The 144179-nt window shown below is 41.3% G+C and overlaps 1 protein-coding gene and 1 long non-coding RNA gene across 2 annotated transcripts; one reads left to right on the forward strand and one right to left on the reverse strand.

The window, feature by feature from the left end:
* Positions 1-50817: 50817 nt before the first annotated feature.
* Positions 50818-110423, reverse strand: LOC117871391. Its single transcript, XR_004644208.1, has 3 exons — positions 110249-110423; positions 106427-106479; positions 50818-51462 (listed from the first exon to the last, which is right to left on the reverse strand). It is a non-coding gene; the product is annotated as an uncharacterized LOC117871391 (long non-coding RNA).
* On the forward strand, positions 85701-103269 carry SLC10A2 (solute carrier family 10 member 2). Its single transcript, XM_034759313.1, has 6 exons — positions 85701-86261; positions 93655-93773; positions 94809-94897; positions 97364-97539; positions 99837-99994; positions 101476-103269. The coding sequence occupies exons 1-6, from the start codon at positions 85867-85869 to the stop codon at positions 101634-101636; spliced, it is 1098 nt and encodes a 365-aa protein (XP_034615204.1). The 5' UTR covers positions 85701-85866; the 3' UTR covers positions 101637-103269.
* Positions 110424-144179: the final 33756 nt, after the last annotated feature.

The raw sequence follows: 144179 nt of genomic DNA on the forward strand, positions 1-144179 counted from the left end.
AGCAGTGCTAGCAGCCCCAGGAGGAGGGGGAACGTCCCATGCCGCTTTGATTGAGTGGGTGGAGGTGGGCACTAGACAGAGCCACCAGGAGGTAGGGAGCAGAGAGAGGTGGAGTGGGGGTATGGCCTTGGGGCAGAGTAGAGGTGGCAAATTAGGGGAGGGGGCAAAGCCAGGGTGGGGCACCCGCCGGCAAAACCAAAAGTCAGTGCCTATGCCTGATAATGCCCTCAAGCTCCTTTTATCTGAGCCTGCTGGGCTCTAATTGGCTATTGCTAGCCCTTCAAGCCCTTGGAAAACCAAGCCTCTCTAGCTTTTTGAATCCGCTTGCAGAGGAATGACATATGGAAAGATCACTCTGGAATACATCCCTCACCTAAACAAAAGAGGCACCAGGAGTGCCATAGGTTAAAGAGCACTGACGATTTACATAAGGAGCAGGTTTTAACCCCATATTGCTAGCGCTCCTGTGGTAGTGGTGGGCAGGTCTAGCCTATAAACTAAATATCTGACTAAAAAAAATTGTGGTTTTCCCAATAGGCAAAAGACTAACACAACTAATGAACAAACTAATTAACAACACTACTACTAACTTACACTGGCACTAGCACAGTGTGCAAAGAACCAGGTGGGTGCTGTAAAACTTTAGTCTAACTGCCCTAAGCAGTAAGAAGGAGCTGAGGGATGGCTGGACTCACTCTGCCTTTTATACCCTCAGGTGGTGGTGGTGGGGAGAGGCACAAGGATATTGAACGCATCAGTGCAGCCCTAACAGGCAACGTGTCAAAAGAATCCAGCGTTGTGCACATGGGGTGTATGCACACCAAGAAGTGAAATCCATATGGGCTATCACTCAAAAGAACCACACTTGCTTGCTGAACAGCCAAATCTGAGAGCCATGTTGTCATTTGACAAGTCACATTAATTATTTTTCCTGCACTGAAGTCTAAGAAAAGCTTTCACACAAAATTCAACTAGACAATATGTCAATTCATTTTACACTGATATAAGACATTTTAGAATCTTTAATATCCATTGCTAAGAGCAGCATTCACTACAAATAGCATCCCATATATTAGCATTAATAAAAGCAGACCAAAAATCTAGAGACCTAAGGGGAGATTTCCAAAGGCACAAATGGCAGTTGGGAGCCTAAGTGACATTTATGCCTTGGGAAATCTCCCCGCTTGAGTCAGAGATGTTCATGCGAATGGAAACAAAGCTGAATATTTCAGAATACCTTTTCTATTAGCGGGGTTGGATGGATACTTTAAAAAAAGATTCTGAAAATATGTACTTGAATAAAAATGTGACCCACACTTTAACTCTGCCCAGGCCCCTTTTGTGTTCACTTTCTGCAAATATTTTAGTGACTGAGCTTAACAGCAGGAATATTCACACAAGTATTACGTAATGACCAGAGAATATTTGTAAAATGGAAATTTTGAATTTAATAAAAGTGAGTATTCATATTCCACTCTTGATTGTAATTATTATGCTTATCCAGTCAGCAACTAGAAATACACCATGTGACCTACATAACCCAATCAAAACTGAACATCTGGACTATTGAATATTCATAACAAATTGCTCATAGGCTCCCTCAGATTCAGGGAATCTCTGAGATGAAAAATATGAAAATGAAAGATAGGTAAAGAAATAGGGACTATATAAGAGGTGAAAGTAAATACAAAAAGTCAATGAGGAATACAGTAAGGCAGCAGAAGCAGTTATCTAACTGGAAAATAAATGATGGCATACCTGTCCTTCCAAAAATTGCTACCCCCTTCCTTTGTTTTTTGCAGTGTTGTTGTGATCATGTTGGTCCCAGGATATGAGAGAGACAACGTGTATGGCGTAATAACTTTTGTTGGACCAATGTCTGTTGGTGAAAGAAACAAGCTTTTGATCTTCACTGAGCTCTTCTACAGGACCTGTGCTCTGTGGAGCTTGCAGGCTTGTCTATGTCACCAACATAGACAAGCCTGCCCAATGAAAGATCTTACCTCACCCACTTTGTCTCACTCCTTCTTTTGACCGGAGTGTCACATTTTTTGACATTAGTGCCACTCCTTGGCTGAGAAGTAGCAGATGCCCGGGATCACGCATATCAGCTTCCCAATTGAGGAGAAATCAGTGATGCAGAATCTTAGTATATTCTAAGTGTAACTTGTTTTTTTACACACATCTTCCAACCCTGGAACAGAGGTAGTGAAAAAGAGAACACAGGCAAGTCCTTCTTCCAGAAATCTCAGCCTGCACACCAATGCCCAGGTCCTAGGAAGCTATGCTGTCCTCAGAATTACTTCCACGTATAGATAATAAAGCAGAGAACAGACTCTCTGCTGTCTGCAAAGAATACTGCATTCTCTCCAAGGAATAATACACTACAATACTAATAACAATACAGCATGTCTTCAAAGAATAAAAACTTGCTCACATGCTAAATAAAAGAACTCTCTGAAACTGTAACAGCGCCCCATGGTGATTCTTGTCATAACAATATATTCCAACTTTTTCCTTCCCCTCTTCCAGCTAGCAGTAGTAAGGATATGCTCATAACACCTATGCATAGTCTTGCTGGTGTTATGAGCAAAAGGCCTGTAAGAGATATGCAATAGGAAAAGACCCTGGAACATGTGCTTGTGTGTGTGTGTGTGTGTGTGTGTGTGTGCGCGTGTGTGAGTGTTTGTGAGCGCACACACACACACACCTCCGTTGACATAAGAATTTACAGGACAGTGTAATTTTCAATACAGTCCTCAGAAACATTTAAGATAATTAAGATGCTCAATATTTCTCCTCCTAAATACTATTGTTTTATACATAGGCTCATCAGGAAATTCAATAGATCACTTAAACAACATCTGAACCATGTAAGTGGCTGATATATTTTGAATGCATCCTTAGTGGCAACAACATACAGTTCTGTTCCATGTCTAGTTCTCCAGTAAAATGACTTTAAATGATAACAGGTGTTTATTGTAATGGAAATTGCTGATAGGTATTCTTGGTCAACATGTAAATTAATTTCACTCTTTACAGAGCCAGATGGCAAATTCTGAAGTAGCAGCATGGGCAAAATTAATAAGCCTCCTTGTTGCAGAGCATGATGTCATCTGTAGATTCACTGGTTTCTATATCCAGCTACCCCATGATCTGCTACAATACCCCTCTGACAGCAAGATTAACTGGCCTGGTCTCTGCCCAAGAAAACTACACTATATATCATCAGGTAAAAGTGGCTAAAGGTCATATAAACAAACTTCACAAAAGATTAAGAGAAACATTGAGAAGCAATAATTTTGTTCTTTTTCATCCCCGCAATCTAGGCCAGTTACAGTGTCAATTCAATGTGCTGTTATTATTTTCTTGCTGCTTTATCTCATCTAGCGGTTTGGGATTGCAGAAAATGTAATTTAAATATAATGCTCAGCAATTAGAAAATCCAGATTTTAAAATGTAAAAAGAAATTTTTAAAATTCTCCTCCAAATACGTTAATTGGGAAATGCTTGGTGTTGAATTTTATCTGATTCAAAAGGTTTGTTTGGGATCATGGATTCCCCCACCCTCTTCCAAACAAAAGCAAACAAGCACCAGCGCTGGCAGAACTGAGACACTCCATCAATCTGCCAGTCAGATTGGCCAGAAATTTCCCACGTAAGTCAAATTAATGGTTAAAGGATGTAATTCACCCAGGTGCAGAGGGTCCATACAAAACTGCACAACATTTAAACCTTGTGATACAAGTATAAGGGGTGTAACTCCATAGGGAATCATGCCACAAAGGAGATTTAAAGGCTTATTTTTTAAGAACCACAGATTCAATCCTTGTAGATGCCAGCCCACCCAGGGATGTCACATTACAAGGAGTGAAACATACACAGATTTGAACAGGGTTGATCTGTGAAGTTTGGGATGAGGGGGATTATGTAACCCACTCAGGGTGGTGCTCTGTTCCTCTATAGTGGTGGCTGGGCCTCCTACAACCTCAGTAAACAGAGCAGCATCTCTTAGTACAGGCAGGAGTAGCTCATGCTTTAAAAATCTGTAAGTCCTAGGTTCAACCCCTATTACGGATCACACATCTGGTGCCATGGTGTAGAGGTGGTCGTTGGGAACAGGGTGAGGCAAGGAGAGATATATACTTGTAAAGGTCCCCCTAGTGCAGGGGTCGGCAACCTTTCAGAAGTGGTGTGCCAAGTCTTCATTTATTCACTCTAATTTAAGGTTTTGCATGCCAGTAATACATTTTAACATTTTTAGAAGGTCTTTTTCTATAAGTCTATAATATATAACTAAGCTATTGTTGTATGTAAAGTAAATAAGGTTTTTTTAAATGTTTAAGAAGCTTCATTTAAAATTAAATTAAATGTAGAGCTCCCCAGACTGGTGGCCAGGACCTGGGCAGTGTGAGTGCCACTGAAAATCAGCTTGCATGCCACCTTTGGCACGCATGCCATAGGTTGCCTACCCCTGCCCTAGTGCAAAAAATCTCATAGGGAATTAGCAGTAGATATTCTAGCACATAGACTTTTCCATTCTGTAGACACTCTGCAAGGACTGCTAACAAGCATGCCAAATAAGGCCAGATTGTGCACAAATGCTCTAAGAGTGTGCCTGCTTTTACTAGTCCTTAGGATGCTGTAAAGTATTTTCTCTGCAGGGCCAGCTCTTCATTTCTTGAACACCCGGGGACACTACTAGAGACTGAGATTGTGCCTGGCCCTGGCACAGAGGATGCAAAGATTGCAGGAGGATCCTTGCATCCTCCCAGCCTTCTGGCACTACACAAGAGTCACAGACACTGGTCTTTAATGTCAGAGGTGATGGCAATATGGATACCTGACACACTAAGAATTAAACTGATGCCACCAACTCATTTCAAACAACAAAATTCTCTTTCCTGCTATATTGGAGAAAGAGAGGAATTTGTGATAAGGAAAAGTGAAAACGATATACCCATCACTTGTATGGTGTGGGTAGAAGTGGGTGTCTTACTCAATGTTCTGTCCCTATTAGAATTGCCAGTGTTTATTTCAAATAACTTTTTAACTGAGGATTTAGGAGAATGATGGCCAAGAAAGGTTTAAACTCCTGTACTCAGAATGGAACTGTCAAGATGTCCAGGAACCAATCTTTAAAGTTGTATGTTATAGTTTAAAATGTGAAGGGTCAAGCAATACAGAAAATAATTTGTGTAAAGAGAAATATAGCGATGTTGTTACAATAATAGCTGATAGTAATGAAGGTTTGTGAATGTATTTGTATTTAATTTCTGGAGCACTTCATACAGTTCAATTTTACATCTACCAATTTTGTTCAGCTATCATTGGTTCACAGTAGGACTGTGGATTAATCACAGTTAACTCACGTGATTAACTCAAAAATTAATTGTAATTAATCGCAGTTTTAATTGCACTGTTAAACAGTAGAATACCAATTGAAATTTATTAAATATTTTGGATGTTTTTCTAAATTTTCAAATATATTAATTTCAGTTACAACACAGAATACAAAATGTACGGTGCTCAATTTATATTATTTTTATTAAATATTTGCACTGCAAAAATGATAAAAAAAGAAATAGCATTTTTCAATTCACCTCAATTCAATTCACTGTAGTGCTTTATAGTGAAAGTGCAACTTACAAATGTAGATTGTTTTTGAGTGAAGTTATGTAAAAAAAAAACAATGTAAAACTTTAGCTCCTACAAGTCCACTCAGTCCTACTTCTTGTTCAGCCAATCACAAGTTTGTTTACATTTATGGATGATAATGCTGCCCACTTCTTATTTACAGTGTCACCTGAAAGTGAGAACAGGAGTTCGCATGGCACTTTTGTAGATGGCATTGCAAGATATTTACATGCGAGATATGCTAAACATTCATATGCCCCTTCATTCTTCAGCCACCATTCCAGAGGACATGCTTCAATGCTGATGATGCTTATGATGAGTTCGGTCACAGAGACCCCCTTGGGACTGTCACCTGATGTGCCAAAATTACCTCTGAGCCCATTTTCCCTGCCAGCTTGGGTCTTCCAGCACCCTGTCTTGTTGAGCCAGACATGCTAGCCTGCTGCAACACAGACCCAGGGTCTGGGCCATGCCCCCAAAGCTGCAGACTCTAACCAAAAACAGCTCAGCAGGCAACCTGTCTCCAGCACCCAGACATCCAGCTCCCAGTGGGATCCAAACCCCAAATAAATCACTTTTACTCTGTATAAAGCTTATACAGGGTAAATTCATAAATGATCTGCTCTCTATAACACTGATAGAGAGATATGCACTGCTGTTTGCTCCCCCAGGTATTAATCACTTATTCCGGGTTAATAAAATCACTCTTGTTTATTAGAAAGTATAAAAAGTAGGATTTAAGTGGTTTCAAGTAATAACAGACAAAACAAAGTAAGTCACCAAGCAAAATAAAACAAAACACAGAATTCTAAGCCTAATAATTTAAGAAACTGATTACAGGTAATATCTCGCCCTCAAAGATATTCCAATAAGCTTCTTTCACAGACTAGACTCCTGCCTAGTCTGGGCCCAATCCTTTCCCCTAGTACAGTCTTTGTTAGATCCAGCAGACATCTCAGGTGGTAAGCAGGGTTTTCCTCATGACTGGCAGCCCCTTTTGTTTTGCTCCTCCCCCTTTTATAGCTTTGGCACAAGGCAGGAATCTTTTGTCTGTGCTTGTCCCCACCCCAGCCACATCAATGGAAAAGTACAAGGATTAAGATGGATTCCAGCATCATCTGACATGGTCACATGTTACTGTAAGACCCCTAGTCTCCATTCTTCCTGGGTTGGCCCACACTTACACAGGAAGTTTAGCCGGTAAATAAACCATTTACAACCAATTGTCTGGGTCAATGGGAGTCATCAGGATTCTAAACCACCATCTATGGCCCACAGTTTGCATCACTACAATAGGACCTCATAGTTATACTTCATATTTCTAGTTTCAGATACAAGACTGATACATACATATAAATAGGAGGAATATATTTAGCAGATTATAACCTTTGTTATGATACCTTACAAGAGACCTTTTGCATAAAGCATATTTCAGTTATACTTATGACTGTGAATATGATGTATTTCCATAAAACACATGGAGTGCAACATAACAACATTTGTTAAAAAAATAATGCATTAATTAAATTTGTGACTGCACTCCTTGGGGGAGATTTCTATGTTTTCTGCTCTGTTTTACCTGCAGTCTGCCCTATATTTCATGTTATGGCAGTTTCGGATGATGACCCAGCACATGTTGTTCATTTAAAGAACATTTTCACTGAAGATTTGACAAAACACAAAGCAGGTACCAATGTGAGATTTCTAAAGATAGCTACAGCACTCGACCCAAGGTTTAAGAATCTGAAGGGCCTTCCAAAATCTGAGAGGGATGAGGTGTTGAGCATGCTTTTAGAAGACTTAAAAGAGCAACACTCCAATGAGGAAATTACAGAACCCAAACCACCAAAAAAGAAAATCAACTTTCTGTTAGGGGCATCTGACTCAGATGATGAAAATGAATGTGCATCGGTCTGCACTGCTTTGGATATTTATTGAGCAGAACCCGTCATCAGCATGGATGTATGTTCTCTGAAATGGTGGTTGAAGCACGAAGGGACATATGAATCTTTAATGCATGTGGCACGTAAATATCTAGTGATGCCGGCTACAACAATACCATGCGAATGCCTGTTCTCACTATCAAGTGACATTGTAAACAAGAAGCAGGCAGCATTATCTCCTGCAAATGTAAACAAACTTGTTTGTCTGAGCGTCTGGCTGAATAAGAAGTAGGACTGAGTGGACTTTTAGGCTCTAAAGTTTTCCATTATTTTATTTTGAATGCAGTTATATTTTGTACACAATTATACATTTGTAAGTTCTACTTTCATGATAAAGAGATTGCACTACAGTACTTGTATTAGGTGAATTGAAAAATACTATTTCTTTTGTTTTTTACAGTGCAAATATTTGTAATAAAAATAAATATAAAGTGAGCACTGTACACTTTGTATTCTGTGTTGTAATTGAAATAGATATATTTGAAAATGTATTAAACATCCAAAAATGTTTAAATAAATGGTATTCTATTATTAACAGCGCGATTCATCATGATTAATTTTTTTAATTGCTTGACAACCCTAGTTCACAGATGCAGCTACAAGGAGCACCAGAATATAACAGCCTAGGATATACCACACAGTCACTGCACTGATATAGAGAACAGAGTAGAATCTTATCTTTTCATACTTAATCGACTCTGTGTAAACAGAATAAAGGGAAAGATAATGTTTCTGACTGATATTAAATGTGCAGAAACTGCCTTGATTTTGATTGTCTTCCTTTTCATTTTCTGGATGCACAACATTTTATTTTTTCTCACAAACAGGAGCCTATGTTTTAAAATTGCAAAACCTTTCAGTGGGTTACTAAGAATTAACATCCATATGTCACCTGATTCTGGAGTACAGGGAGCTGCCTCTATGTTGTCTCAGATGGGGTTGAGTCAAGCAAGGAAAGAATACCATATGCTGAACGACGGTGTAGGTCTGATAAACCTTTTTAAAAAAAAATAATCCTTTCTACTTTGGAAAAATCCTCATCTGTAAAAACACATAATGAACCACAAACATTCTTGATGATTAAGTCAAATCAGAGATACACTATACATCATCCATATAATTCCAGTTTTCACCTTTGCATACAGAGTCACACAAAGGTAAATTGCCTGCCCAACTCCAGACATGCTTCCATTATTTAAAAAACTGCAGAAAAGATGGGAGAACAAGAAACTGAAGCCAAAAAAATATGTGATGAGGAGTTTCAAATTAAGATAATTGTAGTAATTCTTCACATTTGTATAGCACTGTATTCATTCCAAGCATGGTACAGACATTACCCAGTTAAGCTCCACAACAGCCCTCTGAAATGAGTGAGTAAATCTTATTTATGGCACTAATTGGCCTATTTCACAGCTGAGGAAACTGAGGTGACGGGCCAGATTTTCAAAGGTATTGGGGTGCCTAAAGACACAGATAAGGGAGTAGAAGGATTCTCATAAGTGCCTGTAAATTAGGTGCCTAACTTCAGTTGAAGTCAATTGGGGTTAGATGCCTAACCTACCTAGGCACTTCTGAAAATCCCACTATGTGTTTCTTTAGGTGCCTAAATACTAGGGCTGTCCAGAAAAAAAAAATCCATTTTGTAAAAAATATTAAGGTTCAACACTTGGGTTCTGTCTGTACCAGAAAGAAAACAAGGCTTTTCAAAATTGTCACAAAAGATAAGTGAGTGACCCCCACCCTAGAATAGCCAATAGCTTAATGGTTATGTAACCCACAAGAGATGTTAGAGACCCAGGTTCAAGTCTCTTCTCTGCCTGATTTGGAGAAGAGACTTGAATCTGGGTCTCCTCTATTCTTCTTGGGTGCCCTACCCACTGAATTATTGGGTATTCTGGGGTGGCTCTCCCCCAATTCCCATCACAAAAAAATCCATCTGCGTCCTGAGAAACCTTTCCAATGCAAGTTTAATCAAAACCAAAGCCTTTCTCTAAAAAGTTTTGGTTTCAACAAATAGACATTTTCTGACAACAACAACAAAAATCGCATTGAAAATTCCACATCCGCTCTGCTTGTAAATCTGGCCCAAAGTGAATTGTCTGAGGCTACACAGTGAGTCAGTGGCAGAGCTAAGATTATTACTCATAATCTCCTTGTGACAAACATGGAGCTGTTCTGTAATAATTCATGAATACGATACGTTGACTTGGGATGTTTACTTTATGACTATACTGGATTAAATCAACAGAGCGGTTGGCAAACAAACAGGAAGGTGTAACAATGACTCTGGATAAGATACTCCCCAATAAAGGCTGGAGGGTCATTACAGGACAATGGAAGAGCCATTGGTCCTAAGGAGACTGGTTACATCTCCTGTTGAGCTTATCAAACTGTTTGACTAGCAAGGCCAAAAATCCCAGGAACAGAAAGAGCAAAGAATTCTATCTGGATAAAAACTGGAAGACAATCTTTCTAAGGGTGGGGGGGATACAAGTTGTATAGGAGCTGATCACACTGCAACAGGCACCTGCTTGGGATATCTGAAGAAGCTAGATCTTCCTGAGTCGCCATCATAGAATGGCAATAGGTCATTAAGTAAAATGGCCAAGGATCTAGACTGTTGATTGTTTTAGAATTCTCTCTCTCATGTTATGCTCTGTTCTAGTGCCCAGATTAAACAATAATTTGGTTTTAAGAAGGCTGTCAGGTCATTCTATTCTGGAAGAACTGAGGTGCCAACCCAGTCAGACCTGCTGGGTAAGCATGGTTAATAGCCAGACCCTGGGCTACAATACCCCATCTGAGGAGTGGGAGAATCATGTGATTCTACTCTGGGCTAGGTAAAGGCATGAGGCCTAACACCTGAGGGAGGTGCACTCAGAGAAAGGGAGGTGCTGCTATCCCTTACAACCATGACACTCCTGTTTTCAAACATCTGTGCTAATTCCTCCAGATGATCTTCAGTTCAGGATGCCATTCCTTCTTCTGGTATAAGTACAGAGCTGTATATTCACAATGAACGTACACTGTATTACATTTGCATCAGCTTCGTTCAGAGTTTCCTCCAAAACATGTTTCTGATTTTTGTCCTGCAGCTGGTGATTTGGTTCTATTGTTCAATGCCAACAGCGATATGCTTGAATAACACTGTAGAGTAGCTTAATTAACATATTAGATAAACAAAGAAATACCTCCCTTGTGGAATACAAACAAAACAATTAACAGACACCAAGCCACTGATAAGCCATTAGAGCAAAACAAGTTTCTACCAAATCATAAAATGAAGGCTCATTAAAGCAAATCTAGTGCTGTGCAGCAACATGTAGGGTTTTCAGTAATTGCCTTTATGTTACTTACTTGTGACTCAACAACAACAGAACAATAGAAAGGTGAAACTGTACAATAAATTGGCTGTAGTGTGTGTAGTTCTCCCATCATTTGGAGAATATAGGAAATGCACAGCAAGTTTGCCTTCAGCTGAAATGCACAGATATAATTAACGGGCCTCGTTCAAGGTTGAAGACTGATGAAAAGTACTGGCAGCATTCTGAACAGATGTAAATCTCAGGTGGTCTTCAGGTGTCTGCATCGCTGTAGTGTAAGGCTTAGCTCAGAAGCCTGTGCATACCGCATGCACAGGCCTCCGGGGTGAAGCTTGCCGAAGAGAGGTGAAGGACAGTCTGGGAATAGCAGCAGATGCTAGGCAGGGGCAGCAGCTGGGCACAGGAACAGCTTAATGTCAAGGTGACCTCTCAGCCCTCAACAGGGGCTTAGATGAGGAACTGGCATGCAGCAGATAGTCACAGAGGTGCTAGGCTCCCAAAGTGATTTAAAGATTTCTAATGAAAATGAAGTGTTCTCCCATCAGTACTTTATCAGAGGACGAGGGCCACTATAGAAAGCAGGAAGGGGAAGAGATTGTGTTTCATTCATTTAGGAGGACCCAATATTTTTTTAAAATAAGTTTGTTTTTAGTAATCATCTAGGTCGAGTGCACTTGATAACACTCCTGCAACCCCATTACCTCAGCCACGTCCTTAATAGTGGAGGCAATAATCCCTTGTCACCCATTAGAATAGTGGTTCTCAATCCACGGCCTGCAAGCTGCATGTGGCCCAATTAGCACACAACTGCGGCCCAGCTCAGCTGTGCACTAAAGGACACGGGCTCCAGGATCCTGACTGCCCTGCCACATACTCATCACTCTTACATACTGCCGCCCCGGCCCCGCAGAACAGGATCCCGGTCCCAAGGCGGGGTCTGGGTCAGGGTCGTGGCTGCCCCTGCCCCCGCCCCCTGCAGCAGGGTACGGGGTCCCCCTGCGTTGGGGTCTGGGCAGCTGGCTGCCACACGGCCCTGCACAGGAGGGGTCGGGGTCCCCAGGAACAGGGTCCGGGGTCCCTGCCCCACGCCCAGCTCTCTGCTGCTGGCCATGTCTCTGTGGAGGCGTCACTGAGCGGAGGATGCTGAGCATAGGGGTTTGTGGAGGGTACAGTGGTTCTCAACCTGCAGCCCAACTAACACTTTGTGGGCTGCATCCACACTATATACTACCTGTATGGCCCTGAGGATGTCACATGGGACTGCAACTGGGTGCTGAATGGGCCGCAAACAGCCCACGGGCCACAGGTTGAGAGTCGTATGACCGCTCTTGTGGCTTCCCTTTGCTGCCTCATTTTTCTGCAGGGAAGCAAAGAAATCTGTGGGGGACATAAATTTTATGCATGCACAGTGGCGCAGAATTCTCCCAGGAGTAGGGTGTATTGGCTCGGGGGGCGCGGCTGCGGCTAGGCTCTGAGGGAAAGGGTGTGTGAGTGTCTGACGCCCCCCAGCTGGGCTCTGGAGGGGGGGGGAAAAGGGGGCAGAGAAGCAGGAACTGGGTTGTCGTAGGGGTTTCTTTTAACTCCTGGGGGAGGAGGGGATTTTGTCTGTATTTTTTACAAACATACTTGCTGATGGATATTTTGAAATAAATTACCAAAATAATTAAAACTGGTGTCATTATGTATTGTTATTTTGACAAATAAAATTTGCAGAATTTTAAAATACTGTGCACAGAACTTTTAATTTTTTGGTGCAGAATTCCCCCAGGAGTACAGGATTTGATAAATTGGAGTGGGTTCAGAGAAAAGCCACAAGAATGATTAAAGGATGGAACCTGCCTTATAGTGATAGGCTAAATAGACTTAAGGAGCTCAGTCTAACAAAGAGAAGGTTAAGGGGGTGACTTGATTGCAGTATGTAAGTACCTACACGGGGAACAAAGATTTGACAATGGGCTCTTCAATCTAGCAAAGAAAGATACAACACAATCTGTAGCTAAATATTTATAATCATGTAATTATATAATGAATGTATAGGTATTAGATTAGATTTGAGTTGTAGGATTAAGAGGGAAAATATAGGTAAGATCAAACTGCAGGGGTATGGGACTAATAAGTATGTAACAGTCATGAGTATGTATTTTATATTTATATACATAAGATAAGGCTGTAATTCAAGCCCTTCAGGCTTCTAGGTCTGTAAGATATGTAGCTTGGCCACAGAAGATCACAGGCCTGAAACAGGTTGGCATGATTACCAAGAGATAATCCTGTACCAGTAAAATGTAAGATCACAGTAAAAGATGTGTTAAGATGATGATGTTCTGGAAACTACGCAGCAATAGACTGGAAAATACGTTGCAACGTTAAAGTTAAGAGTTTCACAGCTGATACTCTTTGGAGAAACATACATCTATTATGGTATTTGGGGCAGGATATCCCCCTGCCCACCCACCTCCACCCCTCTTGACCCTTGGTTACTAATTGCTTCAATTTCATTATACCCCTTAGAGAGTAAGGGTAACATTGTCAAAATCACCTAAATAATTTAGGAGCCTATGTGCCATTTTCAAAAGTGACTTAGGGCTCAGATCCTCTAAGATATTCAGCTACCTAACTCCCATTAAAATCAGTGTGTGTTAGGTATCTAAATACCTTTCAGGATCTTGGCTCTAACAGCCAAAGTCTCAGTGAAAGTTAATGGGATTTAGGGCTCCCATGGCCAGATTTTTAAAAGATATTTAAGCACCTAAAAATGCAGATACCCACTTGGGAGTTAGGCACCTAAGGCTTTTAGTGTGATTTCTTTTTTTTTTTTTTAAAGACACTTATATGCATTTTTAGATGCTTCTGAAAATTGTATCCTTAGTGACTTCTCTAAGGTCACACAGGGAGTCTGTGGCAGAGCCAGAAATAGAATCCAGGAATCCTAGCTCAAAAGTCTGTGACATAACAATCACAAAATCATGCTTCTTCCCCTTATTTGTTCACTTCATTTAGGGTGATCAGATGTCCAGATTTTATAGGGACAGTCCCAATAGTCGGGGCTTTTTCTTATATGGGCACTTATTACCTCCCACCCCATCTCAATTTTTCACACTTGCTATCTGGTCACCCCAACTTTATTCTACAGATTAAAAACATGCTAGTTAAGAAATACTATACATTGGGAATAAAATTAAACAGTATATATGTGAATATATTAAACAAAGGACCTAATGTTATCTGCATAATCTGACAGAAGAAATGTCAGCTATGGAGTTTTATAATCTTATAACATAATAATCAATGTTCTGAAGTCCATTCTTTTCCATATTCTAATCAATTGCTATTAGTAATATTTCTGGATATGCATGTGCTCTTATTTCCATCCTTAATGTGGTTCTAACCATCATTTTGTAGTTTACTATTCTAGTAAATAACATATTTAATGGTAATGTTTTTATTTATTATAATGAAATGCAAAAGGACAGTCGGAATTTTGATGGAATACTGAGGGAGACGAACATTTCTTTTCATAAGCTATAGTGTGCACACAAATCTATATTTTGTTCAATATTTTAAATTGGTAGCTTTATTTAGTGCCTGTTCTGGAGATAATTGCAACACTGAGGATAAATGTTTTTGCATAAAAAAAATATTGAGAAACAACAAGTTAAATTATTTTTGCTTCTTAATTGATTAAAAATTTAAAGCTGAGACATATCTAATGATCATAGATCTAATAAGAAGACCAAATTTTGCCACCACTCACATTCATGCAACTCTATTGAAATGAATGGGATTGAGCAAGTGTGTTTAGGAGAAGAATTTGGCCCATTGACTTTAATGTGAATTGTATTAGTGTATTTAAAAGAAGTAGGCAGAGGGCCAGGATTCTTACCACATTTACACTGGTAATGCTGCTGAGTTAATGCAAACTGACACTGGTTCTGTCTCTCTTGCAATCTATCAGTCTGCCACTGCATATATTGTATATAATGTGCATTGCTTTAAAGAGTAGAAATGTTTATTTTAAATACATAAAGTCCTGCATTTATCTTCATTACAGCCCAAACTATCAAAGTCTATCATCGCTCTCTACAATCAAGCTTCTATTATTTATTAAAGACAATTTGATTATTTTGGAATGAGATATGTAATACATGCCCTCATTCTGGTAAAATTACTAATGCAGATTGAGTTTTCCAGAAGAATTACTTAACTTCTGTACTTATTGAGATCCTAACTTAATTTATGTACTTATCATGATAAAGCTTTTTATTATCCATTACACGAGGCTGATGAATTTTCCTTAAGCAATGTGCAATTTTTGAGAGTACCTATGACAAGAAAATTGCTACATATGCTGGCTCCATATAGTTTACACCTTTTCTTTCTCTATTTCATTTCCTGGGTCAGAGCTGTCATTATGATCTGAGTTAATTCAGAAGGAAAGTTCTATTACATTTCAAATTATCTAGTTATACTGCTGATTTCATATTAAGATATACATAAAATAGGAAGAGTTGGCCTTGTTTATCCATGTAAAATTCCTTATATAAGACAGAAGTTAGTCCAAAAGCCCAACCGACCAAAACTACCAATGGAGGTCTGCAGTGGTATTGTGTTTAAGCATTTCCACAGGAGAAAGGCAAAATTTTAAAAAAAATTATTAATTGAGATAATTCAATTCTTAGTTCAGATCAAATTTCAATGGGTTCAAATCTTTCATTCAAATAAAACCTAAACAGTTGTAGAGTATGAAAAAAAATTGGGAGGCTTTTTTGACACCTCTAGGTAATCCTCCGTAATGGAGATTATTTATCCTGAGACTTGTGTCTTGCACTCCTGAGGCTGAAAAAGATTGCTGCCTTCAGTAGTTGCAGTAGACAATGTTGTTCCTTGACTATAGCCTGTAGTGATCAGGCCAATAAATGGGAGAATCCCCATGAAGACTGGCCCGCACGCCAAGTATTCTACTGTTGCCAACTCTCAATATTTGGTGTTTTTCTTAAAGTCCCACCTCTTGGAGTCGTATGTTTACGTGAGAATCTCAGCTTTTATTTAAAAATAAAAGTTAGTATCTAGCTGTCATGACTGAGCTTGAAAAATACAAACCCGAAGGGCTCAAAAATAAGAAAGGAAAATAAACATAGCATTTTTTAAATGTAGCATTTTTTAAAATCTCATGCTTTTGGGGGCCTGACTCAGGATTTTTGAATGCTTGTGGTGTCAAAACTGGTATTCTTGTGTAAATATGTAGCATATATAAATCTTATTTAAGTGTTCAGATCTTTCAGTTCGTAAAAGATCTGCTTTGTCATAAGATATGCTACAAAGACTTTATGTCCAACATTTGAGAGAGAGACATATCAGTAGTTGCTCTGGGAACCAGATTCTGGATCACTGTTCCTCATTCTAGCCCATCATTCCACCAATTTGTAGCACTCCAACTGCACAAAACAGCTGGTGCACAGGGCCAGTGTAGCAGCTGACAACACTATTTAAGCCTCATCCTCTGGTTTGGTGGGATGCTCAGGAACAAGAGGCGTGCCAGTCCCCAAATGCCCTGGCCATTACCAGCTAGAACTGAGTGAAATTCAGAATTTCGATCCCACAAGAAAACCTGAAATGTCAACATTTTCATCCCAAATTGGAATGAAAACTTGAAATTTGGAAATTATTTGTAGAATGGAAGTTTTCAATTCAGAAATGTTTTGTTTCATCATTTTAATCAAAACAAGATTTTTTGACATTAGCAAAATTGGTATCTTTTGTTTAGTTTAGTGAACTGATCCAAAAAGCTTCGTTTTGTATTTTCCCATAGTGGTGCATTGCATAATGGGAGTTGTAGTTTGAAAACCTGATGCCCCATTCTTTCCCCAGGAGCCAGGATAGCTCTCTTATAGAATATCAGGGTTGGAAGGGACCTCAGAAGGTCATCTAGCCCATCCCCTGCTCAAAGAAGGACCAATCCCCAGACAGATTTTTACCCCAGTTCCCTAAATGGCCCCCTCAAGGACTCTACTCACAACCCTGGGTTTAGCAGGTCAATGCTCAAGCCACTGAGCTATCCCTCCCCCTGAGCCAGAGTCACATGACTGCCATGGTGCACCACACAGCTTAGTTAGAGGGAGGCCTGCATTGCATTATGGGAAGATGTGGTCCACGAGGGAATCCAGCCCACAGAAGAAAATGGAGCCTGAACAACAACTCCCATAAGGCAATGCATGGATGGGGAAATGCAGTAATGTTTTGTTTGACCCAAAACATTTCATTTCAAATCTGTTAAAAAATATATATTTCAATTCAGGTCAAACTAATCCAAAATGAAATATTTCATTTCAATTTTCCTACTGGAAAAAAAATCAAAATTTTCAGCAAAATCAAAATTTTCACATGGAAAAATCATTCCAACAGAAACTTCCTGAGCAGCTCTTTTACTAGCCAAAGTAATTTAGAGCACTCCTTAGGCTTCTCTAAGTTGCCCTTTTCAACAAGCCACCTTCACATACATATATTACTATTATTCTGTCCTTGGTGCAATTCAAAAGGGACAGTTTTACAAAAGGTGGACACTTACCTGGTTATAATCATAGTGTTTTTACATTCATACCATGTTGATCTTTCTCTAGTAGCTGCTACAGTTGGGCCCATGAGGAGTATAAAGGCAAGTTATCTACAGTTTCAGCTAATAAACTGAAAAATGTATTTGTAAGATGAACGACATATCTGTCCTTACTTCACTGGATGTTATAACAGAGATATTCCTATTTGTGTTACCTTTCCATGGGCCAGAAATACTGAGAGAACCTCTCTTAAAGCCATATGAAGTCTCTTGCCCATGGTGTCTCCTGAGTAGCAAACATTCTTGGACAGTAATAAAGCAATGGGATTTTTTTTTCAAACTCTTTTTTAAAAGATGAAGGTGTGGGAGTAGCAGAAGCCTCACTGGTATGAAGAGAGCAACCCCAGACTAATGGTGGAAGATGGAGGGGTCTTGATTGGAATGGTGGGAGCAGATCAAGCCTAAACTTTAGCAAAACATGTCTTTGTGGATATTACACTGTTATTAGCGTTTAAGACGTATTCTCCCCAATTTTCAGAAATGAGATGATATCAGTGGGTTAGGGTAAGCAACATAGTGCTATATCTACTACTAAACAACCAGAGCTAAGATTAGAAAAGCACTGAGTCTGTGCTAGATCTTTTCAGGTCACTGCTGTCACTTTTCAATATGCTTCTTCAGTGATGCCTTGGTAACTGAAGTGTCTCCACCACTAGAAAAGGAAGATGTTGTTTCTTTAGTGTATTCTTTCTGTGCCAGTGAGGAGGGATTTCAGTTTACATTTCTGTGATGAACCATGTAAGCAGTAACAGATGGTGCTTGGATTGGAGTGAAGACATGGAGATACCAGGGGAGTTAAAAGAGAAGTTCAGAGCATAACAAGCTGCTTTCCAAACCTTCCCTAAAGAAGATCCTACAGTTGTAAATATGGTTACTTCCTACCATTATTTTCTGTTACTTTATAATTAAAAAAAAAAGGTAACAATAAAAGTAGAGAAGTATTTCCTTAAAATACATAATAAAACTGCAAAAAAAAAAAAAAATTCCAGCTAGGTATTTAGGTGATACCCACCGCTGTAATATCTTGCCTCTAACACATTATTTTCCCTTCCCTCTACAGTAGGAAAGTATTATTATCCCAGTTTTACAAATGGGAATCTGAAATACAGAGAAATTAAGTGACTTGGCCAAAGTCACACAGGAAATCTGAAGTACAGTGCGTTAACCACAAGGCCATCTTTTCTCTTTGATACATATAACATCATCTGTCTTCTACAATTCCTTGTATACTGTTTATCAAAAGAGCTATTATAGCAAGGCTCATAAAGACATGGAGAGACATGGCTGAATAAGCAGCAAGGCTCACAGCACAGTGTGGAAAATGCACCAAAACTGGTAGTTATAAGGAATAAGCAAGAAAAGTTCCTAGGTTTTGCAAAAAAAACCTCCACAAAGACACCCAGAGTTTGGCTTTATTTCCCTATTTGCTGGCCACCATATATATTAAAAGGAGGTAATTAGTCTGTGACCAGACCTGCATAGGGAGACTGAATATTTTACCTTTGTTATTCTACCTGAAATGGGATCATGAAAAAACTTGCTTAAGACCAAGAAACAATTTAAAACAAACAGATAAACACTAATTGAGATTGGTGATATACAAACACTGCCCTGAGCAAAGCTAGGAGCTGGTGAGTGAAAGGCTTATAAAGATTCCACTGCATCACCATTTCATGCCTGCTGAGACCAAATCGAGAAAGACCTTCTACCATTTGAGTGCTTAGCCTAAATGTTGAGAAAAAGTGCTTATTCACCTGGTATTGTTTTACTCTATCGTGGATGATTAGTCTAATATGAGTGAATTCTTCTCCCTATGAGTCATACTCAGAGAGTGTAAGGCCAAAAGGGATCACTAGATCATCTACTCTGGCCTCCTGCCAACACAGGCGAACACCACAGCCCAGTATCTGCACAGTAAACCCAATGATGGAAATGAGACTAAAGTAAATGTAACCCAAAGGGGACTGGTCTAATGTGTGCCACAGGCTGCAAACAAAAGGGAACGAGGTGCACCTATGATTGAAGCCCCCACAATGGCAGGAAAGGGATTAAATGAGATATACCCAGATAATTCTGGCAAATGTCTCCACCCACAAACCACAGAAGGGGGGGGTGGAGGGAAAGGTCTCTGTCAAACTGACCCGGCGAAAATTCCTTCCCAACCCTGCATATGGTGCTTAGTTAGAACCTGGGCATGTGAGCAAGAACTAGCCAGCCATGCACCTGAGAGAAAGAGAATGCTCACTGACACCTCAGAGCACAATCTCTAGCCATGGCCATCCCTGATGCTTCAGAGGAAGGAGCTAAAACTCTCCCAGAACACATCTCCTGACCCCTTCCAGTGATTGGTTGAAATCCTGAAATACAAAATAGGAACATGAGACATAAGCCTGAAGCAGAGCGGCTCCAGGGTTTTGGCTGCCCCAAGCAGCCAAAAAAAGAAAAAGCCGCGATTGCGATCTGCGGCGGCAATTCAGCGGGAGGTCCTTTGCTTCCAGCAGGAGTGAGGGACCGTCCACCGAATTGCCGCCGAATACCTGGACGTGCCGCCCCTGTCCGGAGCAGCCGCCCCAAGCACCTGCTTGCCAGGCTGGTGCATGGAGCCGGCCCTGGCCAAAAGTGAGCCCAGGGGCTTTTGAGCCCTGTCCCCACCATCATAAGTAACCTCCTCAGACAATTACAGTCATAAATTTGCATAGCTCTCTTTTTAAATTAAATTGTTTGCCTCCACAACTCCTATTGGAAGGCTGTTCCAGAATCTCACCCCTCTGATAGTTAGAAACCTTCTTCCAATTTCCAGCCTGAATTTGCTCATGGCCAGTTTATATTCATTTGATCTCGTGCCAATATTGTCATTTAGGTGAAATAGCTCTTTGCCCTCTCTGGTATTTACCCACTACTGTATTTATGGAGAGAAATAATATCACCTCTCAATCTTCTTTTTTGCCAAGCGCTTCCAGTCTCCTCACGTAAAATAGGACCTCCATTCCCTTGATCATTCTAGTAGATCTTCTCTGAACCTGCTCCAGTTTAAATTAATCTTTCTTGAACATGGGTGAGCAGAACTGAATATGGTATTCCAATGAGGTCTTACCAAAGCCTTGTACAAAGGTATTAAAACTTCTCTATTTCTAATGGAAATGCTTCACCTAATACATTCTAGAATTGCATTTGTCTTTTTCACAGCCACATCACATTGGTGGCTTATAGTCATCCTGTGATAGACCCACTAGTCAAGTCTCTCTCTTGCTCTGTTATTTCAAACTGATGAGCCCCCCATTTGCAACAGAAATTATCATTATTAAACCCTAAGTGCATCACTTTATACTTTGTACTATTGAAGTTCATTCCATTTCTGTCACTCCAGTCTTCAAGGTTATCCAGATATATCTCTATAATATTCCAATCCTCCTCTATATTGACAATGCCTCCCTACTTTGTGTCATCAGCAAATTTCATTAGCAAACTAACTTTTTGTGCCAAGGTCATTACAAATATTGAATAAGAAGGTTCCCAAGAAAGACCAATTCTTGAGGAACTCCACTAATAATCTCCCTCCAGTCTTATGGTTCATCTTTCAACACAACTCATTGCCTTCTCCCCAATTCCTTATCCATCTTACAATGTGTGTACTAATCCCCATCTTCTCTAATTTAACTAATAATTTCCCATATGGTACCATGTCAAATTATTTATATTATATAATCCATGTATATTAGATCAATTGTACTCCCCTGATCTTTAAAAAAAAAAAATCAGTTATTTTCTCAAAGAAGGAAATCAGGTGAGTCAGGCATGATCTACATTTGGTAAACCCATTTTGCATTACATCCCCTTTACCTCTCAGAATATCATTACTCTTTCCTTCATAATTTGCTCTAAAACTTGCATACTACTGAGATAAGATTAACAGGTCTGTTATTGCCCAGATCATTTCCCCCCTCTTTCTTAATTATAGGTATGATGTTAGCTATTCTCCAGTCATATGGTACTACCTCCAAATAGTTAGACTTATTAAAAAGCCTTGCTACTGGACTAGCAATCTCATGTGATAGTGTTTTCAGTATTCTGGGATGGAAATTATCTGGTGTCCCCAATGTGAGTATATTAAGATCTTAAGTTTTCCTTGCTGCTCATAATTTCTATTTCTAGACATTTATTTTCATAAGTCATACTGCCTTCGTGCACATGTGCCATATTATCATGCATACTGAAAACTGAGGCAAAGCATGCATTTAGTGTAACGCTCATGCCTAGATTATCTTTAATCTCCTTCCTATTCATACTGCATAGTAGCACAACTGCCTCCTTCCTTATTCTTTTTGTCTTTATATAACTAAACATCCTCTTTTGCATTTTAATTTCCTTGGCAAGAGCTAATTCGGCTTCACTTTTAGCAATTCTCGATTCCTACATTTTCTAACCTCCACAATATAGCTTTCTTTCCCAATCAATCCCTTTTTCCATTCCCTACTGGCTTGCTGCTTTCTCCTAATAATCTTTTTTGAAGTGGTTATTCATCCACCTAGGCCTGGAGACTTTCCTTATAAGTTTTTTCACCTTTCTTGGGATGCAAATTTTAGACCGTTTTTGTATAATTGATCTGAAGAAATTTCAAGCCTCCTTCACATTTAAGTCCTTGAGCTCTTCAGTCCAGCTCACTTCTTTAACCAATTCCCTTAATTTCACAGAGTCTGCCCTTTTGAAATAAAAAAAATAAACAGAGTTGATTTCCTGGTTTTGATTATCCCTTCATTTAATTTAAACTCAATTAACTCATGATCACTCGATCCAAGGTTATTTACTATGACCAGCTTGTTGGGGTATCATTAAAAGCAACTAAATATTAAAGCCCTAAAATTAATACAATACGGGAAAATTTTAGAGGGTTTTTTTGGGGGGCGGGAGGGTAATGATTCCCAAACAAAACTGGACTTGGAATAAAAAAGGCTTTTCAAAACACATGTTGAAAGAAGACAACATTGACGGAAAGGGGTCATAGTGTTTTCCATAAGCCCCCGCCCCTTTTTTAATTAATTAAGGGTGATGATGATATACACATACTAAATATAATCCTGAATTACAAATGAATTACAAATTTTCTAAATGGCAAGATTAAAAATTGATAGCTTTACTTTAATCATTTATAATTTGGATACGAAATGAGTTTAAATAAGGTAACACTTAGGACATGGCCTTACTGCTATAAGTATGGTTTTGCCAGTTCTATGTTTTAAAAAAAAAAAAAAAAAAAAGAACTTGTGATTGGCTTAAAGTGATGTTATTGCTGATAGAACAAAGGTAACATATTGTGCTGGAAGTTTTGAGGTAAAAACGCAGACCTGCAACAAAGAAGCCTTTCGCTGGGAAAACCCAGGGGCAGGATGACATAGAGATTGTCTAAACAGCAACAGAAATTGTATAAATTGAAGTTTGCCCATGAGCAATGTACAGGTTATATAAAACCCAAATGTGTGACATGCTAAAAGCCAACTGCATAATGATTAGGTAATTTGTAATCTAGAAATGTATAAGAGATCTAAGAGAACAAGGCCAAACTAGAGAAACACCAGACCAGAAACTGAAGGACAGGACTGAAGGACCAGATCAGAAGATCAGAGGAGATGACAACCATCATGGACAGTGGAAGGACTTCCCAGTGCCCTGGAATGCAGTAACTTGGGTCCATTTACCTAGTCAATCTTTTCTGTTACTAATATGTTCAGACATTATAAGTAAAAATAATTCTATCTAAAATTGTATAAAGGCAAAAACTGATCAAGCCTAAATTAGGTGGGCTTGTATCTCATTTTCCCAGTTACACCCGTGACACTAAGCATCCCTGTATTCACACCTTACGCACTATTATAATAATCTTTGTACAAAATAACTCACTGATTATTAATATTCTTCTGTGATGTATGTACACAATGTGTGTTAAGAGTTATGGATGTATGCTGGAATTACGACTGGAATGTGTTTAAACCAGGTAGGTGAGAGGGGAATTAGTCACCAGCTCTCCCCAAGTCTTAAATACAAGTGAAGCAGGGTTGACCAGAGACAATGGGATTGCAACTTACATGTGCAGTAACCAGAATCATCAATGCTCACAAGGAGGTTGGGGGATCACCTTAGTCATCAGGCAAAAACAATGAAGGCACATTGATAGCTTTGCTTACCTGGCATCAAATTAAAATTGAAACAACTGTCTACTGTATTAACATATCATGCAAGGTCTTTTATGAATGCCTGTAGCACACGGGTGATTAATATCATTGTAAAATATCTGTATTAACACTGCAGGAGGAATTATAGATACTCATTGATATTATGCCTAAAGTGTGTGGCTGAACAAAAGGAGGGAAAGTTCCTACCCAGACAGGAGGAAACATCACACCTATCTACCTGTCTCCTATGAAATTAAGGTGTGACAAAAACAATAGAAGCCCCATTTGTTCAGAAATCAGCAGGGGGGTGGAAGGCCCACAGGAGGGGAAGAACAGCATGAGGTAATTTTGCTTCTTATAACAAGAAACTATGGGAGATACAAGGAGAAGCAGAGAGCCATTTTAGGTATCCATCACTAGACAGACATAAGGGAACAGAGCCCTTACAAGCTGAGAAAGATGGGTTCTTCAACTAAAGGAGGGCTGAAGTCTCTGGAAACTAAATATAAGCAAAGATTTCACTTAGGAAGACAAGGGAAGCCAGCATTTTGTACTACTGTGGAAGGTCCAGACTGAGAAAAAGTCAGCCGTGGCTGGAAAGAAGAATGGCTGGTGAGAGAAACCATCTTGAACAAAGCCTGTACCTTGCTAAATTAAGTTTTAGACTTTTAGATGCTTGTTTTCACTTTTATTTGCTTGTAACTATTTCTGACTTTATTCTTTTTATTTGGCATCATTTAACCTGTGTCCTATTGTTAATAAATTTGTTTAATTTTACTACACCTCTACCTCGATATAACATGACCTGATATAACATGAATTCAGATATAACATGGTAAAGCAGTGCTCCGGGGTGGCGGGGCTGCGCACTCCGGTGGATCAAAGCAAGTTCAATGTAACACGGTTTCACCTATAACACGGTAAGATTTTTTTGGCTGCCGAGGACAGTGTTATATCGAGGTAGAGGTGTATTAACTAACTCAATGCTGTGTTTAAAGGGGAAGCATGTATTTCACTTCAGTTAAGTTACTAAGCTGTGATATGGTTTTGTCTCTTTACAGGTACAATGAACCTTATTATTTCTCTAAACTGTCGAGGAGAGGGTTGGACACCTCAGGGGACATGGTTTGGCAAATTTGGGATGGGGAGTGTGTTGGGGTGATCTTGCTCGTTGTAATCCAGGCTGGTGGAAGCCAGAGTGGGGCTGTAGACAGACTGCTGGAGTCAGAGCTGCTGAACCAGGGTTATCTAAGCACATAGACTCCAGGTGTGACCTGAATGCTTCTTGCTGACTGAGAGCATCCCAGGCTGGAAGACACAGCATCAAAACATTGTAAGGCACCCAGAGTTGCAGGGCAAGGGTGACAATCTCTCACAGGTCTGGATTTGCACCTCAAACTAACCAGACCATTATAACACACACACCCCCAACAAGCTCTTTTGTGATGGCCTCACTACTTACTAAAACAAAGTCTAAAATTGCATCACCTCTTGTTGATTCAGAGATAATTTGATGAAGCAAAACTATCAACTATCACATCCAGGTATAGCTGGGCCGTACCAGTATTAGTACCATTTATTTTCCATTCTGTATCCAGGAAATTAAAGGTTTCCATTATGACAATTCCCAAAAGTATCTCTCTCTTTAATAACATTAGACCACTATCCATATCCAAGTCTGACCCTGGGGGGTCTATAGCAAGTCCCTAATACTATCCCAACAGAACATCTTTTACAATCCTTCCCCAAAGTGATTTTAACCCAAACAGATTCCATTTTGTCCTTACTAGTGCTTTGTATTTCTTTAGAATTCACTGCTTTGATGATGTACAATGTTATCCCATCATCTCTCTCCTAACCACCACATACCTTCAATACCTGTATTCCAGTCATGAGTGCCATTACACCTTGTTTCTGTAATTCCAGTAATATCTGGTTTGACCCCCTGCACCAGTAGTTCCAATTCTTCCATTTTATTGCCCAGACTGCTTGCTTTTGTGTGCAAGCATTTCAGTACAGTAGAACCGCAAAGATACGAACACCAGAGTTATGAATTGTCCGGTCAGCCAGACACCCTGTGGAACCAGGTAGCAGTGGAGACACACACAAAACACACCAAACAAACCAACAAATACAATACTGTACTGTGCCTGTATTGCATATTAAAGGTAGGCACATCTAGGCTGCCTGTCCTCACCTCCACCCCCTACTCACCACAGCACGGGGCAGTCATTTACAGTAGGAGGTGGTGAACGCTCTTTCCCTCTCTCCCTTCCGGAGGGGGACAAGCTTGCAAGCTCAGAGCCTGGGAAAGAAACTTCCTGAGCTGCTACTGAAACCTGGCCTGGATTATAAATTGCTGGAGCCAGAGCCCAAGCTCCAGCCTGCATGCTGGGTTCTGGAGAAGCAGCTCAGTTTTAAAGGGCCACAGCCTGCACCGTGCGCCCACTGACACTGCGGTGCCCCAGGCAGGGCTGGCTCCAGGCACCAGCTAAGGAAGCAGGTACTTGGGGCGGCCAATACAAAGCGGCAGCACTCTGTCCGGTATCGAGGCGGCATGTCCAGGTCTTCGGCAGAAATTCGACGGCAGGTCCCTCAGTCTCTCTCTTCCTGTTTGAGCTGCCACCGAAGAGGAAGAGAGGGAGTGAAGGACCTGCCGCTGAACTGCCACCGAAGAATGGAGTGGCGTGATTTGAGCTGCTGCCGAAGTGCTGCCGATCGGCTTTTTTTTTTTTTTTGTCTCCGCCCCCCCACTGCTTGGGGTGGCAGAAAACCTGGAGCCAGCCCGGGCCCCAGGGTGCCTCACTCATCATCCTTGAAGCCAGGGAGCTAGAACCAGCTCCCCATCACCACTTTCCAGGTAGCCACTGCAGTGCTGTGAGCCCCTGCTCCGAGCAGTCTGCCCTGAGGAGCATCCCATAACGGCTTTTTCAGAGTTACAAACAACCACCATTCCCGAGGTGTCCATAACTCTGAAGTTCTACTGTAGTTTCCCAATGGTTGATCATCCCAAACCCTTCCTCATAGCACAAATCCCTGAGCCAGCTGTTGACTTTCATGACCTTGCCATGACTTCCCCCTCCTTTCCTAGGGATTGGAAGTATTCTGCTGAAAGTCACCTGAGCTTCCACTTCTTTAAGCATCTTACCCACACTGAGTGTAATTGTCCTTGATCCATTTCATTACGTAACAAGACAAATATATGAAATATATGAAACAAAGATTATTTTTAAGCAGCACACTCTCCTTTGGGTTTTTTTCTTATCTGTATTACAGTAGCACCCAGGGCTCCTTTGAATTCAGGGTAAAATACTGGGAAAGCAGGATTTCAGGAAGCAGATTTTATCATTCAACAGTCAAACTGAGGTACGGCTGATCATTAGGAAAATACGCTCTCTCCGATATGATACTGCAGTAACTACTGATAGATTCTGAATTTTTAATGGTGGCAATAGTACATTCCTTCAACTCTTTAGGTAGTGCAGCTTTACTGTGTCACCCCTCCTCAAGCATAGTTAAATTCTTTGTTTTATGTTTATGCTTGTTGGGAAAATGTGACCATTATTAGCTGCCAAACTTACAGCTTATTACATTTGTATCATATTGCGTAAAAGTGCTCTTTTTTTATTTAATCGGAAAGATGTTAAAAACATATTGGCAATGAATATGAGCTTGTGAAGGTGCAGATGTTGTTTCCATCATTTCTACCATTAAATATTATTTAAATTCATATTTTGACTAGTTATATTAATACTCAGGACATTTAAAGTACTTTAAACAGATTTTTTTTAATTCCTTGCTATTACTTTCATATATGTATGCATCAGTCTGGAATATATTACAGCTGGTTAATATAGATGTAAACATAATTGGTCAAATTCATGCATGGTCTAACACTAATGAAAGTAATGGAGTTAGACCAAGGATGAATTTACCCCATTATAATGATATATACACACACACATGAGGGTAGGTATTCTCTTCTTCTTAGCTCTCTTGTATATTCTATTATGTTACATTATAGGGTCTTCTACACTCAACTCATCCAAGGCAAACACGCCAGAGGAGAGCAGAAAAAAATCCTATAGGGACATCCTCAAGACTAATATGAGGAAATGCAACATTGACATCAACTTGTGGGAATGTATAACCCAGGACTGACAACAATGAAGGAACTGCTTGAGGCAGGGAACTCAGCACTTTGAGAATCAGAGGCAACTAGATGGTGTAACGGAAAAACAGAAGCGACAGAAAGAGCTCACTATAGCTTGAACCAATATTCCAGGTTCACCTGCCCTGCGTGGAAACACATGTCTGCAATGGGCCAGAGTCTGCAGTTCCAAAATAAGCCTGATCAGCCATCAGATGACCCACCGATAATTTGAAATTGTCTTTCATGGATTGTCAATCATACTCTACTTCGAGGGATTCCAGATGATGATGATTATAAGGCCAGAAAACTGAAGCATACATATATATATATACACACACACACACACACACACTAGAGCAGGGGTCGGCAATGTTTGACACACAGCTCGCCAGGGTAAGCACCCTGGTGTTCCGGGCCAGTTTATTTACCTGCTGATGCGGCAGGTTCGTCTGATCGTGGCCCCCACTAGCCACGGTTCGCCGTCCCAGACCAATGGGGGCGGCGAGAAGCGGCGCAGGCGAGGGATGTGCTGGCCGGGGCTTCCCGCCGCCCCATTGGCCCGGGACAGCGAACCGCGGCCAGTGGGGGCCGCGATCGGCCGAACCTGCCGCATCAGCAGGTAAATAATCTGGCCCGGCCCACCAGGGTGCTTACCCTGGCGAGCTGCGTGCCGAACGTTGCCGACCCCTGCACTAGAGCCATACAAAATATCTGCTTTGACTCACAAACCTACTGAAACTGAGCCTACAGTCCTTTGAGAACCACAACCCCATTCTCATGAATGTTTTGCAAATATGGAATAAGATAATGTACTCAGCTGGGAAACAGACCAGCCACCCATCCAACCTCCCAAATATTTATTGACAGGCAGTTTGGAAAACACCAGCATTCAAAGAAGAAATACTTGTGCTGTCAGGGCAAAATTGTGGCTCATATGAAATATCATAACAGCTCAATATAAGGGGAACCAAGCTATCCTGCCACAATCTAAATGTTGTAAAAGCAAAAGCCTACAAACATCAATAAGTTGGATTCTCACTGAGAACTTTGCAGATGCATGGTGGTGGTATTCAAACAAAAGCTTGAACAATGGGTGGGAACTAATAAGCAAGCAAGTTGATTTCACCTTAAAATATACATTAATGTATTATGTGTTTAACAACACAGGAGTTAATCTGTGAAATGATTGCTCATTTCATTTAGCAGAAATAAGAAATATATGCTTTACCTCTGATTAACAGAAGTATGTGGCTTTTCATACCAAAAGACAATTACATGGCAACTAGTGACAATGGGATGGATTCTACCATCCTTGTACTAACTGAATACAGTTTTGTGTATACAAGGCACATTTTCTTAGCATGACTTATGGGGACAGAATGTGGCCCTATATTTCTGCCTTCCACATGCACTTGGCCCTCTTCATACAGTCACAGAACCAACCAACAAATAATTTATATGTGATTATCCTCAGAGGTTGGAGAAATACCAAATCACCAGCTTCTCAATATCTGAATCAAAGAATCTTCAGTATGTGGCAGGGGTAGACAAGAAGTTTGCTGACAGTTTAAAGCACAGAGAGCAATCTATTCAGCGAGGTCACCAAGAATAATCAACATTCTGCTTTGCTTAATTTAATTTGTTCAATTTCAAGCTCTCAGTTTTTGATAACTAACTTTGAAAGAATGCCACACAGAATGATATGCTTTCATATCAACATACCCAGTTAAAAGTAGGACAGGCCAAAAAATTTTGAAGGAAAATATTTTCTCATCAGAAAATTGGGTAATGTCAAAATTTAAATCTCCTGCTGGAAAAGACCGGTTTCAGAGGAATTTTCCATCAAGAAAATCTAAACCGAACATTTCAGCTCAATTTGAATAGACATTATCTCTGCATTTCCCTGAGTGCCTCATGGGAGTTGTAATTCTGGGCCGCTTATGCTCCTATTCTCCTATATAGGTACAGCTCACAAGCTGGCTACAACTCCCTTGAAGCACTGTGGCACATGCAAAGATTAAAATTGACTTGACATTTTAGAATCAGAACTTTTTGGAACATTCTGTGAAAAGTTTCGATACTCTTCATACTGATTTGGGCTGAAAACATACGTCAAAATATCAGAATGTTCAATAGGTCAGAAGTTCCATTTTTCGATGAACTCCACTTACAATGTCATCTTCTAGATTTAGTGTAGAAAATGCTTACACATCTGATTGCTAAAGATGTGGAAAGATCTTCCCAAGATTGGAGTAAATGCAATTTTAGGCATAGCATTTAGTGATTCTTATATGACTTAGGAAGTATGACTTTGCATACTTCCTAGATAGTAACATAAAGTAGATAGATTATCTACATAAAACTGAGGGCAATGTAATATAGCTGTAATAGAAGCACTTCAGATTATAATGATTTATTTGTAAGATGTCAAAATTCTGCAATGTAGTATATATTTTCATCTCATTTTTGTGATAGTACAACAAACTTCCCACTTCAGAAATGTAAAATTATCCAAAAGTTGTCTCAGCTTCCTCACCTGTAAAATGATTGCATCAGCTACACTTAATCTTCCACATTTCCAGCAGGCAACAAATCAAAGATCATGCTGATATACAAGTAATGGACAGACTAATTTACTGAAAAATTTCACATGCAAGAAAAGTTTAATCATGCAGCAGTTTTCCATATATCTGGCATTGTCAAAACCAATCAGTCGCAAGAGGTAAAAGCTACAATACATTATATCTGTATTGGACTATCGTTATCTGTAACAATGAATTCCTAAGAAGCAATATGCTCAATTTATTCTTTCTTTACTTCAAAATCTAACTATATTCAAACTGTAAAAGGAGGAATGATGATAGCAGGGAAAAAAAGCTGTAAAAATACAAATTAATTTACTGCCACAACACATACAGATCTTTAATGCATTTTCCTAACAGTTGTCAGATGCCTGTTTTCTTTTATTGTTTTTTGAATTCAGTAATCTTGAGTAATTTTATCAGAAAACATATTTTAGTGGTGTTTCCTATAAATAGAATAGTAACATTCATTTTAGCTATTGGTTTTTCTTTCAATGTTACCACTCAAAGACTAAAGTACTATTCAATGTGAGTAAGGGCAGCAGAATCTGGCTCTTAAAAAAAAATTAGTCAGGCTCTCTGTTTAAAAAAAGGTTTACAAAAGGATGATCAAGTGTTATTCCTCACTTAGGCCCTGAACAAGCAAAGATTTATGTACATACTTAGCTTCATGAACATACATAGTCCTACAAAATCAAGTTAAGCTTGTACATAAGTCTTTGCTGGATTGGGGTCTAAGAGCACTTAGCAGATTTGCAAGGTAAGTACTTGCTGTTAACCATCGACATTATTTTCAAAGTTAAGTGCCAAGGGGCAGATGTTGAATTTATGTAACCAGCATGGGCTAGTGAATTAAACATAAGACTGAATCAGAACTCCTAGGTTCTAACAAAGCCTTGCCACTGATTTTGTGACCTCGAGGAAAGTCATTAACCTCTTAGTATCTCAGCTTCTCCAGCTGTAAAATGGGAGATTGTTGTAAATAAACCGCACTGATAGCTTACCAGGATATTGTCAGAGTTAAATGTTTATAGTGGATTTTGAAAATAAGAAATTCTAGATATTAAAAATTACGAAGCAGCCTGCTGCAGTTATGACAATTTTAGCCTTGTCATACCTAGTCTGACAACTACACTGAGGGATAGCTCAGTGGTTTGAGCATTGTCCTGCTAAACCCAGGGTTGTGAGCTTAATCCTTGAGAGGGCCATTTAGGGATCTGGGGCAAAATCAGTACTTGGTACTGCTAGTGAAGGCAGGGGGCTGGATTCAATGATCTTTCCCGTTCTAGGAGATGGGATATCTCCCTTTTTTTTTTATATCTGGCATCCATTTGCTCTAACAAGGAAGCAATTATGGAGCCACACACAGTCTTTATTCTGTACTCCAACTCCCATTGGTGCAAATAGGAGTATTATGCATGGATAAAGGGCAGTCTATCATGATATTCTTATGTTTTACCATTGATATATGGCCTATGACATGTAATATCAACCACTGACTCTTCCACCTACCAGATTATTCTGCATGTATTGACCTCACTACAGTAGCACCATGGAGCAGTATTAAAGATACTGCATCAATCTTAAATCACAATTTCTATGCTTTTATTGGTTTGTCATAGTATTTTATATTTCCATTCATCCACTTTATTGTTGGGTCTTTGATTCCACAGATACTATTTACAATAACAATAACGTACCCAGCTGTGTTAAGCACTGATAACTCATTCTAAATGATTGCTTTTCACCCATCATATCAGACCAGATGAAAATTATACTCAGTTGAGGAAACGCATTCTTAAAAAAATCCATAATATTCAAATGCTTAACAAGAACACTGACTACTCATACAAGTGCTAAACATTGTGAGCAAGGGCTGCACAATCTGGTTCTCAGTGTACTCAGAATTCTCACTGTATTTATAAATCTGAACCTTAGTTGGTCTATTTGGACTCTTGTCATCAGTTCCTACAGCTCCCATTGGAAATGAACATAGGAGCCACAACTGAAGACTTATGAATAAACTGTTTTAGTTCAATGTATATGTAAAATGTTAAGATATTGTAATTGTTCCTTTACAACCAACCACTCTCACCACTTTCATGAACTTGGGACCACAGTTGATCACTCAAAAAGTAGGTCTAAGTTCAAGCAGTCATCAAAGACCTTATCTCAGGGATCTCAAACTCAAATCGCCATGAGGGCCACAGGAGGACTAGTACATTGGCCTGAGGGCCGCATCACTGACACCTTTTAATATAAAGAAACAAAAGCCCCCCTCCCCCGTCCCCAGCCTCACTCCACCCCTTCCATGAGGCCCCACCCCTGCTCCACCTCTTCCCACCCCTTCACCAGCCCCATTCCAACCCCTTCCCCAAATCCCCACCCCTGCGCCCTCCCCTGAGCACATGACTCCCCACTCCTTGCTGGAAAGTGCTAAGCCCCGCCAAACAGCTGTTTGGTGGCAGGAGGTGCCTGGAGATAGGCAGAGGAGTGGGGACACGGCGCACTGGGGAGGCGGTGGGATCGGGAAGCTTGGCGGGCCGCTGCAAATAATTCCATGGGCTGCATGTTGACACCCCTGCCTTATCTCTTGCACAATACAGACTTTGAATGCTTGTTGCTCTACAATAATATTTCAAAATAATTAATTCTTGAGTTTTCCTTCTATTCACTCATTACACCTGTTTGGATAATAATAATTTATTCAGTTCTTCCAAGAAAAGAAACTTACATGAGATTTCATGCTGCAGTGACCACTGACAAGCATTGGTAACAACTGGAGCCTCTTGGATCCTCACTACTCAATTTGCTGAACAGGTTGCTAACACAAGACCCATATGCAGGCTTCACATCTGTAACTGATGTCCTGTAATTAATGTATACAAGAGTTGTCATCTTTACCACAAAGAAATTAAGATGAATGCTGCAATCACCACATGAAATAAACCAAGTGTACTTCCATTATTTACTCACTACTGAATAAAGGGAAATCTGTCACATACTGTATTTTGTCTCGCTATACTAGATCTAGTTCAAACATTATTCTGAACTCTTGCAGGAATCAGAGTCACTGGAAACCCACAAAGAATTTGGTGAAAGCCATGAGAAGTAACTCAAAATTCAACAAGAGTTCATCAGGGAAATGTAACGAAATCGCTTGCTGTGGGTCAAGGAGGGTTTATGTGGGTGCTTCTCCTAGGTGCAGGATACAAGAGGCAGTGGTAGATAAAGGGCAGATCTCTGTATCTACAGATTGGGGCTCAAGCCTATTTCTTGGTCTTGTAATTTCCTATAACACAATTCCTATCTGTTTGTTTAATTTGTGGCTGTGTTCATTTGAGTTGAAATGTGTTGTACTAACAATGAAACAAACATAAAAGCCTTTTAAACAGAGTAATTTGTTGTTTACATCACTTCCCTTACTGTGAATACCCATGCACAAAACCCCCCAAACAACCCAGTTACAGTGCAGCTGCTATGCATGACTAAGAAATGAACCATGGTGAACAACACCAAGCATGGCTAACAACCAACAGCGTGAACACTATTGCAAGTCATTTATAGGGGCTTTCAGTATTTTTTTAAAAACAGTGTTTTTTCAAAATTAAACTTGGGAGGCATTTTCCCTTTAAAACTGAAAACCAGAATCCCCAGTTATAATAACTGCAGTAAATCAAGGTGGTGGGGGAGACCATCACCTGATTTCCTGTTGAATACATGCAAACAGTGCTACTACATACCGCATTTGAGTTCTGCCCATGTGTAACCTTTGCATGGACTAGAGTTCACTCCATTGCCTTCTCCAGTGCCTAAAAACCCCCAAAAGTCGCTGGAGACCCAGAGTTCAGTCTCTAAGGATTTTCAGCAAGGATTGCACAGGGTTAACCTCCCCACATTCAAGTCCCAAAAGGAACTAAAGAAATGAATTAAATAACTTTATAAAATCTTATGCTAAAGAAACAAATAATCTAATTTTCACAGCATAACATGGCTATTTTATAATCCACACACATTATCTTCACAGTTATACAGAAACATAAATAAAGAAAACTAAATCTGAACAGAAACACAGTGAAAAGAAACAGAGAGTTCCCAAAAGCTTAGGTTTAGTTCACCTAAGTCTTAGTTAGAGTCTTCGATCACCAAATCTATACATGGTGTCAAGTATCAGGGGGGTAGCCATGTTAGTCTGTACCTACAAAAACAACAAGGAGTCTGGTGGCACCTTAAAGACTAACCGATTTATTTGGGCATAAGCTTTCGTGGGTAAAAACCTCACTTCTTCAGATGCATAGAGTGAAAGTTACAGATGCAGGCATTATATACTGACACATGGAACCTCACTTCTTCAGATGCATAGAGTGAAAGTTACAGATGCAGGCATTATATACTGACACATGGAGAGAACTCCCTGCTCTCCATGTGTCAGTATATAATGCCTGCATCTGTAACTTTCACTCTATGCATCTGAAGAAGTGAGGTTTTTACCCACGAAAGCTTATGCCCAAATAAATCAATTAGTCTTTAAGGTGCCACCGGACTCCTTGTTATTCAAATCTATACAGTTTGCTGAGTCTAAAACGTCTTCCCTCCACTTGCTTGTAGGAATCTTCAGTTGGAATCCATGCAGATTCTTCCTCTGCTGAAATCACTGCTAGCCAGTCAGCTAACTGATTAACCAACCACTCAGTTAAGTCACAAGTGTACAGATTTAAAGGAAAACCCTACTGCAAAATGCTTCAGAGTTAGGGACAACAGCCTGCTTTCTGCTCCTGGGCTCAGCGTCTCCCAACTGACACAGGACACATGGCCCTTAGTAAAGCAGCTGCCCTCATGGAGTCTAACCCCAACAACAGGGAACCTATTGGAGCATACCCAAAACTATACAGTCCAACACTTATAAGCTCCAATATATGGCATATGAAATGCCTACTACAAATATGAAATGCCTATTACAAATAAATCTTATATTATGTTTGTCACTAGTCCATATCACAGACATCAAGAATCCCAAGTGACCAAAATGACTGCACTTAGTTCCAATTGTTTCACATATGCACATACGTTTGTGGTGCCCTAACAATGCTAGGAAATACATATATATAATTAAAAACATAAAAATAAATATTTTGAAACCTTATAACTAAGCCAAATCTAGTCAGATTTTTACCCAACACCAAAAGGCACATTCTTAGTCTTGGGAATCTCTCCCTTCCAAATGTCAAGTTTCTATCTCCCTTCTTATGAGGTGCTGGAATGTTTCCCAAAGAAGTCATCCCAAATACTGCATTTCCAATATGGTTTCAGGCTAGCCGCTGCCTCAGTTTTTCTTCCCCTCAGTCTGGATCTCCCAACTTCCCAGCATGGTTCAGTTGCTTCAGTAACCTTCTGCTGTGACTAGGCCCTCTGGCTAAGTCAGAAAAGAGAAGTCCAAACTAAGCACAACACAATACTGTAGTGCTTAACCTCAAGTTGCTCACAGCCCTTTCTTCCTGAGGCTCTGACTTCTGTTCTCAACCGCCTCCTGGACTCCTTTGAGTTCTTCCCTGCTCTCTATAAAGTAGCAACTCACAGGGTTTTCTAAATGGAATTTAGTTTCCCTCCTAGCTCTTCACAGGCTTCACCCCCTATACCCCCAATTTAGCCATGTGACAGACATAGCTTGCCTCCCCAGGTGGAGAAAATAAGCAAAGTGCATCACAGGTGAGGATGGACCCATTTCCCCTTAAAGGACAAATCATCCAGGGACAGTCACAAGTACAAGTACATACATACATATTATATATGTATATATACACACACACACACACACATGCTTAAAATGACATAAGTGCTTTTTCGCTCGGTTCATTCCTGAAAATGCCTGAAGTGTTTTGCCTAAAACTTTAAAAAATGTCTCCTGGGCAAGACTAAATATGGAAAATGTCAGTCCAAATAGTTACAGTGTGAAAAGATTATTAGCAACTGGAAAACCTCTTTAAATGGAAACACTTGTGCAGCCCTAACTATATGTATCTCTGCACACTCCATATATAATAACTTCACTTAAATGCTTGGAGGATGATTAACAGCCTAGAACAATTTAAAAGGAAGGTCAGCTTTTAGGACAAACAACTTCAACATTGCTTCTTAAAGGCTATTTGTTCCATGATGCCATTGCAGCAATAAAAGGAAAAATATCTGTAAGAAATCACTTGAAGGACTCTTACTATATCAGGGTTGCCTCTGGCCCAAACCAAATAGTGAAATTAAATCAAACCAGCAAGTCTTTAACAACAAAACAAACATTAATACTATAAAATAACGGCCTAATCATTCATTCCTTTTTATTTACTGCTGAAAAAAATTAATCACAGCAGATACGTAAGGCCCTCTCTTTTAGGATTTTCAATGTCTAATTAAACATTCATTTCACTATTTTAATTTGACACAAAAAAACAGTAAGGCAGAATTATTTGACTTGCTAGGGGCTCAGATTTAATACTTCAGAGAGTTATTTTCTTTTGTAGGGAAAAATCACCTGGCTCAGTTTTGTACAATTAGCCAAGAAATCATTGGTCAGACCAGCAATCAACCTGCTAAATGCATCTTCAATAGCTTAGTTCTATTTTTTCTCTATAAAAAAGAGCTGTCTGAAAATGTCACCATGCTTGTGATTTAGAATAAAAATCTATCGTATACACTTGAAGTTGAGACATGTTTAATAGCTTAAGTCACAAGAAGCTGCTCTAGACCATTCACATTGTTATAAAATGCATGTGAATTTAGTTTTTATTCATTTGTTCTGTGTCTGACAGATCTTGAAATATATTACACTTACAAATGTATTTAACGACACTAGAAGCCATTGGAAAGACAACATTTGAAAAACATTACTGTGACTGGCTGCCAGGAATGGCCCTCACTGAGAATGCCACACTCAGGGCAGAGTGCAAGAAATAGGGCAGACAATCCCCCAAACTAGTGGCTTATTCTGTGATTAGATTCACCAAGCCAGAAACAAAATAGCTTCTGCAGTACCACACTGGTTAATCAGAAGCTAATGTAGTCCCCCTTAGGCATTCCAGCCTTTGGATCCCATCCAGATCAACAGGTCTGATATAGTGAGATGTTATTGAAAACCTGTTTCCCCATATGTGAGGTTCTTTCTACCCCAAGGGATCAGACACATATCCCCAGGTCAATATGAATCTCAGATCGTGCCCAAATATCATGCTGTCAAGTGTCAACCATTCCTTAGTAAACTAATTAAAGATTTAATAAGAAAAGAAGAGAGTTATAAATGGTTAATAGATCATATACATACATATGATTGCAAAGTCCTTGTATCAGGTTTATAGCAGTGATGGAATAAACTGCCGGCTTGCAAAAGTCTCTCTGGACTCATCCAAACAGATTGGGGGTCATCAGTCCTTGTGCAGAGCTTCCTTGTTAGAAATCCAGTCCAGAGAAATGAAGCAGGAAAGGAAGACAAAATGGAGATGTCTCCGATGTCTTTCTATATCCTCTGCCATGTGCATGGAATTTTACTATCCCAAACAAAGCCCCAGTTTGTGGAAAGTTACTGGCCCAAGATGGAGTCCAGGGTCACATGAGCATATCACATGTCCTTACATGATTTGCTGGCTCACAGGGGGTGGTGATTGGCTCCTCGCTATCTGAGGCAGCCTCAGGCAGAGCTATCTGGGCGGGATGAGTTTCTTCTCTGGCCCATTGTGAGATTGGATAGTCCTTAATGGGCCATCAACACATAGATATCTAGCCAGTGCTTAATTTGTGCCAGGTCTTGCCAGGGCTGTGTCCCTGCACCTCTGGGCTTGCCATGTCAGTTATGAAAGTAAAACATTTACTTGAGTCCCAGCAGCTAATGTCTGGAGCCAGGGTACTTCTTTCATTACAAATTAAGCCTGTGTCTAGCCTTGATATAAATTCTATCTGGAGGGTGTCGCCCAGGAATACAATACAGATTTAAGATACAAGCACATAGCCTGTATTCATAAAGATGATACATGCATATAAATAGTATAATCCTATTTAGCAAATCATAACTTTTCTATTGATACCATTCCTGAAATACTTTGTACAAGATGTATGGTAATGGTATAATAGTGGTAATATCAATGATAAAAACGGGCATCTTTAATTATACAGCCTCATAATTACAAACACATATGGTGAGATTTTCACCCCAGCACAGCCCGTTTGCACCAGGTAAATAGGACAGAGCAGAAAGCCCCAGTTCCTCCTGTGGAAGGATCGCAGGCACTCAAGACCCTATGAGGGGAGAAGATGCCAGGGCCTGGGCTCCAGCCTGAGCCCAAATGTCTACACTACACTTAAACAGCCCCGTAGCCCAAATCCTGCAAGTCTGCATCAGCTGACACAGGCCAGCCATGGGTGTTTAATTGCAGCATAGACATACCGGTAGAGGCAGAGCACATAATCTCTCTCAGCGTTCCTATTCTAACCATAAGGAAATACTATCATATCTCATTGCCCACAGTGAAAAAACTTATGGTGTATACTGACCTTCAATGGCAAATGCTAACCATTCCTCTTTTTATCATCAGATACAGAAGCAATAGCTATTTCAGTGATTGGAACTTCATTTATTATGGGTTCAAGTTCTTCCATCCCAACTCACAATGAGTAGTACCTTACTTTCACGAGTAATCTCATTGTAAAACTGAGCTCTGTGTTAAAAAAAAGTCTATAAAATACCGTGACAGATTATGCTCAGCCCTTATGAGTGTGCACAGCACAGAGGGAGATCAAAAGCAGGGCTGGCTCCAGGCACCAGCTGAGCAAGCTGGTGCTTGGGACGGCAGCTTGTAGGAGGCAGCATTCCGCCCAATCTTAGGGCGGCACGGCCGCTATTTTTTTTTTTTTTTTGGTTGTTGTTCCGCTCCGGCCGCCCTGTAGGGGGCAGCGATGTGGAGGACGGGAGTGCCCTGCAGCAAGCCCGGCAGGGCAGCTCGCGTCCTTCCCTGCCAGCCAACCAGAGTGGTGTGGAGCCCTCCTGGCAGGGGGCACGGCGGGAGGGGCCGCGTGGCAGCGCTCCGCTTAAGCCCTGGCCGCCCTCCTTCTCTCTCTCCCCTCGCTCCCTCCCCCCGCTAGCCGGGGCACATCTGCAGGGCAGGGAGTCCCCCTGCACCCTGGCTCCGGCCGCGCCTCAGGTTTTGTTGTTTTTTTTTTGCTTGGGGCGGCCAGAAAGCCAGAGCCGACCCTGATCAAAAGGATCCTTCCCACACCTATGTGGCCCAGATAAAATCCAGGAAGAACTGAAGCGCCTGCAAAGGGACTGCTCTGGCTTTACACCATGGGCAACTGGCATGCCAAAAGAGGCAGGAGACAAGGCTGTGACTTTACCTCTATGTTGCATCAGACATTGGAGTAGGACTATGTGCAAATAAAGAGCAGGCTGCACATTACAAAAGGGAGGTAGCAGCTGGCATGTGCACCCCTGTGCACTGGAGAGTTAAGGGAAACATTCTCCCTTAGGCTAAATATGTTTTGTCCTCTCTCTCTGTGGAGCATTGCAACTGCACAATGCCTCTTATCCTGGTTTGGGCCTGACTGGCACTGTCTTTCCCTGTCCAGGAAAGTAGGAATTCTATAAAGTGCTATGAAATCTATGTACACGGTATAGTACCATACTCTGAATTCTGTTACAATTGGCTTAATCTACAAACAATATATGACAGAGAGAACAAAAACCGTTATGGTAGTTAATGTGATTAATTACTATTAATTCAGCAGATTACTACCAGTAATGCTCCCAGTAGTTCAATAGTTATGGATTAGGTTGTTGTCATCAGAATGCCCTTTGTAAATATGATTAATGACATAAGAGGATGACATACTGGGCCTTCACTTTTCTCTAACTTTAATAGCATTGAGCAGTTTTATCCATATCCTCAAAATGATAGATACACTTAATCAGTAAGTACTAGAAGTCTCATTAAGTTCTCATTAAACTTCTATACCCTATGTATAACCTTGAGAGGTAGTAGACACTAATGAGTATATTCTCCTCTCATTGTGCATGCTATTCTTATTGAAGCACTCAGATACCATGGCAATGAGCATCCTATAAACACCTAGATAGATAGAGATTAATGGGTTTCCATATAAGCACCACTAGAAAATTTTCCTATCAATGATGAGAACAATGGCAAAGTCAGTTTACATACAGTACAAAAAATATCTATCTGCATGATAAATATTATTGTTACTTATTATTTGCATTACAATAGTGCCAAGAGTTGGTGTCATGGACCAGGATCGCATTGTGCTAGGCACTGTACAAACACAGAACAAATAGACAGTCCTTGCCCCCAAAGAACTTGCAGTCCAAGTAATAGTGATGTTACGCAATAACACCAGCTAACAGCTCTATTGTTGACTGGTTAACAAATTAAACATGAAGTTAAACAAATATGATCTACAGGTGTGTTTTAAACTGTGCTTCCTAAAGTGACTGTAATAAATTAGTATCATGAGTAGGGTTGCCAACACTCCTGTATTATAAGGGACACCCCTTACTTAAATAAAATATTGCCTGTCCCATACTAAATCAGTACAGGATGCCTTTTATCCTGTATTTCAACTAGAGTATGCCCAGTCCTTGGGGGTGGCAAGGAGGGTGTTGGTGCCCAATTCCTGGCAATGGGAGAGTCAGTGTATGGAGAGGACTCAGCCAATGTCCAGTGAGGACAGGATTTTCCTCAGCTCATGCTGTGCTCTCCCTGGCGGGGGCAACTCTTTTCTTCAGTCCCTAACTGGCCACACTTTGCAGACTGCCACACACTCTCTCCACAGCACTGTGCAGGCTCCCCGCACCCAGGAGTGGGAACCGGAGCCCTGGCTGCAGGAGTGGGAGATATCGGGACCCAGTGGGGAGGAGCCTGGACAGGACAGTAAGTGCCATCCTAGGAACTGACCCCACACCCCACCACAGAGAGACCCCTGCCTAGCTCACTCACCCCTGCAGAGGAACAACCCCCCCGCCCCCAACAGGAGAGACCAACACACATCCCTGGGCACTGACCTCTGTCCTTCACCAGGAGAATTCAACATTCCACCTTCTGGTCACCTTCCCCAGCACCGACACCTCCCAGACACCAATCCCTATTCGTTGCCAGAAGAGACTTATACCCCCTCCCAATCTAACTGGGCATTGGCACCTGCTCCTCAGTGGGGAAGACCAATATCCTCCAATCTCTGGGCACCAACACCTGCCCCTCACCAGGCCAACCCCTGACCTCAGGCACTACCTGCTGCTTCTCACACATGAGAGACTGACCCCCCCCAGGCACCAAGACTGAGGATGGCTGAGCTCTGTCCCGTATTTTTTGAAATACAGTGTTGGCAAACCTAGTTAATGGAATAATTAGCTAAACAAAGAAATTGAACCTTTTATAAAAGTAACACACACATTCATTTCTATCCTGCCGTAGTGCCCTCTTCTCAATGAAATATTAAACCAGCTCACTTGTGGGGTCACGTCACTCCCTGGTGGCTAAATTCTATTACACAAGCTGCAGTGCTGACATCTGTATGGTGTGTTTTGCTGCCCTCCTGTGGCTGTTGTCTTCAGCAGTTAGGCTCTAATAGACTCTCATAATTGTAATCCTACCTTTTGCAGAATGAACTAGAAGTTGGTGTTATCTAGCTTATGGAAAATTTGAGAAATCAAAATGTTTGACCAAGTTATGAGGTGAAGGCTGGTAGTGCAATGATTTTTTCAGAGAACAGATTAATTATATACTCAAGAGCTCAGACAACATTTTGGGGCATGTCTACACTTGCAAGTGTACACAGTTACTTGTTCATGTACTGCTAGAGTGTTTACCCTGTACCTGCACTGAGCATGTACATATGCTGTGCTGGGCATGGGTATACACTGTGCACAGGTATATATCCTCATCAACACTGCCCCTTTTCAGTATGCAACATTAGTGCTAACATTTATGGGGCAGTATCCCAAAGTCCTATGCAAAACAGGAGACACTCTAGGAACTGCTTTGCTGAATTTTGCTGGACCTGTACTCAGAGGTGAAAGTAAGCCGGTCCAGTCTGGTATGGCGTACCCGCAAGAGCCAGTACGCCATGCTGGACTGGACCGGCTTCTGCGGCAGGGATTTAAAGGGCCCAGGGCGCCAGCTGCTGCGGGGAGCCCTGGGCCCTTTAAAGTGCCGCCGGAGCTCTGGCAGCCAGGCTTGGGCAGGGATTTAAAGGGCCCAGAGCTCCGGCCACAGCAGCCGGAGACCCAAGCCCTTTAATTCGCCCCTGAGCCCCAGGGCTCCCAGCCGCCTCTGCAGCTGGTAGCTCCGGGGTGATTTAAAGGCCCCGCCTCTTCCAATTGAGGCCACGCCTCTTCCGGCTGAGGCCACTCCCCCGCTCAGGAATCCGGCATACCGGTAAGTCCTTTAAGTTACTTTCACTCCCCACCCCCGTACTCTACCTTCACACATTTGATGATGGCAGCTCCCTGTCATCTCTTTTCTGCCAAACTGTGTTGGAGACATGGAGCAAGTCCATGAAGATGTAGTTCTGCTCCTGCTAGCTGGACAAATGTTTACGCAGTGCAGTACCTGATGCTGGACAAAACTGCTCCAGAGAGATTTCAGATTATGTAGATGACTGATCCAGTGGGGGGGAATGGAAATCCACTTGAGTCCCATGGAAAAGAGGCGTTGAATGACATGATTGCAATGGTATGCTCATGGATCGACCACCACTTCTGACCTGGATAACCAATATAGTGGGGTGGGACTACATCGTTATGGAAATATGCCTGCAGAATTTCAGACTGAGGAAGCAGACCTTCACACTTGGCATCTTGTGTCAACCCTCCGCGCCAGACCACTTGATTTCGAAAACCCATACCAGTGCACATGCAGATGGCTATTGCCCTGTGGAAAGTGGCAAAACCCGACAGCTACTGTCAGTTGCCAGCCAATTCAAGATTGGGAAGTCAACTCTTCGGGCAATGGTTGTACAGGTTTGCCAGGCTACAAGGCCGTGATATGTCCATGTGTGGTTGCTATAACCCAAGTCCCTGAAATTATAGAGGATGGGTTTCCAAACTGAGGGCCATCGACAGAATACACATGCCTACACTTTGCCTAGCAAAAGGGCCAGTGAATATGTGAACTGCAAAGGTTACTATTCACTGGTTCTCCAAGGCTTAGTGGACCACAGGGGTCAGACGGACACACAGGAAAAGTCCATGATGCCGGAGATCAGGGATGTACTGCAGGTGGCAAGAAGGGACTTTATTCCCCTGAAACGACATGACTATGTACGGTGTTTCTGTGATGACTTTTATTCTGGGGGACCTCACATACCCTCTCCTACCATGCCTCAGGAAGTCTTATCCTGATATTGCTGACCCAGGGAAAAGGGAATTCAACTACAGACTAAGTAGTTGCAGACTGTTGGAGAAGTGCATCTTTGGGCAGCTGATAGCCCATTAGTGATGCCTCTGGACCTGTCTAGATGCCAATATGGCCAACTCAATTTGGATTATCATGGCATGCTGTGCTTTGCATAAGGTCTGGGAGGCAAAAAAGGAATACTTTCCCAGCAAGTAGGCACAGGACAGATCTGTTTTTCAGAACCTATACAGACAGTCAGACCCTACACATGTGCACACAGCTCCTGGTTCTCAGTGGACCAGGGAAATTCTTGCTGTTGTGTGCTCATACATCATGGAACAACAGGAAACCAGAAGTTGAACTGAATTAGGACTGTTCTGAGGGACACTACTGTGATGCTCTGGTGCTGCTTGAAAAAAGAGCATTACCACATATTTCTGTTGCAAGATACCTCGGTGGGTTTTGATCCTCTGCAGCTGAAATTAATGTACTAACTGAAAGGAGACAATTGGGGGGAGGACCCTCAAGATTAACAACCTTGGACATGGTTTTGTGCTGTGGTGACTGTTAACACACTTTAATGCCATCACTGAGCAATGTTGTATTACATGTTTAATTGTTCTGTTTCACGTTGGTTTATGGGGTGCACTTAAGCAATGTTAATGTAATTAAACAGTTCTGTGTGGTTTTGGCAGGCACTTCACACATGTCTTTTTTACACTTATTTCTGACAGCATAGCTCACCGCACTTGTCAGGTGCTATGCATGGTTACTCCCAAGGCATGAGTACTCCCATGATGATTGTGCCAGTGGTAACTGTTTGGTGGGGACAGGCATCATGAAAGCACCACTCTGTGGCAGATATCTTCAGTGTTAGTTTAGTTTTATTTCCTTCGTGTTGTCATTTAATTATTAACAAAGACAACAACTTTTCAGTAAATTCTGTTTTTCATTGTGGCGCTTTGGACAGCAACAGTTAGTGTGCAGCTTACTTAATTGTCATGAACCATAAACCCTTTTAAACAAAAATAAGCAAATTCATGGCCGGGGGAGAGGTTTGGGAAAGGATTGTGGGATGGATGGAATTGTTCACATTTCCACAGCACCACTTTTTTAAAGAAATCACATTCATGGACTGTGAGTCTTGCTACCTCATTCCAAACTTCTGGAAAGTATCACACTGATCATACTTGGAAAACAAGGTGCACGCACAAGTGAAGTGAACAGTACATACATGGAATATAGAACTAGACTTGTTTGTAATAGGAACGAATGAACGCCCCCACCCAAAAAAAAAGGCCAAATTCCCTCAGAAGTAGACAAACGTTACTTTCTGTGGACAAGTTTCCATGTCCTTCCCCTCCCTCTCACCCTGATGGAGTAGGAATGGCTGTGGAATACTGTGCAGGGGGGAAACGTTAACTTGTCCTGTGTGGGGTTTGGGGACTGAATACAGACCGGGGTATACGGACTAGATTAGGCTCATCATTGCCCTCCTGAATGCTCTGGGGGGTTCTCTGAGACGGGTTACAGATGACTTTGGAGAAAGTGGTGCCCGGCGTCTAGCATGCTCCTCCCCAGTAAGGGGGAATGTGGGATGCAACACTTCAGCAGCAGTCTGGGAAGGCACCTGGAGAAGGAGAAAGTGTTGCCTGTTCCCATAGAGGAGCAATGACCACAGCAGCAGGCAGACCCTCCCTTGCTGTAAGTCCATCTGCTGCTGACTTCTTCTGTCTATGCCAACAAACAGGTCCTCCAGAGTCCTCCAGTGTCTTCCTTTGCTAGCCCTTTGGTGTCGCTCCTGCTTTCCCAGTGGAAAAGTTTCCCTCTTGGCATCAGAATATCCTGGCAAGTCAAACACAAGGGTAACATTATATTTCATTTTTCCTTGGAAAGTATCTAAATCCCCCCATATAATGCAATTGTGCTGCCAAAGGCCACAATACTGATACTTTTTCAAATCCTAGGAATGCAGCTGTTACAGTTTCCTTCCATCAAACTATTTTTGCAGCCCATAAGTAAGGAGCTGAGGCTCAAAATGGTAAGATACCTGCATTACTTTTATTAAAATATTGCAATGTTTACAGTGCACGGATGGACCACTGGAGTGGGGTTCGGTTCCTTCAGGAGTACAGTTACTGAGTCACCTTTCTATTCTTTAAAGGCTGGCCATCCCTTGGAGAACATAGCAGTTTTGAAGGTACCAGAAAGGAAAAAAGAAGTGACTTTCCAGTACTCTGCAGGACACCTTACTACCTATGCCACAGAGAGGTTTCTGATAATGGTGACCCTTCTACATATTGCTGAGTGGAGGGATTTGGTGAGCTATGAAGGTGGACCGAGCACATTTGCCCTGCCATTAAATCTAAAGAACCAACTTGAATTTCTGCTACACCAAAAAAGTACTGAATTATGTTTATAGGGCTAGATGGCAATTTGAGAGGAAACTGACTGTATTCTACACTAGCAGATGGAATTCCCATGGAAGAGGAACAAAGAACCACAGAAAACATCCACCCACCTCCTAACACACACACCCTTCTTCATTGCCAGAAAGTGCGGCCCCCGTGTCCAGCAAACAGCATTGAAAGGGTGAGGGAAACAGAGTAGCACTGCAAGTGTATTTTCTTCCCTGAATTTCTGGATTAACACCACAACCCAGTCACCTCTACACTGCCAAGGGACACAGCACTGTGTTTCTTGAACCACCAGAGTGGATCCTTCACCCTCCTAGCTGCCATGGGCGGTGGGGGACCCCCGCAGCTCTGAGCACTGCAAGCAGACCCCAGAGCTCCCAGCCATGGGCCCTGCAGCTCCAAACCACCGCAGGCGGGGGGGGCGGGGAGATTCCAATGCTCTCAGCCACTGTGGTATTGGGGGGGGGAGACACCCCAGAACCCCAGCAGCAATGGGTGCTCGACCCTCCTCCCTCCCCATTTTGTCACAGTTATTTTTAGTAAAAGTCAGGGACAGGTCACGGGCTTCTGTGAATTTTTGTTTATTGTCCATGACCTGCCCCTAAGTTTTACTAAAAATCACCATGACAAAATCTTAGCCTTAATCACAAGCTCCTTTAATGCTCTGCCAGGTATAGATGAAGTTTATTTAAATAAGATATTATGCACAGTGCCACCTAGTGGCTGTGCTGTACAATGCAGTTTAGCAGTCCATTACCTCTCCCCCTTTAAATTCTACATTCCTGCCATTTACAATATTTATACCATTACACTGTCTTTGAGGCTCAGTATGTATCAGACTGTTAAATGTCTAAAAACTACTGGTTTTCTCATTATGTGACCCAAACGCATAACAACTTGATCATCTGGCCATCCATTAGTTGCAACAACCAGCTGTGGTCGGTTTGGAATCCTTGAGTCGTTATCTTCTTATTCTGCATCTGCCATGAATAGAGTTTGTTCTGTTGATTGTTCTTTCTGAGGAACAAACTGTAGACGTCAACAGTTTCTGGTGAACTCTTCCCTGTTGGTCTCAGTTATATATGATTGGGGCACTGCATTCTTTTTCTTTATGATAGCTGGAGTTGTCCATCTTTTTTCTCCATCCAGTTTGACACAAATACAGTCACCAGGTTTTAGACCCGTCAGTTCTCTGAATAACATCTGTTACAAAAGTATTTATAGGCTTTTTTTGCCTGATGATCTGATTTGGCCACTCTCTTCATGTCTGGCCACTTCAGAGATAGATTCTTTTCCAAAGTGGGAACAGTAGTTCTGAGTTGTCTTTCCATCGGGAGTTGTGCTAGCTAGACTATATCCAGTAACTGCTATTGGTGTTAGTCTGTAACTCAGAAGAGCAAGGAATGGATCTTCTTGCTGTAGGATTTTCTTGGCTGTGTATACAGCTCTCTCAGCCTCTCCATTCACTTGTGGGTAATGTGGGCTGTTAATAATATGATCAAAATCATATTTCACTGCAGCAGAATTTAAGTCATTCCAAACGAATTTTGGTCCATTGTCTGTCACTAGTTGTTCTGGAATGCCAAAGTGAACAAAAATGCACTTCAGTTTCTTCAGTGCTGATCAATACTGTTCATAGGAGAATTGAAAGTGTTCAGCTCAGGTCTCAACAGCAAGTTATGTCTTTCAAGTACATTATTTCTATATACCTGGAAAAATAGTCCCCAATGACTAGGTAATGATGTTCTTAAATTGCAACTAGCCTGCTCCAAGGTCTCTCTGGTAGGGGTGTTTGCACACTGCATGATCCAGCATTCTCTTAAGTTGATTTATACTGGATCTCCTTTCAAAAGTCCAATATCATCAAATCTTCAATCCAGTTCTTCCTCCTTTCTCACTAGGCCCATCATGGCTGCCATGCTGTAACTGAGGAGATTATTGGTCTTCGATCACATGCACTCTGAATACATAGCTTTAGTTTTGGTAAGTTGTTTCTATGATGAACTGGCCCTTGCAATTCAGAATATCTTCAAGGCTAGTCAAAGCTGTGTCAAGTGACTCAGCACTAGGAGGGGTTGAAGGGGATTGAAAATCCATTCTGAGATGACTGTGATGTCAGCTCTTGAGTCAATTTTAAAATCAATAGTCCTGCCATGAATATTCCAGGCAAGCTCTATACATCACAAGTGATAGATCCCAGAAACAATGGTTCTTGATTGTTTGTAATAAGAGTCAATTCTCTGACTGCTTTGGTGCAGCAAACAGCTGCAAAATATCTATTTCATGCATGTATTACACCCTGGACATGCATCATCTCTTGGGATACGATTCTTTCCACATCCTGTACATGTAGGCTGGAATTTGTCCCTCTGAGTCTGGGAGTTGTCTCTCCTTGCCTCAGGGGTTTTATGATAATGACTTTTAACACTCAAGTGTCTATTTATAGCTTCTAAGATAGTTTCAGGTTTTTCAAGTTGCTCTTGCCTCTTGTTCTGTTGTTTGACTAATGTTGACTGTTTTGCTGTCTATATAGCCGTGGCTAGGGTTAAATTTCTCCTCAGTTGTAGCTGCTGTGAAATGTTTTTATCTGTTAACGCAATAATCAGCTTGTCTGATATTTTCATGTTTTGCATTTTCAAATCATAGTTTTCAGCCAACATATGCAGAGCTCTTATAAAACATTCAACATTTCCCCCTGGTTTTTGAATTGTCTGGTGGAAACATGTTCTTTCATAAACGACATTTCCCTGAGATATAAAGTATGCATCAAACATAGCCAGACTACTTTTATAGTCATCTTTGTCTTCAGGAAAGTCAAGGGATTTAAAGATATGCTCTGCTTGCTTCCCCATAGCATAAATTAAAAATGACACCTGTATATCTCCAGTTTCTTTGTGCAGCTTGGTAGCAATGCAAAATATTGTTTTCAGCCTGTCTATTCTGAAGGTTTGGAAAAGCTGAAGTTCTCTGGAGCACTGAAGAGTGGCATGTTGAAAAGATTCTGCAACCTTTTGTTGCTGTGTTCCTTCTGTCTTCAATCTTTGTTGCTGTTCCTTCTCTTTCTGTTCTTAGTTTACTCCTGACACTATTTCATGCTCCTGTACCAGATATGGACTGGTCACAGAATTTGCTTATATACACCAGATGTGTTCATCATAAGTAGGGCCCTACCAAATTCACGACCATGAAAAACATTTTCACAGACTGTGAAATAAGCCCTCCCCCATGAAATCTAGCTATTGGAGGGGTGGGAAGAGGCAGGGCTGGGAGTGCCCCAGTCGGGAACTCCTAATGTTCCCTGGGCTCCAGCTGCTAGTACCTGGGCTGGGGAGGGACAGGACTTGCTCTTCCCCTGCACTACATGGCTGGTCTTGGGTGGAGATCAGATCCACCTCCAGGTACCTCCCCCTGCTGCAGGAAGCTCCAAGGCTGCTGCCCACCTGCAGAGCTTCTGCAGCAGCGGGAGGTATTCGGAGGTGGGTCTGATCTCCCCCCTGAGAGCGGCTGCATAGGGGAAGAGCAAGTCCTGTCCCTCCCCAGCCCAGCCGGGACTAGCAGCTGGAGACCCCGGCTAGGGTGCTCAGAGCAGCACAGGAGGGGATCAGACCCACCTCCAGGAACCTCCTGCAGCTGCAGGAAACTCCGTGGCTGCTGCCTTTAGAGCCCAGCTCTGAAGGCAGCACAGAAATTAGGGTGGCAATCCCATGACCCCCCTACAACAGCTTTGTGACATCCCCACCAACCTCTTTTTGGGTCAGGACCCCCACGGTTACAGCACCCTGAAATTTCAAATGTAAACATCCGAAAATGTGAAATTGACTAATTTTCAAATCCTATGGCCGTAACATTGAACAGAATGGACCGTGAATTTGGTAGGGCTCTAATCATAAGTTCCTTTAATGCTCTGCCAGATATGGCTGAGGTTTGTTTAAATAAGGTATTTTACACACAGTACCACCTAGTGGCTGGACAGTACAATGCAGTTTAGCATTCCATTGCAAGCGGAGAACCGCACACCAGGGACTGGGAATGGTAATAAATATTTCCAATGATCACAGGGAGAACAGACAGCCCTGACTTTCCTCAGACAAACAAACAGTTCCCTTTCCCTTCCCAGACCTACATCCAAGCCATAAACCATTCCTGCCCCCTTCCCACTCAGCTCCCATTTGCAAAGGGAAGAAAAGTCGGGGGAGAAGGTGCGGGGGGAGAAGGTGGTTTGGGGTCTTTGTACAACCATACGTCATAAAACTGTTTTTCCCGACCTGGGCCCTTTCACAACCTGCCTCCTCCCTTTCTTCCTTTCCCCCTGGTTGGCCTGGCCCAGGGACTATCGCTGTTCAGAGTGCTGACCAACAAATGAACAGACCCAGGGGCACAGGGACTGCTCGTTAATACTCCGTTATTGTTTCCACTTAATGCTTTATAGTGGTTCATGGGGTTTCCACACAATCACTGATTTACAGACGTGGCCTGCTCATGAACCATGTCAACGTGAAGTGGTGGTGTGGTGAAGGGGTTGGCTTCAGGCACGTAATTCCAGAGTCAGAGGGGATATTTCTGGGGAGTCTGGGGATAAATTGTAACTTACCAGTCTCAGATTCTGGTTCCTGCTGCAGCTCGGGCTCCTCCTCAGGCTCCTCAGAGGGGGCAACCTCAACGAGGTCTGCCAGAGAGAGATGCAGAGTAACATGCTCCTCTTCTTCCGGGTCTCCAGGTGCTTCCTCCGGGACTTCCTCCCAGGACCCTCCTGCTTCCTTGCCCTGCCCCTCATCAGGATCCTGCTGTGCAAAGAGGCCAGCAGGGTCAAGGAGTGGGTTATGAATTCAGGTTCAGTAGTCACAGCCTGGAGTGCACCCAATCCAGCTCATCTTAGCAGGGGCAATTGCTAGGTCGCCTCCCAGAGAAACTGTTAAGAGTCTTTCACACTCCAGTACAGGTGCCTGAGGTCTTTCATGGACTCCCAGCACTGGGACAGCACCTCCAGTCTCTGTTAAATCTCCTGGTACAGGTGTATGTTCCTGCCAATACAGGTGAAGTCAGGGAGGATGGTGTACTCTGACCATACATTAGTGTGCTCAGAGATCAGATGCACCTTTGGATACTAGAGTTAGTTTTATTGATTCATGGAGATGGAACACCCAAGTTGTTTCCCTACTTTATTCTGAAAGAGATGTAGAGTCTTTAACTTCCATGTAGATAGCCTGGACGGTGCTATTCTTGCCTTTTTCTTAGAGGTGTTTTCCTAAAAGGAAACAGCATTGAATTATTAGCAACAACATTTGTTAGCACTTCTTCACGAACTCTGCTCAACAAGATGTTAGTTGTGTCACATAAAGGACTACTAGAAGGTACTCAGGTTCTACAGTGATAAAGGCAGCACAAGAACCTGTATAAACTAGAATAAAACAAGAAGATGGATATGTTAGAGAAGCTCAGAGCACTCTGAGTCCAGAGTTTGGACACAGGGACACAGAACAGCACCATATGGCTGCATATCCTCCCATCTTTGGAACATTTGTGTATATGAAATCCTAGATTTCTCTCTTTCTAGACAATAAAACTTTTGAGATAATTCATCTCCATTTACATGCACTGAAGACAACTGTGTTACATCAAGGGATAAAAATGGCCTATTATCTTTTCGGAAATCTTTGTGACCTTAATTATCTGATTATCATAGACAATAAATATATGTTTTGAAAGCCAAGATTTCTGATAATGATTTTCCCTATAATTTATAGCTGCCAGATATGATGACCCTGATTTGGCTAATCGGAAATTTTAGGCAATTGAAGTTTGGATATTTAAGGTTCTACTAAAATGCAAAATTGGTAGTTTTCATGTGTTGTTCTCTCCTTTTTGAACTGTTATGTTTCTAGAAGTTTGATGTAAGACTGGAAAGGTTTCGTACAATACCAGGTTGCATGTGATTTATTCTTATGTGACTTAATTAAGCAGTATACCTAACTGAAAATATTCCTTTACAGTTTTTTTACTTCCATTTGATATTTTCAGTATTGCTATAAATTCCTGTTGCTGGCTTCTCTGTCTTCAGCATTATTAAACAAATATGTCTGCTAGGAATAATTAGCTATAGTTTATCACAGCACTGGTGTAATACTGTACCTATGAAATAAATCATTACTATAACCTGTTTTAAATAAGTCTCAGCTTCATTCTGCACCAGTATTCTTGGCATCCCTAGCCAATCAGAATGAAGAACTGAGTTCTATACATTTTACAGGAGCTAATTCAATCTGGAGCTAAAACCTTGACAAGCCATATCATAAGTAATAAGAGGTTATGCAAGTAAATTATGCAAGTCGTTTTACATAACTAAAAAAGCCCTAACACACACTCTGGATATGGGATATGGTATTTATTAGCCTTCTGGAGTAGGTAGTGTTTTGTGGAGAAAAATGGGGATTCTTCTTTCCAAATAAAACAAGGCATATGCCAATGGGCTACAGTGGTTTACAAGTTTACCACATAATCATAAAAGACGTATTAAATTCCAAGAAGTAAGCCAAGTACAGGTAATATGAGACCTTCCAGAACCTTCTTAGAGATAAGGACTTTTATATCCAAAGACTTTTACCCAAATATACCCAATAAATAGAGAATACGTCTCTCATACAAAAGCTTATTGTATGCCAATACCACACACAGACCCTAGTCATAGATCAGGGCCCCATTATAAGTCACAGTACAAACATAAGAAGACGACATTCCTGCCCCAAAGATCTTACAATCTGAATCCATAATTTTCTGCTGCTGTGCATGATCAGCAGCCTGATTTGACACTTCTGCATTCAATTGCCAATTTCCCCCCCACAATTTCTCACATAGGCATGCCCCCAAATGCAACATATTTTGCTTTCAATTATTTATCAAATGAACTGCTATTCTGTTCTGCTGGAAAATTATTACCCACAGCCCAGGGTGAATGAAACATGAACAATATTAGTCTATATCAGTGTTTTAGCCCATCTATGCAAAACATCAGGCTTAGTTTAATAAAATATAACCAAAGAAATAAAGGGATTTGAACAATATTGATTAATTGTGATTTGAGGTGGAAAATTAAAGTAAGATGGAATTCATTTAACTAGGATGATTTCTTTGGTATTCACGCGAAGACTGAGCCATAGAAAAATGCAAATTTGTTTAGGTCAGAAAAATAATTTTTGTAATAAAATTACAAAACCCCAAAACACTATTGTGTCAGTGGGATATTTGGATGCCTGAGGAATGTAGGGCTAGGCCTTTGGTTTGCTTCAATATAATCTTCATTGCTACGATTGCCAGTCACATACTAATGTTTCAGCATTTTGTTTCCTCACAACATGAGGAGACTCTCTGTGGTGTTCTTTTTCATGAGATTCAAGTATAAGAACCATAATGGCCACCATTAGTTAAAAACTATTGAATAGCTATCCACATAGGCTGCAGGTGGCATGGGTGGCAAATCTATCTTTGCCAGGCAGAGCCCCTTTCCTGCTGGCATGACAGAGAGGTGGCCAGGTCAAACAGAGTGTATTGTGATCTAGTGCCTAGGTTCCTGCGCGTGGGCTCTGCTCCGTTCCCCATCGTCACAGGCTCCAGCTCAGTCTTACACCACCCAGCTCTGGTTATTTCCTGCCCACAGCCATTGCAGAGGTGGTGCACCCTGCACCAGCCCACCGCTGGTGGGTGCCTAGCCAGAACCTGATTGGCTCTCAGCTCCCAAACAATCAGCCAATGGGGAGGCAGTAACTGGAGCTGTGTGGTGCTGTGTGGAGTCAAAGCCTGTGTTAATGTGAAGCACAGGGGTATGAGGCAAGAGCAGCTTTACTAAGACTGCCCCCTTCAAAGGCTCGGCTCAATCTTTAAATAATATTTTTTCTGGGGCTGCAACTCCTCACCACCTGCCTCACTTTAAGCACTGTGCATGGTGCCCAGGCCCACCCGTGACTACACCCCTGCTCAACCCCTCCCCCCGCCCCAAGAATATTTTAACCTACCACTTGTGGCTATCCAGGCTGCAGGAAGCAGTAGCAAGCACGTCCCTGCGGCTCGCCGCTTCCTGCAGCTCCCGTTTGCTGGGAATGGCAAACTGCGGCCACTGGGAGCTGCGGGGGCCATGCCTGTGGACGGTCAACGTCAGCAAAATGTCTCGCAGCCCACAATCAGATTACCCTGATGGGCCGCAGGTTGCCCACCACTGAGTTAGAGCATTCTAAGCAGCACATCCGAGACTCTGTATGCCCTCCCAAGAGAGTTCAGAAAGAGACCTTCTCTCACATTTTCAAGTCATATCGTGCCTTTATCACAGTATTTCCTAAACAACCAGAACAGAGGAAAGCCCAGATGTGAGCAGAGTAACAACCCATCATTTAGTAGGATAGCAAATTCACATTACTCTCAAAATAAGGGATCTACCTTTAACCTAGAACAGGACAGAGCAAAGCACTCACTGTTTTAAAGCTGGTATTTTAATACCATGGGAACAGGTGCTTTGTAAATACCAACACATATTACAGCTTAATTGGATAGTTTACGGGCATATTCAACTCTGGTGTAATTTATTGGCTTCAATGATGTTATAGCAGGGATTAATTTGAACATGGGATGCTACATCAAGGCAAACAAAACGCAGGAGATTGAAGATGGACTAGTAATTACTAAGACACTGGATATGGCACTCTATCACCAAACACAGAAAAGATAAGGCAGGGTTTATAGCAGGGGTCGGCAACCTCTGGCACGCGGCTCGCCAGGCTAAGCACCCTAGCGGGCCGGGCCAGTTTGTTTACCTGCCGCGTCTGCAGGTTCGGCCAATCACAGTTCCCACTGGCCGCGGTTCGCAACTCCAGACCAATGTGGGCTGCGGAAAGCGGCGTGGGCTGAGGGATGTGCTGGCCATGGCTTCCTGATGCCTCCATTGGCCTGGATTGGCGAACTGCGGCCAGTGGGAGCCGCGATCGGCCGAACCCGCGGATGCAGCAGGTAAACAAACTGGCCCAGCCTGCCAGGGGGCTTACCCTGGTTTATAGTAATAAGGCCTTGATTTAGCAAAACAGTTAAGCACATTCTTAAGCCCATAACTATATACTTTAGTTAAGTACTTCAGTACATGCTTAAATTCCTGGTAGAGTGGTCTTCATGTGAGCCCCTCAGATCTGGATTTCACCCCCCTCCATGATACAAGAAAGCTGGAATTTCTTGACTTTGAGGGCAATCTATAAGGTTTGTATATTTTTTTAGGCATCAGGGAAGTGGGAAATGACTGAAGATTGGGGAGACCAAGATATTCATAGATTATTTTTTGTTATTGTTGGATATGTCATGATATGGTGAGGGCATATGCTGCTAAATTTCTGTATATTGTGTACAGTTTCCTAAAGGACACCTGGAGTGTGGGATAGGCACTTATTCATTATAGTTATTTATAAACTCAACTAAATAATAAATAGACAAAATGATTTCTGGAGAATCTGCAGTACATGTCTGTACAAAGGGAAGGAGTAGGTGATGGCTGGGGACAAATTCTCAAACAGCATTTCTAAAGCATATTGTGTTCAGCACCAATCATTTGGCTGCTGTTCTTTCCTCCTCTTCTGAGATATTGTCTATTAGCCATCAAATAAACATCCTGTGAAGTACCCTCACGTCACCAAGAATGGCCTGGGGCCATCAAAGAGAAACCAGCAGCACAGCCAGGAATAAATCATGCGAAATAGTGCCAGATAGATGTTGGTTTTTAAATAATGCAATACAATTTAGGTTTTATTCTTCATAAATTGGCTTCTGGAAACAGATGTAGGCCCTAACCCTACAAACTGCACTGAGCACCCTTGATTATCATTAAAGCAGGGATGGGATGCTCAGCACTCTTGAAAATAAGGACATTTAACCAAGTAACTAATTTTAAGCACTCACATTCAAACATTTAGGCATGGCTTTTAACAGTGTAAACCAGTGGTTCTCAAAGCCGGTCCGCCGCTTGTTCAGGGAAAGCCCCTAGCGGGCTGGGCCGCTTTGTTTACCTGCTGCGTCCGCAGGTTCAGCCGATCGCGGTTCCCATTGGCCAATGGGGGCTGCGGGAAGCAACGCGGGCCGAGGGATGTGCTGGCCGCTGCATTGAGAACCACTGGTGTAAACAGTCAGAGACAGCCAAGTTATTAGGCTGTACTCCCACACGCCACTTGAAGGCACACAGGTCCTCCACTTTCTCATCACTCTTCCTGGATTACTTAAACTTAACTCTGTGATGAGAAACTCAAAGATGAGTTTTCCTGGAAGGAGGACGATCACTAACTATACTCCGTGAAACTTCTACAACTTCACACTAATCACTGGCCACTTCCCTCCAAATAGCTACCACCAAACTGGCTGTCACCTGCTTGATTCATGATATCAAAGAAGTAAAAATAAATTCTTCCCACTAATATAAAAAAACCCTGTTCTTCCACAAATAAGGACTTTCAATAAGGAAGTGTCTGAGCCAGCCTGTGTGTACCCCCATTGCATAAATAGAATTGCATCAAAATCCAACCCTTCCTTTATGTAATTTAACATTTTAAACATCTTCATGTTTCTTTTCTGCAGGCAGGTCATACAAGGCATTTGTGTTGTCAAAGCCATCTCCTAGGATTTCTTGTGACATGAACTGGACATCCAAAAGGTCTTGTCATAGAAATCGGATAGCGTATATATTTCTTTTGTGGTGCTGGGAAAATGATCAGATTAAAACATTATCAGGTAATTCCATATCCAGTACAAATTCAAATCCATTTCTGCCTTCCAGCATCTTGGTTTGTAAATGCAGGATAGAGAGATTACTGCAGCATACCTGCACTTAGCAAATGAGAAATGTCAAAACAAATAAACCATTAAATCCATATTGGAGCATGACAAATTGATTTTGAAATCATGTTTTCTGCAATCAGTTGCTGCTACAGTGACTGATTGTTTCAAAATTTCATATGGAGTTGAGGTCTTGGACTCACATTATTGAGAATGGAAAGGTGATTTAGCAATTCCAGGGAGCATTTGCCATAAACTCAGCATTTGTTTTTATTTTTGTCATCTTTTGGTATATTAGGAAACCCCTATAGAATTGCTTATGTGCCAAAAACTTTGGATACCAGATAAGCCTATTTTGTATTTAAGTTGCAAAACATTGCATTCTATTTCTCTACTGTATATATATTCTATTATAAACACCTATACACAAATGCAAGCTTCCTAATCTTTAATGAGAAAATTATTTGTTTAGTATTCTTCATTATTTAATGTATCATTTTATATAGATTAAAAGGCATATTAAAGAAAAATAGAAACAGCAGGGGAAAATAGCATTTCCTTTTAGGTTCCATAATATCAAATAGCTCCTTTCCTCTAATTTTCAATAATAGTCTCCAAAAAGAAAAAAAATTACCATAAGAAGGGACTATTAAATGAGGGGTGTTGCACTATGAATTAAGTAATTAGAAAAATATATCAAGGGAAGAAAATATAACTATAGCAGAATCTTAAGATCTGATCCTACAAACCTGTCAATGGGTCTATTGTAAGAGCCAGGTATCCAGTTTCATCCATACAGAAAACTAAATAACTGCTAAGAATCCTATAGTGCAACTTACAGTGTAACAAAAATTAAGATAGCAGTGTCTAATTACTTTACAGATCTCGCTACAATTATAAAACAATTAGCATATTCAAAATTCAAGATTAATAAAATCCATCAGTTAGTTAGCAAACCCAGACATGTTTTACTAATACATTTCCAGTAAGATATTTAATACAGGAGCTTTGAGGACTAAAAAAGTGTCAGGCATCATCAAAACTGAAAAAGCTTAAATTTTGTCTGCTTTAAAATGTGTGTGCATGTTTGCTGGAAATTAAACCATGACAGTTATTCCTTAAGGGTCAAAATTTTGTCTTGATATCCAATGCTCTAAAGCTGTCACAGGAAGCTAGGAAGAAAGATGAGGTAATAGGTAGATGCAGTACAAAGAAGCAGAGAGTGTGGTAGAGTAGCTTTAGGGATAATATTTTTATTGCTTGGTTTACAGTAGCGTTGTTTTTCTTTTTCTAATAAAGTTCCTTGTTCAGTATTAGAGTATTTCTGTAATTCCTCACTATTTTAAATGACATTACATGAACTACAACCACAGGCCATGAACATGTGTGGCATGTGCCAGGTGTGAGAAAATCTATTTATTCCTCCAGAGGGTGGAAGGACCAGGGAGGTTTGGATGCTGCCCTGGATGGGGGGAAGGGGTAGAAAGATCGGCGTGGCGGGGGAATTGCAGAGCAAGCTTGCCCCACACTAACTTGGGGGGGGGGAGGGGATGACCCACACCTGAGAGGCACTGCAGCTCCATGTGCCAAGTTGCAATTCCCAAGTTCCCGAGTGGGAAGCCACGCCCAGCCAGCCCCACAGGACAGGAGCCGCTTCCACCAGAACAGGGGGGTTTTAGGTTGAAGCAAGGTAGTCACATGAAACCTAGGACTGTTGAGAAGTCTGCTATATGCAGGAAGTGTTGAGTGGGGTGGGGCAAGAAATTCCAAAAGATTGACCTCACTGACTTTCCAGGAAATTGTCCTCTCTGTAAGAGAGATTCTCCCGGTTCAGAGTGGGCAAGGGCTGCAGCCTCTAAGTCCCAGAAATCCTAGGGTTCTGCAAGCAAGACCCTGGCAGGAGGCGGTGACATGGACGGCTGTTCTGCAGGTCCACAAGTCTGGTAGCACAGATCCACTACTAATCCTACTGCTATTGGCAAAGAATTCACAGTCTCCATGCCCCCTCTCATGGGCTGTGAAATAGCAGTAACAGAGGAGACTGTGCAGGAGTTAATTTATTCAGCACCATCTCCCCCAAAAGAAACTGCAATGACAGTTTGATACACTGTACAGACAGGGGTTATTTGCAGTGTGCAATTGACCAGGTGCTTTTGTTTCATTATAGGAAAGTCATTTATGTTTGCCAAAGATCCCTGCTGACCCTGGAAAGCACCACTTTACTGCTGCTACAATGCAGACCTGTAAAGACCCTTTAAAATTGTCTTTTTGTTGCAGTTATCATCAACATTCACTTTCCTATTCCACTTCCTGTGGAAAGATTTAGGTACGATAGACCTGAACATCCTCAGTGTCTAGGCTGCTGACATGCCCTGAACCTCCCAGGATGGAAAAGTACCTAAACCTGATGTGTGTTTAATTTCCCCATCTAGTAGGGCTCCACGTGGGTTCAACAGTCTGCCCATGTGGATCATTGTATTATTATTATATAATTATTCCCACAGAAAAGCAAAAAAATCTCAATTCCTCATAATCACAGAACATGCCTGTATAGATCTCAGCAAGGCAATGCTACTGACTCAGTACTGTCAACAGGCAACGTGAGATGTAGCAGCATGCCTGAGATACAGTCCCCTTAATCCGTTCCTCCTCTATCTGTATACCTCACAGAGGCCTGTAACACAATCTCTGAATTCTACCTGGCATGTACAAAGCCATTTTAAAAGTCCACCCCATTTTTTATTTCATTTACTACCTATACAAACTTAGTCTCTGCAACAAATAATTATCTTGAAGTACTGGAGTCATTTTTTTCCCAAGCATTTCTCATTGTTGTTTCTTAGTAGCTTTGTCACGTAATGGGTTCTTAGATTAAATCCAAATTAGTGATGTCAGGCAGCCTCTGATCCACAGGTGGAGGAAACTGTTGGCTCGGTGGGGATAAAAGCCCTACTTGTATCTGGGCTTATTTCTCAAACAAGCTAATAGAAGTTATATAATCAATAACTCCTACGCACGCTCACTCCACCACACTTTCATTACTTCTTGAGTTCATCCTTCCAGTCAGTCTGCAATAAGAGCCTCAGAACAGGTCAGAGTTGTTTTTTTGTTTAGGAGTTGGGAGGGGAGGGGTTGGCGTCTACCAAACGTACATGATACTGCCTGAATCAAAAGGCCCATCAGAGAAGACCTCTCTGCTCATCACCAACAGATGAGCCTTCTGCACAGGCCAACTGCATTTTAAGGACCTTGGACCATTGCAGAGGGGAATCAGACCACAACTGACCCCAGGGTCAAATTACACAACCTGCACAAGTGGGAAATGAATCAAGTCTCAATATACATGAAGCAGTTTGAGGTCCTTGAATGAAATTGCTAAATATCAATATTACTTTACTACAAGCATGTTAGGATTTTGTCAAAGAGTGAAGTAAATTATGCCTGTGGATTTACCCTCCCACTCTTTTACTGAAGCTACCCTGGTTAGTTTCTGGAAGTAAAAGAACGTACTATACACACTTTCAGAGATATAACTATCTAGGGATTCAGGGTATGATCCAATGCCCACTGATGTCAAAGAATCTTTACATTGACTTCAATGGGCATTGGATTGGGCCCTTATAGGGCTCTCATCATTATAATACCTGAGCACCAGCAGCTCATCACAATTTGCTTTTCATCCACCCTTTTCTTCCCAGTCTGAAAACCAAAAGCTAAACAGTGGTAGGAACCAGCTACCCTTTTAGTTTTGACAGTACGGTACGCTGTCACTACAGTTTATATCAAATCATGGAATCATAGAAGTGTAGGACTGGAAGGGACTTCAATAGTCCAGTCCCCTGCACTCCCATGCATGTGAAAGTCAACACTAGAGACAGAAACTGCATTTTCTATCTTTGCTGTTTTTTTCTTTTCCCTTTTGTGTGTGTTTGGCTTGGTTTGTGTTAAATGTTGCTTAGTGAGCTGTATGTAGTTGAAGGCCTACACTTGACACCTGGGTCCTCCATTCATGTCCTGGCATTGAGACTATCTTACTGTTATTATATTTTTCGGCAAACAATATGATAAAAACAACAGGTTAGAACTTCTTTAAAAAAAACTGAGATTACACCAGAAACGAACAACTGTAATTCACAGATCTGAGCAAAGAGTACAACTGAGCATTGAATGTCAAAAAGATATGGATGATGTGAGTTTAATGGGCGGATTTGCAGTCTATTAAATTCCTTTAATAGACGTATTAATGACTCCCAATAGTGACCTATTACTAAATAATGACATCATGAAGAGAGAGGCCTATTGCAATAATTGTACCTACAAATTTACCCTAATTGTAAACTCAACTTGGGGAAAGTTGATAAATGTGAATAAAATCTCACAATAGCCTATAACAACAAATGTTGATGAGAAAAGGTTCAAAAGGGAGACAGAATGGGTGAAATAGTACAAACAAGAAGGCCTACTGCTTTAATTCGAGGACTTTATTAAGATCATGCCTGGTAAACAAGAGAAGTGGGCTGGAACTTAATGGACCCAAATTGATGTGTCAGAAATTAGGCCTAATTGTTAGACAAAATAATGAGGGGATTGGCTATTCCATCCATTGCTCCTCTTTTGGGGGTCCTTCAAAAAAAAGGCTTTGGAGATAAAAATTAGAGGACAGATGCAGATGCTAGCTAGCTGAAAGATGGGAAAACAGGAAGGAACGAGCTTCACCAATATGGCAGCCACCCACACTGTCTCCTGGGACCCCAGTATCCACTCTGACAGTGCTGGCCTTGAGAGATGTCCTAACCAGTCTGGAGAGAGGAATCTAAATGGCATTGCCACCTCCACTGACTCCGGCTAAATCCTGACCACCACCTGGGATGTGAGACTTTGTCACTTCCTTCCCCACTCCCCTCCCCCACGTGTGTCCTCTCTCTTCCCCACCTTATTTTCTCTTTTTCCTATCCTTCTCCTTTTGCTTAATAAGAGTCTGGCCAGGACTACATTTTGCAATACTGCTTTGAACCTGTGAGCAAAGTGGCAAATAAAAGCATGCCTTAGATATGTATATTATTATTATTATATAGATCAATGCCTGTACTGGTTTGCCAAGTCTCAAGATGGCCGATTAGACCGTGGGCTGTGTCTGTGTTTTTCCAGCAGTGAGATTGCACATGAAAGTCAATACTAAAGACAGAAACTGCATTTTCTATCTTTGCTCTTTTGTGTATTTGTCTTGTTTTGTGTTCTAGGACAGGGGTTGGCAACCTTCAGCATGCGGCCCATCAGGGTAATCCACTGGCAGGCCACAGGACATTTTGTTTACGTTGACCATCCACAAGCATGGCCCCCCGCAGCTCCCAGTGGCCACAGTTCACTGTTCCCAGCATGGGAGCTGTGGGAAGTAGAGCCAGCACGTCAGACTTTAACAACAGCAACAGCTCCAACCTATCTCAACTAACTTTCTTCTCTTTTTGCCTCCCAAAAACAGTTATTGCCATCTATGAGATTGTCAAATAGAGGCATTTTCCTTTTAAAAACTCTTTCCAGCAAGAGGGAAAGGGAACAGGGAATGTTGCTAAAATGAAAGCCTTACTAAATACTTTATATTTCAAATGCTTTAACCTTTCTTTCTTTTCTGTATCTTTAATCAGAAATTAAAAGGATTTTTATGGGGTGTTTACCAGGTACCAAGCAGGCTGAGGTCTCCCGACTTTTTTTAACACTGTTTAATGTTGGTCATGTTAACACCTTTGACTTTTTGGACCCCTATATTCCATCTAGTTTAATACAACATGCCCAATTCAACTCAACTCTAAAGCAGCAGCACACACTGTACAAACTAGCTCTTCAGACTGACAAGACTCTTGGTCTTTTTCTTTTCTTTTTTAACCACCAAAAGCATGACCTTGTAAATACAGGCACCCAAAAAAGTTGGGATAATTGAGGCATCTTCTGTTTGTCAGGAAAAACATCTGAGTCACCGTGCTTGTATCTATATTTACATCAACAGTAATGACAAAAGATGATCCAGGTCATTGTGACTTATTTTAGCTTCAGAATGTATTTTGCAAGAAGAGGTCTATGGATTATTCCTTTCACCTCAGCGGGGAGGTTTCCTAGTCTTTCAAAACTCCCCTCTCCTGGATATTCTTACCTGAAACATTTTTTCCAGTATTTTTTGAATCACAGCACTCAGCAGCCTGGGATCCGTTGTGGGTAAAGGTCTTCCACTACAAACTGCAACATGTTACTGGTGTGCTGCCACCACCTTCTGCCTTAACCAGTAAGGATAGAATAGAAAAAAGCAGAACAGTTCTGTCTTTTCTGTGAGAGAAAGCCAGCAGAAAGAGGAAAGATTTAAGGCTTAAATTCCTCCTTTTCATAGTTTCTGATAATAAACCTGTAACTCTATGGCCAGAAGGTCCAATTCTCTACTTCCTCTATTGGTGCAAAGGGAGAAGTGTTGCCATAGGGTATGGCTACACTTGAGAGTGGACACAGGTACATGTGCATACACTGCTAGTGTGGACATCCCATACTCATACAATGGGTCCACACTTGCCATTCTGGGCATAGGTATATGCTGTGCACAAGCGTATACTCACATCCACACTGGCCCTTCATGGCACGCAACAGTAGCATTATGAATTCAGGGGCAAAATCCCAGAGTCCTTTGTGTCACAGTAGGCGCTCTAGGAACCATCTTGTTGTGTGTTGCTGGTGCTGTGAACCACCTGCACGCATGTTGGCAATGGCAGCTCCTACTCATTTCATTCTTCTTCCAAACTACTTTGGATACATGGAGCACCTTCATAAGGATTTGTTTCTGCTTCTGCTCATTGGACAAGTGTTCATGAGATCCAGTACCCAACACTGGAAGCTCCAGAGAATTTTGAGATGCTAAAGGCAGCTGACCGGGGGAGGGGAATGAAAGTCCACTGGTAACCCACAGAATTGGTATTGAGTGCCAGGAAATGGTATGCTCATGGTTGGACCACTGCTTCTGGTCCTGGGGAATCAGTGTGGTGTGATGGGACCACGTCATCTTGGAAAAACGGAATGATGACCAGTGGCTGCAGAACTTCAGGATGAAAGAGCAGACCTTCCTCAAGTTGTGTAAGGAGCTTGCACCAACTCTCCAGTGCCAGATCACTCGATTTTGGAAACTCATACCAGTAGAGAAGCAAGTGTACATTGCTTTGTAAGCTGGCACCACCTGACACTTACCAGCCAGTTGCAAAATAATTTGGGGTTGGGAAGTCAACTCTTGGGACGATGGATGTATAAGTGTGCAAGGCTATCACTGCTGTAATTACCAGTAGTTGATTGCCTTACCTGCTGTCTGAGAAATTATAGCAGAATTTCAGAGGGTGGGTTTTCCAAACTGCAGGGGCCATCAATGGACCACACATTCCTATCCTTTGCCCACCAAAAGGGGCCAGTGAATATGTGAGCCAAAATGTTACAACTCACTGGTTCTCCAAGGCTTAGTGGACCACAGGGGTAAGTTCAGGAATATCAGTGTTGGACACCTGGGAAAGGTCCATGACACCAAGGTGCTCAAAGGTTGCGACTGTACCGCAGATGGCAAGAAGAGATTTTATTCTCTAGGAACATTCTCATTATGTATGGTATTTCTGTGCTGACATTTATTTTGGGCAGCTCCATACACTCATTCCTACTGTAGCTAATGCAGCCGTACCCCCAACATCCCTGACCCAAGGAAAAGGGAATTCAACTACAGACTGAGTAGCTGCAGAACGGTGGTGGCATGGACCTTGGGCATCTGAAAGCCTGTTGGCGATGCCTTGGCTGAATACTGAACGACAATGTGACCAACACAGTTTGGATTATAGCAGCATGCTGTGCTTTTACTCAGTGTCTGTGAATACTTCCACAGCGAGTGGGCACAGCAGCGAGAACTGCTTTCCAAAGCCTGTACAGGTAGCCTGACTCAACACATGTACACACTGCTCCCGGGTGTACAGCAGGCCAGGGAAATTCAGGATGCTGTGTGCTCCTCCACCATGGACCACCAGGGAGCCAGAAGGCGACTTAGAACTGTGCTGAGGTAGACTTGTGATTTTATTACTGCAAAAGCTCAATAAAACATCCACATTTGTGTTGCATGACACTAACTACTAACCGAAAGCACACAATTATGGCAAGGACCCTCCAGGTTAACACCTTTGGCCATGCTTTTGTGCTGAGGACACTGTTAAGGCACTGCAATGCCACCATTCATCAATGTTTCTGTTACATGTTAAATGCTTTGATTTGGTTTGGTTTAGGGGAAGCACTTAAGCACTGTTAAAAAAAATGGAAAAAAATGTTTTTGTTTTGGGTGGGACTTCACACATTCCTTCCTCACAATGTTGTAAGATACTGTGCTCATAGTTCTTATTAGGGGCTATACTCGATTACTCAGCATGAGTATTCCCATAGTTGATCCTTAGGACTGCTTGGACGAAGAGGGGTTGTACAAGCACAGTGTGACCTGTCTTCCATATCACTTTACTTTTGTTTTCTTTGTATTGTGAGTTAATTGAAAAGTCTTTATAAGTTTGTTAGTGATTTAACTTCTCTGTTGCTCGTGTTACTGCTTTTACAAGCAGCCGTTGTTTTACAGCTTACTTCATTGCCAATAACCCTTTTTATTTGTTTGTTTTAAACACAAATAAGCCCATGGTCAAGGGATGGAGGGGTGGTAAGGGTTGGTGTGAAGGATATCATTATTTGCATTTCAGTGGCTCCAGGCTTATGCAGATAACACAGCTATGTGCTGTGGTTCCTGCTATCCCATCCCAAACCTCTATCTACTAATCACTTTGATCATCTTTGGAACACAAGGTGCACGCACGTACATGTGAAGTGAACATAAACTTTTCTTTACAAACATACATCTAACTAACTGCAAAAAATGCTTTGTAACAGGAACCAATCATACAAAAAACAACAAACAGGCAAATTCCCTGATGGTAGGTAAACATTACTGTCTTTAGGCACAACTACAAGCCCTTCCCTTCCCACTGTCCTTGACAAGGAGGGAACGCCTGAGGAACGCTGTGCAGGTGGACAACCCAGGAAGTCTCTTGCATAGGGGTTGGGTGCCAAACAGGCTTTGCTACAGGGTCAGGATTGGGTTCATTGTTGCCCCCCTGAAGGCACTGCCAGGTTTCCAGCTTGCTCCTCCTTGTCAGGCTGGGGGATGGGATTCACTGGCTCAACAGCAGCCTGGCAAGCAGCTGGAGGAGATTGAGGGGGAGGAGAAGATGGCGGAGGTGCTTCTTGTTCCCAGACAGAAGCAGCAGATAGGGTGATAGGCAGTGCCCAGAAGCATTTCACTTCCAGCTGAACTAGGGTCAATACCCTCCAGGTTGTGCTGATAAATAGCACTCATGGCGGGAGGACTGAAAAATGCTCAGTGCAGGTCACTCCTACCACCAGCAACAGTGGGTCACGGACCTTTATATCTTTTTTTGGTGTCAGGCACCAAAGGGAGCACTGTGGGAAGGGCCTGGGAAGATTAAAGATACCTATGACTTGCCCATTGCCCCCGTCCACACTGCATTGTAGAATGGGTACAGGGCCATGCTACAGCATTGGCGTGTATATATCCATCCCTCTCCTGCATGCCAGGGGTGCTGGAACAATTTGCATAATGGGGGCGCTGAGAGCCATTGAACCAAACTGTAAACTCTGTATATAATGGAAACCACTTCAAGCCAGTGGGTGCTGCAGCACTCCCCGCATCCCTCGTTCCAGCACCTATGCTGCATGCTAACTTTTGCACACTTCACTCTCCTTCAGGAACATGCTTCCTGGGTTCAGTTACGGACAGTACGGGGGCTATTGCACAACAATACCCATGTAACCATGTACAGTCAAAGTGTACATGGGGCCATAAAAAGATTCATTTGAATAGGCTACCTACACACAATTCCTTCAATGACACTTGGGGAGTCACCATAACTATATGTAAACCTGTATTTTTGGGAGTAGTGGGTTTCCAGAGAGCTTTGGAGCAAGGAGCTTATGTCCAATCAGGTAGGACTCTCCTCGACAGTCCTAAGTGTTCTTAGTTTCTGTCCTGTGAGAGTTGGCAGTGAGAAGTGACTCAGAAGTCTTTATGGCAAGTGAGGACAGGATTCTGAGGCTCTGCTGTGAGTCACTGCAGAGGACAGAAATGGTGCTGCCTCTGTACCTCAAAGCAGCACCCTGGAACCCCCATATTCACCACTGTCATAATTATGATGTTTTGTACAAAATATATCTTGTGAAGTATCATTTTTAAAGTCTTGATCTGTTGAGCAGTAATATCCTGTTGGGTTGTATGTGCTATCATTGTATGTGAAGTTATAAAGTTTTACTACGTGCGTGCTATTGAAATATGTTGTGAGGTTGAGAACACCCACAATCAGCCTTTCAGGTACAACAAAGGAGTGCTGATGGCCCAGATGTGCTGATGGCCCATTAAAGGGAAGCCATTCTCCCAGCACTGTGGGCAATACGCCAGGTTGGTGGGACAGAGGGCTCAGCGGTCCCACAGTCGAGGTTGCACCCTAGGGACCCCATCACAAGCGCTGAGTGAACTCTGCCAACCCAGCACCTCCATAAAGATGAATCACTATGCTGGGTTACAGGGCCGGCTCCAGCTTCTTCGGCGGCAACTCAGCGGCGGGTCCTTCGCTTCAAGAGGGACTGAGGAACCCACCGCCAAATTGCTGCCAAAGACCTGGACGTGCAGCCCCTTTCCATTGGCCGCCCCAAGCACCGGCTGGTGCCTGGAGCCTGCCCTGCTGGGTTAACAAGCTATTGCTCTGGAACTGAAGATAGACCTATAAAGGAACTCAGACTACTAATCCTTGCTGATCCAAACCATGAGTGGGATAGGGTGGATGGGAACTATTTATCACCTATGGGATATTCTCTTGTGGGTGGGAAGCAAGTTAGATGGACTACTGCCAAAGTTACTGTAAGGAGATATATTTTGTTGTTTATCCGCATGTATAATCGGTTGCTATGTTTTCCTAAGTTTATGACTGTGTTCTCTTTCCCCTAAGATTTTCTTGTTTGTATATAATCCTGGAATGCTTGTAACTGGGGCAGTTCTGCCTGTTAAGGCCACCAAAAGAGGGTAGGTTCAGTTTTCTCAGATTTCTGGGTAGGGGTTCAAGCAGATGCAGTTCTTTGTGAAGAGGCACCCTACATGTATCGAACCCCACAGTCATTGCTGCCATTAACCACCTGAGCTACAAACAAAAGTAATACTTGGACTGAATTCTTACTTGACTAAGGCTATGGCTACACTACACTACAGAGCTTATAGGGGTGCAGTCGCACTGATGCGGCTGTGCCGTTGCTAGTGCAGACACTCTAAGACAATGAGAGAAAGCTTCTCCCATCAACTTAATTATTCCAGCCCCCGCCAGCACCAATAGCTGTGTTGGTGGGAGAAGCTCTTCTTCCAACATAGCACTGTCCACACTGGCCCTTAGGTTGGTGTAATTTATGTCGCTCAGGGAGGTGATTTAATCACACCCGAGTGACTTAACTTAAATCGATTTGAGCTGTTGTGTATACATCGTATAAGTAAATGTTTTCATTTCAAAAGATGCAATAGTCAGTGTTCGGCCACTATGGTGCAAGGTGCTATAGAAAACCTTAAGATAGAAAAAAATCTCTTTCCAATGTCAAGTGCAGCATCGGAGCACATTTTACAGCTATATGTAGTACTAGCAGTGTGGACTTAGAAATAAACAGCAGAATTAATCAACAGCGCTCAACTTTATCCTCTTTAAATTCATGGGTGCTTGATAGTAGGATCATAAGGATCATAGGTTGGCCTGCACTCATCCCGCTGCAGGATACGAGCCCAGAGTTGCTCTCACGGCTCTGTATTTCAGCTTCAGATTTATATTACATTATGCAGCTCATGTATTTGCATGACTAATTACCTGATCTGCATATACAGATGTGGATTTTTCCACATGCTAATTTTGAAAATTTGGCCCTGGATACCTATTAAAACAAGAGATAGTTTCTTATTTTATCCCATTACTGGAGCCCACAGATGCAGATGTTACACAACAAAACATGCCAGACTGGAGATTACATAGAGGAGGAGCTGTGTTACATAGACAGTATCAAATCCTAGTGTGATTATGTAGTTTATAAAATGTGCAGGAGGAAATTCAGTTCACGCTCTAGAAGGCTTAGAGCTGTGAGGCCTTTCCATTGCCACACTACTGGCGATCTCTTTATTAGTGTACCTTTTCACTTTAAAGTGCTGCAGTCTGCTTCCCATTTCCACTGCAGCATGGAATATACATGAAATATTCCACAAATGAGTGGCTTACAGCATATGCCGGGGGGATCTCCAAGGAATACACACATGTGATTAACAAACTGGCCACCTGGCACAACTGTTGCTCCACATAAGTGCTGCTGAAACAGCAGCTCTTTTGCAATGGAAAAAACAGTAGAAGGAGGCAGTGCTTGAATGTGAACTAAATCTGAGTTATTTAGAAAAAAAACTTCTCTCTCTGATATTCTAAGGAAGCCTAGAATATAGCTCTTTGGACTTTGATTTCTAGCTTTCTCATATTTAAAAAAAGATGACATATTTTACAGTGTAAAATGACTTCTCTACGTCTGTCTCTGAACCATAGCTGATTTCCACTCCATGCGTTCATTAATGGTCTTTTCATAGTCTCTGCAGGCCTACCTTGAGTATTATAACCGGTCTTTTGGCTAACTCTGGATTACCTTTTAAAATATTTCCAGGAATATGATGTGAAGGTAAAATCTTTATAAGAAATATTTTTCTTAGTACAGTTGTGGAGCAACATTTTGCTGCACACATAGAATGGCACAAATTGTGCCTTCAAAACTTTATTATCCTTTGTTAAAAAAAGGATTTCAGCTAATGGGGTGCTGTCAAATCTTCATTGCCTACAAAGCCCCACTCTCACAGAAGAGACAGCACATGGCCCTTTTTGACCACCACCATTGCCACAGACACAGAATAAAAATACTCTGCCTCTCCCAAAGACTAACCATTTCTTAAATTTTTCCTTATCCCCAACCAAATGAGTAGCATCACGGCCAATACTGGTCTACCCTCAAGGGCATGATCCTGCCAGCTTGTAACTCTTACAACCATATAGCTGCCTGGCAACATTTCCAGAAGTAGGTGACTAAAGTTAAGCTCCTAAATCCATATTTAGACACCTATATAAATGGCCCAATTTTCCAAAATGATCAGAACCTAGCAGCTCCCACACAGGGATCTGCATACATTTAAGCTTTTGAAAAAATGTCTTTAATAGTCACAAAACCACAACTTTAAAACTTTTATTTCAAGAATTCTCCCTTAACAGCTGCCATGACTACAGTCTTTCAGACGCAATAAAATTATCTGAACAACCAATCCATCACTGGAATGAACCCCCTGATAAGCTGAAGGCTGCAGGGATCTAGATACTGTTGTGCAGTCCTGACAAAAGTTACCCATTGTAATGAAAGAAGACATGGCAGTCATGCTAAAGTTAAACTAGGATGACAGGTTTGGGGTAAAAGCCTATTCTCCAAAATGGCAAGAGGCAAGAATTTTTTAACTTGATTTTCCAAAAAGTAAGGTGTACATGCCATTGCTGCTGTTGTGCATGCAAAGTGGATATTTGTGCAAGCTACTGTGATAATAAAAGCAAAAAAAAAAAAAACACGGCACATAGTTGCTCACAGTTGTAGGTAATTACAGAAGATGTAAAGCAGCTTCAGGCTTCAAGAACTCTGCTGGGTTTCATACAGGGCCTGAAGCAACAAAGTGTACCCCCACCCACCCGAGCTATGACACTTACTCAAGCCTTCACCTCCGGAGTCATGGATCTCGGGTCCAAGAGTTGAACTTCATCAGGTCCCAAGCAGAGAGAAGATAGTGCTGACCTTCCTCACGCAGGAAAGGAGATAGCTATGTGGGAAGAGGGACGTGCTGTGTCTGCACTACTGGCCTAGTCATCTGGCTCTAAGTGTCCATATTGGATTTATATAATTTACTTAAGCCAACATTCAGGAAATTTTATAGGAACTAAAAATTTTACAATTGTTCATAACTGCCTGGATTCAGAAAGGCATCTGTGAATATGAAAAGCTAATTGGATTCACTAAGCCCAGTCAACATCTGTGAGAGCTACTTCTGGATAAACGCCCAAGGATGAGGAGCAGAGGGACGGGGATGACTGACAGAAATGGAGCCTATCTCATTGTTCTTGCTTTCTTCCTTTTTCTTTGTATAATTTTTTCCCATTCCTCTTTTATGTTGTTGTCTGGGGGGCGGGAGGGCTGAAAGGGAGGAGGAGTTTGCTTTGGAATGAAATGGTGTGGTTGTGGTAAAGCATCAGAATTACTCTAATTGAATTGTGAAAGATTACACACTGGTGCTTTCAATCTTTCTTACAAAGCAATAAAGTTGAGGTTTTAACAACAAATCACACTGTGTTCAGAGTACATGAAAAGCCACTATATGATCTAATTTATCTGGTAAATTATGGCCAACCAATGAGGTATAATTGGTGCTGTTGACTCAGATTAATTGGCTATGGTGCCTTGGAGCTGCAGCTATAGACTGATTTGAATTAGGGAGATTTAAATGGTTAGTAACTTTGCATGTGCATATGTTTTGCATTTCATGTTATCAGTAGAGATGTAACACCTGGACAAAACCAAGTTGTAAGTATATGTATATATTCCTATGAGCAGTCATGTTTTAAACTATAAAAAAGTAACAGTTTTTCTGACCTTATTTATAGAGCTTTTGGTACAATACATTTTTGCAAATGAATGACCCAATTCTGCAAACATTACTTATGTGGAGGAATATTTACTTACACAAAGTAGTTCCACTGAAGTCAGTATGACTATTCTAGATCAAGGAGCAGAATTGGGCACAAAATAATTGAATTATAAAGAGAGATGCTTGCAAAGGATAAAATTTTCAGAAGTTCCTATGGGATTTAGAAGTATAAATTCCACTGGCTTGTGGAAACCATTCCCAGAAATCAGTGCATTCTTAAGAAAAACAACAGGTAACACTGTAAATTTTGAAAACACTAGGATAGAAACATGATTTTTTCTTTGAGGGAGGGAAGGGGGTTTTAAGGTTGATTATTCAACAGACAAAAGTTAGTCATGGTCAGATGGAATTGTGAGGGATGAAGTGCCACACCTGTAGCTTGTGGTAGAATATTGTGTTTTAACCATACAAGGATATGGAAGAAAGACCTTCAAATGCAGTTAGATTTTAGGCAATCAGTGTACTCTGTTCTCAGTAAAAAGCAACAGAGGGTCCTGTGGCACCTTTAAGACTAACAGAAGTATTGGAGCATAAGCTTTCGTGAGCTCACTTCATCAGACGCAAGTAATGGAAATTTCCAGAGACAGGTATAAATCAGTATGGAGATAACGAGGTTAGTTCAATCAGGGAGGGTGAGGTGCTCTGCTAGCAGGTGAGTTGTGAACACCAAGGGAGGAGAAACTGCTTCTGTATTTGGATAGCCATTCACAGTCTTTGTTTAATCCTGATCTGATGGTGTCAAATTTGCAAATGAACTGGAGCTCGGCAGTTTCTCTTTGGAGTCTGGTCCTGAAGTTTTTTTGCTGTAAGATGGCTACCTTTACATCTGCTATTGTGTGGCCAGGGAGGTTGAAGTGTTCTCCTACAGGTTTTTGTATATTGCCATTCCTGATATCTGACTTGTGTCCATTTATCCTCTTGCGTAGTGACTGTCCAGTTTGGCCAATGTACATAGCAGAGGGGCATTGCTGGCACATGATGGCATATATAACATTGGTGGACGTGCAGGTGAATGAGCCGGTGATGTTGTAGCTGATCTGGTTAGGTCCTGTGATGGTGTTGCTGGTGTAGATATGTGGGCAGAGTGGACATCGAGGTTTGTTGCATGGGTTGGTTCCTGAGTTAGAGTTGTTATGGTGCGGTGCGTGGTTGCTGGTGTGAAGCTCCCATTTTATGTGCCCTTAAAATGAGAACTTTGTATTTATTTTTAAGATAATCCAAAAATGCAGGAGTACATTGGCATCTCTGGGTTGTAGAAGGTATTTTGAAAAATATAGAAAATTATTGTGTAGATAGGGTTCTGTGTATATAGATTTTGATGCTATTCTGTTTGGCTGATTGATACGATGTTAAGAGAAAGAGTGGCCAAGGTCTGAATGAGTCAAACAATAGAAACCCCTCCATGGACTTTGATTAATGGGGATCTCATTGGCATATTCGTTTCTGTGAACTGCCAATAAATATGGCTTTTATTTCCTGTAAACTGAACTGGGCATTGACAATGATATTTGGGGCTGGCTATTTGCTGGTTCACTCAATTGGAACGAAGATGAGTGAGAGTGAACATGACTGGGGTGTTTTATTTACTGGGTCAAAGGACACAGATCACCTTCAAATCTGGCTACCTATATTTTTGTTTAAAATTTAAAACAAAATAATTACAATAGTCATTTGCTTTCAAGGCCAACTCTCAAAGCAAACTTTCAACGTTTTCAGAAACTCCCTACAATTTTCTTGTTAAAAAAAAACAGACAAAGCATTATATTGTCCTTTTGCTGCCAATGTTTCCACCACAGTGGTTTATTGCATTGATTTTCTGTGGGTATAATTAAGTTATTTCAGTGAAACTACACTAAAGTAATTCAAGCTGAATCCCAGGGACAAAATCCTAGCAATGAGTTCTACTGGACTGTAGACTAGTCTTTCAAGGGAAGTGGAAACGACCCCACCACTTGAAAGATAGTGGGTGAGGTAATGTCTTTTATTGGACCAACTTCTCTTGGTGAAAGAGAGAAGCTTTCGAGCTTAATAGTTCTCTGTAAGCTCAAAACTTTGTCTCTCTCACAAGCAGAAGTTGATCCAATAAAAGACGTTACCTCACCCAGCTTAATATCCTGGGACCAACATGGCTCAACAACCCCATCACTTAAGACATTTAAAACCAGAGCAGGTCCTGTGCATGGTGCTCCCTCGCTGACATCATCTGCCCACCTTTTTCACATTTAAATCCAGTTCAAAACCTCTTGAAGATCCATTTCTTCCATGCTTGAAGTGTGACTCATGTTGACAAAAAAATTAAATTAGAAAAAAAAAGTGTTATTTCCCATGCCCCCTAATCTTGGTCTACTTGTCTATCTATCCTTACTTTGCAAGCTCCTAGCTTTAGCCAGGAGGGATAGCTCAGTGGTTTGAGCATTAGCCTGCTAACCCCGTGGTTGTAAATTCAATCCTTGAGGGGGCCACTTAGGGATCTGGGGCAAAAATCAGTGCTTGGTCCTGCTAGTAAAGACAGGGGGCTGGACTTGATGACCTTTCAAGGTCCCTTCCAGTTCTATGAGATAGGAACAATGACTTTTTTTCTCTCAGTCTGGAGAGCACATAGCAGGAACTACTATAAACAATTTACAGACTGCATCGAGTATAATTAAATATGCCATAAGGAAAAGCTCTCTCCTTGCAAAAGGATGAACTAAATTCACTGGATTTAAGGTTGTACCGATACTATTGACCTCGTACGTGTCTATGATCAGGAATAAATATTGACTTGGATGAGATGGTATGTGAGACTACGGTTGTTCCAAACATTTTCCTTCCACCAGATGCCACAGTTGCATGATTTAGATGTTCTAGGACTGGAGTGGGGATTATTAGAGGGGAAGAGGGTCCACAAATTGGCACAAGAAGAGGAAATTGGTGCAAAATAAATTTATGGAAAGGAACCTAGGATTAAAAGAAAAGAGGATTTGGAAAGAAAGCAATTGACGTAGTAAAGCCAGGTTTATGAAGTACTGCATGTATTAAAAATGTAAATAGATGTTACTCAAAATCCATTAAACTAGCAAATATGTAGCTAACTAGAAAGCCAGGTGCAGGAAAATATAAGACAAATTGCTGAAATGTATTTGAAGGATGTAAAGTTGATTAATTTGTTTAATAGGCATAAGTAGCATTTTTATCATTTAATTAATCCCCACCACTTGGTAATTTATAAGCAAATTACTTCCTCATTACAAAAATATTTTGATGACATTTCTTTGTAGGGAAGGGAGGATATTGGACACGTTCCATTTCTAGAAGACTCTTAACTGAGAAATTTTATGAGTATTAAACTCTGCTGAGTAAATTCTTCCTTTTGGCTCTTCTTTGATAACCCTCATTCTTTTGTACTATAGGACGGTGGTTGTTTTTAAATTGTTTCTGTTGGCATGTTTTCAAATTGCTCAAAAAACTAAATGCATCACAAAACCAAGTGAAGACACAATCCTTCCCCAAAGATTGCACAATCAAAAATTGAAGGGACACAATAAGGGAGAACCATGGGCCAAAAAAAAAAAAAGGCGGGGGGGGAGAGGAAGTACAAAGGTGACAATATTCATAGTGATCACTTCTTGGTGATCCTCTTTCTCATATGAGGAAGAATGGTCATGTTTAAGGGACTAAGGAGATCTGGGTTTAATTCCAAGATCCACCATAGACTACGTCCCTGTGTTCTTGGGTAAGTCACTTACTCTGTACCTTAGTTCCTCAGCTGTGAGCTGGGAATAATGATACTTCCTTTTCCCCCACTTATTCTCTGTCCTATCAGTGTGGGTCCCCCTTTGTGCCTAGTCAGGGGAGTAAGGGAGTAAGTCCCTTAGGGGTAAATGCACAATCAAGTCCTAAGCATTTCCAGGCAGGAACCACTGTTTATTACATGTGTGTACAGCACCTAGCACAAAGGAAGGGGGCACTGATCTCAGCTAATTCCAAAACAAACCAGATCCCACAAGAAAGTTTCTCCAAAGATATTCTAAGGTGCTGAAATCTATATCAGTTTTACATCAGATTTGATTAAGGTTAATTGGAGATAAAAATCAGAAAAGTAACCTGGTGACATTTCTAACTTTGTACACACACTTTCTTTCCCTACAAAGAATATCATCTGTATCATATGGTTACTCAAAAAAGCAAACCATTTCTTGATAATTTTGTTACCTTTCCTCTACCCTTTACTTCTCAATTTGGAACTATTAATTTTAGCCTGTCCCTTATTAAAATGTTTTCTCAACATAATCTGGCATACTGTAAACTCTCATCTATTTGTTAAACTGTTAATGATACTGACAGAGACTACAACATTGTGTAAAGAGGCAAAAGATCATCCTACGTTTTGGGAGGCAGCATTCTGGACTGCCAGAAGATCAAAGAACTGCAGACTGCAGCAGGATCTCACTGTTGGGTTATGTAATGTTTAAATTAAAATTATAGAATTAAATACAAGCTCTCTGTACCTTAGTAAGTCCAAAACTACATGGGTTTAGGAATAAGTACATCCAGCTCCATTCTTATTTCAAGAGGTTTTCATTTACTCTACACGTGTTTGAATTCACACCTCCAAATTTAACATTTGTTGGGCCCCAACTCATTTGTATATTGATAAATGAGAACAGAATTTGGCCTGGAAGGTTTACTTTTTTTCCGTTTTCAAAAGGGTTTGTAATAATTGCAATGGCTACATTGAGCTTCCCTGAAAGGCAGAGGCACATCACGTACAAACAACCAACAAGAAGAAACATCTAGCAGATCCAATATCCAAGTCTTTTCTGTTGGCAGGGTTTTATGTTGCTTACTGAAATTTACTCACCTTCATTGGTTCTCTAATGATTTGCATTCATAATTTTATCATGAACTGTGCTCTGGATGTGTTTGTAGAGTGAAAAGTTTCCTTATCTTGTAATTGTGCATAATAATGTATCACATCGCCTCTTACCTGGTGCCTAATTGGATACTACAGACTAGTCCAGGGGTCAGCAACTTCTGGCACGCGGCTCGACAGGGGAAGCTCCCTGGCGGGCCGGGCCAGTTTGTTTACCTGCCGCATCGGCAGGTTCAGTCGATCGCAGCTCCCACTGGCTGCGGTTCGCTGTCCCAGGCCAATGGGGGCGGCGGAAAGCCACAGCCGGCACATCCCTCAGCCAGCGCCGCTTCCCAAAGCCCACATTGGCCGGAGTGGTGAACCACGGTCAATGGGGGCCGCGATCGGCTGAACCTGCGGACGTAGCAGGTAAACAAACTGGCCTGGCCCACCAGGGTGCTTACGCTGGCGAGCCGCATGCCAGAGGTTGCCGACCCCTGGACTAGTCAATTATATGCAAAATTAGAGGAGTTAATTTTTATTCTGAAAAGAGATTAAAAGACCCTGTAATGACATTCAGTAAGCTGTTGAACCAGAGGGAGGGGGGGAAACACCACACACACAACACTAGAGTTTGGTCTAATAAGTCCAACTTAAAACTTTCCTACAAAGTAAAACTGTAACTTCTAAAGCTAAAGTAGAGATATTGTGCTAATTTGCACAATGTATTGTCTGTCAAAGTCCAAGGTCGATACTTACTAAGGAAAATGAAATACACACTTGTATTAACAGATTCCAATCCAATAAAATCATTTGAAAACTTTGAAGCATACAGTTATGGGATGACTCATTTCTCTGACTTCAATAATATGGAATTATTTACCTTTCAGCTTTTTAGCCAATGACGTTTTAGATCACCCTTATAGTTCAATGACCAAAAGGCCAAAAAATACATTCTTGGCAAATCTTTGGTATTTGTCTTATAATATGCAATCCTTACTGCACAGTATAAAAGTACAGCTCTCATAAATGTAGTAAAAAGGGGAAGAGCTCTTTGGAATCTAGGGCATTTGCACTCTGTTGCTCTCTGTTAGATAGGTAATCACATGCTTCTGAGATGCAATATTATGTTCTAGGCAAAATGCTGGAGTTTGGCTACAACAGACAGATACATTGGATTAGATTTTCCATCAGGATTTCAATATGCTAGCATGAAATGTATCACAGAAAGCAAATGTATTGCTGCATTTCTTCATGTGTAGACAGGATTTAAAAAACACTTTAGCAAAAACATACTCCCCCAAATTGACTGACTGCACAGGTGTAGCCATGGATTGAAAAACCACTTCTCAAGGATAGTGCCCCAGAAAATTGACTTTACACATGATGCATATGCAAGCACCTAATGCTTTTTCCCAGCTGGGCTTGTCTGCTTCATGTTTATCTGCAAGATGAGTTGCCTGAGCAGGAGACCATGTGTCTTGGAGATGTCTTTTTAGTCTGCATAGAAGCATGGAGCAGACAGGCAGAATGTAGAGTAGAATTCCATGCATGTATGCACACACCTCAGAACTAGCCTGTTAGCTTGTTGATTTAAAAAATTAAATTGAAAATCTTTACAGGGATTTACATTTGAAAAAAAATAAACTGAGTTATTTAATTCTTCAATGATGAAGTTGGAGATTGAAAAGACATTTGATCATGCAGACCATCTCCCTGAAAACGCAAAATTGTGCTCTATAGCCTGTTTCCTGAATTTTGTCCAAGCTAGTTTTAGCAGTCCCAGGTGATAGGGATTTTCCAACATCCATTGGAAGAAATTTATGTAGCTAAACGTATTTAACATCAAGAAATATTTCCTACTATTAGCATAGATTTTCCTTTTCTTAATTCCTTCCATTACTCTCAGTTATACAGTACCACTGTCTCCAAACTAAGCAATTATCCTCCTTGTCAATAATATCTAGGGTTGAAATTATTAACAGTTAAACAAAATACAAGGGAGGAGACATACAGTAACAGGTTATGGTTTAGTATGCACTTACTGTTCATGTATTTTTGAACTACTGGATAAATAACTCAGCTAACACAAAGCACATATATTTAAAAATACATAGGGTCAAATCCCCTTCTGGTGTTAATCAGCCTAGATTTACTTGCTTCAGTGGAACTACCACAATTTACCCCAGAGAAGATCTATCCTATTGCTCCTGAAAATTCAACAGAGCAGTATTCATTATATAAAGTCACAAACATTGATGTCAAGTATCAGAGGGGTAGCCGAGTTAGTCTGGATCTGTAAAAAGCAACAAAGAGTCCTGTGGCACCTTATAGACTAACAGATGTCTTGGAGCATAAGTTTTCGTGGGTGAATACCCACTTCGTCAGATGCATGGCAAATATTGATGTGACACTGTAGTTACGTTAGCATTAATACCATGAAGTATTGATAGTTAGGACTTTCCAGAGCTGTTCTGGAGGTTGAATAACAGCTTTCATGTGCAGAAGAGTTTGCAGGATCAGGCCATAGGGAGCATCCACCATTGAAATTCAAATTCAAAATTTGTGGCAGCTAAAGTCAGTTATGACTTTCTGAACACAGGAAGGTTACAGTGTGCAATAGAAATAATAGAATACACATCCCAAAAAATCTCCCTTAGGAATTATGCTCCAGTCAGTTCTCAACTGGTATCTAGCTTCACCATAATCTGTGTAGAGGGCAGGGCCGGCTCCAGGCACCAGCCTGGCAAGCAGGTGCTTGGGGCGGCTGCTCGGGAGAGGGGTGGCATGCCCAGCTATTCGGCGGCAATTCAGCGGACAGTCCCTCACTCCCACTCGTAGTGAAGGACCTCCCTCCGAATTGCCACCGCAGATCGCAATCGCAGCTTTTTTTTTTTTTTTTTTTTCCTTCGGCTGCTTGGGGCGGCCAAAACCCTGGAGCCGGCCCTGGTAGAGGGGGAGCTATGTAAGAAAATGGAGGCAGCATAGTTCAATGGCTAAGACAGCAGACTGAATCAGGAGAGCTCAGTTCAGTTCCCAGAAATCCCCGACTCAGTAGGTGACCTACAGTAAAATAACAGTTTCCTAAAACAGGAATACTACTTACCATTAGCTTGACAGTGTCATAGGTTATCGGGATCTGTGCTATTTATTTCCCCACAGTATCACATTTCTGTTACACCTAGACATTTTTCAAAAAATGCAAAAGCCCACTAGTGATTTTTACTGAAATAGATAAAAAAAACCTAGCATGTTAAAAGAGCTACAGTATTGACCACCATGGAAAAAGTTCTGTTACCATTACCAGATTTCATCCATTACTCTTGGTCTGTCTCATTTCTCATTCTGTCCTGCTGTAACTATAACCTACATTCAGCTTAGTAGGTAGAACTGGAACAAAACTGTTGCATGTCTGAGTTAATAACTCAAGATTGTCAAATAACTGACTCAATTGGAATTATTTAATCAAAGATTACCAATCAGATTAGTACAGCACTATACAGAATACAGAAAGAAAGAAAGAAAGACATTGTCAACCCTTTTTGTCAGACCAAGAGTTGGTTCTGGCTTTCTCCTTGACTGTATGTGGACGGACCCGCAGGTTTCATTTCCCCCAGCTAAGTTCCCATACCAATATCATTATATAGAGTTTTAGACAAATAAACCCTCTTTGCCAAGAATATTCTCCCAGCAACATATGTGCTGAGGTCATTTCTATACATTCTCACTTTACCTAATTTATGTGTGAAGGCATGATTATTGACAGCTGAGAGAACTAACAATTCCTCAAAATAATTTCTCAGTGGGTCTTTCTTACCCAACAATCATTCTTTCCTAGTGGTTCCACAACAGAAAACATCTGCTGTAACAATCGTCCCTTATTAGTTTCCCAAGTCTATATATACTTACGTAAGCATTACAGACAGACAGGTTTCCAAGAATATCTGGAGTTTTATAGATTGTTAAAGTACAGCATAATGGAGAAAATTCCTGAATAGAATTACTTATCGTTCAAGGATCAGTATTCTGGGCCTTAGAATTCAGACACACTCTTTGATGAAGATAAAGATTCTTAGGATTAGTTGATATATAAATGAATGAAAATATACAAAGAGAAAGAACTAAAAGGGTTAATATTTATTAGCAGATACTAACAAACCTTAGCCTTTTACCTCATTATCCTCAGAAGTAAAACTATTGTGTCTAAATGGGACAATGACAAAAAAATTCATTAAAAAGCCATATAAGTGATCTAATCAGTAGTTCAAATTGTTGCCTCAGTAGATGTATGAATGAAAGAATCTTCCACCCACAAAGATCCCTAGGAATCATGGGGAAGGGTATCCAGAGTCCTGTGGAGGAGAACACACCACAAGATCCATTGTCTACAGCCAGGCTCTAAGATACAACCGCATTTGCTCCAATCCCTCAGACAGAGACAAGCACCTACAAGATCTCTATCAAGCATTCTTAAAACTACAGTACCCACCTGCTGAAGTGAAAAAATAGATTGACAGAGCCAGACGAGCACCTCCTACAAGACAGGCCCAACCAAGAAAATAACAGAATACCACTAGCTGTTACCTTCAGCACCCAACTAAAACCTCTCCAGCGCATCATCAAGGATCTACAACCTATCCTGAAGGATGATCCCTCACTCTCACAGATCTTGAGAGACAGACCTGTCCTGGTTTACAGACAACCCCCCAACCTGAAGCAAATACTCACCAGCAACCACACATCACTGAACAAAAACACTGACCCAGGAACCTATCCTTGCAACAAAGCCCGATGCCAACTCTGTCCACATATCTATTCAAGTGACATCATCATAGGACCTAATCACATCAGCCATAACATCAGGGGCTCATTCACCTGCACATCTACCAATGTGATATATGCCATCATGTGCCAGCAATGCTCCTCTGACATGTACATTGGCCAAACCGGACAGTCTCTACGCAAAAGAATTAATGGACACAAATCTGACATCAGGAATCATAATACTCAAAAACCAGTGGGAGAACACTTTAACCTGTCTGGTCATTCAATGACAGACCTGCGGTGGCTATTTTACAACAGAAAAGCTTCAAAAACAGACTAACGAGAAACTGCTGAACTCGAATTGATATGCAAATTAGACACAATCAATTTAGGTTTGAATAAAGACTGGGAATGGCTGAGCCATTACAAACATTGAATCTATCTCCCCATCTAAGTATTCTCACACTTCTTATCAACCTGTCTGTAATGGGCTATCTTGATTATCACTTCAAAAGTTATTTTACTCTTACTTAATTGGCCTCTCAGAGTTGGTAAGACAACCCCCACCTGTTCATGCTCTCTGTATGTGTGTGTATATATATCTCCTCAATATATGTTCCATTCTATGCATCTGAAGAAGTGGGATGTATCCCACGAAAGCTTATGCTCAAATAAATTTATTAGTCTCTAAGGTGCCACAAGTACTCCTGTTCTTTTTAATAGATCTTTGGTCATTCTCAAAGCAGCAGGATCCTTTAGGAGGCATCCAGATAATACCATTTCAGTCACAGCCCAGGTAACAACATGGATAGCCATTGCCTAGAAATGGGAGAGTAGCATAGAGAGAGGATCCTAGTCTGTAAACCTCTCAGAGCTTAATCCCACACAGAGAAGTCTCCACTGGCTGGGATTGTACAGCTGATAAACCCCCTTTATTTGGAAACCTAATTGAGACCTACCAGATCAAAATCCCCTCCACCCACAGGAGTACAGGGAAGTTATCTAGTTCATAGTGTCTCCAAAATGCAAGAAAAAAATGCAAAGAAAAGAATCACTTTTTCCCAAATGGTGTTTTTGCTTATTCATTTTGATTACCCATCATATACAATAAACAGCTGGTTTCTTACCTTGCCCCTTGAGTAATATGTCCATCCCAAACTCATCCCAATAAAACCTGACCACTTGTATCCACTTCATTGGTTTTATACTTCTATATCATAGAATCATAGAACTGGAAGGGACCTCGAGAGGTCATCTAGTCCAGTTGCCCGCACTTGTGGCAGGACTAAGTATTATCTAGACCATCCCTGACAGGTGTTTGTCCAACCTGCTCTTAAAAATCTCCAATGATGGAGATTCCACAACCTCCCTAGGCAATTTATTCCAGTGCTTAACCACCCTGACAGTTAGGAAGTTTTTCCTAATGTCCAACCTAAGCCGCCCTTGCTGCAATTTAAGCCAATTGCTTCTTGTCCTAGCCTCCGAGGTTAAGAAGAACATTTTTTCTCCCTCTTCCTTGTAACAACCTTTTATGTATATGTACTTGATATATATTTATGAGCATATACACCCCATTAGGCATACAAGAAGAAAAAGTGGAGGGAAACAGCAGCAAATATACTTCCCAGCTTCTTAGGAGGACTGTGCTGCCTGCAATAGTCAGTAGTAAACTGGCCACTTTAGAGCTGCAGTTGTTCATCTGCTCCAAATTTAAAGAATCTGCTACCGGCAGAGCATACTGGGACAGGCTTTTCAAAGGGCAGGCCCAGACTAAGGACCTCAGTGCTAAACAATCCATCAAATAGAAAGATGAGAAGGCATCTTAAAAGCCAGGGCTCTGAGTGGAACACTAAGGTTTTCCTGAGGGGGAGCCTCGTGTGTTTGAGGTAGTTATGACATGAAGTGTTTCTATACTGAATAATAAAATGTTTTCTGGACATCAACCACTCCTTATACTTCAAATATACCACCTCCCTAGCAAATGTACGTACACACACACACACACACACACATAGAAACTTTAAGATGAAAAAGCAGCTCTTGGACTGCGATCTCAATTCAGATTAGTTAGCACAGTTAACCACCAGGCTAAAAATTATAAGGGAGGCTGTGGCTCCCTTGTGGCTATTTTGGGATAGCACCTAAGTCCACCAAAAAAATTATTTTGGCCAAAACTATTCAGCAAATTCATGAATAGTTTTGGCTGACCACAAGTGCATTTTGCAGCACATGAGCTATTTGTCCAAAAAAATCACCCAGTTCGTCTTATGGGCTTTAGAAATGTTCCTGAGCTTAGAACACAGCACTGGGAGTCAGGGATCTGCGTGCTATTTCCAGCTTTTCTATTGACTTCTTGCTTGACATGGGGAAGTCACTTAACCTCTCCGTGCTTCAGTTTCCCCATCTACAACATAGGATAACAATAGCCACCTCAAAGAGATATTGAGAGATTTAATACATTAATGTTTGTGAGGCTAAGTATCATACAAACATCTACCCATAAATAAAATTAAAAATAGTAACTCCACAGAGAGGTAAAGGTAGGAGGGGGAAGCAGATTCCAGGCAGGGAGGCTGGGGATAAAGAGAGATGACATGCCACAGGTGTCTAGGGAGCCAGGAGCCATGTGGAGCTCTTTAAAAAAGTGTGCTATATTTTTGCCACACTATGCAGTGATAAAAACCAAGGCTCAATCCTGTAGCTCTTATTCATGCAAGCAAACCAACTAAAGTCTCTACTCACATGAGTAAGACATGCAAATTTTGACCTTAAAAGCTAGCATTTATCTATCTTAGCATTTATTTTTATAGATTTTAGTCATTAAAAGCCTTAGTGTGGGCTCTCACACCCTTTGACATCACATGAGAAACACAGTGATTAATGAGGCAAACTTTTCTATTGTGCAATGCAAGTCGATTGCAATGAGCCATACAATGTGATAAATGCTTACAGCCTACCTCCAGCAAAGCACTTACATAGAGTCACCCCAATGGCTTCAGTGGAACTACTCATGTGAACAAAATTATTATTAAAATTTATTATCTTTATTATAGCACCTAGGAGCCCTAGTCATGGACTATGGTTCCATTACACTGGGCATTGTACAGAGTAAAAAGATGTTCCCTATGCCAAAGAGCATATAATCTAAGTAAGAGGGGGCAGGAGGAAGATCCCTGCAAATGAGAGGGTGGAATGACAGGAGTGGGAGTGAAGGGCAGTACTGAGACTAGGTGTGGGGGAACGGTCTCCAGACTGGGAAGGTGTCAAGGTTTCCTACCTGGCCCATTCCAGCCTCCACAGGTCCAACTCTCTGGCTTAATCCTGGGCCCCGGGGCAGCCACTTCAGCCTTTCTGGGTCCCACAGCCACTTTGCCTCCATACTGACCGCCCAGGTGTGCATAAACTTATACAGTGGCAGAGCCCCCACAATATTTCCATTGTGGGAATGCTATCCCACCTCCAACTCCCCAGTTGTGCTGCCCCAATCTAAGTATAAGACAAGACTACAGATAGATGAAGACAGATGGGGGAGTACAAGGAACCAATGAGTATATACAGGAGTATTTGCATCATCAGGGCCTTCATTTCTAATTTTTATTTGAGCAAAATGTTTAGTCCCTAATTCCGCCCAGATTCAGCCTCGCTGATTTTGTTTGCACTTAGTGCAGAGCCCTGCCCACAACATTCTCAGTGCAGGATAAGGGCCTTAGTTTGTTCTGGTTTCATTTCTGCATAACTGCTACAGAACCTATTGAAACAATGGGTATTTTGTATGCGAGTTTCCAGTGATGATAGTTGTACACATACACACAAAAAGTACCTGTTATTCTTAAAGCAATACCCCTAGCTCCCCCAAAATATAGTATTGTGCATATTGTGTAGTAAGTTCAATCCATGGGTTTTAAACCTGCAGTTTCTCATACTTAAGAGGATTGCTCACCATTCCCGAACCCCATTCACTTCAAAGGGGTTCTGTGCAGGGGGAGCAGTCCAACCTCATGCAAGAAATGGAAAGATTGGAGCCTTGACGTGACCACTCCTGTGGATCTCACTTTGTGTTAAAGCTATTTAACAAGTCTAACTCATGCTTTTAAATATTAACACGATTGCTCTTCTGGTGTGGAACTGAACATTATGGCATGAATAAATGATTAATTAAAAGTTTGCCGGTTCAATAAGATAGCACCAATTATATATACACCTTTGTGACTCAGCACAATACTAGACCCTAAACTGGTAGAAACTGAGTTCAAGTATTTATTGCTCTTTATTGCCTCTCATGTCATTTAAAAAGAGCTACCAAGAGAAGAGCATTTACAGAGAGCTTAAAAGTTTGACTTGGATGAAATGAGAATTTCTTTATTTTAAAACACAGCAATAGTGACTTTGAGAAATTTAATTTTGGCAACTTCAAGATGATGACAACTAACTCAACCACAAATATTTCATACTGTTCTGCAAATGCCACCATTTGCAACGGCACTTCGTGTGTTATACCTGATGACAATTTTAACCAAGTTTTGAATGTAGTTTTAAGTACTGTCCTAACAATCTTGTTGGCATTGGTGATGTTCTCCATGGGCTGCAATGTGAACATAAAAAAATTCTGGGGACACATAAAAAGGCCATGGGGCATATTTGTGGGCTTCCTCTGTCAGTTTGGAATTATGCCTTTGACAGGCTTTGTGCTGTCACTCGTTTTTAATGTGCTTCCTGCTCAAGCTGTTGCTGTGCTGATCATGGGATGCTGTCCAGGTGGAACATCTTCCAACATTCTAGCATATTGGCTAGATGGGGACATGGACCTAAGGTAAGAGCATCACTTCTCTAAAGGAATTACTTTCTTTTTTAAAATTATCCATAAATCTCTTTGGAGCAGAAAGGAAGGATGGGTCAGTGTTTAGTGCAGTAGCATAGGATTTGGGACACCCAGGTTAAGTTTTCTTTTCTGTCAGATTTTTTGTCTGACCTTGAGCAAATCACTTAGCCTCTCTGAATCTCAGTTCTTCATCTGTAAAAACTAGGATAATAGTACTTCCCTAACTGACAGGGTGTTGTGAGGATAAATACCTTAACGATTGTGAAATACTTTGAGTTCTACTGATGAAAATTGCTGTATAAGAGTGAAGTATTCTTATTTACTACTTTATGTATCTGTTCAGTTCCATGCACAATGGGTCTCTGACCTGGTTGAGGCTTCTAGGGACTACTGAAATATAGATTTCATAACAATTAACTTTATAAACAAAGGTCTATAATCAATTGTTGTTCTAATGTCTCGTTAAAGAAATCACCAGTGGAAAAATATTTATCCACCTATGTGTTCTTCACAATGGCTAGAATTGCAAAGCTTTTATCCAGGATCCAAATTCATTTGTAACAATTCTGTATGCATCTGGCACACATGCAAAGTTTTCAAAGAGTGTTTTGTAGGATATAAGCCATAGCCTACTTACTGGTTGCAATCAAAACGCTTCTTTGTGAGTGTGATGATCTCAGTGGCAGGTCACTTGGCAGCAACTTCAAGATGCTGTAAAGTCAGAAATTGTGATGTGTCAGGCAGCTGGCATGTTTGCGGACATCAAATATGTACTCAAGGTGAACGCTGCTCTTGATGCAAATCCCAAGACACTTATTTTTTCCATCATTTAGCTCTAACAGCCTCTAAAAAAGAGCAATATTTTTTAAAAAACTGATTACCTTGTTCTAAAATAAACAGAAAAGTTTCTCTACTTCCCACAGAGTAACATAAATTACAGCATGTGTCTACTTCATCATATGCCAGTCTGAACTAGCAATGGAAAAACTAATAGAAGTAAGAAAGATGGGGAGCTAAGATGCATAGATGAAGAATTTTAATATTTGTGGTTTTAATAAGGCAAAATGCCTTACTGCATTACCACACTGCAAACAGTGAATTTCTTTGTAACATACAGGTGTTAATGTAATATGTGGTTTTTAATACAGTATGTAATCAACTGTGCTAATCACCAGCTTTCTTGCCTTGGAGAGAAGACCTAGAAATATTACAAATTGCCAAGTACTTTATTTCAGTAAAGCACTGATCGGGCAAAACCACAAAGGGAAGGAAATTCAGCAAAAAAGGCTGAAATTCTGTTTTGGTCTCAACCCATTTTACCTGGGTGGAACAGTGTATGTAGGGCCAAATCTTGCCTTCACTGACATCAGTGTAAATTCAGAATAACTCCATTGAAGTCACGGACATTAATCTGGATTGACACTGATGTAAATAAGCATAGGATCTGGCCTTTAATTTGAGAGAGGAAACTTCTATGACCCTTGCAAAGGGAAAGATAAATGCCTACAAAGGGAGTATTCTTCAGGTAGAGACTTTAACCCTGAGACTTCAATGGGCTTTTGATCAGGCCCTTAGGGTATATCTACACTGCAAAAAACAAACCACAACCGTGGCATTGAGTCCAAGTTTTTAGCCCTGGAGCCCAAGTCCCACGAGCCCGAGTCCGCTGACCCAGGCCAGCTGCGGGTCTTTCATTGCAGTGTAGACATACCCACAGCAACCATTACTCAGGGCCTTGAGGTTGTGTAAAGTAGGGAACAATGTAGGAATCCTCATGCTTGGTAGAAGAATGACCACATGAAGGAAAATATTGCAGCCAGCACTGCATTGTAAAAACCCTGCGTGTCATACCACACGAGTGGCGGGCCTTTAAATAGATGATATTTTATTTGTTTACACAACAGACCACCCCACGTGTGAAAGGGCCATTGCATTCTAAGTCTTACTTAAGGGTGTAAGCTGATCACCAGCTGGGGGCAGAAATAAATTTCTGTTCATGACATACTCAGAGTGAGTTTATACCTTCCTCAGAAGATCACCCTTATTATAGAATTATGATTATTTATTTGTATTACCATAATGCTTAGGAGCCCCAGTCATGGACCAGGGCCCCACTGTGCTAGTTGCTGTACAAACAGAACAAAAAAATGGTCCCAACTCCAAAGAGCTAACAATCAAAGTATAAGGCAAGAGACAACAGATGAATAGAGACAAGCGTGTACAAAGAAACAATGTTGGTCAGCACAATAGAAAGTAGTCAACATACCATTGAACACTCAGCGGCTTATCAAGGGTTTTTTAGGCATCATGAAAAAGAGAGTTTTAAGGGGGGCTTTGACAGGGGATAATGAGGTAGCTTTGTGGATGTTAACGGGGAGCACTTCCCAAGCATGATGGAAAAGGCATGACAGTGCTTGTTTGAAAATAGGCAATGGAGACTGGCATCATAGGCCAATCACAGGCCAGAGTGAATGCGAGATATGTAAAAGGGAGATAGGCTGCGAAGGTCTTGAAAGTGAAGACAAGCAACTTATGTTTGATGTGGGTGGATACAAAGAGAGGTGTACCATGGTCAAAGCTACAGGCTAGGAAAATAAACTTTGTAGCAGCATTCCAAATGGTTATGAGCAGGGCAAGATTGCATTTGTCAAGACCAGAGAGAAGGATGTTGCAGTAATTGATACATGGAGATGATGAACGTCTAGATGAGAGTTTTAGCAACCTGGATGGGTAAGAAAGGCAATATCTTAGAGGTGCAATGAAGAAAGAATCTGCAAGATTTAGACATGAGAGGATCTTTAGAGAGTGCAAAGATGATGCAGAGGTTACAGGCCTGAGTGACAGACAGGATAGTGGCATTGTCTGCAGTGATTGAGAAAGGAGGTGGTGGAAGGATTTGAAGGGGAAGATGAAGAGCTCTGTTTTAGCCATATTTATCTTGAGATGATGTCTAGAAATCCACAAGATATCGTAAAAGAGACATGCCACAATAATAGTTCAGACAGCACAAGACAGATCAGGGGTAGAGATGTAAGTTGTCAGCATAAAGATATTAGGTGAATTTGTGTTTGTGGATGAGATTACTCAGAGCCAAAGTGCAGAGGGAGAAGAGAAGACGACCAAGGACAGAGCCCTGTGGAGCCCCAACAGAAAGCTGGAGAGGGGATGAGGCGGATCCTCCAAAGGACATGCCAAAGGAACGATTAAAGAGAGAGGAGAACCAAGAGAAGACAGTCACAGAAGCCAAAGGAGGGCAAGTTTTCAAAAATATCATGGCTGACTGCGTCAAAAGCAGCTGACAAAGCAAGGAATGAGGCTGGAATACTTGTTCTGAGCCTTAGCTAGGAAAAGGATATTAGAGACTTTTGTGAGAATAGTTTCCATTGAGTGCAAGGGGCAGAAGCTGGGCTGGAGAGGGTTGAGGAAGGAAGTGGAGGAGAACAGCTCCAACAATGATCACAAACAGTTTCAATGAGCTTAAAGAGGAAGACTGAGATGAGGTGATAGTTGGAGAGGCCTGGGTAGGATTTTTATGATAGGAAAGATGAAAGCATGCTTGTATTGTGAGGAGAAAGAACCAGAGAAGAGAGGTTAGGGAGAAAGGCAAAGACGGGGGTGAAAATGGGCATGAGGGAGGTCAGGAGATGGGCCAGTGACCTTGCCCTCTCAATCTATATACAGAGAATCCCCTCTTGCTGCAGACATCCCTCCTCCTCTATTGGGGCAAGGGAGTTGAGGCAGAGAAGGGACAGACTTTGAGGAAGAGTGGGTTGGCCAACGGAGAGGTAAACCCATATCATCCCCTGTAACAAAGCCCAAGGCCCAACTCCATCTTTTACATGGAACCCTCCAACTGGAGCCTCTGGGCAGCCATAGCCAAAGGGCTAAAGTGAAGGGCCAGAGTCAATGTGAAAGCATAGGGCTTCCACATGTATGGTCCTGACTTCTCATGGATCCCCCATGTTTGGAGGAAAGCCCCCATGGCCTATTCTGTTGGCACAGTCAGGGACACATTCAGATTTCTGTCTTAGTTGTCTTCCATGGGGTTACCATAGGAGAAGGAATTTAGGGCCAGGCCTTTATCTACATTGCCCATGTGCCTGAGATTCTCTTTGTTACCCACCTACCTTTTCCCTCTACATCTTCACCCCAGTGGTAGTCACATCTCTTTGACAAAGCCTATCAATCCTCCCCACACTGCAGTGTTGATTAACCAAATGACTGAATGTCTTAAACAGAAAGAACAACTTCTAAAGCCTTCACATTTAAAAACAGAAAGATCCAGGAACAAATAAGGAAGCAATAAGTCTCATGCAAAGCGTCACTATTCAACTGCACTGATTTTCACTGAACCCATCCTCCATCCTTTGGCCTCAATCGTGCAATGTGATAAACATGGAGAGACCCCTGACACTTGTGTGGAGCCCCAATAACTTCAATGGGGCCCCCGAGGACACAGGGGTCCACCCTTACACATCAAGTTGCAGGAACAAGGCCTTTGTTTGCACATTGGCTATTTAGGGCCTGATCCGAAGTCAAAGAGAGCTTTAGATCAAGTTCCCAAATTAGAAGCTTTTGGGAACAAAGACTTTAGATTGACTTCTGTCTTGCAAAGAACCCAAGGTACTATATACATAAATAAATAATATTCTGGAAATTCCTATGAGTACCCCATGGACAGTATATTTTTAAACTGGTCTAAGGACTTTTTTTTACCAGAAGCAGTGTTGTCATAATCTACCAAGTAACAAGATGGTGTCGATTTTAATAATTAAAGACAGTACACAACTATTAGCTGAAGTGTGTCTCTTAGCTCCCGCTGATTCTATGGGAGATCTTTCTGATTTCTTTTCATATTTCTAGTATTTAAAGAAAGGAAATTATAAAACAATACCTTACATTAATATTAACCAGAAAAAAACTGCTTATTTATAGTTGAGCCTACACTTCGGGCTGACATTTCCCCCCTTAATTTCTCTCTTTGCACCTAGGTAGCAAAGGGGTCAAGTTACAAGATCTGAAATATTATATGGTATTAGATAGGCAGTGTGGTTCCATGGTGAAGGTACTGATGCTGATCTGACTAACCTAATTGCCTTCACATGCCTGACTAACCTAAATCGCCTTTTATGACAAGATAACTGGCTCTGTGGATGAGGGGAAAGCAGTGGATATGTTATTCCTTAACTTTAGCAAAGCTTTTGATACAGTCTCCCACGGTATTCTTGCCGCCAAGTTAAAGAAGTATGGGCTGGATGAATGGACTATAAGGTGGATAGAAAGCTGGCTAGATCGTCGGGCTCAATGGGTAGTGATCAATGGCTCCATGTGTAGTTGGCAGCCGGTATCAAGCGGAGTGCCCCAAGGGTCGGTTCTGGGGCCAGTTTTGTTCAATATCTTCATTAATGATCTGGAGGATGGCGTGCACCGCACTCTCAGCAAGTTTGCAGATGACACTAAACTGGGAGGAGAGGTAGATACGCTGGAGGGTAGGGATAGCATACAGAGGGACCTAGATAAATTAGAGGATTGGGCCAAAAGAAATCTGATGAGGTTCAACAAGGACAAGTGCAGAGTCCTGCACTTAGGATGGAAGAATCCCATGCACTGCTACAGACTAGGGACAGAATGGCTAGGCAGCAGTTCTGCAGAAAAGGACCTAGGGGTTACAGCGGACGAGAAGCTGGATTTGAGTCAATAGTGTGCCCTTGTTGCCAAGAAGGCTAATGGCATTTTGGGTTGTATAAGTCGGGGCATTGCCAGCAGATCAAGGGACGTGATCATTCCCCTCTATTCGACATTGGGGAGCTTCATCTGAAGTGCTGTGTCCAGTTTTGGGCCCCACACTACAAGAAGGATGTGGAAAAAGTAGAAAGAGTCCAGCAGAGGGCAACAAAAATGATTAGGGGGCTGGAGCACATGACTAATGAGGAGAGGATGAGGGAACTGGGATTGTTTAGTTTGCAGAAGAGAAGGAGGGGAGATTTGATAGCTGTTTTCAACTACCTGAAGGGGGGTTCCAAAGAGGATGGAGCTTGGCTGTTCTCAGTGGTGGCAGATGACAGAACAAGAAGTAATGGTCTCAAGTTGCAGTGGGGGAAGTTTAGGTTGGATATTAGGAAAAACTATTTCACTAGGAGGGTGGTGAAGAACTGGAATGGGCTACCTAGGGAGGTGGTGAAACCTCCTTCCTTAGAGTTTTTTAAGGTCAGGCTTGACAAAGCCCTGGCTGGGAGGATTTAGTTGGGAATTGGTCCTGCTTTGAGCAGGGGGTTGGACTAGATGACCTCCTGAGGTCCCTTCCAACCCTGATATTCTATGATTCTATGATCTCAGAGTCCTTGGTTCTATTCCCAGTTCCATAGCCGGCAGTTTGACCTTGGGGGAAAAAAAATCACATCACTTCTCTTATGCCTCCTTTCAGTAAAATTGGACTAATACTACTTACCTCCTTTATAAAGGAATTTGGGAGCTACTGATGAACAGCTGTATATTATTACTAATGGTAAATAAGCTGCAGTAGCATGGGAAAGGAGCCAAATCAAGGTTCCCCAGATAAAAATAATTAGACACAACGTTTATTTTAGTTAGAAACTTACAAAGAGCCAATTCCAGCACAGTGCTCTAGCAATTAAGAGCCAGTTTCTGTAGTACTTTACACCATGAGTAGTCTTATTGATTTAGTGAGTCTAAGGTGGCAGAATCTGGACCAAAGATGGGAGTACATAAAGCTTACCGGGTCTCTCTGCTCCCATCACCTCCACATGCTTAATTCAGCGTGAATCCCATTCAGATAATCTCCCAGTCAGTTAACCGTACCCTTTAGCTCGCCTAGGCTACATCTGCACTAGGGGTATGGGTCAAGTTCCTACCTCATTTACAAATACTTGCACTCGCTTGAGGAGAGCCAGCACAAATATAAATAGCAGTGTAGCTGCAACTTAGCCACACCACGTACGTACCCACAGGATTCAGGCAGGTTTGTACTCAGCACAGCTAAGCTGTGCCACCAGTGCCTGTACTACTGCAGCTACACTACGATTTATACCCATACTATCTCGATGAGAGCTAGCACAAGTGTGCATACACGAGCTGGGAATAACACCCCTAGTTTGTAGTGTAGACGTAGCCCTAGGCACAACAGAATAGTTTAAAGTGAAGATTCCATCTTAACTGGAAATAGTTCATATTTTTTTCAGGATAACCTGGCACTCTAACATTTCTTCAATTTAGTATTTTTGTGAATTAATATGCAGGATAAATTGACTGCAGCCAGTAGAATTTCTTTCACCATTTTTCATAAATTATTAAATTGCAATAAGAAAGTGGGAGACTCTGTTGGAGAGCATGAAATGAACTATAACTTTTGCCAATTTCCTTGCAGTATCAGTATGACAACATGTTCAACGTTGCTTGCACTGGGGATGATGCCACTTTGTCTCTTTATCTATACCAAAATGTGGACAGACACTGAGTCCATCGTAATCCCCTATGACAGTATAGGTGAGTCAAATCAATGTTTTCTCTCTCTCTCTCTCGCTCTCTCTCATATCTTTCTCCTTTTGGAAGCAACTATCTTTGTACCAGCAGCCTACAGTATCCATTCTGACAGAAACTAGAGCACTCAGCACCTTACAGGATAGATCCCTACAGCCATTACTATCTGTACTATTTATAAAAATAGTACAGATATGTACTGTGGAGTAACAAATCTCTATATCCTTTGTGGAGATGTTGTAAGAATATAGAAAAAAAACAGATATAGAGATTTGCCCTATTTTTGGCTAAATATCTGTGCCATTTTCGTAATGGCTGTAGGGCATAGGCCTGCAAGGTGCTCAGTGCTGTGGCCCTGATCCAGCAATGCACTTAAGCACATGCTCAGATTTAAGTTAGGTTGCACATCTGAAACCTAAAGCAGTAGACAAAGGGCACCACCGACGGGGTGGAACTTAATTTGATTCAACACATGAAACCTCACCTGGCCAGACAAAAAGAGAATGACAACTGAATACTTGAGGTCAATAGGACTACTCGTGTATTTAGGATTCAGCCCTTAATGCCCACTGGTTTAGGTTCCGGAATCTGTTCCCTACACACCAGTGTAGTCACCTTCATATACTTAAATTTCAGCTCCAAAAGAGAGTCATGTAAACCATGTGTGTTCTTAATATCAGCATTGGGACAAATGCCCACAACATAAGAAGCACTAATATGAGTGCTGCTATGGCACAGTAGAAACACCTGCAGGCAAAATGCACGTTTAATACTACAGGAAACACATGGTACACCACACTAAAATTGCTGTATGCTTTTTTACCCTGCTGAATATATATGTCACTACAAATACCTCACAAGGTTTCTGAAGATAATACAATTCATACTCTTATACTTTACATTACTCTTTGTGTATGGATGTCTGTGGATATAACCAGACTTACCTACAGACACCTGCTATTTAAACATATTCTCACTGTTCAGTGTCTGTTTTCTTATCATGACTGTTCTCTGTTAAATGTCATTTGTTCTTATTTTCAGGTATTTCACTGGTAGCCCTTGTAATTCCTGTTTCAGTTGGAATATTTGTTAATCACAAATGGCCCCAGAAAGCTAAAATTATACTTAAGGTAAGATATGAAACTTTCATATACTGATCTGAACCATTGCTCATTGTGGCCAAGTTATGGCTTCAATGGGACTACTCAAACACTATGTTTCTACTCACAATAAATAAGAATATCAGTAACTAGCTTCATGATAGCAATGAAGTTCCCCATCTAGCAACATGTTGCTCTAATCCTATACAAATGTGTGCGCATTGCATACACCATTATAAATCACCATTGTTCAGTGATTTCACATGTGATTTGGTATTAATTGAAATGGATTATGGATCCTATCCTACAAGGTTCTCATTGCTTCTGAGAGATGCTGAGTACCCTCAACTCCCACTGATCATCATTAATTAGCATACATATTTTCTCATTAAAATAATCCTTTTTGGTGAACAGTTATTCCCCTTAATATTTGTCATCCTTTCAGTGATATTAGAGCTCAATGTAATGTTTCTCTTTATGTCAAATTCATTTTCTTAACATATTCATTTACTGTGCTATATATCAAAATCTACTCATAGCTTATTTATAAACTTGGACATGGTATATTTTTGGACCCAAAAGACTTGACAATTGCGTATTAAAACTGGTAGTTTTCTTTTTTTTTAAATACCTTGGCAGCAATAAATGGAAGTTTCAACTTTAAGACATGTTTACATCCTACACATAAACAGAAGGTGCACAATAAATAGTACACATGCACAGTTTGCTTTGTGTAGGCCAATGAAGGGTCAAGTATAGGTCAAGGGCAAGATGAAGGAGACAAAGCTGACAAGGTTTGGTTCAAATAGGGGGAAAAGGGGCACAACTAGAATTTACTAGAATGAAATCAAACCAGATTTGCACAGCTGGACACATTTTTCTTCCCTAGAATAATCTGGTTATTAGCTCATTCCAAACCAAAGCAAGAACATCCACATCAACTCACTATTCTTGTAGACCTGGGCCAAAGACCATTGAAATCAGTCTTTCCATTGAATTCAATCAGAGCTGGGTCAGCCCCATAGTCTCTGTGGTTGAATAATTCACTCCACCTGAGTCCAGCTACATAACCCCAAGTGTTCTCTGACAGTGTATGCCATCAGGGCAGAATTTCTCCTCAGGAAGAGATTTAGCCTTTTCTCTGCCAAACACAGGATGGGATCTCCATACATCCCATCACAAGGACCTAAATTCAGTGTTCAGTACTACAAAAAATAAGTAAAGAAAAAAATGTTGTAAATATAAGTTGTCAAAGACAATCATTCCTTTGGAGACTATTGCAGTAAGAATTTAAAGTGATGTTAAAATTTTGACCCAAAGGATTTCCTGGTGTCCCCACACATTGCTTTTATGTTAACTGCAGATCTTACAATTATATATCCTAATACCTTGTTTCAGCATATCTTGATGTAATAGGGTTCACAAACCCCATACTGAGCATAGCCAGAAAGGAGAACAGAGTATTCCCCACTTACAGGAAACCAGGCTAACCATACACCATACAGCTGACAGAACTACCAGTCATGGAGGCAAGCACCCACAGCTGGGAAAACAAATCCATCTATAAATGGAGCAGAACAGAGGGTGGGAGGAAGGCAGAAAGGCCTGGTATGGTAGAAGGGTATCAGCCCAACACCAGGATGCTTCTAAGGGCAAGTCTACACTACATCAGGATAGCTGTGCCGCTGTAGCACGTCTGTTAAAGATGTGCTATGCGGATGGGGGAGTTCTCCAATCAGCATAATTACTCCACCTCTGCAGGAGATGGAAGGAATGTCAACGGTAGTGTCTCCCGCCAACATAGTGCGGTGTAAACAGCACCTAAGTAGATGTAATTTACGTCACTCGGGGGTTGGGGGGAGGTTTTTTTCACACCCCTGAGAGATGTGTTACATCAACTTAAGTGGTAATGTAGACCAGCAGTAAGAAACTGACAGGGAGACAAAGGAAGACTGCAAGCGCTAGAGTTTAGAGGCGGGAAGTGGTGGCCAGCACATCCCTCAGCCCACATCGTTTCCCGCAGCCCCCATTGGCCTGGGACAGCAAACCGCAGCCAGTAGGAGCTGCGATTGGCTGAACCTATGGATGCAGTAGGTAAACAAACTGGCCCGGCCCGCCAGTGTGCTTACCCTGGTGGGCCACGTGCCAAAGGTTGCCGATCCCTGGTTTAGGGGCTGATTGACTCATTTTAAGTTAAGTTGATGGACTAGGCTAATTTGAAATGAATAGAGGCAGACCAGTTAGAAGAACGCTGGGACCTCCAGAGAGGCTGCCCCTAGAACAATGGATACTTGGCCTTTTGAATATTGGCAGCTAGCTTTCATGCTATCTAATGCGGCTTTTGTGACCCATTAATGTAAACCCTTTCTTTTTATATGTAAAACTTATTTCAATGTGATTAAAAGAAAGATATGTTTGTGTGTGATTAAATCACGGCTGGTCTACTTGATTTAGCCAAGGTTTATTTTAAAACACAACCCTTTTTAATCCCTTCAGGCAGGTTCCATTACTGGACTAGCTCTTATACTGATCATTGCTGTGGTTGGAGGAATATTGTACAAGGGATCCTGGACTATCAGCCCTCAACTATGGATCGTTGGAACCATATTTCCAGCTGCTGGCTACTCTCTAGGTTTTCTTCTGGCTCGCGTCGCTGGTCAGTCTTGGCACAGGTAGAGATTGCTCTGTTACATAGTGTGTGTAATCTTATTTCAGCCATAAAAGAAAATTGGGCCCATATGATGTTTTTATTTAGTGACTAACCACTAACTCACTCTTAAGAGCTAGTTATGTTACAGAGTCAGAGCCTACAACTTTGTGTATACATCAAAGTGAAACTTTTGTTCTGAACACTTTTCGTTATGGTTTCTGGCTATTCTCTAGTTCCACAAAGCCTTCCTGAAAGTGGTTGGGTATACAGTAGAGTTCCCTAGGAAACCCAGATGTCTGTGCGCCTGATGTTTTAGTGAAGGGTGTCTTCCCCCATTTGCAACCGCCTTTTTCCTTCACAATAAAGGTCTTATCATTGTGACTGACTTTCAGCTGGAAGAGCGGTGGGTCAACCAAATATTGACAAATCAGGAGCCATCATTGCATATCAACCACCTACACACCTGCATATACATATTTGTCCACATCTTCCCTAAACTAGAAATCAGAACTGGACACAATACTCTAGCTGAGGCCTCAACCGTGCACAGTAGAGTGGGACAATTACCTTGCATGAATGATTAGCCTTTTTCATATTGTTGACCCATATTCAATTTGAGATCTACTATCTACATCCTTTTCAGCAGTGCTACCACCTACCCACTTATTTCCCATTTTGTAGTTGTGCTTTTGATTTTTCTTTCTTCCTAAGTGTAATGCTTTGCATTTGTCTTAGCTGAATTTCATCTTGTTGATGTCAGACCATTTCTCCAATTTGTCCAAGTAATTTTGAATTCTAATCCTGTCCTATTAAGTGCCAGCCTGGTGTCATCTGCAGATTTTATAAGCACACTCTCCACTTCATTATCCAAGTCATTAATGAAAATATTCACTACTGGACCCAGGACTGACCCCCATCAAATTCCTCAGTTTGATAGCAATCCTTTGAATCTGGTCAACCAACCAGTTTTTCCATTCACCTTGTCATAATTTCTTCCAAGCCACACTTCCATAGATTGCTTATGAGAAAGTCATGTGGGACTGCATCAAAAGCCTTACTAAACATCAAGATATTACATCTACAGCTTCCCCCCGCTCCACTAAGTCAGTAACCTTGTCAAAGAGGAAAATTAGGTTTGTTTGACGTGATTTGTTCTTGACAAATCCATGCTGGCTATTCCTTATAACCCTGTTATCCTCTAGGTTCTTACAAAGAGATGGTTTAATAATTTCTTTAGTATCTTTCAGGTATCAAACTTAGGCCAACTGGTCTATAATTACCTGCATCCTCTTTGTTCCCCTTTTTAAAGATTGGTGCTATGTTTGTCCTTCTCTGAGAACTCATGGAAGACAGGTGAGGTCCCAAAGATCATTGTTAATGGTTCTGAAATGGCTTCAGCTAGATCCTTAGGTACCTTAGGATGAATTTCATCAGGCCCTGCAGATATGAATACATTTAACTTATTTAAATATTCCTTAACCTGTTCTTTCCCCATTTTGGCTTCCATTCCTTTCTCTTTGATGTTAATATTAATTGTTTTAAGCATCTGGACAGAATTACCCTTTTTGGTGAAGACTGAAGCAAACTAGGTATTAAACACCACAGCCTTCTTAATATCATCAGTTATTAGCTTTTTTGCTGCTAAGTAGAGGATCTACACTTTCCTTCATCTTTCTCTTGCTCCTCATGTATTTATACAACCTCTACTTATTGCCTTTTATGTCCCTTGCTAGGTGTAACTCATTTTGTGCCTTAGCTTTTCTGATTAGCACAAGCATGTAGAGACATTCTTTTGTATGCATCCTTCGACATTTATCCATGTTTCCACTTTTTGTATGTTATACACATACTAGGCAGTAAGTAAATTCCCCTCACCCCACCCTTGTGGCTACATCCTACAGTCTTCCTCTACTTGATCAATCTATGCTATGTCATTTGCAAACATTTGGATACGTCATATGCTGTGGGTCACTAACAATGCCCATGAAATACATAGACTCCTGCTGACTTCAAGGGGCTTACAATCATACCTTAAATTCACTGGACAATTTTCCAAGCATGGGCAATGAGATCTCACCACATGAAAGATGTTAAGAAGAAAATCCTGCATTACTACAGCAGTCCCTCTACATTTGTGAAATGGGTCCTTTCCAATGCTCACATTTGATTGAGTTCTGTGACTGGATTATGTAAACTAGATGATTCTTTTCTGCTCTGATATCTGTGATTGTATGTCTCTTACATTCATTTGTATTCTTTCAAAGTACATTAGCACAATAGGATACCATATGAATTTTTTCTTTTTATCATTCCCTTTAGATGTCGTACGGTAGCTCTGGAAACAGGTATGCAGAACACTCAACTGTGTACAACTATAGTGCAGCTCTCCTTCACCCCTGAACAGCTTACACAGATGTTTACTTTTCCACTCATCTATAGTATTTTCCAGATAGTGTTTGCTTTAATATTTGTAGGAGGTAAGTCACAGATATCATCTACTATACTAATAGCTTTATTAATTATTATTATGTATTCCTGGGTGCCCAGAGATGAGACAATTTGGAATACAAAAATACAATATTAAATGATAATCCAAATAATGTGTCCCCATTGTGAACATAGGAGACATGGGCTTCAATTCTGCTTTCTGGCTGGCTTTATTCCAGCACAAAGGGGCTTTAAACATCTAGAATTGGCCATCTGGGAATGTCCTCAATTCAGGAGCATCCGCTAGAAGGCATGCCAAGGGTATGACCAGGGTAGGAAGGAGGTGCACTAGCACAGAACAGATGTGACTGGACCTAGTGCACTCCAACTATTCTGAGCAGTTGCAACAGCCCATATAGGACCAGGAAAGTATAAACTATACCTGCCCCTGCTGCTACTTTTCTACTTCCGGTATGAAAGATGTTTTACTGGATAGGGCACTGAACTGGGACTGGAGTGACCTGCATGCAGTTTCTGGCTTGGCCACAGACTTTGTGTGACCTTGGGCAAGTCATCTAGTCTACTCTGTGCCTCAGTTCCCCATCTGTGAAATGGGAATAATACTTCACAGGGATATTCTAAGGGTAATGTGAGATACACAGATACTGTGATAACGGCCATAGATAGATATGCTGAAAGTGTAGCTCAAGTAAGAGCCTCATCCCTCTTCCTACCTTTTTACACCACATAAATGGGCCAGAGCAGCATAAAGGGGGGGCTAAAAAGGGGAGACAGTGTGATCTCATGGATAGTGCACTAGCTTGGGAGTCAGGAGCCCTGGGTTCTAGTCCTCAATCTGCCAGTGGTCAGCTGCTCTTAAGTCACTTCACAGCTATCTGCCTGGATTTCCTCGTCTGTAAAATGGGAATAATGATACTGCTCTCCTTTTAAAGCAGCTTGAAAGCTAATGATGTTATAAACTAGCCAGACAGTGGTGGTGGTGGTGGTGGTATTTTAAGTTCCAGTTCTATCCAGGGGAAGATACCTCCAACCCAGACATTATGAAAGACAGCCATAAGGTTGCCTTCTCAATAACTCCTCCCCCCACCCTGGAATCCAAGAGGTACAAAAGTGTCACTTAACTATTCTTCCCCCACTCCCTCAGCTGCTGCACCAAGTACAGTTCAGTCAGAACTGAGAATTGGTACCATGGGAATTGCCTGAAGAAGCCAACATTCTAAATTAAATAATAAAATTTAAGCCTATAACCCACTGGATGATCAGAAGACAGTCAAATTCCCAATGCAATGCAAATATTGATCTTTATTTCAAATATATATTTTTTCCAGGATGAGTTACAGTTGACAGACTTCTGTTTAAAAAACTATGTTAAACATTAAACAGTAGCTGGATCTACCTTGTATTAATATTAGGAAGGTAAAAGCCCTACAGCACCATCTTACTACAGTAGCTTCTGTGGCTGCTTATAATTTCTGCCTTCATTGTAATATATATATATCTTGATTCCTAGTCTACTACTTGCACAAAAGATTCTGTGGCACACCAAAGATGGACTTCACAGAACCAACAAGTGAAATTGAATCGATACCAGAAACATATGCCCAGATGAATGGAGGATTTACATCAAATGAAAAAAGTACAAGAAACACGAACGACACTATCGTCTCCTGACATTGTGTAAAAGAGTTTCGCAACGATTGACTGGTGAACAGTTTCTTTGTGGTTTTCTGTTTTTGTTTTTGAATGAAGCTTGCACCACCAGGATACAAATCTAGGTTTGACACTAATTTGCTACAATATTTAGTGTTCCATAATTATCCATTTGAGCAAGGAAGAACAAAGTAAACCTAGAGGAAAGCTGAGCAAAATTTCAGGCATAAGTATCTTTTGCCCCCCGCCCCAATGTAAAAATGAAATAACAATCCAAAGAGCAAATAGTTAGACAATATTTCATTTTGGTCAGCATGAGCTGCCAAAAACATTGTATTGAAATAACTGAGTGCCATTATCAAGGTATGCAATCTGTTGTTTTTAATCTGACATATTTGCTGTTTATCACAATAGGCAGATCAGATCAGGACCCTCAAATTCCTTGTGTTCCTCCACGGACATAGGGATTAAAGTGAGTTTATTTCTCATGGTCTTGGGCGGGGGGGTGGGGTGTGGAAAAGAGGTGGCAATGGAAACCACACAATTTCAAGCCATCTCTTACAAGAGGAATTGGTAACAAAAGGATTAAATTTATACTAAAGCTGTTATTTTAATAAGTAAAAAATGTCTGTTTGTGCCTATATTCAGTGCAGTAAAAATTTTCATATCTTCACTTTGGGTCAATTAGATATGAAGGTACCTGATATGCTGGTGAAATCAGGAACTTAAAGATTTATATTATCTAAACTATGGACAGTAATTGTGAATAAAAATGCACCTATTTATTCCAGAAGATTGGAGGCTACTGTTTGAAAATCTGCCCCTGAATGCCTGAGTGATCTGAGTTCAATTCCAAGCAAGCACAGTAACTCTGCAAACCCCAGACATATTCAATAGCTCAAATTCTGCAGTCCTTACACAAGGAAAACTTACATTGAAGTCAATGAAAGGTTAGTTGAATAAGTACCTCAAGAATGAGCCAAATATCAACACGTGGAAACAATCACTCTTTTTCAGGGATTGGTTAACTCAAGCAAACATATCTAGATGTTGTAAGTTCCCCATCACACACATTAAAGCACTTTATATTTTCTATCCAAAATATGCATTTTGCAAACACACTTTAGGTAAGGAATTTAAGCTCCAGCCATATAGTTTTTCACCATATCAGAAACATGCTCAGTCTCAAACAGAACGAATTACTTTAATGTACTAGATGTGGGGGAAAGGGTCTTAAAAATCAATCATATAGCAAAGTGCTGGGAAGCCTTACGTTGTATTGATTTGGGAGTTGAGTGCTCCTAGCCTTCTAGGAAGTGCTCAGCATTGGCATGAGCTGGCCCATACCACCACCTTCCACTTTTATTTAAACAGGCAGGTGCTCCGAAGCCTAATATGGAGAGATCATAAATGTGAAAAGAAACTCACTAAGCATTTCACTCCAACAGCTGTGGTAAATGTCTTTGGACCGGATTCTGTTCCCCTTGGGTCAATGGGAGTTCTACTGTTAACCTCACATGGGTTACGGAGTGGTCTTCATGTTTGTCCCTGTTTAAACTGCGGAAGCAAGGCAGAATTCAGCTTTGCTCACATAATATTCCTTTATCCTTTGTTAAAGCTAGAACCACCGCTGAGCTTTTGAAATGAAAATTTTCTGTACATTCTTTTAATGTATTTTGAAAATATATTAAGTTTCATAATTTGTCTTGCTTGTATCATATTAAAGCATGTGTCACAGGGTACACTCACTGATGAGATAGCCTCCTCCTGGTTGCTCTGGGAATTAGCTCACTCCAGGTCCGACACTCACTTCTGTCATCTCACCCTCACCACAGCCCACTTGGACTTCACATATTTCCTCTTTGTGACTCAGTCCTCCAGCCAGGTCATTATGTAGTCCTCCCCTTCCAAGGTATCAAAGTCCCACTGGATCAGCTGTATTCATCCACTCCTTGACAGTCTTCCAATCCACAGGTAGGTGCTGTGCTACTTTCCCAGCAGCTGGTAGGGGAACCCAGGTCCACCCACCACTCCAGGTTCCAATCCAGGGACCCTATGTCTAGCAACTATGATCTGCTCCCAAACACTGTTACTATTTCCCTGGGCTTTTTTTCCTTCCTCTCTGCTCTGTCTTCTGCCCCACCCTCTGGGTTTACCAGCCCAAACTCCCTCCGCCCAGGGAGTAATTGCAGACTAAACACTGTAACCCCAAACACACCTCTCCCACAGAGTGAATGCCAACTTCCTGGTTTTACACCAGCCCCATCTGTTCCTTCTCAGCTAGGCTGAGAAGACTTTCAAGCCGGCTTTCAAGCCCTGGCTGTCCCCCAGGTGCAGCCTATCAGGTTAATTAAACTAATTGAACCTGCTCAGCCTTGGGTATGGGGTGGACACCATGCCCAATCACAAGCACATATGTGTGTATATAAAAGAAGCACCTGTAAATAGTTTGAAATTAAGAAACTGAACAAATGTTTGTAATTTTGGTCACTGGAGTCATTTGAGATGGAAAGAACCCAGCTTGAATCCCAAGAGCTAGTAGTTCACAAAAAACCCTCTTCTTACTTGTAAAATGAACATGTTTGATATGAAAATAACCAGGAGACAATGAACATGGAACACTATGATGTCATGTTTTACAGAATCACATTTCAGAGCAGAAGTTCACTTTAAGTTCTATGGGCCAGATCCTCTGCTTAATGTAAGGGGACTTGGGGGGAGGGGGGGGTTGGTTGACCATCTCCCAGTATCAAAAGAAAGGGAAAACTCAGACTGACAGTCCTCAGGGGCAATGGGGAGAGGCCAACACTCCAGATCAGCCTGATTGACAGAGCAGGCAGGCTAATGAGGGAGTCAGAAGGCCAGAGGGGTCCCATCCTCCCTGTGAACTGGAATGGCCTGGGACAGAGTGGTGTGGAGTTAAGGAGAAAGAAGCCTGGGGGTGCCTGGGATGAGCTGGGAAGCAGAGCTGCGCAGGCCAAAGCCAGAGGAGCAGCCTGAGCTGAGCAGAGTCATGCTGGCCAGAGAGCAGATCCACGCTGGGAGCCATGGTAGCCAGGGCCAGAGGAGCCGCCCAGAGAGTGGTGCTGGAGGCAGAGCAGCAGTAGTGCTGGGGCTGTAACTCTGGCTGGAGCAGTCTGGAGCCCGGTGCAGTGAGCAGCTGGGAAGAGTGAGGGGGGAGCCTGGACAGAGGACCCAGCACAGGGAGATGAGCCCAACCAAGAGGCCTGGCAGGCCAGACTTGGAGGGGGATCATAACCCCAAAAGGACCGGGGACATGCTGGGAAGAAGGGCCCTGCCACCTAGAGCCTGAGGGCATGTGGCCACCACCAGAGCAAGTGTCCAACCTGCAGCATCCCTGCAGCACAGCCAGGGCCTGGGCAGGAAGCCTGGCACATGTGAGGAACAGACTGTGAACTGCCCTTACATTCCAGAGAATGCTGGTTGTGATGTCCCCAAGCCACAGAGCGGGGTTATATGTGTTCCTTTAACCTTTCCCATTTTCCCCTTATTTTTTAAATTCTTTGCTGAACTACACATAATGATCAGTGGGCCAGGAAAGCATCTAGTGCAGAGAGAGCACCCCAGAGTGGGGACACCCAATCCCCTGCCCTAAGTGACCATGACAAGGCTGGGGGTTGAGCTCCCCAGGAGTCCTGGGCCCAGCGTTGTTGGGGTTACGATGACTCTGCCACACAAGATAGTGGAAGGGGGAGTCCTCCAGGTCAGGCAGGCCTGTGGGTAAAGGGAGTGGGAGTGAGGACTCCGGTCCTTTTGCTAGCCCATTCCACCAGGGAAGTGTATAAACCACAAAAGTTCCCCACAATAGCAGGACCTTTCCCCTGCCTACATTTAGGCTACTTATTCTATTCCAGCGAAGCAATTGGAAAGTAAGTGTTACTAGCTATGTAGCAATTCCTCTAATATAAGGACAATTCTTAGCTGGCTTAGCCTGCTCTACCCTATTCCCTCTCCCAGCCTCCAGCATAAAGGTCATGTCAGGGAAAGGGAGCATGGCTAGAGCACCACTGTTTTTTGACAATGCTCATCTGTGGAACAGCTGTTTGTAGGGGGAAGAGCATTGGACCCATGCACAATTTAGAACATCTTCCCGCAGCCCCCATTGGCCTGGAGCAGTGAACCGTAGCCAGTGGGAGCCATGATCGGCCGAACCTGCGGATGCAGCAGGTAAACAAACCGGCCCGGCCCGCCAGGGCCTTTCCCTGAACAAGCGGCGGACCGGCTTTGAAAACCACTGCTCTAAGTTACACTGATGGTTGACTCAGCACCCCCCCCAACTCCAGGATTTGTGGAGCAGTTCTCAAAGATGCAAAGCCCCATTTGTCCCCCAGCTGAGTATCTGGCCCAAAAGCAGTAGAAAAGCTATAGAAAATTGAATATATTTCCCCGATTAAGGGTTTGAAGTTTAGCATAACCATTTCCTCTGAATCAACATGGTTGGACTCAAATAGACACACAGAACTCCTGGCATATGGTAAGTTTGTCAAAGTAAGACCATGCCAGGAGCTGAGGAAAGAGCCTTAACAATTACGTGCTGTTGACATTCTAGTAGTTGAAGGCACTTAGTGGCTTCTGTGCGTTAATTAGTATCTCACAGAACTGGAACCAAAGTTAGGTGAAAATCATTAGAAGGGTATGGGGGGAGGAAGAACCCAGTGATTGTCTCCCCCAGTCTCCTGGTCTAACATTGCTACTATGAAGATGCATTGGAAAAATGACTGTCAAAAGAAAGCTATCCCATATCCATTCCAGATGAAGAACTGGATGCAACAAAGTTATAGGATACTTACATTTCCCATATGCATTCAGGCATTCCTTCAAGAGTTTACTCCTGGAAAGATAGCTGAAAAAAATATTAAACAATCTATTTGTAAAGACCTAGAGGATAATAAGGAATAGCTAGCATGGATTTGTCAAGAACAAATCATATCAAACCAGTCTAATTTTCTTCTTTGACAAGGTTACTGGCCTAGTGGATGGGGGGAGCAGTAGATGTGATATATCTTGACTTTAGTACGGCTTTTGACATAGTCACACATTCTCATAATCAAACTAAGGAAACATGGTCTAGATGAAATTAGTATAAGGTAGGTGCACAACTGTTTGAAATATGATACCTAAAGAATAGTTGTCAATCATTTGCTGTCAAACTGGAAGGACACATCTAGTGTAGGCCCACAGGAATGAGTCTGGGTCTGGTACTATTCAATAGTTTAATTAATGATTTGGATAATGGAGTGGAAAGTATGCTTATAAAATTTGTAGATGACACCAAGCTGGGAGGGGTTGATAGGCTTTGGATGCCAGAATTAGAATTCAAAATGACTTTGACAAATTGGAGAATTGGTCTGAAATTAACAAGACTAAATTCAATAGACAAGTGCAAAATACTACACTTAGGAAGGAAAAATCAAATGCACAACTATAAAATGGGGAATAACTGGCTAGGTGGTGTACCGTTAGGGTGACCAGACAGCAAATGTGAAAAATCAGGACAGGGGGTGGGGAGTAATAGGAGCCTATATAAGAAAAAGACTCCAAAATTGGGACTGTCCCTATAAAATCAGGACATCTGGTCACCCTATGTACTGTGGAAAAGGATATAGGGTTATAGTGGATCACAAATTGAATGAGTCAACAATGTGATGAAATTATGAAAAAGGCTAATATCACTCTGAGGTGAATTAACAGGAGATTTGTTTGTAAGACACAGAAAGTAATTGTCATGCTCTACTTAGCCCTGGTGAGGCTCAGCTGGAGTCCTGTGTCCAATTCTGGGTACCACACTTTAGGAAAGATATGGACAAACTTGAGAGAGTCCCGAGGACAACAACAAACCTGATAAAAGGTTTAGAAAATGTGACCTATGAGGAAAGGTTAAAAAAACTGGGCCTGGTTAGGCTTGAGAAAAGAAGATTCAGGGGGAATTGAAAAGAGTCTTCAAATATGCTAAAGAAGACTGTAATCAATTGTTCTCCATGTCCACAGAAGATAGGACAAGAAATAATGAGCTTAATCTGCAGCAAGGGAGATTAAGATTAGGTAGTAGGAAAAACTCTTTTACTATAAGGGTAATTAAGCTCTGTAATAGGTTTCCACGGGAGGTTGTAGAATCTGTCATTGGAGGTTTTTAAGAACAAGTTAGTCAAACACCTGCCAGGGATGCTCTAGGTTTACTTGGTCTTGCTTCAGCAGAGGGGGCTGGACTTGGTGGCTTCTCAAGGTCCCTTCCAGTCCTACATTTCTATGATTCTTTTACACAGGCAGTTGGGCCAGATTCATTCCATCCTGGTGCTACGCCATTAACTTTATTGAAGTAACACCAGGGATGAATTTGGACAATTTTTTTCTGCCACCTGTACCTGATTACGTCATACATCTCTTATTTCAGACCCAAAGTCACCGCTGCCCCATGCTCAGTTGAAGATGTTGGTGACACACAGAGCCGGCTCCAGGGTTTTTGCCGCCCCAAGCGGCTGGGGGAAAGAAAAAATAAGAAAAAAAGCCGCAATCGCGATCGGCAGCAGCTCCACCGCACCGCTTTCTTCTTCGGCGGCAATTCGGCGGCAGGTCCTTCCCTCCGAGAGGGACCGAAGGACCCACCGACGAATTGCCGACAAAGAGCCCGACTTGCCACCCCTTCCCCTTGGCTGCCCCAAGCACCAGCTTGCTGAGCTGGTGCCTGGAGCCGGCCCTGGTGACACAGAATTACAGTTACTTACCACCAGGGACTTAACGTTGTCTGTTGTGAATTTTGATTTGCTTTCTTTCTTTGTTTCCTAACGGTATTGCCAGCCAGGCAGTACTTCGTTTAATAATATACGTGATCATCATTTAAAATTCCAACCACAGCATGCAATTATTTTTCTGAAAAAAATTCAGAATCTAGCTATGCTGCAAGTTAAGAGTTGCCATGTAGTAATTAAATGGAGGGAACATAGTATGTTAAGAAATGAGAATTAAAAATATTGCCCTATTTATTAGGACTGAGGAAAAAACTGTATGCATTCCCATTTCATCACAAAGACCATCAACATGTTATAAGACTATTGTGAAAATATGTATTAGACAAGTTTTAAACCACATATACTCAGCAATCTAGAAAAGCACTTAATGAGGTATTTTGGTTTATAAAGTGAACACTGTATAGGTATTTACAAATCTTTTTAACCCATTTTTATTCGATAGTCATTACTGGCTTTAAATAATCTATGAAGCGACCCCAGATTTAGTCCTACAATAAAAATCCATGTTTTTAAAGCTATTGATCATGCATTAAGAAGGTGAATTTTAAACCTCAGTATACAAACTATTTTATGTATTCATTTCTGTTTTAAAGTATTGCAGAGGCATAAAGTACATTATGGACTAAGCACCTGTTAAATTTCCTTTAACCACAATGTCTTACATTTTAAACATCCAAAACTGACCCCCCAAAAAAATCTTTTTTCAGACATCTTTATCTTATAAACAAACTGGTTTTTTAAATGACTAAAACTATAGGGGACTGGCTGGCTCAGAGTACTGGTAATGTTCTATGTAGCCTTCCACTAGTAAGAACTGAATGTTATTAATAACTAAGCCCTATCTGGTGGCCTGTATGAAATGAGTTTATGATTTCCATCCAATTAGGTTATAAAGTCAGAAAAGCCAGTGCTATAATTGATACTAATTGATATTATTTTTGGCAGCCTCAGCAGAGAGGCCTAGTGTAATGAATTGATGTGCTACAGACAACAGGCTTTATTACTGTATAAATCACACACACATGGGGAGCTGCAGCTCCAAAATCACAGGCTCCTATTACTGGTAAATGCTCCTTGATCTTCTTTGCAAACCAGCCACATCACTCAAACACTCATAGATACAAGTATGTTACATTAGGACTGCATCCGAATGAAGATTAAACTAACCTCTCATTAAGCAGCAGTCTTGCCAGGCCAGGACTAGAAACCAGTATTGGGAAGCTTGTACTGCTGCTTCTTAGACTGACTTGTTCTGTGCATAGGACTTGAACTTCCAAAGCTTTCAGCTAAGCATTAAATTTACTTAAAAATATAAACTGATTGAAGCAAAAACAGTTAGTGGCCAGGTTGGTTGCCAAATTTCATACCAGAGTATATGTATATGGCTAAGTCATAACCCCCGAAAGACATGTAACATAATGAATAGTGATGCTATAATAAACAATACTATCTTTTAGTAAGGAAAAAAAATCTACTGCCACTGGCTTGGTATCTATTGAGTGAGTCTATTTTGGGTTATATGGTATGCTATTATGAGCCTGCACATTTCACAGAAGAGCTCCTATAAGGTAAAACACCTTTATCTGTACCTAGTGATACCATCTTTCATTTATCCTGGTGTATAACCATGATCATAATAATGGACATTAAAACATACAGCCAGATCACACCTGGCCCAGAACCACATGAAGAGGATCCTCTCTGCAAGCTTCAGAAATAGTGGCTGTCTCCACAATACCACCCTGCTCCCCCAGGATTCTGGGTCAGGGATCTATGCCTGAGGACAGGGCTGGACAAAAAGGAATGGGGGGTATGAATATCTCCCAATCTAAGCCTTCAGGAAAATCCAAGAAAAAATTAATTCACCTTAAGTTCTCCCCTCTATGCTGTGAATTTCTTCCTTTGTTCCAGGAGCAGCTGCCATTTAAGGAAACCCTGGCAGTGTGTTTCCAGTAGAGACATTCTCCAGGGGAACAGGGTTGGGGGAAGGGTTCCAGACATTCTGTGGACATATGGCCGTCTGCACAAATGCCCCGTGTTTCTTGCGGATCCTCCATGACCCACAGCGCCTGGAAGCTTAACTCCCTGCTCGTTCAGGGGCCGGATCATGCAACAATTACAGTTCCATAAGATTGTGAATTTTCCTCCCACAGGGCACTTCTCATGAGATTTTGTTTAGAGTTTGGGCAATATTCCAGAGTCTAGTAAATATATTATTAGAATGTTATTTTAAAATGAATCATGCAACTTTAACAAGCTTTACCCAGCCCAATCTCTTTCCACAGAAATATCTACAGAGAATCTTCAGAAGGACCATAAGTAAAATTCACTGAGGACATTGAAGGCTATGAATATATAGATAAACAACACAGAGACTACGCATAGCAAATTTTGCTATCTATGGCCCTGATCCAACACCCATTAATAAAATGCAATATTGTCAACCCTAAGCACTTGAAAATCATTAGTCAGGGCCCCAAAAAATAATGGGATTGCTTTAAAATCATAATACTTTGTGAATAATAAATTTGGGGATGGGTTTTATTTGCCTTCTGGGCTTTGAGTATTTAGGGCTCATATTTTCACACTTTTCTCAGCAATCATGAGGAATAGAAATTTGCTTTAAAAAAAGAAATCTGAGATCCTCATATAATCACAGGATTCCAGGAGCTGTGGCTTTAAGAAAAAACACCAAATATTGCAAGGCTTGAGATAAAATTGCAAAAGTTGTCAACATTGACTGGAAAACTCCCATTTACTTCAAGGAAGGTCGTGTAGCGTATCCTCTGTTTATTAGTTATTTTAGTACAAATTATCGTCTTGCTATTGAACATTATGGACCAAATCCTGTTCTTAGTCATGCTGGTTCAACTCTAGGCAAAAGCAGAGCACAAAGGCTTTTTCTGAGAACATGCAGTTCATGGATACACTCCCTTATTTCTCCAAGGACTCACTACCTTATATAGATTTATATGTCTCAGATGTACTTGACCGTGAGGAACATAATTCATTTTATACCTAGTGTTGCCATCCCACACAAGCTTAGTGTTATCTCACAGTTTATAGCTGTAATTTAATTGTAGCAGATATGCTGAATCGTTAAATTGTAGAAAACCTGACATACATTTTTAAAATGAGCTCCCACACCTCACTTCCTCTTCCCCTACAATGGGTTTAGCACCCATTTTTATTAAAGTCTTTTAAAGAATTTTTGCTTTTCAGTACAAATATCACTATACAAAAATGATAAATAAATGCCATAAATTAATATTTACCATCTGTAATATACAGCATCGTGTCAACATACGTATGCAAAAAACATTTTAAGAATCTGAATCTATAAAATCAACTAACTCAGTACTTTACAACTAATGGAGGGACAACACTGACAAGGTAAGGAGGGAAGAGGCAGCTAATTTAAACTCCCCTCTTTCCCAGACATTGCCTTGCTTGGATCCCCGAGGCTCCTCTCTGCAGACCCTTCAATTTTCCCCAATATTACTTCCTCTTTCCCAGCATCTGTTCCAGAAGTCCTGGAATGGGGTTTGGCTGATGCCAGTCCTCACAGCCTTTTAAAGAGGATAGATCACCCTGCTACAGTGCCCAGTCCTGTATTCCTTACACATTCAAAACTCCCACTGGCTTTAGCGTGGGCAAAGATGCAGGACCAGGCCCTTTCATTTTTCCTTAATGTTGCCTCATAGACCTAAGACAACCCTGACTCATGCTGTTAATCATAAATGAAGTTGCATAACCATCGTAAATGAAACTTCTTCACTTTAATTCAAATGTTTTCTCTCTCGGTGGATAAAATCCAAGTGTAGGTACCTTTGACATATTGTTAACTTTAAAAGGGGGGAGGTTAATTTAGTACCATTTATGTGCAAGTTAGAGGATTTTGTTGGATTTTTATTGATAAACAAATTAATGGATTATCAGGGAATGAAAGGGTATGCTGCCCTGGCAATGAGGAATGAGGAATCTCCCCCAAATGTGGAGGAGGAGAAGCCATGTACCCACATGGCTGTGGCTGCAATCCTCACCACTCCCAAGATGAAATGAAAAGTGGTAGTGGTCGGGGACTCCCTTCTTAGGGGGATGGAGACATCTATCTTCAAGCCTGACATGCCATCTTGGGAGGTGTGCTGCCTGCCAAGGGTCCATGTCTGAGACATTACAGAAGGATTGCTGAGGTTCATCCGGCCCTCTGACTACTATCCATGTGGGCACTATTGATACAGCGAGGTTTGATCCTGAGTAGATCAGAAGTGCCTACAGGGCTCTGGGAGTAAGGGTAAAGGAGTTGGGGGGAGGGGGCAGGTGTTGTACTGATTGATCCTTCTTGTCAAGGGTAGGGGCCCGAGCACAGACAGACACATCCTGGATGTAAATACATTGCTGTGAGAATGGTGTCACCAGTAGGGCTTCAGCATCCTTGACCAAGGGATCCTGTTCAGAGAAGAAGGACTGCTGAGCAGAGATGGGGTCCACCTGTCAAGGAAAGAGAAGAGTATCTTTGGATACAGAGTGGCTAACCTAGTGAGGCAGGCTTTAAACTAGGTTCGACTGGCAGGAGATAAAAACCCACATGTAAGTGCAAAACATGGAGACCTGGATGAAGAGTCAGAATCTGGGGAGAACATGAGCAATCACAGCAGGGACAAAGGAGAGACAAGGGGGACTACAGAAGGGAACTCAAATGAATATCTTAGATATATGCATACAATGCAAGAAGTATGAGGAATAAACAAGAATTACTATAAATACTAGTGAATAAGCACAATTACAACATAATTGGCATCATAGAAACTTGGTGGGATAATTCACATGACTGGACTATTGGTATAGAGGGGCACAGCTTGTTCAGGAAGGACAGACAGGGAAAAAGGAAGACGTTGTTGCCTTGTATATCAAAGATGTATACACTTGCACTGAGGTTGAGATAGAAGTGAGAGGCAGACCTGTTGAAAGTCTCTGGGTAAGGATAAAAGGGCTAAAAAACAAGGGTGATGTCATGGTAGGTGGCTACTATAGACCACTTAACCAGGAAGAAGAGGTGGATGAGGTTTTAAATAACTAACAAAATAATCCAAAACACAGGACTTAGTGATGGGGGCCTTCAACTATCCAGACATCTGTTGGGAAAATAAATACAGCACAGCAAAGATTATCCAACATTTTCTTGGAATGTATTCAAGACACAGGCACTGACTTTCCAAAGTGCTGGGATTGCTCGACCCCCAGCTCTGCCCCAGGACCCGCCCCCACTCCACCCTTTCTCCCAAGACCCCACCACTGCCCCGCCTCTTCCTGCCCCTGCTCCACCCTGCCTCTTTCCACCCAGTCTCGCCTCTCCCCCGAATGCACCACGTTCTCGCTCCTTCCCCTGCGCCTCCTGGATGCCGCAAAACAACTGATCGCAGTGGGTGGTAGGCGCAGGGAGGGAGGGGTAAGTGCTGATCTGCGGGGCCCCCCAGCGGACGAGAGGTGCTGGGAGTGGGGGAGCTGATAGGGGGTCTGCCGGTACTTGCTCAGCACCCACCATTTTTCCCTGTGGATGCTCCATCCCCAAAGCACCCACAAAGTCAGCGCCTATGATTCAAGACAACTTTTTATTATAGGCAGTGAAGAAAGCAACTAGGGTTGAGGCCATTCTGGATTTGGTGGAAGGCAGCTTGGGTGAAAGTGATCATGAAACGATAGAGTTCATGATTCTAAGGAATGGTAGGAGGGAAAACAGCGGAATAAAAACAATGGACTTCAAAAAGACAGACTTTAGCAAACTCAGAGAATTGGTATGTAAGATCCCATGAGAAGCAAGTCTAAGGGGAAAAAAATTGTTATGGGGAGTTGGAAGTTTTTTAAAGAAACATATTAAGGGCACAAAACCAGACTATCCCAGAAGCATAGGAAAGATAGGAAGTATGGTAAGAGGCCACCCTGGCTTATCCAGGAGATCTTCAAATGATTTGAAACTCAAAGAAAGAGTCTTATAAAGAGTGGAAACTAGGTCAAATTACAAAGGATCAACACACAAAAAACAACACAATGATTTAGGGACCAAATTAGAAAGGCCAAGGCACAAAATGAAATTAAATGAGCTAGAGATATAAAGGGTAACAAGAAAGCATTTTACAAATGCATGAGAAGCAAGAGGAGGAAAGAGGATAGGGTAGGTTTATTACTCAGTGAGGAAGGAAAGACAATAACAGAAAAACCAGCAATGGTCGAAGTGTTAAATAACTTTCTTGTATCATTTATCACCTAAGAAGTTACCAGTGATTGGACAACTAGCATAGTGAACATTCTTGTAAATTGGGTAGGATCTGAGGCTAAAGAAGGAAAAGAATAAGTTAAGAATTACTTAGACAAGTTAGATGTCTTCAAGTCTGCAGGGCCTGATATATCCTAGAATACTTAAGGAATTGGCTGAAGAGATCTCTGAGCCATTAGCGATTAATTTTAAGAACTCAGAGGATAGGAGAGAAACCAGAGGACTGGGAAAGGGCAAATACAGTATCTACCTCTAAAAAGAGGAATAAGGACAACTCAGGGAATTATAAACTAGTCAGCTTAATTTCAGTATTCAGAAAGATAACGGAGCAAATCAATGTGTAAGCACATAGAAGAAAATAAGGTAATAAGTAACAGTTAACATGGATTTGCCAAGAACCAATCATGTCAAACCAACCTAATATCTTTCTTTGACATGGTAACAAGCCTTGTGGATGGGGGGGAAATGCGCTATATCTCAACTTTAGTGAGGCTTTTGATACATGACTTTCTCAAACAAAGTAGAGAAATACAGTCTAGAAAAATCTACTATAAGGTGCGTGCACAACTGGCTGGAAAACTGTACTCAGAGAGTCCTGGGTATGGTTCTATTAAACATCTTCATAAATGATTTGGTTAATGGCATAGAAAGTATACTTATAAAGTTTGTGGATGATACTAAGCTGGGTGGGGTTGCAAGTGCTTTGGAGGACAGGATTAGAATTCAAAATGTCTTGACAAACCGGAGAAATGGTCTGAAGTAAATAGGGTGAAATTCATATGAACAAAATGCAAAGTACTAAAGTTAAGAAGGAATAACGAATTGCACAAATACAAAATGGGAAATAACTGCCTAGGAAGGAATACTGCAGAAAAACGATTTTGGGATTATAGTGAATTACAAACTAAATATGAGTCACCAATATAATGCGTAGACTGTGTAGACTGTCGGTCCTTCATCAGTTAAGACTGATCTTAACACGTCTTCCAATCTTCTCTCGCTCTGGCCATCCTTCGCCATGTTTATAAATATCTCCTTGTTAAGAAATCATCCCACCTCTTTGGAGACCGGCCACGTGGCCATTTCAGTTCTCGCGGATACCACTCAGATATAGCTGCAGTCCATCTGTTGTCACTGAGTCTGGCCACATGACCCACCCACCGCATTTTGCTGATCCTGCTTTCGACAATGACATCTCGGACTCCAGACTGCTGCCTAATTATTTCATTGGGGTGCGATCGCAGAGCGAAATGCCCAAAAATGTTCATTCCATTGCCTTTAGGGCTGGTCGACACTATGTCGCTGGCTGCGTCTGTGTGACAGACGGTTGATGTTCTTCAGTCTTCATCAGCGATCATGTTTCGCTGCCATATAGCATCGCTGGAAGCATGGTTGAGTTAAAAAGATTCACACAAGTTGTTTTGCTGATCTTTCCGTGGAGGATCTCCCTGATGTTGTTGAATGCGCACCATCCAGCTTTTTTTCTGTGCAACAGTTCGCCTTTCTGATCGTGGCGCCTGTTGACTTCCTGGCCCAAATAAACGTATTTGTCGACCTCTTGGATCTGCTCTCCTCCAAGAATTATTTGGGTTCTTCGCAGAACATCTGATCTCATATCTTTAGTTTTTGATGGTTCATTTTTAATACGACTTGACTACTTTTCGCGTTCAGTTCTTTAAGCATTCTCTCAATCTGGACTGTATTTTCAGCTATCAGCACTATATCATCTGCGAACCTGAGATGGTTTAGCCTTTTGCCGTTGATATTACTCCCGCCTTTCAGGTCTGCTCGTCGAAAGACTAATTCAAGATATGCTGTGAATAATTTTGGTGAAACTGTATCTCCTTGTTTCTCTTTCTCGATGGAGATTCGGAGGGGAGTATCAAACAGCGATATATCCGTGCTGCAGCCAGAGTTCGCTTCCTTTAATAATGGTGATATATTTTGCGCCGATGCCCTGTTCTGAAAGAGCTTCAAGAATGGCGTTAATCTCCACGCTATCAAATGCCTTCTCGTAGTCCACGAAGGCAATGCACAAAGGGAACTTGTATCCCCTCAAATGCTCTAGTAGTTGGTTTAGAGTGAAGCTGTGGTCTATCATGCTGTAATTTCTTTGAAAACCGTCCTGCTCTCTAGGTTGCTGTTCATCCAGGTTTCGCGACAGTCGATTTGTTATTATTTTGGTGAACAACTTATAGACATGCGAAAGCAGGCAGATCGGGCGATAGTTCTTTAGATTTTCTCAATCGCCTTTCTTATGCAGCAAGATGGTATTGGACTCTTTCCAACTGGACAGTATCTTCTGGATTTCCAGTAATGGTTGAACCTTTGGGTGAGAGCTTTTCAGAGTTCCTGACCTCCCGCCTTAATCACTTCTGATGTCAGACCGTCCTTCTGATGTCAGATCGACCAATATAATACTGTTGCAAAAAAAGCAAACATCATTTTGGGATGTATTAGCAGGAGTGTTCTAAGCAAGACATGAGAAGTAATTCTTCCACTTTAGTCAGCACTGATAGGGCCTCAAGTGGAGTACTGTGTCCAGTTCTGGGCACCACACTTCGGGAAAGGTGTAAAAATTGGAGAAACTCCAGAGGAGAGCAGCAAAAATGATAAAGGTCTAGAAAACATGACCTGCAAGGAAATATTGGGAAAAAATGGGTTTGTTTAGTCTGGAGAAGAGAAGACTGAGTGGGGACATAACTGTCTTCAAGTACATAAAAGGATGTAATAAAGAGGAGGCTTATCCTTAAGCCCTGAGAACAGAACAAGAAGCAATGGGCTTAAATTGCAGCCAGGGAGATTTAGGTTAGACATTAGGAAAAAGTTCCTAACTGTAAGGGTGGTTAAGTTCTGGAACATATTTCCCAGGGAGGTTGTGGAATCTCTGTCACAGAAGATTTTTAAGAGCAAGTTAGGCAAACATCTGTCAGGGATGATCTAGACCAGGGATTGGCAACCTTTGGCAAAAGGTCCATCAGGGAAAGCTGCTGGTGGGACGGGACAGTTTGTTTACCTGAAATGTCTGCAGGTTTGGCAGATCACAGCTCCCACTGGCCGCAGTTTGCCATCCCAGGCCAATGGGGGCTGCAGGAAGTGGTGGCCAGCACATCCCTCGGCCCGCGCCACTTCCCGCAGCCCCCATTGGCCTACGACAGCGAACTGCGGCCAGTGGGAGCTACAATCGGCTGAACCTGTGGACGCTGCAGGTAAACAAACCATTTGCCAAAGGTTGCCGAACCCTGATCTAGATAATACTTAGTCCTGTCTCAGAACAGGGGATTGGACTAGATGTCCTGCTGAGGTCCTTTCAGTCTTACATTTCTATGATTAGATTAAATGCATCATCAATTATTTTTACCCTTAAAAATACAGGCAGGAAAAAACTCACTTTTGAACCCCTTCAGATGGGTGCCTGAATTTTAGGGAAGAGGAAGGCTGGTTCAGTGGTTAGCACACTGGCATAGAACTTGGGAAACCAGGTTCAATTCTCTTTTCCTTTGCAGGTTCAATTCTCTTTTCCTTTGAAATGTAAAGCCCCAAAAAGGTTGATTACGAAATAACTCCAAGGCTTCCCATCAGATATTCATAACCTGCTGTGACTGTAATGAAAGATAACAAATCCAGATAGAAATCAGATAGTGTGTGCCATACAATTTTATTAAAGAACCCCATCATTACAACTCAACAGTTGAAAACAGTTTTTTCTTATCAGATAAACTGTGCCGATAAGAGGACTAAGTTCAGATAAAAGTTATGCACTTTGAATGGGGCAGTCAGCCTTTAGTAAACTGTAAAGAAGCACAAGGAAATTATTTATTCCTCCCTCTTTTCCCCCCACCCCCCAAGCCATACCCTGCTGTACATGGAAAGATTTCCTAACTTTCATTCCTCTGAACAATTATTTCAGTCAAGTTTTCTGTTTTGAAGCAAAACTGAGATTTATTGAGCTGAAGAGCAGGACACAGGGCCCATGTCTTCAGTCCATCATTAGCCTGACTCTGCTTGTCCCTGCTGGATTAGTTATCATGGTGGGTTGATATGATACAGGGAGGGAGATGGCTTTTGTTCTCTACTTTAAATAGCTTCATCTAATGTGCTATTGAACTGAATTTATGTCATGCTCCAAGTCACCACAATGATGGGCTTAGCAAAATTATTTAACCACATATTTTTCTATTTTTATTGTGTCATCAAATATTGATGTAGTACAATCACTGCAAATATAGCTTGCCCTTATAGGGCCACATTCACAACAGAGGCTAAACAGGTGTAACTTACACCTTCTTCTGGCCCCCTCAGCATGTTACTTACACTAAATCAAACTCCCTTTCACTTAATTACGTCCCAGTGTTGCAGTTGCATCTTTACAGGTGGACCTTTCCTCGGCATGGAGGTTCATGTTCATTGCTGGGCACTGCCCATGGGAATAAGCCTCTGGCTGCATAGATTTATCTGTCAAATTGAGACCTTGAACTCTCTTAGAACAATCAGACCCAGACTCCTTTATAGCTATTGACATGCATTTTAATTAACCACTGGAACAACTTACCTGGGAACTTGGTGGATTCTCCAGCACTTGAAATCTTTAAATTGCTAGTGATTATGTTTCTAAAAGATGCTCTAGTTCAACCAGAAGTTATGTGCTTGGTGCAAGAATTACTGGGTGAGGTTCCATGGGCTGTGTTATGCATAGGGCCCTTCCAAATTCACAGCCCTGAAAAATATGTCATGGACCGTGAAATCAGATCTCCTCTGTAAAATCTAGCTATTGGAGGGGCAGGGCTGGGGGGGCTCCTACCATTCATAGGCTCCAGCTGCTATCTGATGGGCTGAGGAGAGATAGGACTTCCTCTTCCTCTGCACATCCATTCTAGGGGGGAGATCAGACCCACCTCCAGGTGCCTCCTCCCACTACAGGAAGTTCCATGGCCACACAGCCCAGCTCTGAAGGCAGCACAGAAGTGAGGGTGGCAATCCCATGACCCCTCACTACATCAGCTTTGTGACCCTCCCCCCATGATTCCTTTTTGGGTCAGGACCCCCATGGTTACAACACCATGAAATTTCAGATGTAAACGTCTGAAAACATGAAATTGACCAATTTTAAAACCCTCTGGCCGTGAAATTGATCAGAATGGACCGTGAATTTGGTGGGGCCCTAGTTACCTCTGATCGGTCTAGTATTTTAAGTAATAAGGTTACAATTATACCACATCTACTCTCCCATAGTACACTACAGTAGTTTGTCCTATATATATTATTAACAATGTGTATCAAGCCAAGATTCTGAAATGAGTAGGATTGTGTGAAATATTTACAGTGAAATGTGAAAACCCCAACATTTGAACGGAGGTATCATTGGAGCAGAGCGACTAAGCTCAGGGATAGATTTTTGCTCAGTCAGCTCCTAAGGCCAGAGGGTCTCATTGGACTCCAACACACATACAATTTGAGAGGAGGGCAAAAGAAACATTACACGTCAGAGCCCAACATGTGAAGCTTATTGCTTCCCAGTACAGTTTGTTCTTTGGAGACCAGGAAAAATGCATCAGGAAGATGCATGTTACAATGGTGCAGTTTAAAACTAGACCTTCCTTAGTTTAATATTTAGCTTTAAACAACATAGATACAGACCGCACCTATTACCCCTTTTAGTGCTCTTGTTAAACTGTATCGGATTCTACTAAAAGTTCTATATTTACTACTGAGATAAAAATGCCACCTCACTGAAAGTCTTAGAACCAAAATGAGCATGTGATTCATACAATCAATACTGACCTGCTGGACAAGCCTGGCCTTGTCTTGGCCTTCTTTGCTGCAATGGGTAGAGATGCTACAGAGCACGGCTTTATGGAAACACGGAGAAAAGTCATTTTGCTTCTCCATAACACAGTCTCCTCCCACCCCACACATCACAAAACTTTCAAAGCTTTTGTGCCATTGGCATCTGTGGAGGGGCTAGCATTTTATCCATAAAGGGGACCCCAGTGGGTGACACTTCAGGGGCTTCAATAGACACAGGATCAGGATCTTGTACAGACCATGTTAAAGAAGTTCAGTGCTTTCAAAAACACCTTCATATATTTCAGATTAAACATTAAACATTTCTATTATTCTCTGTCGCTTCCAAATGATGAGCCCCCAACTTGTAGCAAAAATATTTTACTAGTAGACCCTAAATGCATGAGCTTGCACTTTGTGTACTATTGAATTTCATTCCCATTTCTGTCACTCCCATCTTCCAGTATTCCAAGTCTCTTCTTTATTGACAATGCCTCCCAACTTGGTATCATCAGCAAATTTCATTAGCACACTCCTGCTTCTGTGCCAAGGTCATTAATAAAAATATTGAATAAGATCGGTCCCAAGCCTGATCCTTGATGAACTTCACCAGTAACTTCCTTCCAGTCCTATAATTCACTTTCAACGCCACCTGTTGCCTTCTCCCCTTAGGCAGTTCTTTATCCACCTTACAGTTCTTGTGCCGATTCCCATCTTCTCTAATTTAGCTAATAATTTCCTATGTGATACCATGTAAAATGCTTTACTGAAGTCCAAGTATATTAGATCCACTGCACTTCTCTCATCTAAAATGTCAGTTATATCGCAAAGAAGGAAATCAGATTAGTCTGATCTACCTTTTGTAAACCCATGTTGCATTACATCCCGTTTACCTCCATGAATTTAATTATTTTTTCCTTCACAGTTTGTTCTAAAGCCTTGTACCCTACTGATGTCAGACTAACAGGTCTGTAATTGCCAGCATCTCTTTATTTCCCTAAAGAATATAAATAGCCATTTACTTTTAATTACATTTGGCTGACATTGTAATAACAGGGTATTTATGTCATTTTTTCTGCCTATGAATATGTCCTTGTACATCCTAGCAGAATGGCACAGGGGACATAGGGACTTTGAAATACTGACCTTTATATTCAACCACCTGATATTGTCAGCAAAAGGAAGGGGTGCCTGTTTGCAAGAAGTAGGTCTGTTATCCACAAAAGCCTAGTAATAGAAACTGTCAATTTTACTTTGCTTCGGGGGAGAGGGGGAAAAGAGAGAGAATAAGAAAAGGCAGATTTGAATTAATAAAACTGTAAGCTGTGGTTTCTCTTTACAGTACTTGGTAACGTCAATGACAATTACCACTTTGAACTGCAACATCTGTGCAGACAGCATTTTCCATAGCATTGTATATTAGTTGCATAGTTACGTGATCTGAGAAATGAAATCTTACAGAGACTTCCACAAACATAGTTAAGCAACAGGTTATCAGAAACTCATGTGGCCTTGGGTCAGGTTGTGTAAGGTGTCTACATTACCGGTAAACAAGCCCTGAGCTCCTGAAAGAAGCTGGAAGAAGGAATGAGCATGAGAGGTTACTTTAATTTACATTATCTCACACCCACCTCCTAGCTGCCTTTCTGGCTCCACACCTCTTTTCCCACTCATCCCCATGTAAATTACCCCGCCCTAGTTCTTCTAGACTCTGTGAGACAATTGTGAAACCCACTTTCTGGTCTGTAACTCATATCACCTCCAAATTCAGTCTCTAATGTAGATATTATTGCATACTTTGGAATTCTTTGCTAGGTCACTAGATGGCATGTGACTATGCACCATAGGAAAGTCATTTTTAGTTCTTTCTATCTAATCTGTCTAAGCACGTATACTATATTCATCACCATGCTTCTGAGCACTAAGTTAGTGTGTGTGATAGCCTACAAAGTAAAATCCTGGTTAATCCACTGGTCTTTATTTTCCTGCCTTATGTCATAGAACCCCACTCTGGGCGTGTATTTAAATCTGCATGGTTGAGAAGGGGAGGAGAATTTTGGTCCCAAAGTCCCTAGTAGCAACAATTTGAGCAGAAATTTGGGGTTATTTAAAACAACTCTGCTTTCTTTCTGCCTCCATTGTACAGCCAGCATTAGTGTTTCTCCTTGGGGAGCCAGGACAGCTATGCTTTGGCTAAGTGTATGTCTCCCCAGACTCCTGTTAACAGTGTGCATGTATCTGGAGCAAGATGACAGATGGTTCCACCAAGCTAGCTCTAGGGGAGTTCTTTGGACTCTTTAGCCAAGCTGGCAGGAGAAAACATAGATTATTACGATTTAACGTGTGAAGGCTGAGCTAAGCCAAAAAGAATGTGAACAAGTCCATGTCAGTACAATTATACTTTATGCCAGCACACTTTGTCCTTTGGAGCTTTTATTTTTTGTCTTTTACAATAATTGGCCTGAATAATGTAAATCAAATCTGATCAAACCCATTCAGTGTCCACAAAAAGAGGGAAGTTAAGTGGGGAAGAACAGCCATATAAAGGTGTGATATCTGCAATAAGAGCCAAGTTGCTGAAGGGCTAGCCCTTCAAATGGCCAAGTTTAATAAAACAGAATTAGTATTAACTTAGCTTCCAAGAGCTCCCAAGTGTGGTCTTATAAATGCCTTGAGGGACAAGTTAGCCCCAATTGTTTCTTATTTAACTTGGCCATTTTAATAGCTGACTCTTTTCTAACTTGGCTCTTGTTGTATATATCACACCTTTATATGGCTTACCATTAATTCTAATCTGGCTTTTTTGTACATGTTAAAAAGTCTTGATTAGTATTGCCATATGTGTGTGTGTGTGTGTGTACATAATAAACACATTCTCATGTAAATGTGTGCACATATATTACACACACACAGCCATATATACGAGATGGCACGGGAAATTTAGAAACCTCGTTCTAGGGTCTCTTAGATTGTTTCTTTTTACTGTTTCTCTAGGAAGTCAGACAAACTGAGGACCAAATCCTGACTTAGATAACCGGTTTTCAATGGCAAAAGATCCTCCCAATACCTCTGTATACGTTAACTGTGCATAATGCCAATAGATCCTTGGGAGACTCAGGTCCATTGCGAACAGGATGTAGAGGGAATCTGCACCAACTACACGGGTGGGTGGTACAGAGCTGCTCTGAAGGGGAAAAGGGGGGCCTGCACCAATGAGAACCCTACTTCTCCCCTCCATAGATGATAACTCTCTCACCGATGAGCCTGCAGAGGTTGCTCTAGAGCTGCAGTAATCCCCATATTATTCCGATGGCAGGGGAGACAGAGCAGGCCAGGTTGTAATTAGGGTGCTGTGGGACATCTCTGCCACACCTCATTCTAATCACAATGGGCAGAAGTGTTCCTCGCCACCATGGGCCCTGTTGGAACTCTCTGTCTCTGGTTGCCAGCTCCATTTGTGAGCTGCCAGCAGCGAGATCTTCCGTGAGTCATGTGGTCCAACTGCTGTCCCTGATGTCAGCTGGCACAGTCCCAACTGACTTCTAAAACTGATAACTAAGTCTGCAGGTTCAGAAGTTTGGAGATGTTATGCAAATGACATAATACCCTGATTTGCATATGAGATATATCGTCTCACTTGCATAAACTCTCCATTTCTCTCTCTCAAGATCTTCTGCAGTCTCTGGCTGACTCCCCCTTCTCTCTGAAAGTGTCTTCCCATACCTGCCCTCTGACTCTGGCTTCCCACGGTTTCTCCTTGTCCATCTACAATGTGCTTCCTAACCATAGAGATCCTGCCTATAGTGTTGTCCCCAACCCACCTTTGGTAATAGAGATACAGCTAGAATAGCAGATTACACAGTACCACTCTATCCACTTCACTGCTTAATACTCTAACTATATCTCTAATGGCTACGGGCAGGTTGGGGGCTATGCTCTAGGCAGGACCTGTATGGGACCTAGAACATGCCTCCAGGACTCTAGCCACAAAGGTATAGCCTAGAGAACCACAGCCACACTGCTCTCCTGCCCACTCACCCCCAAAATAGGAGAAAGGGTCAAAAATTGGAAGCTTCTGGGCCAGTCCAGTCCAGGAGACCTATCGTCTCTGCCATTCTAAATGGTTTATTATTCTATACTCATCTATTTTCTAGAAATGGAGCGGTGGGGGTGATGGGTAATTCAGTTCTTGTGCTCTCATCAACACAGTGGTCTATTGCATTCCAACTCTAAACTGTAAACATTCCTTATTAACTCCAAAATTAGTCAGATATTGTGTTTCCCAAAGGTCAGCCTCTATCTTATTAAATGCATTCAACCTTGTCCATATTAGCAATATCACTCATAGCACCAACATCTCCAGTTCTCTAAAATTTAATTCTTAACTTCTAAGTTGCTCTCATTAGCTATCAACATCAGTCTTATTTTTTCTTTATTGCTCATTACAGAGGCATCTGAGTGCTCACACTTTATCCATTTTTTATGATTTGTGCATATCCATTAGCAAGGCAAGATCTCCCAGAATAAATATTTTGGATCTTTAGAGTAAATAAATTTGAGAACCATATTTACTGGTTTGATTACCTCTTCCCAGAAGCAGTAAGTCCATTTAAAATTCCAAATTCTTCTCACAATAGATCTGGGCCAATTATTGATTGAGAATTTTTTTCTGTTTGTGACCAGTGATTTTCCTCCTTTTTTGTTCATTATTTATAATTATTCACTGAGCCATTTGTACAAACAAATTACTGATTACCTGTGAATTGAGATATATAAATCTATTTGGGGTTGATTACCTAAGTCGCATGATACTGCTCCTGATTGGATGGCTGAAGTATTTTGAAAAGATGAACAACAAACAGTAAACAACAAAGTCAAGTATGAATAGAGGTATTTATACAAAAGCTGATATATCTTTAAACAGAAATATTTGTATGGAACATTCGCCCAAACACAAACCATTTATCCCATGTTTGCAGATAAACACAAAGGATCACAAAGCTGGCTACCTCACATCACAAGTCAGATACAGTGCATATTTTCATTAATATATTTTTTTCAATTTAACAAGATGTTCCTGGATGGGTTGGTGTCTTTGGGATCAAATTCCAGGACACCTGGATCTAAAAGCATAAGTCTGTATTATCTGATTTAAAAATACATATTTCTTAGCTCAAAAATTGTAGTAGACTCCCTAACCACTCTACACAGTCCATTAATGGCTATTAGCCAGGATGGGTAAGGAATGGCGACCCTAGTCTCTGTTTGTCAGAGGGTGGAGATGGATGGCAGGAAAGAGATCACTTGATCATTGCCTGTTAGGTCCACTCCTTCTGGGGCACCTGGCATTGGTCACTGTCGACAGACAGGATACTGGGCTGGATGGACCCTTGGTCTGACCCAATATGGCCATTCTTACGTTCTTACACAGATTAGCCACTAAAGGATGACAGAAAGCTATAGTGTATAATGAATTACAACACCATACAGCTGTAGCCCTAGATTATACTCACCTAAGTATGTGGTATTGTAACTGACGGCAGACTTTGGCCCATTCTCATCACCATCATTCCAACATCTTTTATTTGCTGTAGTGTCCAATGGGTCCCTATATTTTTTTGTACTTTGATAACCTAGGTATTGTTCTCTCTGGTGAAAGTCAGAAAATGGTCTGACCTGAAGTGATCTGTATTCATTGTCTCTAGTGTTAGGCAATAAATAAATAAATAAATAAATAAAAATCAGCAAATAGTAACCTCACCAAAAAAGTGCATGTTTGGGGGCACCAAAACTACTCACAAATTTGAGGAGAATTTGGTGAATAATTTTGACCAAAAAAAAAATAGAAAAAAAAAATAAAAATGCAAATTGTTTAATTTCTGTCATTTTGAAATGAAATGTGTCAACTTTTCATTTTGAAACTATTTCTTTAGAAATTTAGCTTTTATTTACAAAAGGGGGAAATGCACCCAAAAATGACATTAGACAAAATGCAAAACTGAAAAATGTTGGTTTGGAGTGAACATAATAGTTTGTTTGACCCAAAATGATTTTTTTCAGGGTGTTTATTTTTTTTTCATCTCACCAAGCACAACCAAAAAAATGTAGTTTGGGTTTGAACTGAACTGATTCGTTTTTTCAGATTTTTCAGTTTTCAGGCACTCAACCAAAAACATTAATTATTTGCTCCGCTTTAATTGTCTCCTTTCTCTGCAAAGCTGCTATCATTTACTCTCAAGTTTTGAACCAATTTCCTTGCTCGGAGAGGCCCAGGTTAATGCTTTTAAACAGTCTCATTCCAGAAATAGACTTCCCCCCCACACACAAAAAAATAGTTTTTTTTTAAATGAAAACTAAAAATAAATAATTTCGACAAAGTAAAAAGAACAGACCACTAGAAACAGAAATTGCAAGACTGACAGGCTGAATAGAGGGGCATTTTCTGTATGAAACAAGGAACTGTGTCTCCATCTCATTTCTGGCATGATTTCATCCATTATTGGACTATATTCTTTTATTGAATGTCAGCCAAGAAAAGTAAATTTCACTTCCCCATTACTTCCCAATACAAATGTCAAGGTTCAAAAGTGACTGCAGGTGCTAGATAGTCTAAGCTGCTACTGACTCCCCTGGATATTCATCTCAGCAAGATAAGCAACTTAGAAATCCAAGAGCTAGTGACTGCGTCCTCTTTTAATCAATAGTAACTGACCAGCCCATTCTTTAAAATATACATACTTGGAAAGTGTCATCAGTAAAAGTGATTTTCTCCAGTTTTCAAAATGAGTCCTGGTATGTGCTGCACTTCTTCCATTACTTGTTAATTCTCAGGAGTACAGTGATTGTTTTCTGATGTACAGCATAAAATCTGAAAAGTAACAGGAATCAGATAAGGATCGTGTGCTCTCTGTCCTATGTCCTTCTCTGTTTTGGAAAGATTCTACATTTTGGGTGCTATCACAGTCTAAATTATGGATAATGAAATCATTCTAGCCCCACCACAGCCATTTCTTAACAAGAAAGTGAGCGCACAAATCACATAAGGTAAATGCAGCATTACATTGCTTTTCATTCTGCTTCATTTCTTCCCCCATATCTTTATATATAATCCCTATTATCAGTGAAACTACTTAAATGATGACGAATTAGAAGATTTTCCCGATACTTGTTATTTATTTAGGTGGCAGTGAAGGGCCACATACTGCCCTCAGCCCCTATGCACAACAGTTTATATCAATGTATTTTTAAGGTGAAAGTGTTACCAAAGGGAGATGCACGCAAGGTCGACTACTACAGAATAGTTATTCTGCACAGATATGTTGATGTGAAAATGTATCTTGTCATGTATTGTTTGTGTAATAGCAAGAAGAAGAAGGACGATCCAAGGGATAAGGGTGGTAGTCTAGGATATTGAAAACTTGGATTTGATTCCTTGAACTGCCGCAGACTTCCCGTGTGATCTTGCACAGGTCTTTTAGCCTCTCTATTTTCAAGTTCCCTTTCTGTAAAATGAGGGTAATAGTACTTCCCTACTTCACAGGGGTGCTGGGGGATAAATCCATTAAAGACTATGAGGTGTTCAGATATTATGGTAATAGGAGCCATATTAGTACCTGAGATGGATAGAAGAGCACTACACAATATGCATACAGCTCGTTTGCTACATCAACTTGCAGTTTTTAAGCCTTTTCATTTAGGTCAAATGAATTATGCACCTCTCTCAAAAAGACAGAAGAGAGTATGGCTATCGTATTCAGTCATTAATTTACCAGAGTATTTACCAGCGTCCCCCTGACACCACATTTGGTGAGAATGTAAGTTCACATCATTTGCTCTACTAGAAGACCAATCTTTCACAAATACAGTGGAGGCCAGGAAATGCCACCATAAAAAGAAAATAATAAAAAAACCAAAGAAACACCTATATAGCACTTTTCATTGCTAGATCTCAAAGTCACAAAGCTGAGACACAATGGTAATGCTGTTCCATGATATTCAGTTCCTGTTTACAGGCTGTAATTTCACACATAACAGAGTGGCCTACCTTTGAAAGTCCCTAAGCATTGTATCTGAATTAGCACAGTCATTCTAGACCTGGTCCAGTTGCTACTGAAGTCAGGGCAAAACTGCCACTGACTTCAGTGAGGTAGGTTTGAAATATATATGTCCCATGAAATAAGAAAACCTTGTATAATATTAAATTATGTTAATCTGACATTAAAGCAGCCTTACCGTATATTTTTCATTACATAATTAAATTTTTGCAGTTCATTAAATATTAATATGAAAATTTATATCTGTGCACTTTACCACTGAGAACAATTTGGTACAGTAAGTACAGTATTAGTGATGGCCAAGGTCAGACTGTTAAGGACAATGGATAGTTACCACATTATCTCAGTAGGGTGAAAGGGTTCCATTCCCAGTCAGCACCCCATGATCCTAGACACTATACAACCACAGAGGTGACAGGGTCCCTGCCCCAAAAAACGCTTACAATCTAATTTAAGACAAGGTAGATCAAGTGAGTGTAATAAACAATAGGAGGGAAGTCCAGGGAGGACAGGGCTCACAGTAATAAGATGGCATGGTTGTTTAGGCTAGCTAGTGAAAAACTTGGTTTCTCCAGCTCATCTAAAAGTTTTGTTTAGAGCCATACTCTGCACTGACATACTGCATTCAAAATAAATAGAAATATTAGCTAGACAGATAGCTAGCTCTTCAGGGAAGGCAGGGACCTTATCTGTGTATGTGTTTTTGAGTACCTAGTACAATAAGGTCATGAACCTGAATGGAGCCTCTAGATGATATAAATATTTAATTATAGTAAGGGCCGGCTCCAGGGTTTTGGCCACCCCAAGCCGCCAAAAAAAATAAAAGCCGCGATCGCGATAGCGATCTGTGGCGGCAATTCAGCGGATGATCCTTCGCTCCGAGTGGGAGTGAGGGACCGTCTGCCGAATTGCCGCCAAATAGCTAGACGTGCCGCCCCTCTCCGGAGCAGCCGCCCCAAGCACCTGCTTGCCAGGCTAGTGCCTGGAGCCGGCCCTGATTATAGTGTTAGAAAGAATATAGGGATTTTTCTTTATTTCTTTTTTCATTTTTATCATGGGTGGACAAGCAGACAATATAATTACTGATGTATAGCAGATCGTAGCTGAAGTCTGGATTTTCCATAATAGTGGTCAGATTTTTTTCTTTAACTGATGCATAATTGTGCTAATTTAGCTTAAAGAGTGGTTCAGAAGAAACTTCTTTTGAAGCATCTCTAAATTGTTTCCAGATGTGAAAGAGATATTCCAGCACATGCTATTGGGAGAATGGAAAGCAATACCCTGGTACTTGTGGAATTCAAACACTGAAGATATTTTACATCAAACAGTGACAATCAAGTAGTATGTAGAGATCCATATGGTTTATATCTCTTGAATGAGGTGTTGAAATGGAGGGCTGTTTTTCCCTTAATTGGCTCTGAGCATGTTCTCATGAGGGCTTGGAGAGTAATTAAAGCATGTACAAACTCTGAGTATCATCCCTAACATGATCATCACTTGATATTTACTGTCTATTACAATCAGACTATGGGCAAAGCAGTGGGTGTGAGCATGCCTAAAATTCTGGAGTGCCACGTTTTTACATTGCTGCCACAAAACTACATTTATTTTATTTTATTTTATTTACATGTGAGCCCCTTAGGTGATCCATATATTATCCAGCAGTCCTAGTTTTTTAATGTTCTCAGCTGCGTGCGCGTGGGAAATGTGCAATGGGATGCATAGCCTTTGTTCTTTTTTTTTTTTGCACTGAGCTATTACTAGGGTTTCTGTGTAATGGTGATAGTGACAGAAGTGTTGATGCCAGGCCTAGAAGGAGTGCTAGAAATAACACCCCTCTCTCTTCAGTCTCAGAGATAACCCTGTGAGTAAACCCCAACAACTAAGCTATTATACATACAAAACATAGCAGTGGTGGATAAGTATTGTCTGCTTGGGAGGGAAAACATGGCCCTGCAGGCTCTAAGAACATATGGAAACTGATATCTTCCACAGAGGAGTATGGCAGGAGATCAAAGGCCCTCATCTTTGGAAATTCCTATGTATAGATAGTGTGGCTGGATGGTTTCAGCCTTCCAAAAATATTAAAAATAAAATTATTGTAACCTAAGTTATTTGTCCCCATCTCATGGTAAGATCCTCATGGGAAGTGCTTGCAGACTTCTGCTGAATAAATGGTTGCTAGATGCTATCTGATTCGCTAACAGAAAGACCTTCAGTTGACACACAGCCATTTTATTGATGAATAGTTAAAAATAAAAGCATACTAGAATATTTGCCTTCAGGAGCTATTCCTTCCATGCAGCACCTCAACTTCACTCTTGGCGGGGTAGAGCCAGGGGAATGGCTATGGTTATATTTATACATTTCAATATGTAGCTGACTTTGCCAAAGTTCTTTAATGAGGGAAGGATGGACTAAATGTGTGTGTGTTGCTACATAGATGTTCAGTGAATGAGGCAGTACTTTCATGGAGCACTGCCTCAGTCACTGTTCGCTTTGTGTGAAAAGGGCATGCTGGCCTAGATTATTTGAACTGAACATTCACAGCATAGTAATAGATAGTTGGTAATATCCAAGAGCTTCTATACACTACAGTGATGGACTTATTTTTCAATTAGCAAGAGACATATTTACCCTTCTTTATAATTTCTTTGTCGAGTATAAAAATCTTATCTGATAAACAAAAGGATTTCATATTACTAGAAGGTTAAGGAAATCAGACAGCATGTTAAATATTAAATGCTTGAAGCTATTTGAAAACCATGTACCATAGTAGATGCTGTAAAAAAGAATACATAAAATCTAAAAAATGAAACGAGATACTGAGAGCTCAGAACTTTCATATAGAAAGGGCAAGGATTCTGAAACCACTACATATCAATGAAAAGTCTGATTTAAAAAAGAAAAATGTCCTTAGCAATAAAGTACTACCTTTCCACACCTTTTTCTACACATTTTACGCCTGATCTTCCACTGCCTTGCACCATGTATAGATATTTGCCCCAAAACACAGCCAGGTACAGGATATGGTGATGAAACTTAAAATACCCCACATCAGAGAAGCTTTACATAAATATGAACTGGAGGCATGGCACGGGTGATTGTAGAAAGTCCCATGCCCTGGCTAAACCTGACTGGTAAAATGGTGCAGTGCAAAGAACAAGCTGTCTGACAGTTGAGGACAGAGAACATGAGGCTGAAGAACCTGCCACAAAAACAATATGTAACAGACATTAAATAGTTCATAGGATTTTAGTTTTTATTATACTTTATGTATTATTCTGTAGTCATTTTTCTTAAGTCCGAACTTCTCCCATTCCTTATTATTATTTTCGCAAGCCTCACTGGGTGGTACTGTTACATAGAGTATTTCAGGTTCTTTTTCTTAGCATACAAGCAAATGTTCAGTTTTGGGGAAACATGCTGCACTTCATTTAGTGCTGGATTATGCAGAGTTCAATGTAAAGACAGCTTCTGGAAAGCTGTGTGAGCAGCAGGAGAGTTTACGCTCTGCTTTCCTCTCTGAGTAGAGTCAATTCTTGAGGCAGAGCTGTCCCCTGGGAACCATATACTGGCTTTGGGCTGAGATTCTCGATAGAAAAGATTGCCCCGCATGCTATTTGTGACCACTATTGATCCTGGACTGGTGTATGTGTTTCAATAAAACAAGTAAATGAAACACTTAGAATATACTCAGACTCCATGTCACTGATTTCTCCTCCACAGTGAAGCTGACATGCAAGCCCCAGAGATGGGGCTGCCACTAAGGAGATGTGTGACACTGCCGTCAGAACAAGACACTAGTGTCAGAAAAAGGGCAACATTATTATTTATTATTTTTGAGCAGTAAGGATTGTACTATAAACTCTTAATCGTCTCCTTTTTCTGGGTGGTAGCATTAATATCCACAACTCTCATTCCATAAGTATCCCATAATTCTGTCAGTGGTGGCTTCCACATTACACATTTCAAGATTGGTGGCTTGTTCATCTAGCAGCTAACTTGTGCCCTGTATTTCCTGTGATGTTGATCTGCTCCGTCTAATAGATCTGTGGTCCCCTATTTCCCCAATCTCTCTGAACCTACGGTTAAGCCAGTTCCTGACGTAGGAGCATGTTGCCACAACTGTTGCCAGGTTGAACACCTTTTTGTTCCTGGCTAATCTGTATAACATGACTGGTCTGGTGACACAATGCAGAGCAATTGGTGTGCCTTTGTTACTCGGAACAGACACTTACAATAGCATTTTCTGGTCCAGAATTTCTCCCTGGCACTTATCCATTAAAAAATGCAGTTGTACTTGCCTTTGAAAATGCTCAGACTGTGTAAAACCCATTTGCAGCTGTTATTGCACCAGGAACTGCAGCAGCAGGGTAGAAAGCCTTTGAAATAGAACCCAGAGGCCTACATTTTCACAAGTGACTAGCTCTTTGGAATGCCTCATTGTTTAAGTGCCCAACATGAGGTACCTGAAAAGGTGAGCACTTTGGAAAATCAGGCCTCTGTCAAGTGTCTCAAGTTGGGCACCCAAAACTGAAACACCTCCAATCACTGATCACTTTAAAAAATATAAGCCCTTGATTCTAGCAGTTTTTCATTATTTGCACAGAAGAACCATGGCCCAATATAAACACAATTACTCAGGCTTTATTAAAATGTGCATGCATAAATCACATAAGGGGGGGTGTCTGTTGGTTTTATGCTCACTTTGAAGCACATGATAAGCAGTTAAAAGGGAATATTTTGTTCTTAGCTGCATCCCTGCAACCTAGCTGAGCCTAATAAGGTTGCACAGGTGCAACTGACAGCAGAATTTACCTTCAGTCAGTTTTCAGCTAGAATTGATCCTTGACCTGAAGCAATCAAAACAAAACTGCTCGAGCAAATCATATGAGCATGTGCTTATTCTTAGAGTAAAGCAGTTAACATCACTGGAGACACATTAACTTATGTTATAAAACAAATGAGAAAGAGTTTACCAAATGACTGCCACTCATCATAACCTTATCTGCCTTTAAACACAGCTGGCATTCCTTTCCTGAGCAACGACTAAAAAAAAAACACTGAGAAACACAGCAATAGGTTCTTCTGTTTCTTTATAAAGCTATATTTAAGCCAAAATTTTCAAACTTGGGTGCCTGAAGTTAAGGAGCTAAATTCATATTTAAGCACCTAAAGAAATTACCTGGTTTTCATAGGCATTAAGCACACACAGCTCCCACTGTGGAACAGGAAGGTGCTTGGCAATGATGGCAAGGTGAGGTGCAGGCATCCAACATTTCTAAAAATCATAGATTATCAGGGTTGGAAGGGACCTCAGGAGGTCATCTAGTCCAAGCCCCCTACTCAAAGCAGGACCAATCCCCAAACAGATTTTTGCCCCAGATCTCTAAATGGCCCCCTCAAGAATTGGACTCCCAACCTTGGGTTTAGCAGACCAATGCGCAAACCACTGAGTTATTCCTCTCCCATTAGGGCTCTTGTATTTTGAAGCTTAAATATGGATTTAGGCGCCTAACATTAGACCCTTAGGTTTGACAATGCTGGCCTTAAATAATAGAATTATAATTAATAGATGCAAAACAATCTCATTTTATGTTGCCAGCATTGTCCTTATATCCCCACCTCTACGTTATGTTAGCAATCCTCACTGTAAGTAGACTTCAAATCATTTGAGACTGTGCCTCATTCCGCCTATCAACACATACTATCACCCTGTACATAATGGCTGCTGTTAGCAGACTAGGCTAATCCTTTTTTCGCTAGTCCCAGTCCCATGATGTGACAGTGTTAGAAGAACATTATCCCCTGTCACGTGGTAGAGATCGCTATCCTTTGGCTCCAACAGCAACTGTTACAACTTCCCTTTTATTTTTTTATTCTTGAAAAATCAAATGCAAATTAAACCTAATATCAAGTGAAAACAACAGCTTGACATTTATACAGCCATTGCACCAATTAATAAAATACAGCAATAGAGACTTGATGTCCAACATCCTGGTTTCATGATATTAGAGAGACAAGACCTGAAGAAGAGCTCTGAGAAGCTCAAAAGTTTGTCTCTTTCACCAACTGAAGTTGGCCCAATAGAAGAAATTACCTCACTCACCTCATTCAGTTTTCTTGTCAGAGTATTTATTCTGTTCTAGTTTCTTGCCCTATCATTCTTTTGTAACATCTTCCAGGTTAATTGTCTTTGGCCCAAGAAGCTTTTAAGATGTCAGCACTGTGATTTTTATCTTTCTCCCTATAAGTCTCTGAGCTAGTCATCCTAATGAATCATTGTGAGGTGTGTAATGACATTCTAACAATGCTAAATATGGATCCTTTGAAACTGCCAGAACTTTTTCTTTTTTAACCAAGTTCCTTGGTCTTTGTACTGATTTTTCTGCTAACCCATTCACCTGTTCATATTATAGCCTTGACATGATGTGCTTGAAATGATACATTGGAAAGAAATTCCCACGATTCGCTTGTGAATTGTGAGCCCTTATCTATTATTAACTCACCAGGAATCCAATGGATAGTAAACTGCAATTTACAATGTACTATTACATTGATGCTTAATGTGTTGTGTAACAGCTCATTTTAGAAGAAATTGGAGTAGAGCTTGTCTACGTAGGGGGATTATTACACACTAAACTTCAGTTTGTGTGCATTAAACGACCTGATTCCAAATGACACAATTCTTAAAGCATTCTGACTGGCAAGTTAACATGTAATCCACTTTGAAAAGGTACTACGTTCATCCCATATTGAGTTAGTGCAAATAAGTGCCCATACTCCTCATTCACACTAGCTTGGAAGTCATCCAACTTCTACCCCACACTACTTACATGATGTTAGGAGTGACGTGTGTAACCATGGGACACCCATCCAGAATTCTGTATACTTAGTATGTGCAAAGTCCTGGCCATGTAGACACAATGATTTGTACTGAAGCAGGAAATAGTTGACCATGTGTACACAATTATTGTGGACTATCTAATACATACCACATAGGGCACAAAAACTCAGTCTGAATAAAATCCCCCATGTAGACAAGCCATAATTCAAAGAGATCTGCTGCAATCTTGGATCAAGAACAATCAAAATTCTCATGTGGTTCCACTGGTTCCTTTGCATTTCATTTCACATATTTACCAAAGATTTCATCTTTGCATACCTTGTCTTTGATGGCAGTATTCATACTTTGCCAGACTAGGACATCTTGGACTCTTCTTACACCTTTCAATACTCAAATGGACACTGTGGATTATGCTTAGCATTTCTGATTTTATGCTCTGTGCTTTTATAACATGATATCCTTCATACAGTTTTATCTTGGTAGTCCCAATATGTTTATATGGTTGGAGGTACCTGTGCTTTTTTTGTTGGCCATTTATCTGGATTTATTCTCTCAAGCTTTTGGAAAACTGGCTCATTTTGTGTTTCTCATTTGTGTCTTTCTTTTTTTTTTTCCCTACAAATGAGTGTTACTTGAGTCATATTTACTTCAAACGTCTGTTCTTGCACTCATGACTTTCACTATTTATAGGTACTTTAGAAATAGTATCTTCTCTACAAGAACAGGTTTCAGAGTAGCAGCCGTGTTAGTCTGTATCCGCAAAAAGAACAGGAGTACTTGTGGCACCTTAGAGACTAACAAATTTATTAGAGCATAAGCTTTCGTGGGCTACTGCCCACTTCTTCGGATGCATAAAGAGTGGAACATATACACATACAGAGAGCATGAACAGGTGGGAGTTGTCTTACCAACTCTGAGAGGCCAATTAAGTAAGAGAAAAAAAAATTTTTTTTTGAAGTGATAATCAAGCTAGCCCAGTACAGATAGTTTGATAAGAAATGTGAGAATACTTACAAGGGGAGATAGATTCAATGTTTGTAATGGCTCAGCCATTCCGAGTCCTTATTCAATCCTGAGTTGATTGTATCTAGTTTGCATATCAATTCCAGCTCAGCAGTCTCTCGTTGGAGTCTGTTTTTGAAGTTTTTCTGTTGTACCCACCCGCAGGTCTGTCATTGAATGGCCAGACAGGTTAAAGTGTTCTCCCACTGTTTTTTTTTCTTACTTAATTGGCCTCTCAGAGTTGGTAAGACAACTCCCACCTGTTCATGCTCTCTGTATGTGTGTATATATATATCCTTAATATATGTTCCACTCTATATGCATCCGAAGAAGTGGGCAGTAGCCCACGAAAGCTTATGCTCTAATAAATTTGTTAGTCTCTAAGGTGCCACAAGTACTCCTGTTCTTTTTTCTCTACAAGAAGTATCTCACCTGGCCTGCATTTCACATTTAATGAACTGATCATTTTCTGAAGTCTAGTAGGGTTTTTGCAATGATTTCTGTAATATGGCTTCCCACAGTTTATGGTCTATTTCTACTCTCATCAATTTTTACTATAAAAAACAGAGTGTTTTTCAACCTGAGTATAGTTATAGACCAGTCAGCTTAACTTTGATACTTGGAAAGATACTTTATTTAACAAATTATTTAACAATCATTTTGTAAGAACCTGCAGAATAGGGTGATAAGTAATAGCCAACATGGATTTGTCAAGAACAAATCATGCCAAACCAACTTAATTTCCTTCACTGACAGGGTGTTGCAGGGCAAGTGCTCCCCGTCCCCTTCTGGGCCAGGGTGAGGATTATTATGTCCCCACGCTGAGTCTGTATGATCACCCTTATATCAGGATAGCGTGGCCTAGGGGTAAAAGACAAATGACTGCCCTCTTCTTCAGAGCTATGTAGCCCAATGGCCAGAGTCAATAGGGCTGCCCTCTTGAGCAGGGCTGTGCGTCCTAGCGGCTGGTCAGAGGAGTGGGCCGCCACTTATGAGTGGGTGGTGGCCAGGAAGGGGGACCCGGACACTACCTGCTCCACCAAGTTCTAGCTCAGGGCCCTGGCAGTGGCAAATGTGCTCGCCATTGGGTCAGCAGTGGGATCCATCCAAAACATGCTGACACTAACCGGCACAATGACTAATCTCCCTGAGCTACTTCCTACCCTTTCCCTGATGCAGTGGTCCTGGCATATCCGAGGTCTTTCGACTCCTCAGCCTGTGCAGCTCTCAGCAGCTCCGTCATTCTTTGGGCATCCACAGGAGTCTGGGCGTACACCTGGCTCTTGGCATCTCTGGCGTCCACCATCTGGGACCTCAGCAGTTCTTGGGCTGGAGCCCGCAGCGTGCATCCTCCTTCCTCGGCAGTCAGTCCTAAATGAGCTGAGCTGCTCCCTTTTATACCTGGTCTCCAGCCGGAGCATGCTCAGCAGAGCCAAGTGGGTTTGGCCTCCTCGGCCCACAGACTGGAGTTAATCCTTGCAGTACTAGTGGGGGGCACACATGCCCCGTCACACAGGGTTACTGGCTTAGTGGATGGTAGGAAGCTGTAGACATGAGATATCTTGATTTTGGTAAGACTTTTGATGCATGCCTACGTGACATTCTCAAAAGGAAATTAGGTAACGTGGTCTAGATGAAATTACTGTAAGGTGAGTGCAAAACGGGTCAAAAGACCATAGTCAAAGAGTCATTATCAATGGTTCCCTGTCAGGAGGATGTATCTAGTGGGGTCAGACAGGGATCTGTCCTGGGACTGGTACTAGTCACTATTTTCTTTAATGACTTAGATAACGGAGTGGAGAGTATGCTATAAAATTTGTGGATGACACCAACCTGGGAGGAGTTGCAAACACTTTGAGGACAGGATTAAAATTCAAAATGACCTTGACAAATTGGAGAATTGGTCTGATATCAACAAATTCAATAAAGAGAAGTGCAAGTAATACACAAAGGGAGGTAAAATCAAATGCACAACTACAAAATAGGGAACAACTGGTTCAGCAGTAGTACAGGGGATCACAAACTGAATCTGAGTCAAAAATGTGATGCAATTGTGAAAAAGGCTAATATCATACTGGGATGTATTAACAGGAGAGTTGTATGTAAAACATGGGAGGTAATGGTTCCACTGTACCTGGCACTGATGAGGCCTTAGCTGGAGTACTGTGTCTAACTCTGGGCACCACACTTTAGGAAAGATGTGGACAAATTGGAGAGAATCCATAGGAAAGCAAAAAACAATGATAAAAGGTTTAGAAAACTTGACCTATGATAAAAGATGGGTACACTTAGTCTTTAGAAAAGAAGACTGAGGGGGGACCTGATAACTATCTTCAAATATGTTAAGGCTGTTATAAAGAAGATTGATCAATTGTTCTCCATGTCCACTAAAAGTAAGACAAGAAGCAGTGAGCTTAAAATACAGCAAGGAAGATTTAGTTTAGATTTATGAAATCTTTCTGACTATCAGGGTAGATAAGTTCTGGAATAAGCTTCCTAGCGAGGCTGTGGAATCTCCATCACTGGAGGGTTTTAAGATCAGGTTGGTCAAACACCTGTCAGGGATGATCCAGATATATTTGGTCCTGCCTCAGTGCTGGGGCCTGAACTTGGTGACCTCTTAAGGTCCCTTCCAGCCCTACATTTCTATGATTCTCTAGTTCTGTTGTGCTTCAGTCAGTACTTTGGAAGTATATGCCATTTGGCTACTGTTACAGAGAACATACGAAGTCCACACAGAGATAGAGGAATACTATAAGCTATTTTTCAAAGGGACTCCCAAAATATCTGATTGCGTACAAATAGACTTTTATGCATGTAAATTCAAATTTAGCATGTAAATGGCTGCACATGTAAATGTCATCAGTGCAACTTGCACACCACCCTTAGAAAATGTGTGGCCCTAAATGTATAAAAATGTAGCTATAACTAATAAAACAGAATTAGGTACAAAAATATAAATCATATAATAAAGGTCTACCCTACTGTTCTTAAAAGGAAAGAAAGAGATGGAAGTAAAAAAAAGAAAGAATGTAGTTGGGAAACACTTAAGGGATAATCCTCTCTTGCACAATGATCAGGGTAACTTTGAAAAGATTAACTTTTCCACTGTATATTGGCATTTATACAGCTTCCTTTTAAAAGAGGCGATGGGTATATTCTGCACTGACATATAGCTCATGCAAAACTAATTGCTGTCAGTGAGATTGCACACAATGTAAGTCAGCACATTATTTGGCCTAATAACTATTAGTGTGGTCCTCTGTTCCTGCATTGCTGATCCCATGAAGACTTTGCAGTATCTCTAGATTTTGCAATTCAGCGCTGGCAAGGATTCAGTAATACGTTCTTTTACACACCTGGAAGTTTGAATACATCAAACCACGTGTAATCAGAAGGTGTGTGCTTATGACTAATTATATTAAGCTCATTTCTCCAGAAATCTATTTCCTTCATAGATTCCCAAGAAATGTGTCTGTAGTTCCCAACTACATGATAACAGTGCCATCAGGGTCATTTAAATAACAGCAGTTTAAATAACTAGATCTACTACTTTCTGAAAACTGTTAACAAAGAATAATTTTATTTTGATTGTTCCTTCCCCAGAAAGAATATAATTTCAAGTTCTAACATAAAAAGAGAGTTATACTTTTGTGAGTAGGAACAAAATCGGGACAACTCCTCAGCTCCTATCAATCAGCACAGCTCTATTGACCACACCAGCCCAATAGCCTCTAAAACATTCAGCTTAACAAATGTTGAGCTCTTGTATAGTCTTTTAAATCTATGAAAAGTGAGCAGCTTTGATTCAGTAGCTTTTTACTCCTTCTTTGCACGTTTGTAAATAGGTCACAAATACAAGGCAGAGGAGAAATGCCTAAGTACAGTGACAAGACACTAAATGGCATGGAGAAAATTAACACTGACTTAGGGAGAAAGTCATCATAATGCCAATTCAACTTGATAAGTTTATAGAGGAAAATATAAATCTCATTTTTAAACATGATTTTACAAAACTATATTATTTTCCTTTCCTCTGCACAGAATATGGCATTAATATCCGAGTGAATTTTCACAGTTCATATCAAGGATGTGGTGCAAAGGTAATTATTGCATGAGCACATCACAGCAATGTACCCTAGAATATATATAGTGAATTCATCAACTCTTATCTAAAACCCAAGAGAGCTAAAGTTCAAGATAATCATTGATGACCATGAGTATCACATCATATAATAAAACAGTCATATAGCTACTGTTTATTGGCATTTAGAAGTTTGTTCCGAGAACTGCTCAAGGTTTAAGTATTTAGGTATATCACAGGCAACGTCTTTGATTGTAGTTTAACTTTTAGGACTATATCAGCCTGTACCAATCGCATGACAGCTATCGGTAATTTTTTTTTAAATAAACCTAACAATTTTTTTAGCTTCACCTCAGAGTATTGTATTTGATTTGCAGTATTATCAAATATGCAGATAACACACGCACTCATCATTCCCACCAAAAAAAGTGTTAAAATAGCTAAAAAAAACAGGTGATTTAATTAAGTGCAAATTTGCAGAGTGGAAGAATTAAAAGTTATGTTTGTAGGATGTTCAGTGAGGATCCATACTAGGTTCAGTGTTTAAAATATTCATAAATGATCTGCAAGGTGGGTGAGTGGTGAAATTGCAAGTTCTGCAGATGACACAAAGTTATCTAGGTTAGTTAAGGTCAATGAGGACTGTGAGTCACTTCACAGAGACCTAAATGAGCTGAGTGAATGAGAAACACCATGGCAAATGAAGTTCAGTGTTGATAAAAACCAAGTAATGGACATGGGAGGGAAAAAACAGAACTACTCACATTCCATAAAAGGTTAGCTCTATCAACTTAGGAAGGGACTTGGGTGTCAGTGTGTCAGTTCAATTAATAGGTCTGCTCAATGTGCAGCTGCCATCAAAAAAACTAATAAGAGGTTAGATGCTTAAGGACTAAGATGGATGGAGAATAATATAGAAAGTATACTGCCATTATAGAAATCAATGCAGCAGCCTCATCTGAAATGCTGTATGCAGTAATGTCCATGGCCAGCCCCTGCTCTGAAACAGCATTGCATAATTAGAGGTCGTTCAAAAAAAGAATACAAGAATAATTATGGGCACAGATTGTAAAAATTGGGATTGTTTACCTTCAAAAGGAGGTGAATAGGAGGCAACATGATAAAAGTATAGAAAACAGTGAATGCTGTAGAGAAGATAGAGCAGGAATTTCTGTTCTCCCTGTCTCTAAGCAACAACATGGGGCCATTCAGAGAAAATGGAGGGTGGCAAATTCAAAACTGATAAAAGTCCATTCTTTTTAACACAACACACAATTAGGCTGTGGAACTCATTGCCATAGGAAGTTGTTGAGGCTAAAAAGACACCACAAGTTATAGAATAGAGATAACAAGAATATCTAACGTTATTACAGTTAATTCTAACAAAAATTTCAGAAGAGACATTAAATCTCATGATTCAGAGTTTAAGACAATTATGACTATTATGGCTTGTCTATACAGGAAAAAAATTCAGAATTTGTTTTTCTGTATAAATTTTGCAGAATAACAAATTCAAAATAACTACATCCACACCACCAACTTTAACCAATTTCCCTTTAAACTGTGCATCCATGACACTGAGTTTTTTTTAAAGTGCACGGTATTCTGGGATTCCATGGAGCATTATTCCACTTCTGGGCTCTATGCATTTGGGGATTTGTCTCATGGTATACTGTGAGATACCTACCAGAAGACTCTGGAATTCTACGACTTGGAGTCAAACTAGAAAATTCCTAGATGCCTCTCTTCGCATCCCATGATTCATCAGTCTTTTGTGAGCAAGTGCCATTTTCAAACTGCTGTCAGCCACCATGGGAGGAACAATGCTATATGCCACTATTATGACAGTGGTTAATGTGCAGAAGCTGCTGCACTGGTATTTGCCAAACTAATTCAGGTAGAGAAGAAGCGGAAGGAAAATGAGCAGCCACTTGTGGATGAACTTTTCCAGGAGCAGCTTCACTCAGTGGGGTGCCATTTCTGAGCTCAGGAAACTATTACTAACTAGTGGGATAGGTCAGTGATGCAGACCTTAGAGGACCAGAAGAGGTGGCAGAATTTCAGGCAGGCTGAGGAACAGAACAGGTAATTATTGTATTAATTCCCGTCTCCATGTCAACAATGACAAAACATTGCTTTTTCCTCAGTTTTGGAATATTATTCCCAGAGTCTCTTCCCAGTCGGGGGGAGCTTAGAAAAGTTAAAATGTTTTCCACCTTATTTCCCCTTTCTTTGGGATCCCCTTTCTATGGGCAGGGGGTGGGTTTGATGCCTTTGAGGGCAGCAGGGGATAGGTTAGTAATTTTACACGTGCCTCTGAAGTTGTCCTTTCTTTGGAGGATGTTATCTCAAGGCATGTCACCAAATGGCAAAGAAATATCTTATTCAAAAAGGCAATGGGCAGACCAGCAAGATATGCTGCAATGGTCAGGGCCACATTTAACGCAGGGGCTTTAGGGGCTACAGCCCAGGGCCTCAGGCTAAGGGGGGCCCCAGCGCAGCAGGGCTCAGGCAGGCTGCCTGCATGCCATGGCCCCACGCCGCTCCCAGAAGCGGGCAGCTGCTGGCACGTCTCTGCGGAAGGGAGGCAGCTCCGCATACTGCCCCTGCCCCCAGCACTCTCCCACAGCACTTGCAGGCATGGGCAGCTGTTCTAAGGTAAGAAGTAGATTATTTTGAATTAAATTAATTATATAACATGTTTTTAGACAGAAATATAAGCACAGAATGGCTTTATGTTAATTAAAAGGCTGTTTAGTATAGCATTAATAATCTTGATGACATAATTGTGACCATTTTGTTTTAAATTAGGAAAGACTTATATACAGGGGCCCCACAAAATCTAATAGGCCTGGGCCCACAGGATAGTTAATCCGGCCTTGGCAATGGTCTCCCCAGTACTGCTGCAGGACTATACAGCTGGCCTCAACAAGCCTGCATTGCCTTTCAGTGTTCATGCCAAACTACAGCACTATCTTTGGGTTCAATTCCCTTTTATAACAATTGCAGAGCAGCACAAAGTGCATGGCAGAATAAACAGACTTCCGCAGTAATTATTCTGAACCCAAGAGCTTAACAATTCTGAGTTGTTGAGTGCCTTTTAATCTCTATGCATTTTTAAATGTCTCACTTTGGGAAATGTACATCATAAAATGCTATAGTAGCTAAATGCTCAGGGCATTACTCAAACTGTGAAGAAAAGACCTTTTATATTGTGTTTTCTTTTCCTGTATCTGCCCTTTCAATAAATGTGCCTGCATTACAATGTTTTAACTATTGAGGTGCTCAGGGCTGGAGTTCACCAAACCCCTATGATGCCAGTAGCATGCCAGGTGTACTGTGACTTGGAGGCAAGAAGTATAGGTGATTCAGCAGTTAGATTTTGGAGGCGCTAGCCCTGGTGGGTCCCAATCTTCTTCTTTCATATGGCAATGACTACAGATTTATATCAAAGTTTGATAGCCAGCACATTGCTGTAGCAGTGAGCTGGTGAATGTCCTTCAGGCCCCCAGCAAAAGAATGAAGGAGATACTCCGATATGACGTGCTCCCTCGTTTGTGCCTGGTGACAACAGTTGCATACAGGTGTTTGCCTCATTTTCCATTTAAAGAGGGTTTGTCCACATCTCCCATGCGATATCTTGATGTGACTCAATCTGCACCAGTCTTTCCGACATACATCAAAACCCGGCGGTTCTTCAGCAGGGTCAGTGATGAGCTATTTGTTTTGAGCGGTCAGAATGCTCCATG

The sequence above is a fragment of the Trachemys scripta genome, chromosome 1 (assembly GCF_013100865.1).
Source record: "Trachemys scripta elegans isolate TJP31775 chromosome 1, CAS_Tse_1.0, whole genome shotgun sequence".
Classification (NCBI taxonomy): domain Eukaryota; kingdom Metazoa; phylum Chordata; order Testudines; family Emydidae; genus Trachemys; species Trachemys scripta.

What these genes read in the sequence shown, in the direction of transcription:
- SLC10A2 (XM_034759313.1), top strand. Translation starts at nt 85,867, where the DNA reads ATGATGACAACTAACTCAACCACAAATATTTCATACTGTTCTGCAAAT. An exon ending in GATGGGGACATGGACCTAAG is followed by an intron (nt 86,262 to 93,654) that starts GTAAGAGCATCA and finishes ATTTCCTTGCAG; the next exon opens with TATCAGTATGACAACATGTT. An exon ending in AATCCCCTATGACAGTATAG is followed by an intron (nt 93,774 to 94,808) that starts GTGAGTCAAATC and finishes TCTTATTTTCAG; the next exon opens with GTATTTCACTGGTAGCCCTT.